The sequence below is a fragment of the Salvelinus fontinalis genome, chromosome 6 (genome assembly GCF_029448725.1).
Source record: "Salvelinus fontinalis isolate EN_2023a chromosome 6, ASM2944872v1, whole genome shotgun sequence".
In the NCBI taxonomy this organism is placed as follows: Eukaryota; Metazoa; Chordata; class Actinopteri; order Salmoniformes; family Salmonidae; genus Salvelinus; species Salvelinus fontinalis.
The window spans coordinates 22,789,430-22,933,608 of record NC_074670.1 but is presented as its reverse complement, the minus strand read 5'-3'; the positions used below and the strand labels follow the sequence as shown (position 1 = coordinate 22,933,608).

Genomic DNA, 144,179 nt, shown 5'->3' with positions numbered 1-144,179 from the left:
CTGTTTGTGAGCATTTCCCCATTGCCAAGATAATCTATCCATCTGACAGGTGTGGCATATCAAGAAGCTGATTAAACAGCATGATCATTACACAGGTGCATCTTGTGCTGGGGACAATAAAAGGCCACTCTAAAATGTGCAGTTTTGTCACACAATACAATGCCACAGATGTCTCAAATCTTGAGGGAGCATGCAATTGGCATGCTGACAGCAGGAATGTCCGCCAGAGCTGTTGTCAGAGAATGTAATGTTCATTTCTCTACCATAAGCCATCTCCAATGTCGTTTTAGAGAATTTGGTTGAACGTCCAACCGGCCTCACAACCGCAGACTAACTCTATGGCGTCATGTGGGAGAGCGGTTTGCTGATGTCAACGTTGTGAACAGGGTGATCCATGGTGGTGGTGGGGTTATGGTATGGCATAAGCTATGGACAACGAACACAATTGCATTTTATCGATGGTAATCTGAGTGAACAAAAATACAGTGACAAAATTCTGAGGCCCATTTTTAAAGTTTCTGTGAGCAACAGATGCATATCTGTAATCCCAGCCATGTGAAATCCATAGATTAGGGTTTAATGAATGTATTTCAATTGGCTGATTTCCTCAAATGTACTGTAACTCAGTAAAAAAAAAGTGTGTAATTTCGATCTTGTCTCATCACTGCAACTCCCCAACCCAGGTCTGACGCCTCTAGCACTGCGATGCAATGCCTTAGACTGCTGCGCCACTCGGGAGGCCCAATATAAATTATTTTATACTCTTTGTTAGCTAACTCCTCTTCTAAAAATCCTCTCTTAGTGGACTATAGTAACTTGCATCAGTGTCCACCAGAATACATCAGCCTTACTGCCCTTTGGACTTGGTTAGCCTCTTCATTTACAATTTAGTCATTTGGGAGACACAGTAGTCAGTGCATACATTTTCATATTTTTTTGGAATACCAACTGAGCCACACGGGACCACGTGATGTCTTAGCATCAGCATGAGAACATTTTATATCAGTACATCTGCAGACCTTTTTATGTATTTTATGGGTCGTTCTGCCATAAAAACACAATTCTATTTTGTTTCAGCAGCCCGCAGTATAGAGTGCAGCATTGACACATGAAGGGGGCAAGACAGCATCGTGCTGTGGGAATTAATGGAAAAGGGGAGGGGCCTGTTGGGGTAGGTTCCTTGTTCCTTATTAAACATTAGCTTTTTGGTGAAATCAGCAATCAGACAATATCTTTCAGTAAATCAAAAACATTTATTAATGCAATTGCAGACAGAAGTTGACAACGGAAACATAGCACACATGTTTCCGAGTAAGTTCTGCAAAATAGGAAAGGATCCAAGTTGCTTTAATATGCTTGCGTCAATCCCTAGTGATGTAACTGCCTACGTCAACACCTTCTACTCATGAGACCAAGCCCATGCATATACATTTATACAAACTTGCAGGAGAGTCAATAGTTCCAGTGTTTTCTAAGGGCTCAGCAGTCATTTTCCACTCTCCACGTTGCTTTATAGTGGTATGTCTGACCTGTCTCTTGTCTCTTTCACTCCCCTGCAGGGTTCTGTGTCTATGAATCTTTTTTAGCCTTGAGGCGCTTTCTCACAGACACCCTGTTTTGATTGCAATAACTCACACATCTCTCAGACCGTTTCTTATAAGAAGCAGAGACTAGAAAATAACTGTGGAACAATAATAAACCTTATAATGCATATATATATTGTCAATCTGTAGTCTAGGACCCTATAGATGTAGTGGGGGAGGGGTCTTATAACCCTTCCCCTTCTATTAATACAACATAAGCATAATCAATTATTATAATACATCAAACATTTGGTGCAGTCCCTATCATGACCCCAAGGTGACCCCCCATCAGGCCCCCTTCTCTGCAGGGGACATGCAAGAGGGTTTTACGTAACTTAATATAAAAACAATCATAAAATTCAGTTAAAATTCAGGGCATACACATTAATATCAGTGCCCTCATTGTAACGTTCGTCGTCTGAGGATGAGGAATCATCGGTGTTCATGTTAATTTATTAAAAACAGAACACTAAACAAAATAACAAAGAGAATGAAATGAAACGAAACAGTCCTGTCTAGTACAGACACAAAGACAGAAAACAACTACCCACAAAACACAGGTGGGAAAAGGCTACCTAAGTATGGTTCTCAGAGACAACGATAGACAGCAGCCTCTGATTGAGAACCACACCCGGCCAAACACACAGAAATAGAAAACATAGAACACAAAATATAGAATGCCCACCCCAAAATGGAAGTTAAGGCTCTTAACCCAATCAAAAGACCACTCTGTGTATGAGTGTCACGCCCTGACCTTAGTTCCTTTTTTATGTCTCTATTTTGGTTTGGTCAGGGCGTGACACTCATACACAGAGTGGTCTTTTGATTGGGTTAAGAACCTTAACTTCCATTTTTCCACAGAAATTAAAAAGTAAAGGGTCAAAGTGTGTGTGAAAAATCCTGTAACATTGTTATAAAGCAAAACAAAGCTTTTGAGTTAGAGGTTCAACCAGCTTGTGATATTCCCGCTAACGCAGTCAGTGTCCCACTGCCGTTCAGTTCAACACGTTACCCTTTAAATTTGCACCGCTCTGTGGTTGGCATGAATCTGAACCACAGCCAACCCACAGTCAGTGACTTTCTGTCACTTGTATGTCAGTCACATTAAAGCTGGGACTTTATTGAAACAATAACAATGTGGGCACCCCTCCTCTGTTTTGGTTAAAAAAAAGCTGAGGAATGGGCCTCAAGGAATTCAAGCACTTTAAAATTCAAGATCTATGGATGCAGGGACTAACTATCCATTATATCAAAATTATAGTTTTAACCATGTTTTGCGGCTATATAGTGATTGTTTACATTTACACTGTTTACGAACACTGGAGTAAAACAAGCTTATTTTTTAGTTCTAATGGGGTATGACCATTGAACTTAGCTCATGAGGCATTTATAAGCTATATTATTTAGGAATCAATGAATATACTGTATATATTCTAAGTCTCAAAATGTAGGTAGCAAATAAGGATTCTAGCATTAAAACTAAAACATGCAATACAACCAAATTAAAATACATTTAAAATATGTATTTATCTTGCCAAATTGCATGAGATTACTATGGACACAATTTCCGCCATTATACAAAATAATTATCAGGTAGGGTAGACAGCTCTGTCCACATATTTAACTCTAGGGAGAGAGAGTTGTGAGACTCAGATCCCCCAACTCAATCCATTGCAAAGAAATGGGGAGGCAGGTTCACTCAAAATGCATCAAAAGGCTTTCATGGAAACTAACCAGCAACATCGTCATCACTTTTCAAACAGAATCTTTACGTTTTTCTATTTGCTTCACTTTTACCCGTCACTCTAAGAAAGGTGTGGGGACAGCTATAGGAGTGTGGTACTGTAACCAGGCTGTATCTAACCTGACCTCAGTGGCTGCTCAGTGGGTGGGGTTTCTGTCGCAGTGGAATGAGTAGCAATCTGAGTCAGGGGACTTTCGTGTGGAAATTCATCACCCACGTTAATCTTCCAGCAAGACAATAACCCCAAGCACTGATCAAAATCCACAAATAAATGGTTAATTGTCCATAAAATCAACATAGTGCAATGACCATCTCAGTCTTCGGACTTGAACCCCATTGAAAACCTGTAGTTTTAATTGTAAAGGGCAGTCCATAAGCGCAGACGAAGGATATCAAGGATCTGGAAAGATTATGTATGGAGGAATGGTCCCTCCCAATGTGTTCTCCAATCTCATAAAATATTTTAGAAAAAGGCTAAGTGTCATCATCCTCACAAGAGGAGGGTGCTGGAGTATTGAAAACAGGGGATCCTGTAACGATTCTCGTCCTGGGAAGATGAGGAGGAGGGGTCGGACCAACACGCAGCGTGGTAAGTGTCAATGTTAATATTTTAATATAACAGAACACGAAACAAAAATAACAACGAGAATGAAATAAAACGAAACAGTCTTGTCAGGTGAAACAACACAAAACAGAAAACAACTACCCATAAACACCAGGTGGGAAAAGGCTACCTAAGTATGGTTCTCAATCAGAGACAACGATAGACAGCTACCTCTGATTGGGAACCATACCAGGCCAAACACATAGAAATACAAAACATAGAACAAAAACATAGAATGCCCACCCCAACTCACGCCCTGACCAAACCAAAATAGAGACATAAAAAAGGAACTAAGGTCAGGGCGTGACAGATCCAATAATTTTGACCCCTATCTTTTTATTTAATTTTTTGTTATTACTTATTTTATTACTTCTTTCTCTGAGAAAAGTTATTAGTATAAAAGCATACAATATAGCTCAGTATTTGTATTATTTGTTTTATACCGTATTTTTTGCTCATCTTTATCAAGGGATCCAATAATTCCAGACCCCACTGTATATGAATGGTTGAAACATATAAATTACTTTTGTTATTACCTAACATGACTGTAAAGAACAAGTAGTAAAAAGAGCTTTACTTTGTTGGAGGGTTAAGGGGTTTATAAATCTATTCATAACCTAGATTACAAAGTAACTTTTAGGGGACACATTTCAGTAGGAAAGGAGCTGAGAGCTCACTTGACAATACCACACATTGAGTTGAAGAGGAGATGATAACTGAAATAAAATGTTCAGCTGAGGGCTGTGCACAAACCTTTGATGGGGATACTTCTTTGCTAGAACCACTCCTGGGGTGGGTAGGAGGCTATATCAACTTATCATCACTAATGTAGGCTAGATGATCAGCTCGTTAGCTAGGCTAAATAGCTATGCTGTCAACTTGGGTAAGATAGCATAGTGCTATGGGAATTAAGAAACTGTGTACAACGCAACTCCAATTTGAATCAATGAAACCCATTGATTTAAAAAAAACTGTCTAACACTGGTTCACGCAGAGGTAGCCTGTGTAAAGTTGGGTTAATAAACCGTGAATTCGTAAACGCAATCCTCTGTCTGGACAATTGTTCCTTTATGATCTAGTCAGGTCATTACACTATTGCTATTTGGTCCATTATTATTTAAGGGGTAATGCCCGAGAAGCGGGTGTTGCTCTTCAAGTGCCAGAAAACCGTGCAATATGTCCTCCAAACACTGGCATTATTCCCGGGCATTATCACTTTTATACAACGGTTTACCAACATATTCAAATAATAATTTATTCATACGATTTCATCCTTCCACAATATATGGTCCCGACCAAATCTAGGGTTGCTCCCCAAGCCGGCTGGTCATTCGTTCTATCTGTTCGGTTGCCAGAGAGCGACCCAGTCATTCAGTATTTTTGTTCTGTATCTATGGACGTGACCCAGTCTTTCATTCTAAATGTTTCATTGCCATACTGGCTGGTATTGTTCTTATCCCTTGCTTGCTAGCTAGCCAACTACGGCTAATTTACAGTCACGTTAAAAAAAACAGAAGAACAGCAAAGTAGCTGCATTTGCGTTTGTTTAAGCTGTTTTCTAGTGACATTTATTTGGATACATCCATAACAATAAGCTAATGATGCATGATTTCGCCTGGTATAGAAAATGTGCTCTCTCATTACAACACTGTTGTTCAGGGCAGCTAGCCAACAACACAACTAACACAATCACTTCAAACTGAAGCTGGAAAGACAGCAAACCAGCAGCACTTTGTTTAGTTTGACCTTTTTTCTATTGATATTTCTTTGTATATTTCAAAAGAAATTATGCTGATTCATGATTTCGACTGTGAAAAGTGGCATGCCTGTCTGTCTCATCCAGACACCTTCATTATTATAGGACAGCTGAAGATTGAATTTGAATATTGAAACAATGTTGTAAATGTCAGAGAGGCAGACAGCAAGGTTTATACAAATCTCCTCTGTTGAAAAATAAATGTTAGTCTAAAAGAAATGTGAGATAATGTCTAGATGCTTTTTACAGTGGAGGTCAAGTTTATACATTGCTGGCTGGGCTGATGAGACAGTGGATTAAGCAGTTAGATGGAACAGAGTAAATGGGCATTTTAATGTCATAGATTTAGCCGATGATAACTTGTGGAATAGACACTGGCTGGAATGCGTTCAGGATTAGACCCACCTGTTGTATAATGCACTGCACACAATGTTCTGTCATTCATATTTCACTGCACACAATTTCCTATACATTGTGTCACAGTAAAAGGGAGTCAATTTCCCTCAGGAGTTTACACCCCCAAGGTCGTCATTGCTATTATTGTGGCCCTATAAGGCTGCGTTTAGACAGGCAGCCCAATTATGATGCTTTTAACAGGTCTGAAAAATATCTGATGTGAAAGTTCTAATGTGATTGGTCAAAAGACCAATTAGTGGAAAAAATATCCGAATTGGGCTGCCTGTCTAAATGTAGCCTAAGAGTGGGAAATCAACTTAAATCCAAATATTTTCATATTAGATTGAGGTTTTATTTACACAAATACATGTGCAACAACGGAGCACTTTGGCAGTTTACAATAAAACTGAATTGCAGTGCAGCTCACATAGATATAAAAAAATTTACATGATTCAAAGAGGAACACATTAATAAAAACAGTTAACTTTGAATAACAACCTCATCTAGTGTCCGTTTAAAAGCCTAACTAATGATGTAATTGGGCTTTTTTTCTCAGGTCCATGCTCCATGAGTCGCTGATGAGCATGAATGCAAAATTAAGGTAATTTGTAGTGTTGATGCTACTTTTAAATACCTAGAACTTATTTTATAGAGGATAGATTTAAAAAATGAAACCCATTTAAAGGGATACTTCTGGATTTTAGCAATGAAGCCCTTTATCTACTTCAAGTTTGAAGTTTTAATGCCATAGTGAAATTCCTTTCTTGCAAACTCAAAAACCAACAATGCAATAATCAATAACAATGTATTACTAGAAAAAAGAAGACGAGAAATAAAAATAAGAAATATGAAATACACAATAAAGTCATTAAGTAAGAATATATTGTGGTATCCCAGGTCTACCACGGGGGATGATAATAGAGGGGAGGTACATGAGGCGACGTTGGCTCCCTCTGCTGGGAATACGGGAGCTGGGCACACAGACACAGAGCTCTAAGTGGAGGTAATTAGAGGAAAGTGCCAACCAGCCGTGGAGGCCAAATAAAAGGAGCACGGTGACACACCGTGGGTGAGAACAGGGGAGAGACCAACACCAAGCCACAGTAGAGAAGAAGGACCAAGCTAAACTGAAGTGATTTTCTTTGTTATGTTTATTTTCTGTCTTAGTAAAGTTGTTTTTGCAGACTAAAACCTCCCTGTCTCTGTGTCAATCTCTGCCCGCTCAACCAAACACCCCACGGTTTACCACAGATTCCAAGAACACAGGATGAGATGTTACTATCCTTTGTGCAAGCACTTTCAAGAGTTCATGAACAGTGAGCCTGGTGAAATTTGGGGAGCGCATCGTCAGTAGTGTGCCTTTGGTTCCTAGGGTGTTTCGGCCTTTCACACTATACACCCTCCCCAAAGGCGGCCAGCGACAGGGTGATCAATCCTACGCTTGCGTCCCATTCCCAATTAGTACCTCCTGGCCCTCTCACTTCGGGGCCCAGCTGGGGTCTTTCCTCTTCATCCAGAGCCATTGACTGCTGCCTTCTGCCACCTCTGATACAGCTTTGATTGCCAAACGCTGGCTCTGGCCCTTAAATCCCAGGTCTCTAAGCAGTCTGGTTGTAGATGTTGCCACAAAACCTCTGCAGCCCACCTCCACTGGTCGGACTTCTGTGTTCCAGCCATGATGCCGTGCTTCGGCAGCTAGATCGGCATAGCGCAGATGTTTTCGCTCATAAGCCTCATCTACTGAGTCCTCCCAGGGTACTGTGAGCTCAGTGATGAAGACCTTCTTGAGCGAACGGGACCAGAGCACCATGTCAGGTCTTAGGGTGGTGGTTGAGATCTCCGGAGGAAACACAAGTTGCCGGCCAATGTCAGCTAGCATTTTCCAGACGCGGGCCAAACGCAGCTGGTCTCGCTCTAATGGTGTAGAGCCGCTCTTCGGTGGTTTAGCCCCTTCGCGGACAAAGGTCGTCCGTAAGGGGTGTGATGCTGCTGGGGGTGGTAGGGAGTTGGTGGCAGCTCGCTTGTCCTCCAGGGCGGACGCAAGGTTTTTAAGGACTTGGTTGTGACGCCAAGTGTAGCGTCCTTGGGTGAGGCTTGTTTTACACCCTGTGAGAATGTGCCTGAGGTTGGCTGGCACAGTCTGGATCTTCACCATACCATTGGTGAAGATTAACTGGTGTTGGAAGGACGTCATATGTTGCTCTGATGGAAAAGCTCAACCGCCTCGCTTCCATGGCCCACAGATCCTTCCAGCTGATCTTCCTCTTCTCCACACTGTCCCATCGAGTCCACTGTCCCTGTTTGGCAAGAGAGACTGCCTTGGCCCACCTTGCAGCCTCCTCCTGATGGCGTACTTCCTGCACTACCATCTTCCGCCGCTCTGGTGCAGTGGACTTACTCCAAGCATCACGGCTAGTTAGCCCAAGGCCTCCTCTCCCTTGCTGAACATGACCCACAATGTCAGCATGTCTGAGGGCTGCTGTTGCCTCCTGGACTGCTTTTCCTGGCCTCCATTTGCGCCCAGTTGCTAAGGTCGGCGCGTTGTTGCTCACCACTGGGTCTCGAGAGTCATTCAGTGTCATCTGGAGCCTGGGTTTTGCACACTTGAATTCCTCTGTTAGACTGGTGAGGGGCAGCTTGAGGACACCATCGCCATAGAGGCCTATGGTGGTAAGGCATCGTGGAACTCCGAGCCACTTCTTTAAGTAGCCTGTGACTCCTCTTTCCATCTTCTTCACTGTTGAGATTGGAACCTCATACACTGCTAGGGGCCACAACACCCGGGGTAGGAGACCAAACTGCAGACACCAGGCTGGGTGTTGTCGATGGACTGTAGGCTACTACTGATGTCTTTGCGCAGCTGTTGCACCTGGTCTTTGTCCTTCAGGCTTGCATCATACCACCTTACAAGGCTTTTTACCGGCTGCTCAGACACTGTTGGGATTTGGTCATCTCCGATGAAGAATTTCAGGTCAGAGAGTACTCCCTTCACAATCGAGATGCTGCGTGACTTGGATGGTTTAATCTTCATACGGGCCCAGCTGATGTTCTCCTCGAGTTTGCTGAGCAGTCTCCTGGTGCATGGGACAGTGGTGGTCAATGTTGTAATGTCGTCCATGTAGGCTCTGAGTGGAGGGAGGCGGAAACCAGAGTCGACTCGCTGTCCACCAGCAACCCATTTTGAGGATCTGATGATAACCTCCATTGCCATTATGAATGCCAACGGAGAAATGGTACATCCCGCCATCCCGCACTGCCATGAGGTGGTGAACTCTGAGGTGGTGAAGCAGAACTGCAGATCCTGGAAGTACGACTTCACCAGGGTTGTGATGGTGTCCGGTATGTGGAAAGATCTGAAGGCAGACCACGGGAGTTCATGGGGCACAGAGCCAAATGCATTGGCGAGGTCGAGGAAGACTACATGGAGGTCCCTTTTCTCCACCTTGGCCATTTGGATCTGGTGCCAGATCATGCTGGAATGTTCCAAGCAGCCAGAGAACCCTGATATTCCTGCCTTCTGTACAGATGTATCGACGTACGCATTCCTTTGCAGGTACTCGGCCATCCTCTGGGCAATGACCCTAAAGAAGATTTTACCCTCGACATTCAGTAAGGAGATTGGGCGGAATTGGCTGATGTTCACTGCATCCTTCTCCTTAAGGATCAGGACCCCGCCTGCCCTACGCCACACTTTGGGTATTATGTTCTTTTGCCAAGCTGTTCTCATAAGCCTCCAGAGGAACCTCAGGACGTCTGGTGCGTTCTTATACACTTTGTACGGGACTCCATTTGGCCCCGGGGCTAATGCTGTTCTTGCCTGTCGAACTGTGTTTTCCACCTCTTTCCATGTCGGAGGGCTGGTCTCAATATGATGTTCCGGGGGTTCAATGGGTGGGATATCTGATGGGATGGCCAGATGTTCATGTCGCTTTGAGTCAAAGTTTGTTATCAGGTGCTCCTCTAGGTCTTTCTTTGTTGTTTTTAGAGCTCCACTTTTTTCCTTCGTGAAGAGACTTTTAAGGAACTTGAAGGGATCTTTATAGAATCAAGTTCTAGTTTGTTCTTTCTTCCTTCTGCGTTTCCGTAGGTTCTCTGCTCTACGGAGGGATGCCAACCGGGTTTTAATGTCAGCCTGAAGTGCCTCTATGCCCTCCTTTTCCGCTTCCGAGGCCTTCTTCCACTGTTTCTTAAGCTGTCTCCTTTCTTTAATGAGGTGCTTGATTTCTTGTTGCCTCCTGGAAACTGGTAGGGTTGGAACCTTTCTCCCGCCTTTTGCCTCTTGCACTCCAAAGCTTTCTGCCCCGTACTCATAGTTGATGTCCCCCATCCTCTCCAACTTCTTCTCCTATGTGCCTCGAAGTTTGTCGAGGGTCAAAGTAAGGTCAATATTCAGTGCTTCCCACAACATCTTGTCACTGTCACAAACTATGGTTTGCGTCCAGTTGCTGTGCTTCATTCGACTGATTTGATCGCTTTCGCAGAAAGCGATCAATGCGAGGCCTCTGTCTCTCTTTACCCAAACACCCCTTCTTCCCCTGGTGGATCCTCAACCCATGGTGTGATGTGATGTACAGTAAATACAAGAAATATTTAGAAAGTCAGTTCCAACACCATATTTACATGTTTAGGGATACTGTAGCGGTGGAGGTAGATATGTATAGGGGTAACAGGATATAAGATAAACAGAGTAGCAGCAGCTTGCATGTCAGTGGGTGTGCGGGTGTGTAGAGTCAGTATAAATGTATGTGCATATTATGTGTGAGTGAGCAAATGATGGAGTGAGTGTTTGTGTGTGTTGGAGTGACAGTGTGCGTGAGTGTGTAGGGCCCTGTGAGTGTGCATAGAGACAATGCAAAATACTGAAATAAAATGTCAATAAAGATACAAGGTCAACTCGGTCCGTGTAGATATTTTGTTAGCTATTTATTAGTTGCATTGCTTGGGGATAGAAGCTGTTCAAGAGCCTGTTGGTGTCAGATTTGATGCACCGGTACCTCTTGCCGTGTGGCAGCAGAGAAAATAGTCTATGTGTCACGAATACCTCCGGTACTGTTGCTCATTTCGTGTACCAGTTTCGGTGGCCTCGAAGAACTGAATTGTGGTCATTACACACACCTGGTACTCATTCATCCTTGATTTTGTATTGTATAAATGTGCCTTCTGTTCACCATTGAGGTGTCGATTATTGTTCCAATGTCCGTTGGTTGTGTGAGTACCTGTGCTGTGTTTTGGCTTTCGTGCCGCTTGTATTGTGCAGATGATTACGGGTCTCGTGTTGTATCATTGTGTGCGCTTGTATATTTATTCGAGGTACTCCTTGCTCTTTTGTTTGGGTCTCAACCCTGTGTTTTGTACACGTGTTTGTTTGGTCTTCATCCCTGTGCCTTTACATGGCACGCTGTAATTTGGGTAAATTAAAAACCCTATTACGCATTCCTGCGCCTGTCTCCTGATCCCTTTATACCAACGTGACACAATGGTTGGGGTCATTGACGATTTTCCGGGCCTGGATGGCAGGGAGCTTGGCCTCAGTGATGTACCTGGCTGTCCGCACAACCCTCTGTAGCATCATGCGATCAAGGGCGGTGCTACTGGCATAGCACCCTCTCTGCGGACGACTTTGTCAACCACAAAAGGTTGATGACATACGCTACTCATTCACTCAGCCTATTGAGTCCACCGGTGTCACTCACACAGAACTACCCTACGCCTTGACCTCTTTCTCCCCTCTCTGTCCAGATGAAACCCTCCAACTATTTGAGGTCTGGCTGCCCAACAACCTGCCCGCTCGACCCTATCCCCTCCTCCCTTCTCCAGACCATCTCTGGAGACCTCCTCCCATTCCTCACTTCCCTTATCAATTCATCCCTGACCACTGGTTGCGCCCCCTCTGACTTCAAGAGTTGCTACCCTCCTCAAGAAACTAACACTCGACTCATCTGACGTCAGAAACTATAGACCTGTATCCCTTCGCTCGTTTCTTTCCAAAACACTTGAGTGTGCTGTCTCTGATCAACTTTCTTGTTATCTTTCTTAAAACAATCTTCTTGACCCTAACCAGTCAGGTTACAAGATGGGTCACTCAACCGAGAAGACTCTGTATCACGGTGTCTCTCCGCACTGCCAAAGCTGACTCTCTCCTCTGTTCTCATCCTCCTAGATCTATCCGCTGCCTTCGACACCGTGAACCATCAGATCCTCCTCTCCACCCTCTCATGGCTGGGCGTCTCAGGCTTTGCACACTCTTGGATTGCATCCTACCTTGCAGGCTGCTCGTACCAGGTGACATGGAGAGGATCTGTGTCTGCACCACCTACTCTCACTACTGATGTCCCCCAGGGCACGGTTCTAGGCCCGCTCCTCTTCTCTTTATACACCAAGTCTCTCGGCTCCATCATATCCTCACATGATCTCTCCTATCATTGCTATGCGGATGACACTCAACTACTTTTGTCCTTGCCACCCTTCTGACACCCAGGTGGCGACACTCATCTCTGCGTGCCTGGCAGATATCTCAACTTGGATGTCGGCCCACCACCTCAAGTTCAACCTCGACAAGACTGAACTGCTCTTCCTCCCGGGGAAGGCCTGCCCACTCAAAGACCTCTCTATCACGGTTGACAACTCAAGTGTCATCCTCCCAGAGTGCAAAGAACCTTGTTGTGACCCTGGACAACACCCTGCCATTCTCTGCAAACATCAAAGCAGTGACCCCCTCCTGCAGGTTCATGCTCTTCAATATCCGTAGAGTACAACCCTACCTCACACAGGAAGCGGTACAGGTCCTAATCCAAGCACTTGTCCTCTCCCGTCTGGACTACTGCAACTCATTGTTGGATGGGCTCTTCCTCACCTCGACCCCCTCCCTTTCTAGCTCTGACTCTACTGATAGCTACGTTGAGGAAAATGTAACTTTCTATGTCTGTGATATGTGGTTGTCCCACCTAGCTATCTTAAGAAGAATGCACTGTATGTCGCTCTGGATAAGAGCATCTGTTAAATCAAATCAAATTTGATTGGTCACATACACGTGTTTAGCAGATGTTATTGCGGGTGAAGCAAAATGCTTGTGCTTCTGGTTCCGACAGTGCAGCAATGACTAAAATGTAAATGTATTTCTTTCAAATTTTGGACTCAAATTTGTTTACATCCCTGTTAGTGAGCATTTCTCCTTTGCCAAGAAAATCCATCCACCTGACAGTTGTGGCATATCAAGAAGCTGTTAAACAGCATGCTCATTACACAGGTGTACCTTGTGCGGGGGACAATAAAAGGCCATTCTAAAAGCTGCTGTTTTGTCACACAACACATTGCCACGGATGTCTCAAGTTTTGAAGGAGTGTGCAATTGGCATATTGGCTGCAGGAGTGTCCACCGGAGCTGTTGCCAGAAAATTTAATGTTAATTTCTCGACCATAACCCGCCTCCAATGTCATTTTAGAGAATTTGGCAATTACATCCAACCGTAGACCACGTGTAACCACGCCAGCCCAGGACCTCCACATTTGGCTTTTCACCTGCGGGATTGTCTGAGACCAGCCACCCGGACAGCTGATGAAACTGAGGAGTATTTCTGTCTGTAATAAAGCCCTTTTGTGGGGAAAAACTCAGTCTGATTGGCTTGGCCTGCCTGCGCCCCTGCCCAGTCATGTGAAATCCATAGATTAGGGCCTTATGAATATATTTCAATTGACTCATTTCCTTATATGAACTGTAACTCAGTAAAATTGTTGAAGTTGCTGCATGTTGCGTTTATATTTTTATTCAGTATATTTACATGAAAATGTAAAGTACTTTAAAATACCTGTAAAAAAAAGTGAGTTATCACAAAATACACTATTTACAACCAAACTTACAATCATTAGACATATCAACTAGTACTTATTAATCAGGAATGATCCAACCTGCTCTTAAGGAGCCACATGGTGTGCAAGCCCTTGTGCAAGCCTTTGTTCAAGCCCAGTTCTGCATGTTTCTACTAGTAAGCTGATTAGTTGAATCGGGTGTGGTAGAACAGGGCTTGAACATGAATCCTGCTCACTCTGTGGGTCTCTAAGAGAATGGGTGGCCATCTCTTATAAGAATACCGTAACATATGACAAACTGCTGGGAAACATCTGTAAAAAATGTTAGTAGACAAGTACAAAAGCACACAAAAATTAAACACAAAATACAAATTATAGAATTACAAGTCATACATTGTATATGAATTGAAACTTTCGCTAATATAAATGTAATAAGTAATGCTTTTAAACAATATGCCTATATTTTCAAGAAGATCAACACAACTTCCACTTAGTTATCTCTGTGATGTTAGCAAATTCCTTTGGCAAGGAACATGACGTCTCACAGGTCCCATGCTTTCAGTTCCTGAAAGACAAAATGTCACACCCTGATTTGTTTCACCTGTCTTTGTGCTTGTTTCCACCCCCTCCAGGTGTCGCCCATCTGCCCAATTATCCCCTGTGTATTTATACCCGTGTTCTCTGTTTGTCTATTGCCAGTTTCTTGTCAGGTCTTACCAGCATGTCTTCCCTTTCCTCAAGTTCTGTTTCCTAGTTTTTCCCGGTTCTGACCATTCTGCCTGCACTAACCCCGAGCCTGCCTGTCCTCCTGTGCCTGCCTGACTCTGACCTTATTATGAACTTCTGCCCACCCTGACCCCGAGCCTGCCTGCTGTCTTGTACCTGCCTGTCTCTGACCTGGTTACGAACCTCTGCCTGTCCTCAACCTGCCCCTTGCCTGCCCCGTGTTTATAAAAAATGATCTGAGAACTGTACTATCCTCCTCCGGTGTCTGCATCTGGGTCATATCCTGAGTCGTGATACAAAATGGAATCTGTGAGACTCATGCACCATGTAACCCCCATTAATTTAGCAGGTCAAAATGTTCCAACTTGTAACTCAACATTTTATTTACAAGATTCTCAGTTCAAACCTTCGCCATGTTTTCAAATGTTGTGCATCTGTTCAACTCCGCCCATTGACATTTTAGAAGCAATCAAATTTGTTCTGCCCCCTAAACCAATCAGATTATTTTTGCCCGTAGAACAAATTTGACAACAATATATGTCAATCTGCCTGCCACAAGCAGCAACAGTGTCTAATGTGTCATCAGCTAACCTTTAGCTCGGAAAGCTCTCGCCAGTTTGTACAACGCGTCTCAAACCAGAGCATACCGGACCTATTTTCTCTCCATATCCACGGATTCCTACCGCAGACTCTGAACATTTTCATCTGGTTCTTCGCAACTAGCTAACCGTAATCCCGGGTGACTACTCCTGGCTAGCGTTTCCATCCCGGAGCAAGCACCAATTAGCTTGAAGCTAGCCTGGCTAGGGCTCCTGGGCTACCACCGAAGCCCACTCCTGGGTTACAACATCCGGACCCTTTCTACTGCCGGTACGGGGCACGGAACCCCACCGATCCTCTACGACTGGAATACTGACATAATCTGCCCGAGGATTCCAACAGGCCCCTCAGGCGTGACGTCCGCTGAAGGCCCATTCTGCTAACCCCGGCCTACTAGCTACCTGGAGCAACTTGGAATCCTACTAATCCACGACTGGTTTATCAACGTCACCGCACGAAGAGCAGAATTACTCACCAATTTACCAGCATCGGACTGTCTCTCGACAACAACGCCGGATTCCTGCCGTAATCCCTGAGCCACTACTTCTGATCCTCACAGCTAGCTTGCAGCTAGCGCAGCTAGCGCCACTGCCACGAAGCTAACACCAGTTAGCAAACACAATTCTACAATTCACAACCTCTCTTTCGCCATCGCCATCCGGCTTGGATTCTCTGTCGACACGACCACGTCTGGTCTGCAGACGAATACCCCATCCGCTGTGCCCTCAACCGGCCTCCGTCTGAGCAGACCCCCTCCGTCTGAGCAGACCACCCCCCGGGCTACTAACTTTAAAACGCCGCGTGCTAGCTTAGTGGAGGCCTCCCTTCTCCATCTAAGGCTGCCCCCTGGACACTATGATCACTTGGCTACATAGCTGATGCCTGATTGACTGTCCATTAATTCACGGTACTCCATTCTGTTTATTTGTGTTTAATCTGTCGGCTCTGTGCTTTAACTCAGGATCTGTGTGTAGTTAATCCGACCCTCTCTGCCTAGTCGTCGCCATTTTTACCTGCTGTTGCTGTGTTAGCTGACTAGCTGCTGTTATCTCACCTGTTGTTTTAGCTAGCTCTCCCAATCAAGACCTGCAATCACTTTATGCCTTATTGTATGTCTCTCTCAAATATCAATATGCCTTGCATACTGTTGTTCAGACTAGTTATCATTGTTTTGGTTTGCAATGGACCCCGTAGTTCCACTCTCCGTACCTCTGATACCTCCTTTGTCCCACCCCCCACACATGCGGTGACCTCACCCATTGAGACCAGCATGTCCAGAGATACAACCTCTCTTATCATCACCCAGTGCCTGGGCTTGCCTTCGCTGTACCCGTGCCCCACCATACCCTGGTCTGCACATTATGCCCAGAATCTATTCTACCACGCCCATAAATCTGCTCCTTTTATTCCTTGTCCCCAACGCTCTAGGCAACCAGTTTTGATAGCCTTTAGCCGCACCCTCATCCTACTCCTCCTCTGTTCCTCGGGTGATGTGGAGGTAAACCCAGGCCCTGCATCCCCAGTCACCCTCATTTGTTGACTTCTGTGATCGAAAAAGCCTTGGCCTCATGCATGTCAACATCAGAAGCCTCCTCCCTAAGTTTGCCTTACTCACCGCTTTAGCACACTCTGCCAACCCTGATGTCCTTGCCGTGTCCGAATCCTGGCTTAGGAAGGCCACCAAAAATTCTGAGATTTCCATACCCAACTATAACACTTTCCGTCAAGATAGAACTGCCAAAGGGGGAGGAGTTGCAATCTACTGCAGAGATAGCATGCAAAGTTCTGTCATACTTTCCAGGTCTATGCCCAAACAGTTCGAACTTCTAATTTTAAAAATTAATCTCTCCAGAAATAAGTCTCTCACTGTTGCCGCCTGCTACCGACCCCCCTCAGCTCCCAGCTGTGCCCTGGACACCATCTGTGAATTGATCGCTCCCCATCTAGCTTCAGAGTTTGTTCTGTTAGGTGACCTAAACTGGGATATGCTTAACACCCCGGCAGTCCTACAATCTGAGCTTGATGCCCTCAATCTCACACAAATCATCAAGGAACCCACCAGGTACAACCCTAAATCCGTAAACATGGGCACCCTAATAGACATTATTCTGACCAACTTGCCCTCCAAATACACCTCTGCTGTCTTCAATCAAGATCTCAGCGATCACTGCCTCATTGCCTGTATCCGCCACGGGTCCGTGGTCAAACGACCACCCCTCATCACTGTCAAACGCTCCCTAAAACACTTCTGCGAGCAGGCCTTTCTAATCGACCTGGCCCGGGTACCCTGGAAGGATATTGACCTCATCCCGTCAGTTGAGGATGCCTGGTCATTCTTTAAAAGTTACTTCCTCACCATATTAGACAAGCATGCTCCGTTCAAAAAATGCAGAACCAAGAACAGATATAGCCCTTGGTTCACTCCAGACCTGACTGCCCTCGACCAGCACAAAAACATCCTGTGGCGAACTGCAATAGCATCGAAGGGCCCCCGCGATATGCAACTGTTCAGGGAAGTCAGGAACCAATACACGCAGTCAGTCAGGAAAGCAAAGGCCAGCTTTTTCAAGCAGAAATTTGCATCGTGTAGCTCTAACTCCAAAAAGTTCTGGGATACTGTAAAGTCCATGGAAAACAAGAGCACCTCCTCCCAGCTGCCCACTGCACTGAGGCTAGGTAACACGGTCACCACTGATAAGTCCGTGATAATCGAAAACTTCAACAAACATTTCTCAATGGCTGGCCATGCCTTCCTCCTGGCGACTCCAACCTTGGCCAACAGCCCCGCCCCCCCCGCTGCTACGCGCCCAAGCCTCCGCAGCTTCTCCTTTACCCATATCCAGATAGCAGATGTTCTGAAAGAGCTGGAAAACCTGGACCCATACAAATCAGCTGGCCTTGACAATCTGGACCCCCTATTTCTGAAACTGTCCGCCGCCATTGTCGCACCCCCTATTACCAGCCTGTTCAACCTCTCCTTCGTATCATCTGAGATCCCCAAGGATTGGAAAGCTGCCGCGGTCATCCCCCTCTTCAAAGGGGGAGACACCCTGGACCCAAACTGTTACAGACCTATATCCATCCTGCCTATCTAAGGTCTTCGAAAGCCAAGTCAACAAACAGATCACTGACCATCTCGAATCCCACCGTACCTTCTCCGCTGTGCAATCCGGTTTCCGAGCCGGTCACGGGTGCACCTCAGCCACGCTCAAGGTACTAAACGATTTCATAACCGCCATCGATAAAAGACATTACTGTGAAGCCGTCTTCATCGACCTGGCCAAGGCTTTCGACTCTGTCAATCACCATATTCTTATCGGCAGACTCAGTAGCCTCGGTTTTTCTAATGACTGCCTTGCCTGGTTCACCAACTACTTTGCAGACAGAGTTCAGTGTGTCAAATCGGAGGGCATGTTGTCCGGTCCTCTGGCAGTCTCTATGGGGGTACCACAGGGTTCAATTCTCGGGCCGACTCTTTTCTCTGTATACATCAATGATGTTGCTCTTGCTGCGGGCGATTCCCTGATCCACCTCTACGCAGACGACACCATTCTGTATACTTCCGGCCCTTCCTTGGACACTGTGCTATCTAACCTCCAAACGAGCTTCAATGCAATACAACACTCCTTCCGTGGCCTCCAACTGCTCTTAAACGCTAGTAAAACCAAATGCATGCTTTTCAACCGTTCGCTGCCTGCACCCGCACGCCCGACTAGAATCACCACCCTGGACGGTTCCGACCTAGAATATGTGGACATCTATAAGTACCTAGGTGTCTGGCTAGACTGCAAACTCTCCTTCCAGACTCATATCAAACATCTCCAATCCAAAATCAAATCTAGAATCGGCTTTCTATTCCGCAACAAAGCCTCCTTCACTCACGTCGCCAAACTTACCCTAGTAAAACTGACTATCCTACCGATCCTCGACTTCGGCGATGTCATCTACAAAATAGCTTCCAATCCTCTACTCAGCAAACTGGATGCAGTTTATCACAGTGCCATCCGTTTTGTTACTAAAGCACCTTATACGACCCACCACTGCGACCTGTATGCACTAGTCGGCTGGCCCTCGCTACATGTTCGTCGTCAGACCCACTGGCTCCAGGTCATCTACAAGGCTATGCTAGGTAAAGTGCCGCCTTATCTCAGTTCACTGGTCACGATGGCTACACCCACCCGTAGCACGCGCTCCAGCAGGTGTATCTCACTGATCATCCCTAAAGCCAAAACCTCATTTGGACGCCTTTCCTTCCAGTTCTCTGCTGCCTGCGACTGGAACGAATTGCAAAAATCTCTGAAGTTGGAGACTTTTATCTCCCTCAACAACTTTAAAAATCTGCTATCCGAGCAGCTAACCGATCGCTGCAGCTGTACATAGTCCATCTGTAAACTACCCACCCAATTTACCTACCTCACCCCCCATACTGCTTTTATTTATTTACTTTTCTGCTCTTTTGCACACCAGTATCTCTTCTTGCACATGATCATCTGAGGATTTATCACTCCAGTGTTAATCTGCTAAATTGTAATTATTCGATTTATTGCCTACCTCATGCCTTTTGCACACATTGTATATAGATTCTCTTTTTTCTACCATGTTATTGACTTGTTTATTGTTTACTCCATGTGTAACTCTGTGTTGTTGTCTGTTCACACTGCTATGCTTTCTCTTGGCCAGGTCGCAGTTGCAAATGAGAACTTGTTCTCAACTAGCCTACCTGGTTAAATAAAGGTGAAATAAAAAATAAAATAAAATAAAAATGTGTTATCCCTTACTCAAAACATTGTAGTTCCCCTAGAGGGCGCTATAGCATTAGAAATTAGAATAGAATGTTCTAGCTACTCAGTTTGTGAGTAAAAAGAGAAAACCCCAGATACCTAGTCAGTGGTGTAAAGTACTTAAGTAAAAATACTTTAAAGCACTAAAGTCGTTTTTGGGGTATCTGTACTTTACTATTTAATTTAACTTTTACTTCACTACATTCCTAAAGAAAATAATGTACTTTTTACTCTATACGTTTTCCCTGACACCCAAAAGTACTCGTTACATTTTGACAGGAAAATTGTCCAATTCACAAACTTATCAAGTGAACATCCCTGGTCATCCCTACTGCCTCTGATCTGGCACACTCATTAAACACACATGCTTTGTTTGTAAATTATGTCTGAGTGTGCCCCTTGCTATCTGTCAATTAAAAAAGAAAAGAAAATTGTGCCGTCTGGTGTGAAATAATTTGTACTTTTACTTTTGATACTTAAGAATATTTTAGCAATTCCATATACTTTTGATACTTAAGTATATTTAAAACCAAATACTTTTAGACTTTTACTCAAGTATTGTTTTACTGAGTGACTCACTTTAACTTGAGTCGTTTTCTACTAAGGTATCAAGTATGACAATTGAGTACTTTTCACACTACAGTACCTAGTCCATTTTTGCCAATTTAGCAACTTTGTTTTCAGAGCCCTCTAGCGACATTTATTGGTAAAAGAGACAAGCTACTTTTCAGGCTGCCTTTGGGGAGTTTTGCCACAGAGATTTCCTATGGTTTATATAGCATTTAGGGACTTTTCTCACTCAATTCTGCCGCAAACGGGATTGTGAGAAGCTGTCTGCAACAGCAACGGGTCCGCAGCTGTGCTGCTGAAAGGCAAATTGGTGCTGTGGTGTCGTTGCGATAATGGCTAAATGTAATCTTGTATTTCTAGCGACAGATCAATGAGCCAATAGCATTTCTCACAGAAAAATAGTTGGCAACACTTAAACTAGTACTTTTTTGGAAGTATTGTACACACCGTGCGTAACGGCATGATTATAGTTGCTCTGCGAAACTCCATATTTTGGTGAGCACCGAGCGTATTTTGACATAAGGTTTGCAGAGCTGGCTAATGGAACTTTGTGGTGCTGTAGTGGAGTGGGTTGAGAGCTTCAAGTTCCTCAGTGTCCACATCACTAAGGACCTATCATGGTCCAAACACACCAACACAGTCGTGCCGCGTGAATGACAACACCACTTCCCCCTCAGGAGGCTGAAAAGATTTGTGGTTCATGCAACACTGACCTAGTCTCGAAAAAGTCTACTAGATAAGCTACCTACCATCACAAGCTCGTTAGTAGAAATCCCCACAAAGGGAAATCACCAGATCGAAATATAGAAATATACAGTGTTTTGAGCGATATTCCTTTCAAGAGTTAAGTTTTTTTGTTTGAAGATTATTTTGTTTCATGACAGAGAAAGTGACAGCGGAGAATTCATTTTCTGCAATTCGAAACATTTTGCCACAGGGTGGAGAGAAATGTTGGCAGTTTTTAATATGATAACTGAGTGAGAGTGATTAACAAAATCAGTGAGGGGCCCCTGGCGGATAATTTGACCATGGTTACTACAAGTTTAGATAGCTTTCCCCAGTTAGACTAACTTACCAATAAATAAAAACATTTGTGGACATGGGCTAATTGAGTGACTCTCAGTGACAGACATAACAAGAGAACATTTGCTGATGCACAACCAAATTTCGAAATTGCACATTTTGTATTCTACTATTTTAATTCTCAACAGTAAGTTGATACTCCGACTGAGTTCCAAAATATATACAGTAGCAGTCACACCTACTCATTCAAGGGTTTTTCTTCATTTTTACTATTTTCTACAATGAAGAAAAATAGTGTAGGGATCAAAATTATGAAATAACACATGGAATCATGCAGTAACCCAAAAAGTGTAAAACAAACCAAATATATTTATATTTGAAATTCTTCAAACTAGCCACCCTTTGCCTTGATGACAGCTTTGCAAACTCTTGGCCGTCTCTCAACCAGATTCATGAGGTAGTCACCTGGAATGCATTTCAATTAACAGGTGTGCCTTGTTAAAAGGTAAATATTTAAATTTCTTTCCTTCTTAATGCGTTTGAGTCAATCAGTTGTGTTGTAACAAGGTAGGGGTGGTATACAGAAGATAGGCCTATTTGGTAAAATACCAAGTCCATATTATGGCAAGAACAGCTCAAATAAGCAAAGAGAAACGACAGTACATCATTACTTTAAGACATGAAGGTCAGTCAATCCGGAAGATTAAGAACTTTTAAAGTTTCTTCAAGTGCAGTCGCAAAAACCATCAAGTGCTATGATGAAACTGGCTATCATGAGGACTGCCACAGGAAAGGAAGACCCAGAGTTACCTCTGCTGCAGAGGATAAGTTCATTAGAGTTAACTGCATCTCAGATTGCAGCCCAAATAAATGCTTCACAGAGTTCAAGTAACAGACACATCTCAACATCAACTGTTCAGAGGAGACTGCATGAATCAGGCCTTCATGGTCAAATTGCTGCAATGAAACCACTACCAAAGGACACCAATAAGAAGAAGAGACTTGCTTGGGCCAAGAAACACCAGCAATGGACATTAGACCGGTGGAAATCTGTCTTTTGGTCTGATGAGTCCAAATTTGAGATTTGTGTCTTTGTGAGACGCAGAGTAGGTGAATGGATGATCTCCACATGTGTGGTTCCCACCGTGAAGCATGGAGGAGGAGGTGTGATGGTGTGGAGGTGCTTTGCTGGTGACGCTGTCAATGATTTATTTAGAATTCAAGGCACACTTAACCAGCATGGCTAACCCAGCATTCTGCAGCGATACGCCATCCCATCTAGTTTGCGCTTAGTGGGACTATCATTTGTTTTTCAACAGGACAATGACGTAACACACCTCCAGGCTGTGTAAGGGCTATTTGACCAATAAGGAGACTGATGGAGTGCTTCATCAGATGACCTGGCCTCCACAATCACCTGACCTCAACCCAATCGAGATGGTTTGGGATGAGTTGGACCGAAGAGTAAAGGAAAAGCAGCCAACAAGTGCTCAGCATATGTGGGAACACCTTCAAGACTGTTGGAAAAGGATTCCAGGTGAAGCTGGTTGAGAGAATGCCAAGAGTGTGCAAAGCTGTGATCAAGGCAAAGGGTGGCTACTTTGAAGAATCTAAAATATATAATAAATGTTGATTTGTTTAACACTTTTCTGGTTACTACATGATACCATATGTGTGATTTCCAAGTTTTGATGTCTTCATTATTATTCTGAAGAAAGAAAAACCCTTGAATGAGTAGGTGTGTCCTAACCTTTGACTGGTACTGTGTATATTTATATGGAACTTGGTGGGCTGCCAGTTGCCCATCCCTGTTTTAGAATGTGTTTTGGTATATTTTTCCCACTCGTGGAACTGTAAGCTTTTTTATGCAGTCAAATGCCGATACCTAAGGTATTTTAATGGAAATTTTATTATTTATGTTAGAGATACTATTATTCCTGTTATGAACTTGTTTCTTCGTGAAGAGTTTTATCATATTGAGACGCTATTTCATGTAAATATGTTATTCTAACGTCCCTATTCTGTCACGCTGTAACGGGTGACGCTCTCCTCATCCTCGGATGAGGTGAGGAGAGAAGGATCCTCAGACCAAAACGCAGGCTTTGGGAAATAAGCCATCTTTATTTAACAACGATGATGGCAACACGAAACGAAACAAAACACTTTCAAACTACAAAACAAGAAAACGACGTTGAACGAAACCTGAACATAAACTTACATAACTAAACATAAACTTACGTACAGGAAACGGACGACATCGAAACGAAACGAAACAAACAAACGCTACAGTCCCATGTGGTACGAACATACATACAGACATAGGAGACAATCACCCACAAACAAACAGTGAGAATGCCCTACCTAAATATGACTGTTAATTAGAGGCAAACGCAAACCACCTGCCTCTAATCAAGAGCCATACCAGGCAAACCGAAACCAACATAGAAACAGATAACATAGAATGCCCACCCAACCTCACGTCCTGACCAACTAACACACAAAACTAACATAAATAGGTCAGGAACGTGACAGTACCCCCCCCACAAGGTGCGAACTCCGGACGCACCAGCACAAAGTCTAGGGGAGGGTCTGGGTGGGCATCTAACCACGGTGGTGGCTCAGGCTCCGGGCGCGGTTCCCACCCCACCATAATCCATCCTAACTTCCTCCCTCCAAGAATGTCCACCCTCTTTTGACCCCCACAAAATACCCTTAACAACATATCCAATAGGGACAACACCGGGACAGAGAGATAAATCAAGAAAGAGGGATAGATAAGAATATAGAGATAGATGAAGATAGAGAGGGAGATTAGGATAGAGGGGCAACTCCGGACTGAAAGGCAGCTCCGGACAGAGAGACAGCTCTGGACTGATGGGCAGTTCTGGGTATCCAGCCTTTTCAGGCTGAAGGACAGCTCATGGCTGACTGACGAATCTCGATGCTCATGGCTGGCTGACGGCTCTCGACGCTCATGGCAGGCTGACGGCTCTCGACGCTCATGGCAGGCTGACGGCTCTCGACGCTCATGGCAGGCTGACGGCTCTCGACGCTCATGGCAGGCTGACGGCTCTCGACGCTCATGGCGCTCTGACGGCTCTGGCTGCTCATGGCGCTCTGACGGCTCTGGCTGCTCATGGCTCTCTGACGGCTCTGGCTGCTCATGGCTCGCTGGCGGCTCTGGCTGCTCATGGCTCGCTGGCGGCTCTGGCAGATCCTGTCTGGTTGGCGGCTCTGGCAGATCCTGTCTGGTTGGCGGCTCTGGCAGATCCTGTCTGGTTGGCGGCTCTGGCAGATCCTGTCTGGTTGGCGGCTCTGGCAGATCCTGTCTGGTTGGCGGCTCTGGCAGATCCTGTCTGGTTGGCGGCTCTGGCAGATCCTGTCTGGCTGACGGCTCTAGCGGCTCCTGTCTGGCTGATGGCTCTAGCGGCTCCTGTCTGGCTGACGGCTCTGTAGGCTCATGGCAGACGGGCGGCTTTGCAGGCTCATGGCAGACGGGCGGCTTTGCAGGCTCCTGGCAGACGGATGGCTCAGACGGCGCTGGGGAGACGGATGGCTCAGATGGCGCTGGGGAGACGTATGGCTCAGATGGCGCTGGGGAGACGGATGGCTCAGATGGCGCTGGGGAGACGGATGGCTCAGATGGTGCTGGGGAGACGGATGGCTCTGGCCGGATATGGCGCACTGTAGACCTGGTGCGTGGTGCCAGAACTGGAGGCACCGTGCTAATGACAAGCACCTTCCTACTAGTGCGGGGAGTAGGAACAGGGCACACTGTATTCTCAAAGCCTACTCTATCCCTGATGCGTGGTACCGGCACTGGTGACGCCGGGCTGAGGACAAGCACATCAGGATTAGTAGGGGGAGAATATACAGTGTGTACAAGGCTCTGGAGACGCACTGGTAGCTTAGTGCGTGGGGCCGGAACTGGAGGCACCGGGCTAGATACACGCACTACAGGGAGAGTGCGTGGAGGAGGAACAGGGCTCAGGATACGCACTGGTAGCCTAGTGCGTAGTGTATACACTGTAGGTACTAGGCTGGGGCGGGGAGGTGGTGCCGGAAATACCGGACCGTGGAGGCGTACTGGCACTCTTGAGCATTGAGCTTAACCAACCTTACCTGGTTGAATACTCCCGGTTGCCCGACCAGTGCGGGGAGGTGGAATAACCCGCACCGGGCTATGTAGGCGAACCGGGGAAACCATGCGTAAGGCAGGTGCCATGTATGCCGGCCCGAGGAGACGCACTGGAGACCAGACGCGTTGAGCCGGCCTCATGACACCTGGCTCAATACTCAATCTAGCCCTACCAGTGCGGGGAGGTGGAATAACCCGCACTGGGCTATGCACTCGTACAGGAGACACCGTGCGCTCTACTGCGTAACACGGCGCCTGCCCGTACTCCCGCTCTCCACGGTAAGCCTGGGAAGTGGGCGCAGGTCTCCTACCTGCCCTTGGCCCACTATCTCCTAGCCCCCCCCCAAGAAATTTTTGGGAATTACTCACGGGCTTTTTCGGCTTCCGTGCCAGACGCGTTCCCTCATAGCTCCGGTTCCTCTCTCCGGTAGCCTCTGCTCTCCTCAGTGCCTCCACCTGTTCCCATGGCTTTTCGGGCTTCCAGCCACGTCTCCTTGCTGCCTCCTCAAACCACCGTTCCTGGGCTTTAGCTGCCTCCCTCTCTTCCTGAGAACGGCGATTTTCTCCTGCCTTAGCCCAGGGACCTTCTCCATTCATTATCTGTTCCCATGTCCAGAAATCCTTGTTTTGTCCCTTACTCCGTTTCGTTTTCCCTTGCCGCTTGGTCTTAGCTTGGTGGGTGATTCTGTAACGGGTGACGCTCTCCTCATCCTCGGATGAGGTGAGGAGAGAAGGATCCTCAGACCAAAACGCAGGCTTTGGGAAATAAGCCATCTTTATTTAACAACGATGATGGCAACACGAAACGAAACAAAACACTTTCAAACTACAAAACAAGAAAACGACGTTGAACGAAACCTGAACATAAACTTACATAACTAAACATAAACTTACGTACAGGAAACGGACGACATCGAAACGAAACGAAACAAACAAACGCTACAGTCCCATGTGGTACGAACATACATACAGACATAGGAGACAATCACCCACAAACAAACAGTGAGAATGCCCTACCTAAATATGACTCTTAATTAGAGGCAAACGCAAACCACCTGCCTCTAATCAAGAGCCATACCAGGCAAACCGAAACCAACATAGAAACAGATAACATAGAATGCCCACCCAACCTCACGTCCTGACCAACTAACACACAAAACTAACATAAATAGGTCAGGAACGTGACACACGCCCTGGAGAGGCTTTTATAGAGGCTTTTATTCTCTATTTTGGTTAGGCCAGGGTGTGACTAGGGTGGGCATTCTAGTTTCTTTATTTCTATGTTTTCTGTTTCTATGTTTTGGCCGGGTATGGTTCTCAATCAGGGACAGCTGTCTATCGTTGTCTCTGATTGGGAATCATACTTAGGCAGCCTGTTTTTCCACCTTAGTTGTGGGTAGTTGACTTTGTTAGTGGCCTGTATAGCCCTAGTAAGCTTCACGTTCGTTTTTGTTGGCGACGTTCATAATAAAAATAAATGTACGTTCACCACGCTGCACCTTGGTCCGGTCATTTCCACCCTGACAACGTTCGTGACATATTCTAGCTTTTATTTGATGAATATATGTTAGCTACAGTACTTTTGCTAGCAGTTTTTATGGAGTCAGTGTCTTGTTTACATTGAGAATTGAGAACTTTTACCGGTAACTGTAACATTCTATGTGAGATCCTGTGCCGCTCTAGGCAGATAAAAAAAAAATGTATTGCTTGATTCTGAGACCAGAGCAATGATCTCAAAGAATGGCGAGCTATCCAACCCCATTTGACTGACTGGCAAGTGCAGGCTGCACTGCTTGTATTGCTTCTTCAACTCTTCTCATTGAGGATGTGCCTCGTCATTGGATCAGTCATTGGATACTGATAAGAAAAGTGCTCCAACGTGCACACCCTCACTACCAGGGTAGTAGGCCTGCAAACTGAACACACACACTATACTTTTCTATACTTTTCTATTTGTAACTGATTTTTATTGTGTTTTTTATATTTGTGTACTGATTAATTTATGTGTTGATGAATTTGTGTCTATTTTATTAAATGTGCCAGGTTTTTTGTCATTTTTAATCCAAACCTTGTGCGCTGTATCAAATTCTCCTTGAACGAACTTACCATAGATACTTGCGCAGACACTACTGTTCCTAAAACAGAGTGTGTTACATACATAACATTCAACAGTTGATTCTTTTATCAAAGTCTGCTGAATCCAACATAATGTTCCACTACTGCAGCAACACTATTTAACAAATAGATTAGATCGACAAAAGAATATCAGGGACATGACAAAGAAGTATACCACATAGAGATTCAGCGTAATAATAGACTGGTCTATGTCTTCCACCCTGTGCTGATGTAGCCATCTTGGTCTACTGAACAACTGAGACTGGTCAATTGGTCAATCTTGGTGAAATGTTCATCTGATTGAATATCCCATTAGGCTATGTGTTTAAAAATTAGGCCCAGTTTTTCCTGGTCAGGTTATGGGGTCAGTATCATAGCATCACCTGGATATACAGCATGCACACATAATGTGATTTGTTCAGACAAAATATCCACACTTGTGATTTTCTCAGATAATTCTAGATAACTCAGTAACACTTGTGTTATCACGTGTTATAAGCACATAGAATCACTTATAATGCCTTATCATTTTGTATAATATATCATGTTTCTTAACAAACAGGGTGACATGTTGAAAACTTAATGAGTTGACTCAGCTGTTTTCCATCTTGGCTATGGCATCTCACTTAAACCCAAGACAATAGAATCCAGGTCAGAACTGTTGGCTATGGTTCTGTCATTCAGAACACAACGCATTTCTTAAATGACTGCAGACCCAATCTGTGTGCTCCAAGATGTACAATGTACTTTATTTTAAAAATTATATAATGACAATCTGGCTGTAAACCTATTTGCTTTTTGCTTTAGCCAACTTATTGCTGTGGCTTGACTATGTGTTATGGTTGTTGAATGCAAAAACAGAACAGTTTGGTGACATGGGGTAGTGCAGTTGGTCTTCAATCACTAATGATTAGAATTTAACTTTGTAAACTTATTGTTTATGTGCATTATGGAATTGTAGTTTAGATTCAATACAACCATGTTTTAGTGTGGGGCTGTGAAAGCAGTTTATTATAAATCTGCCAACTAAGTGGTCTTCAAGACCACTTAGAATTTTGCAAATTTAAGGTCCAAAGTAGACATTTTTATATCAATATCGTATAATTTCTGGGTAACAATTAAGCATATTAATGTAATATGATACAAAACACGGGGAAAAAATGTATTTTGACTGCACTGGGCCTTTAAAGGAGAGAAACATGTTGCATAATCCAGCTGCATGTCTGATGATTGTTTCAACAAGTTTAGTAATGGTGATTTGCCACATTACTGTGTCGCCCTGCCAATAGAAGTGGGGTAAGATTATCTTCTGGCTTCAATTTGCACAATGACTAGGCTAATCGAAAGAGACTGACCCACAATGCAAGACTGATCTTATAACAGGACTTAATCACATAGGAGTGTCATGTAAGTTAATAAGTAACGTAAGCAGTGAAATGATAAATACAGTGCATTCAGAAAGCATCACTACTCTGGACGGCTCTGACTTAGAATACGTGGACAATTACAAATACCTAGGTGTCTGGTTAGACTGTAAACTCTCCTTCCAGACTCACATAAAGCATCTCCAATCCAAAAATGAAATCTAGAATCGGCTTCCTATATCGCAACAAAGCATCCTTCACTCATGCTGCCAAACATACCCTCGTAAAACTGACCATCCTACCGATCCTCGACTTCGGTGATGTCATCTATAAAATAGCCTCCAACACTCTACTCAACAAACTGGATTCATTCTATCACAGTGCCATCTGTTTTGTCACCAAAGCCCCATACACTACCCACCATTGCGACCTGTACGCTCTCGTTGGTTGGCCCTCGCTTCATACTCGTCGCCAAACCCACTGGCTACAGGTTATCTACAAGTCTTTGCTAGGTAAAGCCACGCCTTATCTCAGCTCACTGGTCACCATAGCAGCACCCACTCGTAGCACCCGCTCCAGCAGGTATATCTCACTGGTCACCCCCAAAGCCAATTCCTCCTTTGGTCGTCTTTCCTTCCAGTTCTCTGCTGCCAATGACTGGAACGAACTGCAAAAATCTCTGAAGCTGGAAACACTTATCTCCCTCACTAGCTTTAAGCACCAGCTGTCAGAGCAGCTCACAGATTACTGCACCTGTACATAGCCCATCTATAATTTAGCCCAAACAACTACCTCTTCCCCTACTGTATTTATTTATTTTGCTCCTTTGCACCCCATTATTTCTATTTCTACTTTGCACATTCTTCCACTGCAAATCTACCATTCTAGTGTTTTACTTGCTATATTGTATTTACCTCGCCACCATGGCCTTTTTTTGCCTTTACCTCCCTTATCTCACCTCATTTGCTCCCACTGTATATATACTTATTTTTCTACTGTAATATTGACAGTATGTTTTGTTTATTCCATGTGTAACTCTGTGTTGTTGTATGTGTCAAATTGCTATGCTTTAACTTGGCCGGGTCGCAGTTGCAAATGAGAACTTGTTCTCAACTAGCCTACCTGGTTAAATAAAGGTGAAATAATTCTAAAATAGATTAAATTAATAAAAATCCTCATCAATCTATACACAATACCCCATAATGACAAACCAAAAACATGTTGATAGAAATGTTGGCAAATCTATTCAACTTAAAAAACAGAAATACCTTATTTACATAAGTATTCAGACCCTTTGCTATGAGACTCGAAATTGAGCTCAGGTGCATCCTGTTTCCATTGATCATCCTAAAAATGTTTCTACAACTTGGAGTCCACCAGTGGTAAATTCAATTGATTGGACATGATTTGGAAAGGCACTCACCTGTCTATATAAGGTCACACAGTTGACAGTGCATGTCAGGGCAAAAACCAAGCCATGAGGTCAAAGGAATTGTCTGTAGAGGTTCCTCTGTGGAGATGAGAGAACCTTCCAGAAGGACAACTGTCTCTGTGGCATTCCTCCATCAGGCCTTTATGGTAGAGTGGCAAGACGGAAGTGACTCCTCAGTAAAAGGCACATGACAGGCCGCTTGGAGTTTGCCAAAAGGCACTTAAAGGACTCTCAGACCATGAAAAACAAGATTCACTTGTCTGATGAAACCAGGATTGAACTTCTTGTCCTGAATGCCAAGCATCACTTCTGGAGGAAACCTGGCACCATCTCTACGGTGAACCATTGTTGTGGCAGCATCATGCTGTGGAGAAGTTTTTCAGTGGCATGGACTGGGAGACTAGTCAGGGTTAATGGAAAGATTAATGAAGCAAAGTACAGAGAGATCCTTGATGTAAACCTGCTCCAGAGCACTCAGGACCACAGACTGGGGCGTAGGTTCACCTTCCAACAGGACAATGACCCTAAGCACACAGCCAAGACAACGCAGGAGTGGTTTCGGGACAAAACTCTGAATGTCCTTGAGTGGCCCAGCCAGAACCTGTACTTGAAACATCTCTGGAGAGACCTGAAAATAGCTGTGCAGCGACGCTCCCCATCCATCCTGATAGAGCTTGAGAGGATCTGCAGAGAAGAATGGGAGAAACTCCCCAAATACAGGTGTGCCAAGCTTGTAGCATCATATCCAAGAAGACTCAAGGCTGTAATTGCTGCCAAAGGTGTTTCAACAAAGTACTGAGTATAGGCTCTGAATACTTATGTAAATGTGATATTTCAGTTTTTTATTTTTAATACATTTTCAAAAATTCCTAAAACACAGTTTTTTCTTTGAAAAAATGATATTTCATCAATTTTAGAATAAGGCTGTAACATAACAAAATGTGGAAAAGGTCAAGGGGTCTTAATACTTTCCGAATGCACTCTATGTACAACAATTAAATGATAATCAACTCCTCAAATACACCATTTAATCCATGTGAACAAAGTAGCTGTTCATAGGTCCGAAATGGCCAAAAATGGCCAAAACCATCCTTAGGTAGGTCTGTTCTGTCATTATTGAAACATCCATTACATCTTTGCTCTCTTCAGGAGACCCACTATGAGTAACTGGAGCATGCCATCTTGTGGTGACAGCCTACCCACAGGTGCTGAGAAGTATAGAAACATTTTTGCTGTACAAAGTCGGCCTACATCCAGTGAGAAAAGTTCCCTGCTACAAAATCAAATAGTTTTCCCCCACAGATGCTACCAGGCCCCACTAGGACGTGTACTCCGAGCATGCGCTGACCAAATGAGAAGTGTCTTAACTTATATTTTCAACCTCTCCCTGTCTGAGTCTGTAATACCAACATGTTTCAAACAGACCACCATAGTCCCTGTGCCAAAGAACACGTCTGTAGCCATAAAGTGCTTTGAAAGGCTGGTCATGGCTTACATCAACACCATCCCATCCCTAGACCCACTCCAATTTGCATACCGCACCAACAGATCCACATATGACGCCGTCTCTATTCCACTCCACACTGCCCTTTCCCACCTAGACAAAAGGAACACCGATGTGAAAATGCTATTCATTGACTACAGCTCAGCATTCAACACCATAGTGCCCTCAAAGCTCATCACTAAACTAAGGACCCTGGGACTAAACACCTCCCTCTGCAACTGCATCCTGGACTTCCTGACGGGCCGCCCCAATATGATAAGGGTAGGCAACAACACATCTGCCATGCTGATCCTCAATATGGGGGCCCCTCAGGGGTGCAAGCTTAGTCCACTGCTGTACTCCCTGTTCACCCATGACTGCACGGCCAGGGACGACTCCAAAACCATCATCAAGTTTGCCGATGACACAACAGTGGTAGGCCTGATCACTGACAACGATGAGACAGCTTATAGGGAGGAGTTCAGAGACCTGGCCGTGTGGTGCCAGGACAACAACCTCTCCCTCAACGTGAACAAGACAAAGGAGATGATTGTGGACTACAGGGAAAGGAGGACCGAGCACGCCCCCATTCTCATCGACGGGGCTGTAGTGGAGCAGGTTGAGAGCTTCAAGTTCCTTGGTGTCCACATCACCAACAAACTGACATTGTCCAAGCACACCAAGACAGTTGTGACGAGGGCATGACAAAACCTATTGCCCCTCAGGAGACTGAAAAGAATTGGCATTGGTCCTCAGATCCTCAAAAGGTTCTAAAGCTGCACCATCAAGAGCATCCTGACTGGTTGCATCACTGACTGGTATTGAAACTGCTCAACCTCCGACCACAAGGCACTACAGAGTGTAGTGCGTACAGCCCAGTACATCCCTAGGGCCAAGCTTCCTGCCATCCAGGACCTCTGTACCAGGCGATATCAGAGGAAGGCCCTAAAAATTGTCAAAGACTCCAGCCACCCTAGTCATAGACTGTTCTCTCTGCTACCACACGGCAAGCGGTACCGGAGAGCCAAGTCTAGGTCCAAGATACTTCTAAACAGCTTCTACCCCCAAGCCATAAGACTCCTGAACGTCTAATCAAATGGCTACCCAGACTATTTGCATTGCCCCCCCCCCTCTCTCTTTTTTGCTGCTGCTACTCTCTGTTATTATCTATGCATAGTCACTTTAACAACTCTACCTACATGTACATATTACCTCAATTACCTCGACTAACGGGTGCTCCCGCATATTGACTCTGCACCGGTACTCCCTGTATATAGCCTCGCTATTGTTATTTTACTGCTGCTCTTTAATTATTTGGTACTTTTATATCTTAATCTTATTTTTGGGGGGATATTTTTTTTTACTGCATTGTTGGTTAAGGGCTTGTAAGTAAGCATTTCACTGTAAGGTCTACACCTGTTGTATTCAGCACGTGACAAATAAAATGTAGTAAACCAGATAGATTTTTGATTGACTTTATCAACAACTGCTCAAAGTTTTGTTCACCTGGAAATTCCTATTGCATTAGTCTAGAATGCTGACAAAAAAGGATGTTTATTTATAAACCAGAAGTATTTAAATATTCTTGATTTCGTAACTGGGATAAATAGGAGGACAGCAACAACTTCCATCCCGGAATAAGATAAGCTTTCAAGCCATATCCTTCATTCGTCACCGCAGTGCCAACATAGTTTTAGTATCGTTTTGACTTGAAGGAGAAAATTGAACTTACCACTGAACCTCAAATAGGACCCGTTCTGGCTAGGTAGAACTACATGTTTTGTTGACCTTGAATCAGAGATAAAGAAATGCTAGAAAAGGGGAACGAGAGAGAGAACTAAGAAACACAAAGAACAATACAGGGCAAAGTAGGCCAAATCAAACCGTTTCTGGTTAAAAATCCAAACTTTTGAGTGAAAACCCTTATTTTCCAACCTTTTAGAATAAATAAATGTATTGTATGTCAGTTTTAAAGGGTCTTGACCTTGCTATATTTAATTAATCTGATTTTCAGCTCTGTAAATAAAGTAGTGAGGGTGCATGCTTTATTTCCTAACATTTAATCTCAACGGAATGCGCTTAATCTGTTTCTATAGCAACTCTCTACATCACACACACACACACACACACACACACACACACACACACACACACACACACACACACACACACACACACACACACACACACACACACACACACACACACACACACACACACACACACACACACACACACACACACACACACACACACACACACACACACACACACACACACACACACACACACACACACACACACACACACACACACACACACACACACACACACACACACACACACACACACACACACACACACACACACACACACACACACACACACACACACACACACACACACACACACACACACACACACACACACACACACACACACACACACACGACTGCTAAAAGAGACTAGAGTATACCTTGTGTTGGTGTTGTCACAAGTGTAATATTGTCATGCATTTTCATTTAAAGAATCACTCCAGGCTCCTTTTCACCTCATTTATCACCTGATTTACGTAACACAAGGCACAACTCAACAGGAGGTCCAGGTACTGTTTGACATGACTTGGCACAAGTGGGGGAGTTGGCCTTTCCTCTTTTGTTCTCTATTGCTCTTCTATTGTTCTCACAAGCAAGGGGAGATGCCAATGACATCAGAGTAAATGCATCAGACCAAGTCCTTAAATGTGTATAAAAACCTCAAAAACATGTTCTTTTACCCTTGTGTACATAACAGTATTTATACTTGGGGTATTGTTTTTCAACAGGAGAAGGTCAAAAATAGCTGGATTGCATCTTTAACTTATTTTAAACTGTTTGGCTGCGTTTACACAGGCAGCCCAAATGAAATCTTTAGCACATTTTTTGAGAAGCATCCAGCTGCAGATTATGTTGGCTGAAGCTACCTAGTCTGTGAATATCAATGCGCGTGCGTCTCAGATGGCATTTTTGCATCTCCGAAGGTATGTTCGTGCGCAACCTAAACTCGAGCCGTAACATAGTAGATGTTTTCTTGTATCCTTCCATTTCATATATGTGACATTTCTATGATATGTCTGCACTTGTAGCTGTCCCTACAATTTGTAGGATATGTTACAAATCTGTGCCTAATGTTAGTTAGGTGTCAGCGTTAGTATCATAGAGGTCAAAATTGGGAGAGTGAGCTGATTGTATGACAAAACTAAAATAATCCTGAACAATGTCAATACCATACTTGTACTTTTTTGGTGAAAATCACTACAATGAGTCTAAACCAAGCTTTAGCTGTCACCTTGACAAATTGGCTACACTAGCTAGCTAGAAGCTAGCTTTCTGGCAACATTCAACATTCTTTCTCAGCTCACATGTCTCACAGCATCTGTGTCCTGAGAAGGTATATAAAGGAGCCAGACCCTATTTAAATATTTGGCATAACTGATATCTATCTGATCTTTTCAGTAATGTGTAAACAGCAACAACAACAAAAAAGACATGGAATCTGATCTTTTGAGTTCATATTTTATCTACTCTAGATGCTCCGATTTTTTGCTTTGAAGTGTTTGTTTTTTTGCACATGACCTGGCATTACTAAGACAACTACTCCTACATTCAAAGGAACAATGAAAAAAAAAAAGCATTGTATCTGTGTGCTAATTCAGAGGCTACATCAGTGTGCATATGCAAAAAGATATGGCTCATATATGCTGTGTTTACACAGGCAGCCCAATTCTGATATTTCTTTCACTAATTGGTCTTTTGACCAATTCGATCAGAAAAATGTGAAAAGATCTGATGTGGTCAAAAGAACAATGAGGGAAAAATATCAGAACTGGGATGCCTCTGTAAACGCAGCCATATAAAACTGAGTGTAGACAGTCAGAAAAAAAGATTGGATATGGAGAAAGAAAATCTGAATTGGGTTCTGAGGGTGGCTGTGTTAACACAGTGTCTGTGACATCTGTAGAGTTGTCTGAATCCCAGTGGGATAGGCTACAGTGAAACATCTATAAAGTTGGGAGGACTACAGAGACACAAAAGAGCAGGAAGCAATGTTCCTATTTTTATATGCACCAATTGTCCAACGGTCATGCAGGATAATGGGATTATACTTGGTTTTTCCATTAGTTGGTTTCTTAATTGGTGTCCATACTGTGCGCACAGCGTGACCACGAGGGATTCCCTCAATTGTGTCGGCCATTATTGGTGGTGATTATTCTGCATCAACAGGCAATACAGTTATGCAAAAGTTACATTATTGACTTCAATAAGAGATTTGTGCTAAAATCTGATTCATGCGCATGTAACAGTATAACTTTAGTACGTCCCCTCGCCCCGACCCGGGCGCGAACCAGGGACCCTCTGCACACATCAACAACGTGTGTGTGCCCTTGCAGAGCAAGGGGCAACACTACTTCTAGGTTTCAGAGCAAGTGACGTAACTGATTGAAACGCTACTAGCGCGTACCCGCTAACTAGCTAGCCATTTCACATCCGTTACACTCACCCCCCTTTCAACCTCCTCATTTTCCGCAGCAACCAGTGATCCGGGTCAACAGCATCAACGTAACAGTATAACTTTAGACCGTTCCCTCGCCCCGACCCGGGCGCACCAGGGACCCTCTGCACACATCAACAACGGTCGCCCACGAAGCGTCATTACTCATCGCTCCACAAAAGCCACGGCCCTTGCAGAGCAAGGGGCAACACTACTTCTAGGTTTCAGAGCAAGTGACGTAACTGATTGAAACGCTACTAGCGCGTGCCCGCTAACTAGCTAGCCATTTCACATCCGTTACACTCACCCTCCTTTCAACCTCCTTCTTTTCCGCAGCAACCAGTGATCCGGGTCAACAGCACCAATGTAACAGTATAACTTTAGTACGTCCCCTCGCCTCGACCCGGGCGCGAACCAAGGACCCTCTGCACACATCAACAACTGACACCCACGAAGCGTCATTACCCATCGCTCCACAAAAGCCGCGGCCCTTGCAGAGCAAGGGGCAACACTACTTCTAGGTTTCAGAGCAAGTGACGTAACTGATTGAAATGCTACTAGCGCGTACCCGCTAACTAGCTAGCCATTTCACATCCGTTACACTCACCCCCTTTTCAACCTCCTCCTTTTCCGCAGCAACCAGTGATCCGGGTCAACGGCACCAATGTAACAGTATAACTTTAGACCGTCCCCTCGCCCCGACACGGGCGCGAACCAGGGACCCTCTGCACATATCAACAACGGTCACCCACGAAGCGTCGTTACCCATCGCTCCACAAAAGCCGCGGCCCTTGCAGAGCAAGGGGCAACACTACTTCTAGGTTTCAGAGCAAGTGACGTAACTGATTGAAACGCTACTAGCACGTACCCGCTAACTAGCTAGCCATTTCACATCCGTTACACGCAGAAATCTTAAATTAGGATTTGGCCCTGTTAGAGGAGATTGCAGCCTAGTCGGACGCCGACAGTTTGTTGCTCTGTTAATATTAGCACTTGTTGGGGCCTCCCGGGTGGCGCAGTGGTCTAGGGCACTTCATCGCAGTGCTAACTGCGCCACCAGAGTCTCTGGGTTCGCGCCCAGGCTCTGTCGCAGCCGGCCGCGACCGGGAGGTCCGTGGGGCGACGCACAATTGGCATAGCGTCGTCCGGGGTAGGGAGGGTTTGGCCGGTAGGGATATCCTTGTCTCATAGCGCTCCAGCGACTCCTGTGGCGGGCCGGGCGCAGTGCGCGCCAGCCAAGGGGGGCAGGTGCACGGTGTTTCCTCCGACACATTGGTGCGGCTGGCTTCCGGGTTGGAGGCGCGCTGTGTTAAGAAGCAGTACGGCTGGTTGGGTTGTGCTTCGGAGGACGCATGGCTTTCGACCTTCGTCTCTCCCGAGCCCGTACGGGAGTTGTAGCGATGAGACAATGTAGTAATTACTAGCGATTGGATACCACGAAAATTGGGGAGAAAATGGGATAAAAAAATAAAAAAATAAATATTAGCACTTGTTATCTTGTCTTTTGTCAAATAAATGTTACCAATACGAATGTACGAAGAGCAGATGTTTTGGTAATTAGACCGCTATTTACATTTTGTAGGCCAGCTCCCGAAATGACTCTCAACAATGTTGTATGCAAGGATTCCTTTGTCTTCTCAGGAATTCTTCCTTTTATGTGTTGCTATCACCGAGCCTCCATCTTGACACGTCTGGGAAGCAGAGATGCTGTTGTGACCACATTCTGTAGATCTGATGATCTGATTGGAAGTTAACTTAAAGATGACCTCTTGCGATTTTTGAACTTTTACTGTTGAAAAGCAGAGTAACACTTTATTTTAAGGGTCTGTAATTAACCATTTATAAGGCATTTATAAACAAAGTGCAAGGCCTTTACAGTTTGCTCACCATTTATTAATCATTACTCCCACATTTGTCAATGTTAGTAAGCTAGTTATTCACAAATGTACATTTCCTTAAATATCCTGTGTTCTGTGCTTTTTTTTACCAGGTACTGGTGTAACATCTATCATGGAATCCATGATGTCATCGGCCTCCACCTTGCTTGAGGAGCAATAGAGGAGAAATAGAGAACAAAAGAGAAAAGCCACACCCCCTCCTTGAGCTACTGTATGAGCCATGATTTCTTTGTCTCTCTCTCCCTCTCTGATCATGCATAGATTATGAATGCCTTAATGCCGGTGATGCCTTGTAACTTAAGGTTTTGCCTTGTATAATTTGATTTGCCTAGTTAAATAAAGGTTAAATAAAAATTAAATATATATAATGGAATCCATACATTTTACAATGATATCAAATATTTAGTCTTATTAGTTAAATACTGTATGAAAATGATTCCAGCACTACAATAACAAGAAATGTTTGCAAACTTACCTTATGTGTATATTGTCTGAATTGAAGAGGTGAATTGTTTATTCCTCTGCTGTGCTTGGGTAGGGGGTAGGGGGTTTGAATTTCAGAAAAAGCTGCATCTCGGAAGCACCAATTATCATGGTTGTTGAGTGGGGACAACGTTTCTAATTGATCAATACTGGTATGGTCCAGGTGAAGGCTACATTAGAAGGACATTTAAGCACCTTCATTTCTGTCCTGAAGACTGAGGAGACATTGTGAGATTGATGTAGGTTCAGGCATTATTTAGTCCAGGGGCCTCATTTAGCAAAGGTGCGCTTTAATTAGCAAAACGTATTAAATTTTACAAATTCTAGCTAGGTGGCTAAGTGGCCAATGTTAGCTAGGCTAGGGGTTAGAGGTTAGGGTTAATGTTAGGGTTAAGTTTAGGAGTTCGGTGAAAGGGTTAAGGTTAGGGGAAGGGTTAGCTAAAAGGTTAAGGTTAGGGTTAGGGGAAGGGTTAGCTAATATGCTAAGCAGTTGCAAAGTAGCTAAAAAGTAGTAAGTACTAATTAGCAAAAATGCTAAAGTTGTCTGTGATGAGAAATTCAAAATGTGTTATAAGCCTGCCCAATGAGATTCGAACTCACAAGCGTTGGGTTGCTAGACGTTTGTGTTATACACTCACCGATCCACCCCGACCAACCACCCCACTTGAATTTTTTCCTTAAGTAATCATCTGTCTTATGTTACCATACCTAACTTAACATGTCACTCTAATTTGAGGGTCCCAGATTTACAATTAAGGTGTTTTTGTCACTATAAAAGGTGAATGGAGGGTGTTTTCCACGATGCACAAATATAAAATGTCTCTACAGTGCCGGTGACATTTAAGATGAGGGAGGACGATATGTTTCTATGAGCATGGCCTTATTTCTATTAAAGCATATTAGATGACTGTCATACCCAGCTCAATGTAGCATCGATAGGTTCAGGCTCCTACATGATACTGAAATTTTCCCTATACCCATCATGAGGTTGCTGCAACCTAGCCTATGAATGTATGTTTACAACATAGGTTGTAAATGAGAGGAACATTTGAGTACTCACAGTGACAGGCAGTGACACGTTCAATACCGCCTTGCACACTCTTGCCTGGATTTAGCTGATCTATGGTGCAGTCAAATCAAATGAAATCACATTTTATTGGTCACATACACATGGTTAGCACATGTTATTGGTCACATACACATGGTTAGCAGATGTTATTGCGAGTGTAGCGAAATGCTTGTGCTTCTAGTTCCGACAGTGCAGCAAAATCTAACAGGCAATCTAAAATTCCACAACAACTACCTAATACACACAAATCTAAGTAAAGAGATGGAATAAGAATATGTACATATAAATATATGGATGAGCAATGACCGAGCGGCATAGGCAAGATGCAATAGATAGTATAAAATACAATATATACATAGGCATTAGTTACAAATGAGAATTTCTATTGGGCAAATTCAGGTATGTTTAGCCCCGTTTCGTTCCATTTGCTTCAGTTTAAGAAATGTTTTTCAACAGAATTGGTGGAATTAATACACTGATCACAAGCAAACGGAGTTCACCTTCATAGCAGTCACATACAAACAGCATGATCATTTTTCTAGTTGTAGAATTCCTTCTCGCATCTACTGTACGTGCTGTGCTCCTCTCACCTTTTCCCTTTGCTGTGGACTTCAGTGTACAACACATCAACTGTCTGTGACCAGACAAACATTCCAAGCCAAACCTACATATCATAACCGCTAACAGCTACACACAGCCTGCCTACATAATCGTAGCTACTAGAACTAACATGTTTGTAAAACCGCTACAATCATGCAGTACAGTGTAGGCTGCAAGGAGTTTATCGGTTACACCGGCATGGCCCAATGGCAATAAATGAATAAAACCAAAAGCTTACCTTGACTTGGAAGAGTTCCAGTGTTGGATAACCATAGCCAATTAGCTAACATAGCATCCCTTTCTGTTTGAGCCGGGTGTTTGAGTAGGCTAAACTAGCTAGCTGCATTCACTAGCTAAGTGAATGTGAGAGAAAAATACATTGCGCTCCGTGAGTACCACTGGTGTAGCCGAAGGACAAGGGAAAGCTAAAACTCCAGGCAAAATGCTGCGTGTGGTCACAGCATTTCTAAATAAAATCACCACACTGTTCATACCTGACAGACAGTTTGTTTATTTCCCAAAACTAAGAACAGTCACCACATCATTGAGAACCCCATTCATGTGCCAGTGTCATTTCTGACCCCAGTCACCACAGCCCTCTATCCTGACTGTGCTGGAATAGAGAGTAAGATAGTGGAGCTGCAGGCAAATGACATATTGCAAGGTGAACTAAGATCTGGTGTTTCCCATTTCTGGAGCCTTGTGTCAGACACAGAGTATCCACTTCTGAAGCAGTGTGTGCAAAAGGTGACAATTTTTGGTCAGCACTTACTCATGTGGAGCAACATTTTCAACAATTAACATAGGGAAACAAAAACAGAGAAACATACTGATCAATGCACACTTGGATTTCCTCACAAGAATAGCAACAACAGACTATACATTTAGAATTAATTCTGTCAAGGAGCAGAAGGGATATTTTCGCTCATCCAGCTACTGAGGTAACCCTGAATATTGGTCTTATACTGTACATGTGATGTAGCCTATTTTATGTGTGTATGTATATATTTGTGATGTGCTGTACTTCAAATCAATTGCATGTACTCTATTGCTCTGAATTTGCTCTCAATTGATAATTGATAATATTGGAAGAAAAAGTACAACAAATGTAAAATATGTGCAGCCTCTAAATGATTGTCTCAACCCAAAGTGCCCCCCTTACAAAAAACTGTGAATAACACCGGTCTACACCATGGTGCTACCCTACAGAGTGCTGTTGAGGCTAATGTAGACTTTCACTGCAAAACAGTGTGTTTTAATCAATTATTTGTTGACATATACAGTGCATTCAGAAAGTATTCAGACCCCTTGACTTTTTCCACATTTTGTTATGTTCAGGGTTGGGGAGTAACAAATTACATTACAAAAAAACAGTAACTGTAATCCGTTACATTAACCTCTACTTCATCACCATCCCTGATCCGGGAGCATCCTCATCAGTAAAAAGCTGACTAGCATAGCCTAGCATAGCGCCACAAGTAAATACTAGCATATAAATATCATTAAATCACAAGTCCAATACAGCAAATAAAAGATACACATCTTGTGAATCCAGCCATCATTTCCGATTTTTAAAATGTTTTACAGCGAAAACACAATATGTATTTCTATTAGCTAACCACAATAGCAAAAGACTCAACCGCATATTTTCACAATTTTTTTTGCCGCATAGGTAGCTATCACAAAACCGACAAATAGAGATATAATTAGTCACTAACCAAGAAACAACTTCATCAGATGACAGTCTTATAACATGTTATACAATAAATCTATGTTTTGTTCGAAAATGTGCATATTTGAGGTATAAATCATAGTTTTACATTGCTGCTACAATCACAAATAGCACCGAAGCAGCAAGAATAATTACAGAGAGCAACGTGAAATACCTAAATACTCATCATAAAACATTTATGAAAAATACATGGTGTACAGCAAATGAAAGATAAACATCTTGTGAATCCAGCCAATATTTCAGATTTTTTAAGTGTTTTACAGCGAAAACACAATATAGCATTATATTAGCTTACCACAATAGTCAAACACACAACGCATAGATAGCATTCGCAAAAACCAGCAAAAGATATAAAATGAATCACTAACCTTGACCAACTTCATCAGATGACAGTCTTATAACATCATGTTACACAATGCACTTATGTTTTGTTCGAAAATGTGCGTATTTTGAGCTGCAAACCGTGGTTATACGTTGTGAATATGTAGCATCGATTCACCAAATTATCCGGAGATATTTTGGACAGTCACCTAATCTGACCAAAGAACTCATCATAAACTTTACTAAAAAATACATGTTGGACAGCAAATGAAAGATACACTAGTTCTTAATGCAATCGGCGTGTTAGATTTTTTAAAATAACTTTACCATAACAAACAGCTTACGTTATAGCGAGTCAGCGCCCGCAAAAAGGAAGGAAAATAGGACTAAACATTTTCCACAGAAATACGAAATAACATCATAAATGGTTCTTACTTTTGCTGAGCTTCCATCAGAATCTTGTACAAGGAGTCCTTTGTCCAGAATAAATCGTTGTTTGGTTTTAGAATGTCCTCTTCTCCTGTCGAATTAGCAACCTTAGCTAGCCAAGTGGCGCGAAGATGTCCATCTTCACCTAACGCAGAGAATGAAAAACTCCAAAACTCCCGATAAACATTGAATAATCTGATAAAACTATATTGAAAAAAAATACTTTACGATGATATTATCACATGTATCAAATAAAATCAAAGCCGGAGATATTAGCCGTCTATACCGAACGCTTTTCAGAAGCCAATGCTGATGTCCTTCCCGCGCCTTGGTAGACAAAGGAAATTGTGGTCACGTCATTCCAAGAGCTCTTGTTCGACCTCAGATCAAGCTAGACACCCCATTCCACCTCCCACTGCCTGTTGACATCTAGTGGAAGGTGTATGAAGTGCATGTATATCCATAGATTTCAAGCTTGCTGCAAAATGAGTTCTGTTTTACTCACAGATATAATTCAAACGGTTTTAGAAACTTGAGTGTTTTCTATCCAATAGAAATAATAATATGCATATTGTACGATCTAGAATAGAGTATGAGGCAGATTAATTTGGGCACGAGTTTTTACAAAGTGAAAACAGCGCCCCCATATTGACAAGCAGTTTTTAACAGCAAAATATATTGTAATCAGATTACCGATACTTTTGAAAAACTAGATGATTACTTTTAAACTCAGAAAGGATGTTTGCGAAACAAAATCTTTGACACTTCTGTTTTTTTAATGACATTCAAATCAGCATTAAAAAAGGCGCAATTTTAAGTTCATTCCACCTGAGCGAGTCAAAGACCAAGATGATGACACACCAAATGTGTTTGATGGATCTCGGGAAAAGAGCTGGAGTAGGTTTTTGTAGGCTACAGTCCAAGCTATGTCTTTCAATGGTGTGACTGCTGTCGGCATCCAAGGATTATCCAACTTGAATTATCGCTTGGAGGTAAGGATGACAGTAGTCGTGTAGTCTACGGCATATGGATATCACTTATTATTGATATCTACATAGCGCATTGATGTAAATCACACTGCTGCTCTCTCATGTAGCTATTTGCGCCTTACGGATTGTGGTTGTTGTGGATGGCTGTTCACAAATCTAAATGTGTATTTGAAACCAATAATGGTTGAATTCAAGAAGTTTAAACTGCCTATACATTGTTTTTGAAACCAGTGAACAGCCAGTGAAAAATGTGCTCTTGCAACAGCTGCATAGTGCAGATCCAAGCCTATGGAATAAAAGTGGGGCTTTTATTGCTCAATCTAATTTATGCTGATAAAAACCCATAGGCCTAATGGACATGCTCAAACTTGCACTCTTTTGATAGACTTAAAAGGGCAATCTGTAGTTGCCATCTATTTTTGGATGTATAGGTACATTATATAATAAGTACCAGTCAAAAGTTTGGACACACCTACTCATTCAAGGGTTTCTCTTTATTTTTACTATTTACTACATTGTAGAATAATAGTGAAGACATCAAAACTATGAAATAACACAAATAATCATCATGTAGTAACAAAAAAGTGTTAAACAAATCTAAATATATTTTAGATTTTAGATTCTTCAAAGTAGCCACCCTTTGCCTTGATAAAAGCTTTGCACACTCTTGGCAAACCATGCCATTCCATGAGCACAGCATCTATTTTTCAACTCAGTCCTCCATGACAACAAAATCATAAACAACAGAGTAGGGCTGGCTAATAAGTCCTTAGTTTGGGGGTTATGCTCTGGTAAAACAATTTGGCTAATATGTACTTCCATATTTCCAAGTCCTATTCTTGAAGATCAAGGGGTATAACATTTATTGGAATGACTGGAATTCTGATAGATTTTGGTTTTTAATGTAAAGATATAATTTAATCGTGTTATTATATATAACAGAAAGCGATGGGTTAGAAGAAGCCTACATAACCATCCCATTAAGTAAAATGTAACATCCATATATGGCCAGCTATGTAAACTTTAACATTGATTTATCCTGCAATAGATGTCGTTCAATTGGTAACATACATTTTTTTCTTCTTCTAATGACTCTTAAGGGTAAAGTAATCTAAAAGTAACGGTATGTAAACAGATTTCTGAGTTTGGGTAATTCAAAAGTCACGTTACTGATTACAATTTTGGACAGGTAACTTGCAACTGTAACGGATTACATTTAGAAAGTAACCTACACAACCCTGATTAAGTTACAGCCTTATTGTCACGCTGGTATAAAGGATCGGGAGATAGGCGCAGGAATGCGTAATATTGGTTTTTATTGACCCAAATTACAGCGTGCCATGTAAAAGCACAGGGATGAAGACCAAACAAACACGTGTACAAAACACAGGGTTGAAACCCAAACAAAAGAGCGAGGAGTACCTCGAATAAATACACCGGGGCTAGACCTTTTAAAAGACACACACACAATGATACCACACACACACAATCATACCACACGGGATGAGACTCGTAATCATCTACGCAATGCAAGCGGCATGAAAGCCAAAACAACACAGCACAGGTACTCACACGACCAACGGACATTGGAACAATAATTTACAGCCCAATGGAGAACAGAGGGCACGTTTATACAATACACAATCAGTGGGAATGGGGACCAGGCGTGCGTAATGACACAGTTCTGGAGGGATCCGTGAGACTTATTGTAAAATTGATTTAATAGTCCCCCCCCATCAATCTACACACAATACCCCATAATTACATTTTTGCATATTTATTAAAAGAAAACTGGAATATCACATTTCCATAAGAATTCAGACCCTTTACTCAGTACTTTGTTGAAGCACCTTTGGAAGCAATTACAGCTTTGAGTCTTCTTGGGTATGATGCTACAAGCTTGGCACACCTGTATTTGGGGAGTTTCTCCCATTCTTCTCTGCATATCCTCTCAAGCTCTGTCAGGTTGGATGGGGAGCATTGCTGTACAGCTCTTTTCGGGTCTCTCCAGAGATGTTCGATCGGGTTTAAGTCCGGGCTCTTGCTGGGCCAATCAAGGACATTCAGAGACTTGTCCCAAAGCCACTCCTGCATTGTCTTGGCTTTGTGCTTAGGGCCATTGTCCTGTTGGATGGTGAACCTTCGCCCCAGTCTGAGGTCCTGAGCGTTCTGGAGCAGGTTTTCATCAAGGATTTCGCTGTACTTTGCCCCATTCATCTTTCCCTCGATCCTGACTAGTCTCCCAGTCCCGGCCGCTGAAAAACATCCCCACAGCATGATGCTGCCACCACCATGCTTCACCGTAGGGATGGTGCCAGGTTTCCTCCAGATGTGATGCTTAGCATTCAGGCCAAAGAGTTCATCTTTCGCATGGTCTGAGAGTCCTTTAGGTGCCTTTTGGCAAACTGCAAGCGAGCTGTCATGTGCCTTTTACTGAGACGTGGCTTCCGTCTGGCCACTCTATCATAAAGGCCTGATTGGTGGAGTGCTGCAGAGATGGTTGTCCTTCTGGATGGTTCTCCCATCTCCCCAGAGGAACTCTGGAGCTCTGTTAGAGTGACCAAGGCCTTTCCACCCCGATTGCTCGAAGAGTCTCTGTGGTTCCAAACTTCTTATAATTTAAGAATGGAAGGCCACTATGTTCTTGGGGACCTTCAATGCTGCAGACATTTTTTGGTACCCTTCCCAGATCTGTGCAAGTTGTAGAAACATCTCAATGATGCTCAATGGAAACAGGATGCACCTGAGCTCAATTTCGAGTCTCATAGCAAAGGAAACAGAATACTTATGTAAATAAGGTATTTCTGTTTTTTATTTTTAATAAATTTGCTGAAATATCTAAAAACCTGGTTCGCTTTGTCATTATGGGGTATTGTGTATAGATTGACGAGGGCCATTTCTTTTATTTAATACAAATTAGAATAAGGCTGTAATGTAACAAAATGTGGAAAAGGGGACAGGGGAAGGGGTCTGAAAACTTTCTGAATGCACTGTATATAGTTTTATAGTTTTTATAGTTTCATCTAAAAAGGATATGTTAGTTAATGTTTCACTATTTTTATGAAGTTCACTGAGGAGGATGGTCCTCCCCTTCCTCCTCTGAGGAGCCTCCACTGTGCTCTGTTTATCAATGGAAACATGCGTAGCCTCTAGTACATCCTAGAATCTCCACGTACGCCAGAATTTCAGTAAGAAATGTAGGCATGGTTGATAATGAGGCCCCAGAGTAGGCCTACTGTATTAGAATTTGAGTTAGGCCATTTCAGTTTTTGTTTGCTGTTTCGTTCATCGTCCTGTTTGTTATTTTTATTTGTAGACTCCATTCTGATCCTTACTCCTCCGCCAAGAGCGTCCTCATCATAGGCACCGGCCAAGGCTCTAGAAGGCTTTAGAAAGAAAAGGCTTTTAGACGTGTGAGAAATGCAATCCATTACTCTGGAATATAATAAGGCCTAGGTCAGGAGCTAGGCAGAATGTAGACCTACATGTTTTACTCTATAACGTTTCTATTTTGTATAATGTGGCCAGATAAAGACCCAGCCGTTTATTAAACCCTGCAAGAAGTTATGCTTCTAGTGTTGCAGGTGAACAAGTCTACAACGCCCCTGTTAGGCCATCTGTTTTTAAAGCCTACTTAGGCAAGGCCCTACAAATTACCGGACTATTATGTCCTTCACTGTATTTTGTTCATTACTTAATGTTGTTCATGTCGAGGGGACACAGCACGCATTCTTTCTTGGAGTTGGATCAATTGTGCCACAATTGTGCCTGTCAGCGAGAAAATGTAATTTGTCAGCTTTCTTGGCTTATCTCCAGGAAAGGCTTGACCTCACGACCCTTCCCATCAGGAGGTGAGCCAGTTACCGAAGGTATAAAAACCCGTTGTGTCTCCGGAGACTCCAGTCCAGTGGGTTCTGAAGACAAGGGCAACATTAAAGAAGTACCAAACTTACAAGGCTACGTACGGTAAGACGTATTTTCTTTGCCGTTATAGTTTAAAAGTTGAAGAACAGAAGAGTAGTGAGACATAATGAGATATAACAATTTGCTTTTTAAGATGTAATAATTTGTTAATTAATGTCTTTTATTAAATTGCTTTCATCATTGCTTAATTTTCAGTTAATAAATCCTTCTATTCTTTCTAGAGATGACGATCTGGCAACTGCCTTCCATGCTCCTTGTTGTTATATCAAGTGTCTCTCCTCATCCTCATCACTTATTTGAGTATGATGAGCTGAGCCAGTATGTTGACAGCCATCAGGAGGAATATGTACAGGCAAGTTTCTAAACAGAATAATGATGGTGTCTGTTATATCATCTGATAATACAATATTCATTATAAATAAATACTGTGTGTGTGTGTGTGTGTGTGTGTGTGTGTGTGTGTGTGTGTGTGTGTGTGTGTGTGTGTGTGTGTGTGTGTGTGTGTGTGTGTGTGTGTGTGTGTGTGTGTGTGTGTGTGTGTGTGTGTGTGTGTGTGTGTTAGACTCTGAGGGACTGGGTTGCTGTAGAGAGCGACTCCAGTGATGTCTTGAGGAGGCCAGACTGCCATCGCATGATGGATATGACGGCTGAGAAACTACAAGCCATGGGAGGGAAGGTGGAACTAGTGGACATCGGCGTACAAGAGGTCAGTTTTCTGAAATGTGGTCAACTTAATGATTATGTTATAGGATCTTTTTGTTTGCTTTTAGCTTAGTCTTTAGAGTCCTTTAGTAGCAGATCAGACTGGTTTGCAGAAATAAATACTAAAAGTTGGGTGTTAACAGAAATGCTCCCTGCCTTGAAAACTGTATTCAGGTCATTTTCTGCATCTACCGTGTCTTTATCACCATGCTCAGCTACCTGATGGCAAGACAGTGGCCTTACCCAAGGTGGTGACAGCCCAGTTTGGCAGTGACCCCAGTAAGCAGACAGTCTGTGTGTACGGACATGTGGATGTCCAGCCTGCTAAGCTAGAGGACGGCTGGGCCACTGAACCCTACAACCTGACAGACATCAACGGTAGGCTATGGCTTCCAACAGTAGGCTGTGGGTTCCAACAGTAGGCTATGGTATCCAACGGTAGGCTGTGGTATCCAACGGTAGGCTGTGGGTTCCAACAGTAGTCTATGGTATCCAACGGTAGGCTGTGGGTTCCAACGGTTGGGTATGGCTTCCAATGGTAGACTATGGGTTCCAGCGGTAGGCTATGGGTTGCAACAGTAGGCTATGGGTTGCAACAGTAGGCTATGTTTCAAGGGTAGGTTATGGGTTCCCACTGTAAACTATGGATTCCAGGCGTTCACAATCACAGCAATCAAATCAAATCAAATTGTATTAGTCACATGTGCCGAATACAACAGGTGTAGATCTTACAGTGAAATGCTTATTTATGAGCCCCTAACCAACAATGCAGTTTAAAAAAAATACGGATAAGAATAATAAATAAAGGTAACAAGTAATTAAAGAGCAGCAGTAAAATAACAATAGCGAGACTATATACAGGGGGTACCTATAACGTTCGTTCTCCTCCTCGTCTGAGGAGGAGCAAGGATCGGACCAATATGCAGCGAGGTATGAAGACATAATGATTTATTTAAATAATAATAACGAAGACGAAAAACACTTAATAAACTACAAAACAACAAACAACGTAAACAGACCTGAACATGAGAACTTACAGACAACGAAGAACGCACGAACAGGAACAAACTCACAAACGAAACAGTCCCGTGTGGCATAAAAACTAACACAGGAACAATCACCCACAAACAAACGGTGTGAACAGCCTACCTTAATATGGTTCTCAATCAGAGGAAACGTAAAACACCTGCCCCTGATTGAGAACCATATCAGGCTAATTAACAATGAACCTAAACATAGAAACACATAACATAGAATGCCCACCCAGCTCACGTCCTGCCCATACTAAACAAAGACAAAATAAAGGAAATAAGGTCAGGAACGTGACAGTACCGGTACAGAGTCAATGTGCGAGAGCACCGGTTAGTTTAGGTAATATGTACATGTAGGTAGAGTTATTAAAGTGACTCGTGAAATGTATTATAAGGATTTTTTACATTGCTTTACATTAATCCATTCTAGACTCAACACACAGAAACATCTATCTACAACTAACAGCCATGAGATATTGTAACTAACGTGAAGGAATGAAGCAGGTACTTGGGTGTGGGATGATTTTTACCATACGTATTTAGAACCAATGTAATGTAACTGATGTATTGATACATGCATGTTAAATGTCAATGTAAGGTGAACAGAATGGACAGTTATTTGAAAATAATTACTTTGATTCTACCCCTAAGGAAACCTCTACGGCAGAGGGGCGTCTGACAACAAGGCCCCTGTCTTAGCCTGGATCCATACAGTGGAGGTCTATCAGGCCCTCAGCATTGTGAGTGTCCAGTAAGAAGAGATATCAGAGTGAACTCATAGGAGATGTAGAGAAATAGACGTTGTGAAACAAGTTAAGTTGTAGTCTATCTGCCCATTATTAGTGAGCATTCCTTTGTTATAAAAAAAAAAAATCCCTCCTCCTCCTCTCCACACCCTGCCCTCTCCCTATGCAGGACCTGCCAGTCAATGTGAAGTTCATCATCGAGGGGATGGAGGAGACCGGGTCCAATGGCCTGGACGCCATGATCGTGGCGCAGAAAGACACGTTCTTCTCTGACGTCGATTACATCATCATCTCAGACTGTGGTTGGCTGAGCCGACGCCCCGCCCTCACCTATGGGACCAGGGGCAACTGCTACTTCTTTGCTGAGGTAGGATGGGCTGGGGGCATTTCCAGTTCTGTGGGACTTTCCCAAGGAAACTCCTTTACTTTTTCAAGATCATTAATGTATAGCCATGGTGACTTTGTATGTTTGGTAGGTAGAGGGCCCAAAACAGGACCTACACTCAGGGGTGTATGGAGGCACTGTTATAGAGCCTATGACAGATCTGATCGGCATATTGGGTGAGTTTTTAACCTCTTTGAGTGACAGAATGTAATACTATCTCAACACCTACTGTATAGCTATCTCTGGGTCCTGTTTGCACGCAAAGCTATCGTCCGTGTGTCTGTGTGAGCTCTCTATTGGCACAAATAATAAAGTATTAGATATCCCTACAAATGTGTGTCCATAAGGACTGCTTGTGTGTTGACCTATCTTTACCCCCCAGACACACTGATCAGCCCCAGTGGAAAGATCCTCATTCCAGGCATCAGAGAGGCCGTCGCCCCACTCTCAGACGAAGAGTGGAAGATGTACCAGGACATTGAGTTTGACATTGAGAGCTTTAAGTCCAAGATTGGCGTCAGCCAACTCATGTACAGCAACAAGGTGATGCACAGGGGACTGGATTTATTGTGTTCTTTTAAGGTTTTCGCCCCTCCTATCTCTGTTTCTCTGTTTGTATATAGCCAGTATGTATATAGCCTCGTTATTGTTATTTTTAATGTTTTTTTTTATTGTGTTATTTTATTGTCTTTTATCTATTTGTACATTTTCGTACTTTTTAACTGCCTTGTTAGGAAAGGGCTCGTAAGTAAGCACTTCACGGTAAAGTCTGCACTTGTTGTACTCGGTGCATGTGAGTTGATCTGATTTGATTTCTCAGGTAGATCTGCTGGCCCATCGTTGGCGTTACCCTACCGTTACCATCCATGGAATCGAGGGAGCCTTCTCTGGCCCTGGCTCTAAGACGGTCATCCCTGCTAAGGTCATTGCCAAGTTCTCCATCCGACAGGTCCCCAACATGGACCCAGCAGTGGTCAAGAAACAGGTGGGTGGTACACACCTCTCACCCAGTGCATTGTACAGTTGCAACAAACACAGTTACATGCAGTTACACACGGTTACACACATTTCTGGAATTGTTCTCACCTTCAGACTCTCTATATACAATACATCCAAGATCAGGAAACATTCATGCAGATTGTTACACTATTATAATGTCCCTCATTCTGCTCATTCAGTTCATTTACTATTCAGTTATTCCCTATTTCAGTTTGGTTTCAGTTAATGAAATAGACGTGAAGACTGCATGTATGCCTGTTACATATTTGTTCTGTTGTAGGTCACAGACTACCTGAACTCTGTGTTTGCCAAGAGAAAGAGCCCCAACAAGCTGAAGGTGACCATGATCATCGGGGCTAAGCCCTGGTTAGCAGACACCAAGCACCCCCTGTACGAGGCAGGGAAAGCAGCCGTGAAGAGAGGTACAGTTAGACAACTCTGCTCTGGACAAACCAAAGGACGTTTCTTATGCTCACCCATTCTCACCCATTCTCTCACCCATGTTTGTATGAACAGTGGTCATAGGGGTAATGATTACTGTATAGTAGCTGACTGTGGACATTTATTGCACAACAGTAGCTTCACAGTCATAGGCCTATCTGTAGTCGTTAGAGTTAAGATACCGGACATAGATACATATCCTTGTCACTAAAAGAAGCCAGTGTGCTGTGGTTCTACTGTAGACCTATCAGTGGTTAAGGCATGACAGTGCAGCGGTATTGTAATGTTTGTGTAGCAGAAAGGACTTGGAATGACAATCTCGCGAAGAGGTAGCCCTGTCTGAGGCTTGTATTCCCAAATGACACCCTTGGACCTTGCAGAGGTACTCTTGGTCTAACGGTTAAGACATTGACTTCGTGAGCAGGAGACCTGGCTTCTAATCCCACTGGTTGCAGTTGGTTTTCCTCTACTGCAGGTATAATGCATTATGACTTGTCATTGTTTTCCTCTAGTGTTTGACGTGGAGCCAGACCTGATCCGTGAAGGGGGAACCATCCCCATCGCCAAGACCTTTGAGGACGTGACCGGGAAGAGCATCATCATGATGCCTATCGGAGGCTTCGACGACGGCCTGCACTCCCAGAACGAGAAGATGAGCAGGTTAGCCCTTCAATCTGCTAATACTGTCCTGTATCTATACATTTTTTAACCCTGAACCCTGAACACACACACACACAGACGTATCAACAGTTTTATTTCTGTTTAAAAGATTGGTTGAGGACATATTGTTTTCTCTCACCCATTCCTTTCCTAGGTACAACTACATAGAGGGGACCAAGTTGTTCATCGCGTACCTCCATGAAGTGGCCCATCTCAAGAAGGACTGAGAGCACCTCTTTTCATCACCACTGTTGAAAGACAGTTCTATCATTTTTAGCTTGTATGTGATCCCATCAGTGGAGTCTGGCTTTGTTTAGCCTTTTTCCTGACATTAACTTGTAACTGTTCTTGTTTCTTTCCCTCTAATCAAAACATTCCAGAAACCCTGTGAGATCTTGGCATCTAATATAGCCTCAACACTCTGCCTCTCTCTCCCTCCCTCTCGCTCTCTCTCTCTCTTTCTGTATCTTTCTTCCTCCCTCACTTTCCTCCATTCTCTCTCAATGTCTCTCTCTCTCAATTTCTCTCTCGTTCACACAAATATCTACTTGAAACAGCAAATAAAACTGGTTTGACGCACTATAAATTTTCTTAATCCTTTTCATCTGGGATTCCTTAGAAAGAACATTGTCAAGTGTAAACCCCTCCAAGATATAAAAAGTGTTTCACAATACCACCACTGAATCCAAGACATAAGAGTAGCCACAAAAACAGAGAGCAGCAAAAATTGGAGTTCTCTCTTTATGTCTTGCACATAGACACTCTTTTCTTCAGCATTATGGTGAGTCTTTACTATTTTAGCAAAATATGTATACATTTTTTTCATGGACTTCCTAATTAAGTGCACTACAAAGACCTTGTCATGGAAAAACAGAAGTGGCTGCATGTTCATAGATGGTATGATGAAGAAGAAGGGTGAAATTACTTAACAGAAAAATGTGTGTGATATTGAACATCAATATGATCGTATGAGGACCTGAGTGGGGTCGTGAGTGTGTGTGCATAACAGGGTTTGCATGAGCAGCTAACCTTGCTGGTGTAGTGTACTGTAGCCTAGATATTGTTAAAACAGTATTATGGCATCACCAACTGTAACTTCTGGGATCATCCTTCCCGGTCTCTGTATTAGTTCTGTTAGAAAGTTAAACAGTAATCCCAGTTGAGACAATGCTAAGTCGCGTGTTGTGTCATACTGCACCCTGATCTTTGATCCTCGAGCCCTGGCAGAGTCCAATCAAGTCAATCAGATACCAGAGACTACCTACAACCATAGAAATTGAATTACTAGAACAGACAATTCCATTCAAGTCACTGCTGTGTGTTGTTTTGGAATTCTATTTCTATGCCCCTACACTCTCAGGAGGAACATGGAAATCTAAACTCACCAAACCACCCATACCTGTACAAGTATATAAATCAGTAGCTAGAGACAAGTAGAAGCCAGTAGAACTAGATTGAGGCAAATTGAGGCAAATTGCTAGAATGTACGGTATGGAGTAAGTTGTTGGTTATTATTATCACTGGCTTCCTGTGGTGTCTTACTCTCCCTCACAGACGAAGCTCATTGTTGTTGCGTTCCTGTTACTCCACACATCGTATTCCTCTTCTTCCTCCTCTTCCTCTTCTTCTGGAGCAGCAGGCATGTTGAAACCACTGTTTCAATACATAGATGACCACCAAAATCAGTTTGTTCAGGTGAGGAACGAGCACTATTATGACATTCTACTTGGAGTTGGGACTCATACCTACTCTCTGTTACTGAACTTTAGAATGATACAAATAGAAATGTTTTTGTGCTGTAGCGAGGTGAATAGAGAGAAACCGAAGCAAAATAATAAGAGAGAGTGTAACGGCTCTCGTCGAAAGGAGTGGACCAAAGCGCGGCATGGAAAGTGTTGATGATTTTTATTTTATGATTTTAATTTTTTTTAAACAAAAAAACAAAAAAGCGCACAGCTCTGTCAGGTACAGACATGAAACAGAAAACAATCTGAGACAACGATAGACAGCTGCCTCTGATTGGGAACGACACTCGGCCAAAAACAAAGAAAGAGAAAGCATAGACTTTCCCACCCGTGTCACACGCTGACCTAACCAAACATAGAGAATAATAAGGATCTCTAAGTTCAGGGCGTGAAAGAGAGAGAGAAAGAGGGAGAGAGAGAGAGAGAGAGAGAGAGAGAGAGAGAGTGTGAGAGAGAGAGAGAGAGGGGAGGGGGGGAGAAATGGGAAGGAGGGGGAGAAATGGGAAGGGGTTTAACACTTTCATGATAAATACTGTGATCTCTGATTAAACCATCAAAATGATTCTGAATGTGGGTCAGTGGTGCTGTTACAGTGTTCTCTGCACATATCCCTGACCTAGACAATCTATGGCTGTGTCTAGTTATTATTATACAGTCTATGCAATATTCTGACCCTCTCCTGGTTGGTGCCTGACTCAGAGGCTGAAGGAGTGGGTTGCTGTTCAGAGTGACTCAGGAGATCACACAAAATGGGGAGAAGTTGAAAGGATCCTGAACATGACAGCAGTGAGGATCCAAGAGATGGGAGGCACAGTGGATTTTGCAGATGTAGGCACTCATCAGGTAGGCTACAATACACACCACCAGTCAAGTGTATTATTCTCCAGATAATGTCACACAATTGGGTGTAATAATGTGTCTTAAAATACCTTTTAAAAAGAATGTACCTTTCCGGTCTATCACATAAGCTGCCCAGTGGGGAGACTGTGCCACTTCCACCGGTGATACTGGCTGAGTTTAAGAGGGACCCAAAGAAAAATACTCTCTGTATCTACGGCCATGTGGATGTCCAGCCAGCCAAGATGGCGGACGGCTGGACCACTGACCCCTTCAATCTAACAGAAATCAAAGGTATTGCTGCATGTTACATGCCATGAATGGAGGGGTTTGATGTACATCCAAAATAATAACAGGAGCTGGACAAAAAGAAAGTCAATTTTGAGAGAACGTAATGTCCACTCACTGTTTTCCTGGGCCAAAATGGGATATTCTAAACAAATCAAAGTTTGATTACTTGGAGAAGAGGAATGTCCACACTGTTTTGCTGCTCCCATACGGGATCTTTTAATAAACCTTAGATGATATAATCACAACCAGGTTGCCTGCCTGTTATTCATAGGCCAGCTTCAGCTAGCTAATGTACCCTGGTATTACAAATGTGACAATATGAGGATGAAGGTGGCTCATGGTTTTGGTTCCCTAGGTAACCTGTATGGGCGAGGGGCCACGGACAACAAAGGGCCGGTCCTGGCCTGGCTTCATGCTGTGGAGTCCTACCAGGCCACAGAGAAGGTTAGGATTTGCCCTGAAACAGCACAGCTGAAATCTGAATCTTAATGTTCTGCTTGCAGTCTCTAGTTAGTTTTTAGACATTATCTAACCCATGAAGTGTTGCTTTATATGGCAATGATTATTAAAGGGATTGTAATGTATGTATCATAACCTCAATGTTTGGGGTAATCTGTGAGTCTGAATATAAAACCATTTGTGGGATTGTGGTGGAGTCAAACAGTATGTGAATGAGAGAAGGGTCACTGACTGGTAGGATTGCCTGGATCTATTGGTTTCAGGAGATACCAGTGAATATAAAACTCATCATTGAGGGTCTGGAGGAGGTGGGCTCATACGGTCTGTTGGAGTTGACCAGGAAGAGAAACGACAGCTTCTTTGCAGATGTGGACTTCATAGTAATCTCTGACAACGTGTGGGCGAGCAGAACCCCAGCCCTGACCTATGGAACCAGAGGGAGCAGCTATTTCTTTGTGGAGGTGATGATATAGCTCATTTGATTGGTCAAATAAAAATATGACACACTCTACCAGGGCACCATTTGTTCAGTATCTTCCTCTGTTATGTGTTTCAGGTTGATGGCCCTAAAATGGACTTCCATTCTGGAGTGTATGGGGGTTCTATCCAGGAGCCCATGTCAGATCTGATAGCATTACTGGGTGAGATACAGAGGCATTTGACTGACAGCTCTATCCAATCGTCAAGAAAATATAGGCGCAACTCTTGTCTGATAGTAAAAATGATCATTTCATTCCGTTATAGTTCAGGTCAGAAGTCCCTGCACCGAGCAAAAAAATAAGATAAAGGTGTATGTGAGCTAAGGTGCTTACCCAAACTCAGTTCTAGTTAACTCAGACTCAGTTCTTATTCCTCCCAAACAGGAAGTCTGTTGGACCACACAGGTAAGATCCTGGTTCCTGGGGTCACTGATGATGTCGCGCCCCTCACTGAGGATGAGAGGAAGCTCTATGACAACATCAGCTTTGACCTGGAGGAGATGAAGAGTGTGGCTGGGGTCAAACACTTTCTACAGGACACTAAGGTACTTGTCTTACCAATTATGGTCATTGTCATGCCAAACATTGATAATGGAATAACAACCATTGGAGTTGGCTATACTATTTTACCTTTATTTAACTAGGCAAGTCAGTTAAGAACAAATTCTTATTTTCAATGACGGCCTAGGAAGAGTGGGTTAACTGCCTTGTTCACGGGTAGAACTACAGATTTTTACCTTTTCAGCTCGGGGATTCAATCTTGCAACCTTCTGGTTACTAGTCCAACACTCTAACCACTAGGCTACCTGCCGCCCCATACTAAACTAATCTGGGCGTGAGGAAGACATGTTCTGTAGAAGTCGATGTTTGACAGAGGGTGATTGCTTTTTTGGGGATACACACTATCTGAGCTGTATAACATGATACAAACAAAGTGTGTTAATATATATACAGGAGGAAGTCCTCATGGCTCGATGGCGTAACCCATCCTTGTCCATCCACGGGATCCAGGGGGCCTTCTCAGATCCAGGCGCCAAAACTGTCATTCCCAAACAGGTCACAGGGAAGTTCTCCATCCGACAGGTCTCCAACATGGACCCTCCAGATGTGGAGAGGAAGGTACAGAGTATCTCCCTGTCATGGTTTGAATGACAGGGGTAGCATGCTTGAGACAGGAGAACACCCATAACAAACCCTTTAAGGATCAAAATACAAGCACGGATAACCAATAACCCCTGCAACCCCCGTAACCCCTGTAACCCCCGTAACCCCTGTAACCCCCGTAACCCCTGTAACCAGTAAGTGAGTAGTAAGTGATTATAAGTTGCTCTGGATAAGAGCGTCTGCTAAATTACCAAAATGTAAATGTATTGGTCTCTGAGTAAGTGTACAGTATAGAAAAGTTGGCTCGCTCTATCTTGGTCACTGTAAGAGTCAATGTGTATATTTAAAACCAAGAGACCAATGTTAACATAACCACCCTCTTCAAGCTTCCATGTCAAACTCTCCCCTGTCACAATGCCATGTTTCACAGGTGAAGGAGCACCTTCAGCAGGTCTTCTCCACTCTAAAAAGCCCTAACAGGCTGAGGGTGACCGCAACTGTTGGGGCTAAACCATGGGTGGCTAACCTGAAGGACCCACAGTACGTTGCCGGACAAAGGGCAGTCAGAGAGGGTCAGTTGTAGAGGCCATTTAGATAACCTCTCTCATTTGAAACCATGTCTAACTTCATTGTTTAAGTTAAGATGCGGTTTACCCTTGTGCTAGTGTTTGGAGTGGACCCGGAGCTTATTCGTGAGGGATCCACCATCCCTATCGCTCAGAACTTCCAGGAGGAGACAGGCAAGAGTGTGATGATGCTGCCCATAGGTGGCCATGATGATGGAGAGCACTCTCAGAACGAGAAGATCAGCAGGTAAGAGAAGATGAGAAAAAGAAGAGATAAGATTCCAGACGTTTCTCCCCTAAATTCATTTTTAATTTTTTACATGGCAGATGAATCATGGCAAACATCATCTTCAGTAAAATACTGAATATTGTTTTTCTCTCTCAGGTACAACTACATTGAGGGGACAAAGCTGTTTGCTGCTTATTTTTATGAGCTTTCACTACTAAAGTAGGTGAAGCATATATTTCCATCAAAGCTGTGACCATGATAATTATGCTGTAGGTGACAGTATTGTGCTATTTGAGTGCCCGGGTTGCCGTCAATAATGTCTGACTCCATGCTGTGACTCCACTCTCCCAGGGTGTCTCAGGGGGAGTGGGATATGCAAAAAACACATGGCCATTTCACCACACAATGAATAGGTTACACACTTGTACATGTGTGTAACAGGAAAAATATAACCACCCCTATTTGACCTTTGAACAGCTATTATTACATAGCCTGAATGAGGGTTATTGCTTACCATAAGTACAACATTTTAGCCCCCTCTAGAATAAATATTTCTACTATTTGTATTTTATGCATGTATTCTACTGTGGATGAACTAATAAAGGGGGAAAAGACAAATGGTGGCATGTCTTGTGAAATCAATGTATTTGTCAGAAGGTGGGTGTAGCTGGTGCATGAAGTCAGGCGCAGGAGAGCAGAATGAGTGAGCAATGTACTTTACTCAAAATAAAGGCACACGGTAACAATACACTTGACCAACAATAAACGGTAATCAATTACGCACGGGTGAAAACAGCACCCGTCAAAATCCAGCCATAACGTACCGAAAGAACATAGAAACAATCACGCAAAAAAACATGGGGGAAACAGAGGGTTAAATACATGAACATGGAATTGGGGAATGAAACCAGGTGTGTAGAAAACAAAGACAAAACAAATGGAAGATGAAAAGTGGATCAGCGATGGCTAGAAGACCGGTGACGTCGACCGCCAAACGCCGCCCGAACAAGGAGAGGGACCAACTTCGGCGGAAGTCGTGACAGTATTGATGATAGAGGAGTGGCTAACAGGAGACAGTCAATCAATCAATTTCTCTCTGAAATGTCACCCTTAAACATTGTGACCCAATTACTACTTAAGTGTTATCCAAGTGTCAAAATGTTTTAAAGAAAACTTGGGTCTTGTGAGAACGTTTCCGGAAAAGAGGGGAGTCATCACACTTGCGTCTTTCACCTTAAACAATACATTTTTATCTTGCACTTCAGATAGATATCCTCTGTTACTTATTTGTGTGACTTGTCTATCTGTAATCTTTAGCTGAAAGAAGGTGAGTCAGTCAGTGTGTTGTCCAGACCATAGAAATTGACAAGGGTCCTCTGAAGCTCTTGTATCAGCCCCCCCCCCCCCGGTGGCTGTAACATCATTAGCATGTGCCACAGGGTAGAAGCAGCTAGGTTATTGGCTACCAGCACCCTTCCCCTATAAGACAGCTGGGGTAGCACCCATTTCCACCTAGACATTCTGGCACACACCTTCTTCAATACACCCACCCAGTTCTTTTCAGAGCCTAGAAAAACCCCCAAAGTCTTCATCCCATCTCTGCCCCATTGGAGCGCCCCTGGTAACCGTGGAGCGGACCCTATCTGAAGCTGACCTTCCCACAGCGAGTCACTCTTTCCCAATTAACTCTAGCTGAGGAGGCCCCCTCATACACCTTCAGAGCGTTTGAGAGAGCCTTAACATCCTCCCCCCCTGTAATAAGAACGATCACGTCATCTGCATACGCAGACAGTGTTATCGTAGGACCCTTCATTACCCCTGGCACAGAGAAACCGGTAAGACTCACTCTTAAAAAACAAAGCATTGGTTCAATTGCCGGACAATATAACTGTCCTGAAATTGGGCAGCCCTACCTAATACCCATATGGACGGGGATGGGACAGCTTAAACCACCCCCCTCCCCCACCTTCACCATACATGAGGCCCCAGTGTACAGTAAACTCATTCAAGACATAAAAAACATCCACAAACCCAAAGACTTTCATTGTTTTGAACAAGAACTGGTGGTCCACACGGTCGAAGGTCTTCTCCTGATCCAAAGAAAGTAAACCCACATTCACATCAGACAGTTTACAAATGTCTAAAACATCTCTTATTAGAAACAACAATAGGGCGTTCAGGTACACAGTAGGAATGGTCCTTGTGGACCAACAATCCCAGATATTCTTTCAACCTGTTTGAGAGACACTCAGATATCATTTTATATTCTGCACACAGCAATGCAATAGGTCAGCAGTTTTTAAAAAGAACCAAATCCCCCTTTTTTGGCAACAATGAAAGCACAGCACGTTGACAGGATACAAGAAGAGAACCCTCATGAAAAGATTCACACACCACTTCATATAAATTCCCCCCAATAGACCCCCAAAAGTGCTTATAGAAATCAGTGGTAAATCATCAATGCCAGGGGCTCGGCCTGATGAGAGCTGCATAACTGCAGTGGACAGCTCCTGTTGAGTAATGTCAGAGTCCAAAGTAGCTCTCTACTCAGGGCCCAATTGAGGAAGTCCATGTAACGACTGTTCAGCACACAGAGGATCACAATCCTCCGCCTTATAGAGGGCAGAGTAGAAATCCACAGCATGTTGGCGCATCTCACCATCATCCATGGTCACCTTCCCATCAGGGAGACGAAGGCAGACCATCTGTTTGCGTTGCAATGTCTACTGCCCTAGGTAAAAAACAAAAGGCACTAGGAGTATCCATATCCTTGAGGGTAGCAAAGCGAGACCTAATCAAGGCACCCTTAACCTCTATGGGATTGTAAGCAACAAGAACATTTCCCAGGACCTAGACATGTCTTACATGGGAAGAAAGCTTAAATTCTTGTTAGTCTAACTGCACTGTCCAATTTACAGTAGCTATTACAGTGAAAAAAAAACATGATATTGTTTGAAGAGAGTGCACAACAACAAAAAACTTGTATCATGGTAACTGGTTTGATACATTCACCTCTGAAGGTAGATAATGTACTTAACATTCAATAATCTTGCTCTTATTTGTCATCCTGAGGGTCCCTGAGATAAAAATGTAGCATAGTTTTGTTTGATAAAATTTTTATATTCAACTGTAAGAACTGGGTTCTACAGTTTGAATCCCTGCTGTGTCTGGCTCCACACCCACCCCACCCGGCCATCTAGATGTGTGAAAGTTAGTGTATAAGCTAATGATCCATCATGACATTCCTGGGAGTGTGTTGGCTTACATTTTGTCTTACCATATAATTTTTGTATGTTCTCTATAGTTATGTACTTCAAAATGTATCAATTGACCAATTCGGCACATTTGGGCAGACTTGATACAAAATATTGTCCAGTATTGAAACGCTTCACTGGATCAATCTGAAACTTTGCACACACATTGCTGCCATCTAGTGGCCAAAATCTAAATTGCTCATAAACTGCAATAATACATTCAGGCCTTTCTCTTGCATTTCAAAGATGATGGAACAAAAGACAACAAAGCAACACATGTTTTTTTGTTTGTATTATCTTTTACCATTTCTAAAGTGTTATAGTTTCCTACATTCATTTCCCATTTCCACAAACTTCAAAGTGTTTGCTTTCAAATGGTTTCAAGAATATACATATCATTGCTTCAGGTCCTGAGCTACAGGCAGTTAGATTTGGGTATGTCATTTTAGGCAAAAATTGGAAAAAAGGGTCTGATCCTTAAGAGGTTTTAATTAAAGGGTCTGGATAATAATGTAAATGTGATATTTCAGTTTATTTTTAATACATTTTTTAAAAATTCTAAAAACCTGTTTTCGCTTTGTCATTATGGGTTATTGTGTGTAGATTGTCCCTGGATGGGAGACCAGATGCTGCTGGAAGTGGTGTTGGAGGGCCAGTAGGAGGCACTCTTTCCTCTGGTCTAAAAAAAAAAAATATCCCAATGCCCAAGGGTAGTGATTGGGGACACTGCCCTGTGTAGGGTGCCGTCTTTCGGATGGGACGTTAAACGGGTGTCCTGACTCTCTGAGGTCATTAAAGATCCCATGGCACTTATCGTAAGAGTAGGGGTGTTAACCCCGGTGTCCTGGCTAAATTCCCAATCTGGCCCTCAAACCATCATGGTCACCTAATAATCCCCAGTTTACAATTGGCTCATTCATCCCCCTCCTCTCCCCTGTAACTATTCCCCAGGTCGTTGCTGCAAATGAGAACGTGTTCTCAGTCAACTTACCTGGTAAAATAACAGTAAAATAAATAAATAAATAAAATTGATGAGGGAAAAAAAACGTTTAATTAATTTCAGAATAAGGCTGTAACGTAACAAAATGTGGAAAAAGTCAAGGGGTTCTGAATACTTTCTGAATGCACTGTAAGTGTTATCCAAGTGTTAAAAGATCCAAGTGCTAAAAAAAACACTTCGGTATTGTGAGAACGTTTCCGGGAAAAGAGGTGAGTCAACAAGGTCTTTCACCTTCAACAAGAAATGTTTATATTGTACTTCAGATAGAGATCAGCTGTGACTTACATTTGTGTGACTTTTCTGTCTGTCATCTTTAGCTGAAAGAAGGTGAGTCAGTCAGTGTGGATGTCTGTCAGAGATATTAGCCTGGGCTGGGAGGGGGCAGGGTTATGCAGACATTAGATGAGATTAGGAGGAAGCAACAGGTGTGTTTTTACTGAAGATACTGACAGGTCACTGTGTCAGTCTGCTAGAGGAGCTTACAGAGTGAGAGACAAAGAGAGAAAGAGAGACGGAGGCAGTGAGAGAGGGAGAGACGGAGGCAGTGAGAGAGAGAGAGAGAGACGGACAGACACAGTCGGGGGGAGAGCGGGAGTGTGTGAGAGAAACTCCAAAGGAGAGACAGCGAAATTGAGAATTGGACAGTACCACCAGAGAGACGTGATGGAACCCATGGGTGATGTTCTCCACCTGTTAGTCATCCTGTCCTTGTTGGAGACAGGCAATGCCAAAGTGGGAGACTTCAAAGCACCAGGAGCTACAGCACCAGGAGATATCATCATTGGAGGGCTGTTTGCCATCCATGAGGGAGTAGAGGAATCAGCCAACCTCTCAGCACCCCATGCATCACAGTGTGTCAGGTGAGTGCCAAGATAAGATTGGGTGTTGTAAAGATAATCCCGAAGATTCTCTCTCTCCCTCTCTGTGGGGTGTGTGTGATTCTGTCCGCATGTATGATTAAGTGTTCGTGAGAGTTGATTTACTCTGACAGGATGACCACAGACAGTGTGATGATCCAACCACGCCTTATGTACCTTTCACAAACCCCCCCACCCACACACACACACACACACACACACACACACACACACACACACACACACACACACACACACACACACACACACACACACACACACACACACACACACACACACACACACACACACACACACACACACACACACACACACACAGGTTCAACATGGACGGGTTCACCCAGGCATTGGCTATGATCCACGCTGTAGAGTCGGCCAACAGATCCCCTGTCCTGACTGCACTAGGGATCTCTCTGGGGTATCGTATCCACGACTCCTGCTCTGATGTCACCACCGCTCTGAGGGCCTCAGCTGACTTCACACAGGTAAAAGCTCTTTAGCCGAAACGTTGGTCAAATCAATCCACAGCAAGTATAGATGAGTGTGTGACCTGTTTTTCATTTGTATAGTTTATCTTCCATTAGCCAGCATCTCATTTAAATGGTGTACATTCTTTACTTCACAGGAGCCTACCACAGACTGTGGGGGAGGGGCCAACACCTCTAACTCTTCCCCGCTGATCATGGCCGTCATTGGGGCCTCTTCCTCTGAGATTTCCATCTCCGTTGCCCGGCAACTCAACCTAAAGCTCATCCCTCAAGTAAGCAGCCAAAACCCACCCACAGAGTGACGACTGATGGACAGTAACAACAGGGTTGATTAAATAATAAAGACCTGAGTTGTGTTGAATAAATTAAATAGACAGCAATGATGATACAGATGAATGACAAAATCACTCCAACACAATGTAGACGGAAATTCATTCTCTCTTCGAATCATCACAGATCAGTTACGCCTCCACCGCCATCATCCTGAGTGACAAGAACCGTTTCCCTACTTTCCTGAGGACCGTACCTAGCGACCTGTACCAGACACAGGCCATGGTCCAGTTGCTTAGCGACAGCAAATGGACCTGGGTGGGCGTGGTCACAACGGATGGAGACTACGGCCGTTCTGCCCTGGACAGCTTCGTCTCCCAGGCAACCGCCTCAGGGATCTGTGTGGCCTTCAAGGAGATCCTCCCTAATTCGCTAACCAGTCCTGGCGGTGAATCAGCAGTCAGACAAGCCGCCGCCACCCTCCGCCGGAACCCCAATGTCAAGGTGGTAGTGTCATTCGCCAAGCCTACTCAGATGATGTACCTATACCAGGAGCTGAGGAGTCTGGGGTCGGGGCTGGGAGAGAGGGTGTGGGTGGCCAGTGACAGCTGGTCCTCGTCCAAGGAGGTCCTGGGAAAGATGGACCTCCCAGATATTGGTCATGTGGTGGGCTTCACCTTCAAAAGAGGGAACCTGGCTCCTTTCCATCACTACCTGATGAATCTGAGTGACAGCAATGATATCATAGGAAACAACTCCTTCCTAAAGGAGTTCTACTCCCTGACAAATGGGTCGGGAGACCCCAAGGTTGTGTCCTCCTCCACAGCCGCAGCAGAGATTCTGTTAAACAACAGCTATGTGAACGTAGTCTTCAACGTGGAGATGGCTGTCAGTGCCATCGCCCATGCAGTGGCTAATATCTGCAGCAAAAAGGACTGCAAGACACCAGGCACTGTCCAACCCTGGCAGGTAGCTAATACACAATTCCTCATGTCTACAGCACATCAAACTTTAATTATATACTGTATCTCATCTAATATACACTGAATATACCAAACATGAGGAACACCTTCCTAATATTGAGCCGCACCCCCACTTTTGCCCTCAGAAAAGCCTAAATTTATCAGGGCATGGACTCTACAAGGTGTCAAAAGTGGTCTACTGTGATACTGGCCCCTGTTGACTCCAATGCTTCCCACAGTTGTGTCAAGTTGGTTGGATGTCCATTGGGTGGTGGACCACTCTTGATACACACAGGAAACTGTTGAGCGTGAAATACCCAGAAACATTGCAGTTCTTGACACCTGGCACATACTACCATATCCCGTTCAAAGGCACTTAATAGCACATATACACAATCCATGTCTCAATTATCTCAAGTCTTAAAAATCCTTTTTTAACCTATCTACTCACCTTCATCTACACTGATTGAAGTGGATTTAACAAGTGACATGAATAAGCAATCACAGCTTTAATCTGGATTCCATCTGGTCAGTCGATGTCATGAAAAGAGCAGGTGTTCTTAATGTTTTGTATACTCAGTGTATTTTGGAAATGGCTTGGGTCTATGGTATGAGAACTTGCATTTCAGGTGCTTGAAGCCCTGAGAGGCAGTCAGTTTGAGCTGGAGGGGAAAAGCTACACGTTTGACCAGAAAGGAGACATCAACATGGGCTATGATGTAACACTGTGGAGGTCTGCGAGAGGGGTCATCAACGTCCATGACGTTGTAGCTGAGTACCATCCAATCAACATCAGCTTCAGCTACACCAGCGGAAACACCAAAAATATCACTAACCTGAGGGTAAGGGTTAGGTTGAGGGTTAGGGTTAGGGTTAAGGTTAGGGTTAGGGTTAAGGTTAGGTCTCACTCTCCTTTAGTCTGTTTTCTAGGCTGCCACACAGAGGTTCAAGTACACATCCATATTAACCTATCCCACTTGACATAGAGAGACACAAACACAAACAATCTACTTTTTCTTCCTCAAAGTGACGAAAGAAAACTAAACATACCTGTTTGAGAGACTTCTCAGCCAAACTACAACAAGTAAAGATGGATTTTAAATAACCCCTACTTAATGAAACAATGGGGATTGTTTGAAATTGAAAACCACATACCTTCCACACACTTGGAGCACCTGTCTGTTATCACACATTTTTGTTGGGTCTCAGTGATGATCTAAAAACAAAACAAAAACACAAAACTCATAATTACCAGAGCATATTGGTTGAATACTTTGAATACACCTGGTCTATTGAACATGGTTTTAAATCGAGAGCTAGGTTAAACTGTGTCCAGGAAACTGGCCGTACATATAAAGCCTTGTTTGAATGCTACTATTAATAGATTTCAGTCACAGTTTTCTTGGGTCATCCATTTAAATTAGTGCATTGTATCCCGGTGCAGGATGTGGTGTCTGTGTGCTCAGCTAGCTGTGAACCTGGGGAGTTCAAGAAGACTGCTGAGGGTCGGCACACCTGCTGCTATGAATGCATCAACTGCACTGAGAACCACTACTCCAACAACACTGGTTAGTTCTCCTGTACTGTCTCTCTATACACACCAGTGTACTCTAACTCTCCTCAGTAAACTGAAGTTGCCCTGTTGTTCACACAATCTTCCTCCATTTCTAAGATTTCCCAACACTGTCCTTATCCAAAAAGTTAGTACTAGGCAACAACACACATATTTCTAAATGCTAAACAGTTGTTCAAGTACTATCCTCCCTTCCAACCCTCCTCTCCAGACATGGACCAGTGTCTCTCTTGTGACACAAAGACAGAGTGGTCCCTGGGAGGGAGCTCTGGGTGTACCCATAAGACCCTGGAGTTCTTCTCCTGGCAGGATAGTTTCGCAGTGGTGCTGCTGGCGCTCTCGGCCCTGGGCATCGTCCTCGTTCTCCTGGTGGGGGCGCTCTTCCTACACCATCAACAGACCCCCGTTGTGAAGGCTGCCGGGGGGCCTCTCTCCCAGATCATCCTGCTCTCCCTAGTGGGAAGTTTTGTTAGTGCTGTGTTCTTTGTAGGACATCCCAGCAGCCTACAGTGTAAGGTATGTATGGTACACACACTTTGGGAAACACTGCTGTAATGCAGGGTTCTGTGACGTTGTCTGAATGTACCAGTGTTATTTTGTAAATTCATGGTTTATTGTGTGTGTATTGTTCTGAACCTTTTGTACCTTTGTGGTAAGGAATTTAGTTTGTAAACGGAAAGCAAATTTAAATACAAAGAGAGAATAGGGCTCTGTCTCATTGTCTCATCTCTTCTCATCTCATTGTCAAGGTGCGTCAGGTGCTGTTTGGACTCAGCTTCACCCTGTGTGTTTCCTGCATCCTGGTCAAGTCCCTGAAGATCCTGCTGGCCTTCCAGCTCAACCCTGACCTGAAGGACGTTCTCCGCCGCCTCTACCAACCCTATGCCATCATCTGTCTCTGCGTGGCCCTACAGGTCCTCACCTGCACCCTGTGGCTGGTCCTGCAGAGCCCCCGGGAGAAGGCCACCGTCTTCGCCACCACTGTGCTGGCCGAGTGTGACGAGGGCTCCCACGTGGCGTTTGGCGTGATGCTGGGCTACATCGCTGTCCTGGCGCTTGTCTGTTTCGCCTGTGCGTTTAAAGGCCGCAAGCTGCCACAGAAGTACAACGAGGCCAGGTTCATCACCTTCAGCATGCTCCTCTACCTCATGTCCTGGGTCATGTTCGTGCCTGTCTATGTGACCACCTCGGGGAAGTACCTGCCAGCGGTGGAGATGGTGGTCATCCTCATCTCCAACTATGGCGTCCTCAGCTGTCATTTCTTCCCCAAGTGCTACGTCATCCTCTTCAAGAAGGAGCACAATACCAAGAGTGCCTTCATGAAGAACGTGTATGAGTATTCCAGAAAGGGCATTACTGTCTCTAGCTCTGCCTCTGAGACTTCAGTCTCTCAGACAGAAGGGAAGTGCATCAGTAACTCTTATTCCATCAGTTCACCTTCCTTCTTCATGTCTACTACACCAATAGAACCCACAGCACCTCAGAACTGTTGGTGCGTTGGCCAGGACATTCAGAGCATTGACCCTGCAACCCATTGCACCGTAGTAGACCATGGAGTGTTTTTCACAGGTCAGCTGACTCGACCACATCGTCTGAGGAGAAGCATGAGCCTATGAGTGGAGTGGACCACTGTCTGGAATTTGTACGTCTTACGGTTCATCACACAGTGAGTCTCTGTGATTTTCTCTTTGGTGTGACTGTTCCCATTTTGCTTAGTCTACTGGCATGTTTTTTGCCCAAGTGGGTTGTGGATTTTACATTCAAGGCAATTTAGGTAACACTTTATTTGACACTGATATGGACATGATAAACAGGCTAAAATTCTGTCATACAGTGTCATGTTTATCCAGGGCCGCAACTTTGGTTTTATAAATGGGGGGGTCATAATATATATATATATGCACTCCCGGTCAAAAGTTTTCAAACAACTACTCATTCAACGGTTTTTCTTTATTTTTACTGTTCTCTACATTGTAGAATAACAGTGAAGACATCAACATTATGAAATAGCACATATGGAATCATGAAGTAACCAAAAAAGTGTTAAACAAAACATTTTATATTTGAGATTCTTTAAATAGCCACCCTTTGCCTTGATGACAGATTTGCACACGCTTGGCATTCTCTCAACCAGCTTCATGAGGTAGTCACCTGGAATGCATTTCAATTAACAGATGTGCCTTGTTAAAAGTTAATTTGTGGAATTTGTTTCCTTCTCAATGCGTTTGAGCCAATCAGTTGTGTTGTGACAAGGTAGGAGGGCTATACAGAAGATAGCTCTATTTGGTAAAAGACCAAGTCCATATTATGGCAAGAACAGCTCAAATAAGCAAAGAGAAACGACAGTCCATCATTACTTTAAGACATGAAGGTCAGTCAACATGGAACATTTCAAGAATTTGAAAGTTTCTTCAAGTGCAGTCGCAAAAACCATCAAGCGCTATGATGAAACTGGCTCTCATGAGGACCGCCATAGGAAAGGAAGACCCAGAGTTACCTCTGCTGCAGAGGAGAAGTTCATTAGAGTTACCAGCCTCAGAAATTGCATCCCAAATAAATGTTCACACAGTTCAAGTAACAGACACATCTCAACATCAACTGTTCAGATGAGACTGTATGAATCAGGCCTTCTTGGTCGAATTGCTACAAAGAAACCACTACTACAGGACACAAGTAATAAGAAGAGACTTGCTTGAGCCAAGAACATGAACAATGGACATTAGACTGGTGGAAATTTGTCATTTGGTCTGGAGTCCAAATTGGAGATTTTTGGTTCCAACCGCCATGTCTTTGTGAAACATAGTGTGGGTGAACAGATGATCTCAGCATATGTATTTCCCAATGTAAAGCATGGGGGAGGAGATGTGATGGTGTGGGGGTGCTTTGCTGATGACACTGTCAGTGATTTATTTAGAATTGAAGGCACACTTAACCTGCATGGCTACCACAGCATTCTGCAGCGATACGCCATCCCATCTGGTTTGGGATTAGTGGGACTGTCATTTGTTTTTCAACAGAACAATGACCCAACACACCTCCAGGCTGTGTAAGGGCTATTTTACCAAGAAGGAGAGTGATGGAGTGCTGCATCAGATGACATATGTGGGAACTCCTTCAAGACTTATGGAAAAGCATTCCAGTTGAACCTGGTTGAGAGAATACCAAGAGTGTGCAAAGCTGTCATCAAGCAAAGGGTGGCTACTTTGAATAATCTTAAATATAAAATATATTTTGATTTGTTTGACACTTTTTTGGTGACTACATAATTCCATATGTGTTATTTCATAGCTACAATGTAGAAAATAGTACAAATAAAGAAAAACCCTTGAATGAGTAGCTATTCGAAAACCTTTGACCGGTTGTGTATATTTTTTTATCCAGACGAATTAACACTCCAAACAGCCCACCCGACCGCTTGGAGGCATCCGCATGGTCCTAAAGCACACTGTTGTTTGGTTTTGTATTACATTCCAATTATAAAACTGGGGGGGAATGCAATTTCAGAATGTGAAGGGGACCCCCCGTCCCCAGTGAAAAGCCCCTGTGTTTATCTATCAATATTTCTATTGGTTAATTTTCTATGGTATACAGGGCTGATTTATTTGTGAACTGCATATGGTGTCTAAACCCACATTAATGTGAAATGTTCTAACTGTAAAAATCATGGGGGATGTTGAAATTTGCTATGGGCATACTGTCATGTCGTGTGTTGGATCCCTAAATAGGCAGTTTCTGTACGCGATGTGTACAGTAAACAGCATTTTTCTTGGAGCTGATCCAGCAGGATACACATGAGATATTAAACAACAGGTGGGTCTAATCCTGAATGTTGGTTGGTTAAAACCACATTCCAGCTGGTGTCTATTCCACAAGTTACCACAGACTAAATCTATTACATTAAAATGCCGATTTAGTCTGTTCCATCTGACTGCGCAATCCACTATCTCATCAGCCCAGCCAAGCAATTTATAAACTTGATATCCACTATAAAAAGCATCTAGACATTATCTCACATTTATTTTAGACTAACATTTAGTTTTCAACAGCGGAGATTTGTTAACCTTGCTGATAAAAAGTCAAACAAAACGAAGTGGAGCTAGTTTGCTGTCTTTCCAGCTTCAGTTTGAAGTGATTGTGTTAGCTGTGTTGTTGGCTAGCTCCTCTGAACCACAGTGTCCTGACGAGTGAGCACATTTGCTTTGCAAGACAAAATCGCGCTTCATTAGTTCATTGTTGTGGATGTATCCAAATAAATGTCACTAAACAACAACCTTTCAAATTCAAATGCAGCTACTTTGTTGATATTCTTGGTGCACTTTTAGACGTGACTCTAAGTTATTCGTATTTGGCTAGCAAGCAATGGATAAGAATGTTGTTTGGCCGGTCGGCCAGCTCTAGGAAGGGCCTTGTGTCACGTTCCTGACCTTATTTCCTTTGTTTAGTCTTTGTTTAGTTGGTCAGGACGTGAGCTAGGTGGGTATATTCTATGTTTTGTGTCTCATTGGTTTAGGTGTGTCTGATTGGCCTGATATGGTTCTCAATCAGAGGCAGGTGTTTTACGTTGTCTCTGATTGGGAACCATATTTAGGTAGGCTGTGTTCACTGTTTGTTTATGGGTGATTGTTCCTGTTCATTGCGTTCTTTGTTTTCACTAGGTTCACATGTTCAGGTCTGTAGCGTCGTTGGTTTCATTCTGTTTATTGTTTTGTTCGGGTTTATAAGTGTTCCAATAAATATGGAAACGTACCACGCTGCGATTTGGTCCTCCTCTCTTCCACCTAACGACGAGCGTTACACCTTGGTGGTTCCAAACTTCTTCCATTTAAAAATGATGGAGGCCATTGTGTTCGTGGTGACCTTCAATGCTGCAGACATTTTTTTATTTTAAATGTTACCCTTCCCCAGATCTGTGCCTTGACAAAATCCTGTCTCGGAGCTCTACAAATTCCTTCAACCTCATTGCTTGGTTTTTGCTCTGACATGCACTGTCAACTGTTGGACCTTATATTGACAGGTGTGTGCCTTTCCAAATCATGCCCAATCAATTGAATTTACCACAAATGGACTCCAATTAAGTTGTAGAAACATCAAGGATGATCAATGGAAACAGGATGCACCTGAGCTCAATTTCAAGTATCATAGCAAAGGGTCTAAATATTTACGTAAATATGGTATTTCTGTTTTTTATTTTGAATAGATTTGAAAAAATGTCTAAAAGCCTGTGTTTGCTTGGTCATCATGGGGTACTGTGTGTAGATTGATGAGGGCAAAAAATGTATTAAAGTAACAAAAATGTGGGGTCTGAATACTTTCCAAATGCACTGTATTTACCCATTTAAGCAGGTGTAACTTTTCTCTCTGTGTCTGTTGACATCTTGTCACCGTATCTGCTTCTTCTCACTGTCTGCTCACCTGATGAGCACACATATGCTGTCTATTTAGGCTGCTGGCCTAATGGCACAGTGACACGGGAAGAAAGAGAGTGAGAGAGAGTCAGAGTGCTGCTGGCATTTTCCTAGAGCCCAAACACATGTGCTTGTAGTAAATGTATATACACTGAGCTCTTCCCTCCATATTCTGGAGCCCTGTCCTTCAAAGCTCAAAAGTCCTTTGACAGTAGTAGAATATACCATGAATGAACTCTGGGCTGCTGCTCTGCTGCTGAACAGTCAGAAACCTGACCCTATGCAACAGCAGAGACTAGGGTCTAGTTTCAATCACAAACTATTTTTGGCAACTTTGATGAGGGAAAAGAAAATCTTGTGTGGGTTGTCTTCAGACAGACAACTCTCCTAACAAATCACAAGGTAGACATGCCAGAACAGAGTTATTGGAAACCAAAGTTTTCAGGCAAAACCTTTACAGTGGTTTTAGTGAAAGTAGTTGATCCAAACTAGCTCCTTGCAAAATGCACTTATTAAAATGACTCTGTGATCTCTATCTTGCTAGCTACTAATTTATTCAAGCGGATAAGGTAGTGAATTAGGTAGTGACATAATTCCCCTATGCCCAAAGAGTCTGTTATTGAAACCAGACCCTAGTCACAGCTGTTCGAGACTAGCTGAACAGCATCTCTAGTCTACGTCACTATGTTTTTGTGGTAAAGGAGCCGTTTGCAGACCGGAGAGCACATTTCTGTGCAAACGGATAGGCCCAAATCAAATCAAATCAAATTTTATTTGTCACATGCGCCGAATACAACGGGGTAGACCTTACTGTGAAATGCTTACTTACTAGCCCTTAACCAACAATGCGGTTCAAGAAATAGAGTTAAGAAAATATTTACTAAATAAACTAATGAAAAAACAAAAGTAACACAAGATAGTTACATAACAATAACGCGGCAGGTAGCCTAGTAGCTAGAGTGTTGGACTAGTAACCGAAAGGTTGCAAGATTGAATCCCCAAGCTGACAAGGTAAAAATCTGTCGTTCTGCCCCTGAACAAGGCAGTTAACCCACTGTTCCTAGGCCGTCATTGTAAATAAGAATTTGTTCTTAAACTGACTTGCCTAGTTAAATAAAGGTCAAATAAAATATACGGTACCAAGGTACCAAGTCAATGTGTGGGGGTACAGGTTAGTTGAGGTAATTTGTAAAGTGACTATGCACAGATAATAAACAGTGAGTAGCAGCAGTGTCCTGAGGGGGGGGGGGGGGGGTTCAATGTAAATAGCCCAGGGTTCAATGTAAATAGCCCAGTGGCCATTTGATTAATTTTTCAGCAGTCTTATGGCTTGGGGGTAGAAGCTGTTAAGGATCCTTTTGGTCCTAGACTTGGCGCTCCAGTACCGCTTGCCGTGCGGTAGCAGAGAGAACAGTCTATGACTTGGGTGACTGGAGTCTTTGACCATGTTTTGGGCTTTGGTCTGACACCGCCTAGTATATAGGTCCTGGATGTCAGGAAGCTTGGCCCCAAGGATGTACTGGGCCGTACGAACTACACTCTGTCGTGCCTTGTGATCGGAGGCCGAGCAGTTGCCATACCAGGCGGTGATGCAACCAGTCAGGATGCTCTTGATGGTGCAGCTGTATAACTTTTTGAGGATCTGAGTACCCATGCCAAATATTTTCAGTCTCCTGAGGAGGAATAGGCGTTGCGTGCCCTCTTCACGACTGTCATGGTGTGTTTGGACCATGATAGTTCATTGGTGATGTGGACACCAAAGGATTTGAAGCTTTCAACCTGCTCCACTTCAGCCCTGTCGATGAGAATGGGGGCGTACTTGGTCCTCCTTTTCCTGTAGTACAGGAGGGGACTGAGCACACACCCCTGAGGGGCCCCGTGTTGAGGATCAGCATGGCAGTTGTGGTGTTACCTACCCTTACCACCTGGGGGAGGCCCTTCAGGAAGTCAAGGATCCAGTTGCATAGGGAGGTGTTTAGTCCCAGGGTCCTTAGCTTAGTGATGAGCTTAGACGGCATTATGGTGTTGAACGCTGAGCTGTAGTCAATGAAAAGCATTCTCACATAGGTGTTCCTTTTGTCCAGGTGGGAAAGGGCAGTGTTGAGTGCAATAGAGATTGCATCACCTGTGGATCTGTTGGGGCGGTATGCAAATTGGAGTGGGTCTAGGATTTCTGGGATAATGGTGTTGATGTGAGCCATGAACAGCCTTTCAGAGAACTTCATGGCTACAGACGTGGGTGCTACAGGTCGGTAGTCATTTAGGCAGGTTACCTTGGTGTTCTTGGCCACAGGGACAAAGATGGTCTCCTTGAAACATATTGGTATTACAGACTCGGTCAGGGACAGGTTGAAAATGTCAGTGAAGTTGGTCAACGCATGCTCGGAATACACATCCTGGTAATCCGTCTGGCCCTGTGGCCATGTGAATGTTGACCTGTTTAAAGGTCTTACTCAAATCGGCTACGGAGAGCGTGATCACACAGTCCTCCAGAACAGCTGATGCTCTCATGCATGCTTTAGTGTTACTTGCCTAGAAGCGAGCATAGAAGTCATTTAGCTCATCTGGTAGGCTCGTGTAACTGGGAAGCTCGCGCCTGTGCTTCCCTTTGTAGTCTGTAATAGTTTGCAAGCCCTGCCACTTCCGACGAGCGTCGGAGCCGGTGTAGTACGATTCAATCTTAGTCCTGTATTGAGGCCTGAAAGTGGCAGCTCTACCCTTTAGCTCAGTGCGGATGTGGCCTGTAATCCATGGCTTTTGGTTGGGGTATGTACATATGGTCACTGTGGGGACGACGTCATCGATGCACTTATTGATGAAGCCAGTGACTGATGTGGTGTTCTTCTCAATGCCATCGGAAGAATCCCGGAACATATTCCAGTCTGTGCTAGCAAAACAGTACTGTAGCTTAGCATCTGCGTCATCTGACCACTTCCGTAATGAGCAAGTCACTGGTACTTCCTGCTTTAGTTTTTGCTTGTAAGCAGGAATCAGGAGGATTGAGTTATGGTCAGATTTTCCAAATGGTTTCACGCCGTGATCTGTTTCACCTGTCCTTGTGCTTGTCTCCACCCCCCTTCAGGTATCACCCATCTTCCCCATTATCCCCTGTGTCTTTATACCTGTGTTTTCTGTCTGTCTGTTGCCAGTTTGTCTTGTTTGTTCACGCCTACCAGCGGTTTGTCTCAGCTCCTGTTTTTCCTTAGTCTCTCTTTTTCTCATCCTCCTGATTTTTGACCTTTGCCTGTCCTGACACTGTACCAGCCCGCCTGACCACTGCCTGTCTCTGACCCTGAACCTGCCTGCCGTCCTGACCTTTGCTCCACCTCTGGATTACCGACCTCTGCCTGACCTGACCTTGAGCCTGCCTGCCGTCCTGTACCTTGGCCTCTGCTCTGGATTATCAACCCCTGCCTGCCTTGACCTGTCGTTTGTCTGCCTCTGTGGTTACAATAAACATTGTTACTTCACACAGTCTGCACTTGGGTCTTACCTTGATTCCTGATAAATGGAGGGCGAGGGAGAGCCTTGTACATGTCTCTGTGTGTTGATGCAAACCTGCATGCAAACCAACAGACATTCATAGATTCACACAGATACAAAGATACATCACAAGCCAATGTATTTGAATAAGAAATAGTAACCATATGTATGTACCATTCAGAGGTACAAGGTAAAAACAATATACTCATTGTCTAATATGGGAGGAGAGGGTTGGTTTACCATGGATAATAGCAGCTCATTGTCGTCAGTCTGCTAGCGTAAGATGATAGCTTCTGGCAAATCTACTGTCATGTAGTTTCTACTCTGAGAATTCCCCATTCTGAACCTGCATGTCTGGTTATGACACAATAACACCATGAAGAGAGAGACAGTGAGAGGGAGAGAGAGAAGGGATGTAGAAAGAGAGCAAGAGAGGGAGAAAGAGAGTTGGTAGAGTACAGAGAGGGTAACAGGTGTCCCTCGGGATTGTGTCTTGTAGAAAGAAGCCTTGAGGTTACAGGCAGCATCAAAATGAAACCAGGATCTCTGTCAAGAATATCTTTATCAAGAATGGGTGTCCTAATCAATTCAGATGAAACCCTCACTAAGTATATAACAGCTAAATATTAGTCAGAAAGAGTTCCACAGAAACTCAGCTTAGACCATTCTCACACTTTGAACCTATCTCAACAGACCATAAACTCAATTCCGGTTAACTGACATTGGACAAATACTACACTGAAATAGGATGTGGATGGAATTCTTCTCTTAGAATGCCTAGTCACGAACACTCTGAGGAAATAATCGCCCTTGAGCAGGAAGAGCCAGCTTTAACTGAAAGTGTTTATACTTTACTATTCTATGACAGCAATCCTGATTCTGGATTGCTAATCAACTTGTTAGTGAGAAAAGGTGACAATGTGCTATAAATAGGGATAGTTTGGGTGTTTTTTATGTGGATCACAACAATTAGAACAACAAGGCAAAATATGCAAGCGCTGTAGACCTGCTATCATGATGTGAACAAAAAATGTGCTTCCACGGTCAAACATAAAAATACAATAAGCAACACTATTTCATTTGACGGGACCAATTTTGAGACACAGTCTGTGTCTGTCTAGCTATGGTAAACAGTGGTGTGAAGTGAAGTTGTCGTTGTTGTTTTACAGTGGTTGTCTCCAATCCTGTGATGTATGACGCTCTCAGGTAGACTTCTACCGGTTTCTTCTCGTAGTTGGGTTAGGTGAAAGGGCTGGGGGGTAGAAATGGATCAGCTGCATAGACGGCACCCACATACAGAGTGTCTTTAGGTGTGTGTGGTGTGTGTGTGTGTGTGTGTGTGTGTGTGTGTGTGTGTGTGTGTGTGTGTGTGTGTGTGTGTGTGTGTGTGTGTGTGTGTGTGTGTGTGTGTGTGTGTGTGTGTGTGTGTGTGTGTGTGTGTGTGTGTGTGTGTGTTTCATAGGAACTGAACTAGTTCTGTCGAAACCATCATCGCTTTTGTGCAGAAGAATACACAGATGTCCTGAAGACAAAATGCACTAAGTTCCATCCGACAAGAGGTCTTATGTGTAACAGATCATTTATGTATTTATTTTTCATTATTTTACAGTCGTCAACATTAACCCCTCATAGTGGAGCCAGACAACAGCTCCATGAGTAACACAGAGAGGAGTTGTTTAGTCCAGCTTCACACACAGCCCTTTGTGGTCCAATGGCATAAAGGAAACAGAACCACAATGGTGGCATGATACGGTAATCACCTAAACTACGGGATTCTGGACAGAATACCACAGCAGTCCTTATAGCCCCTGTATCAAAGCCAAAACAATTCCCAAATGGGGGAGAAATAAATCAACCTAAAACATAAAAATAATATATCATCCAATCGTACAAACATGAGAAATATTAGAAAACTATACACAATTTTTGATGTGCTTGACAAAATGTAGCATTAAACTGTTTACAGTTATAAATAGGGAGAGTTTAGGTGTTTTGTGTGCAACACAACAGTTAGAACTACAGAGCAACATATGCAAGCTCTGTAGACCTGCTATCATGATGTGAAAAATATACAATAAACAACAGCTTCCTTTGATGGGAGTAATTTTGAGACGCAGCAGCTGTGTCTGTCTAGCTGTGGTAAACGGTGGTGTGATGTGAAGTTGTTGTTGTTGTTTTACAGTAGATGACTCCAATCCTGTGATGTACTGTATGACACACTCAGGTAGACTCCTACTAGTTTCTTCTTGTAATCACACTGAGGTTTCGTTAGGTCAGCGTTTCCCAAACTCGGTCCTCGGGACCCCGAGGGGTGCTAATTTTGTTTTTTGCCCTAACACTAAACAGCTTGATGATTAGTTGATTATTTGAATCAGCTGGGGTGGAACTGGATCAGCTGCATATACAGTGCCCACATACAGAAACTGTCTGGAGTTATACGTGCCTTCAGAAACTATTCATACCCCTTGACTTATTCCACATTTTGTTGTGTTACAGCCTGAATTAATAATGGATAAAAGTATCTAATTTACATAAGTATTCACACCCCGGAGTCAATACATGTTAGAATCACCTTTGGCAGCAATTACAGCTGTGTGAGTGTTTTTGGGCAAGTCTCTGACAGCTTTAAACACCTGGATTGTACAATATTTGCACATTACTTTTTTTAAATTATTCAAGCGCTGTCAAGTTGGTTGTCGATCATTGCTAGTCAGCCATTATCAAGTGTTACCATAGATTCCCAAGCCGATATAAGTCAAAACTGTAACTGGGCCACTCAGGAACAATGTCATCTTGGTAAGCAACTCCAGTGTATATTTGGCCTTGTGTTTTAGGTTATTGCTCTGCTGAAAGGTGAATTTGTCTCCCAGTGCCTGTTGGAAAGCAGAGTGAACCCGTTTTTTTATCTAGTAATCTGCCTGTGCTTAGCTCTATTCTGTTTATTTTTTACCAAAAAAGAACTCCCTAGTCATTACCAATGACAAGCATACCCATAACATGATGCAACCACAACCACCTTGAAAATATGAAGAGTGGTACTTAGTGATGTGCTGTGTTGGATTTGCCCCAAACATAACGCTTTGTATGACGGACAAAGTGAAATTCTTTGCAAACATTTTTGTAGTTTTATTTTAGTGCCTTATCGCAAACAGAATGCATGTTTTGGAATAGTTTTATTCTGTACAAGCTTCCTTATTTTCACTCTGTCATTTAGGTTAGTATTATTGAGTAGCTACAATGTTGTTGATCCATCCTCAGTTTTCTCCTATCACAGCCATTAAACTTTGTAGCTATTTTAAAGTCACCATTGGCCTGAGCGGTTCCTTCATCTCTGGCAACTGAGTTAGGAAAGACTCCTGTATCTTTGTGGTGACTGGGTGTATTGATACACCATCCAAAGTGTAATTAATTACTTAATTTTACCCATTAACCAATAGGTGCTGTTCTTTGCAAGGCATTGGAAAACCTAATTGGTCTTTGAGGTTGAATCTGTGTTTGAAATTCACTGCTCGAATGAGGAACCTTACAGATAATTGTATGTGTGGGGTACAAAGATAAGGTAGTGATTAACAAATATTGTTAAACACTATTAATTCACACAGAGTGAGCCCATGCTTGTGACTTAAGCAAAGTTGTATTCCAGATCTTATTTAGGCTTGCCAGAACAAAAGGATTTCAATAGTTGACTCAAGACATTGCAGATTGTCATTTTTTATTCATTTGTAAACATTTCTATAGACATAATTCCACTTTGACATTATGGGGTATAGTGTATAGGCCAGTGACACAATCTCAATTTAATCAATTTTTAATTCAATGTGTAACACTTCAAGGGGTGTAAATACTTTCTGAAGGCACTGTACTTCCAGCAGTCACACATAGGACTAATGCCTCCATGTAGTGTATGCACTGTTACCGCAAAGAGGCTCTGATAACAGGGCCAGGACCAGACTTCTAAAATCAGCTGCAGTCAGAGTCCCTACTAGTCTTCCTTAGGAACTGTAACAGGCTAGACAAGGTCTATTGTAAGGTCGTGTGTGTTTCATTCATAAGAATTGAACAGACAAATTCCTATGAAAACAAATTGAAGACAAAATCCCCAATATTCCAGTCGACAAGAGGCCTTGTGTAACAGATCATTGTATTTCTTTATTCTTCATTATTTTACAGTCAACTCCACATGAACCCCTCAAAGTAGAGCCAGACAACAGCTCCATGAGTAACACAGAGAGGAGCTGTTTAGTCCAGCTTCACACACAGCCCTCTGTGGTCCATTGGATTAAAGGAAACAGAACCACAATGGCGGCATGATACGGTAATCACCTAAACTACGGGATTCTGGACAGAATACCACAGCAGTTCTTTTAGCCTCTGTATCAAAGCCAAAACAATTCCCAAATGGGGGAGAAATAAATCAACCTAAAAATAATATATCCTCCAATCGTACAAACATAAGAAATATTAGAAAACTATACACAATTTTATGTGCATGACAAAATGTAGCACTACAAACTGTTTCCATCTCACGTAAATATATATAATTTCCAAGTCCTAGGATCAATTAATAAGGTACTCAAAATGTATACAGCATCAATGTAAAAAAAACTAACATGCCAAAAGTAAGGAGCCAGGTTTCAGGAGTGATGAGTTTAAAACTAAAAGAAAAGTAGAATGCTGAAATACTTGTAGTCACACACTAATAAAGGCTCAGCAGTTCAGTTTAGCCAGGTTGGGTTTCCTTCACCAACCAAGAGTTCATATCATTTTTTATTTAAAAAAATGTAAGGAGTCCTTAACAAAACATGTTCCAGAAGCAGTTTTAAACAAAACATGTTCCAGAAGCAGTTTTAAACAAAACATGTTCCAGAAGCAGTTTTAAACAAAACATGTTCCAGAAGCAGTTTTAAACAAAACATGTTCCAGAAGCAGTTTTAAACAAAACATGTTCCAGAAGCAGTTTTAAACAAAACATGTTCCAGAAGCAGTTTTAAACAAAACATGTTCCAGAAGCAGTTTTAAACAAAACATGTTCCAGAAGCAGTTGTAAAGGTGAGGGGAACCAGAGGAGACAAACACATACCCAACAAAATATCAGAATAAAGCAGCAACAGGTACGTGTGCAAAGACTCAACAATAAGTACAACATTGCATCTCAGTCAGAAAACACATTATACTGCAATTAATAAATCACCCCTTCCAATTAGTAGGTATTTTTTCCCCCATATATTTTCTTACATGTATATATAATATACAAAGCACTCAAGTTCAACTGAGCATTTTATATCAACGTCCAATAGCGTTAAGTCCAATGTAAGGTTAACCACCACCGATAAAACAAAAAAAGACTTCAGCAAAACAAATAAGTCATGACATCATAATAACTCATGGTGAGATGACGGGAAAAAACAACAACTACAAAAGAACTCTGAGAGCCTGTGTTTTTATTCACCTGGGGATTGTTACAGACAGACACTGCATCACACAACAGATACTAGTCACTGAACCTAACCCGTCTGGCCCTGTACTGTGGCTGGCTGGCGGCGCTTCAATAAAGGAGCACTCACACAAGCAGAACACTCCTCAACGTTGCCCTAACGTTGTGTCAATCCTACCGTAACGTTGTTACAGATAAGCATAAGCCTGGCTGAACGCTATGCTGACTAACGCAGCAAGTGACATGCAGTGTTGCCCTACACAATGCATCTACATTACTGCAGTCAGTTCGATGCAACTGGTGTTCTGATGTTATTCTAAAGTTAATATTGCAGCCAAGGTCAAGGAACTGAAAGACATTTCAACGGAATAAATAAGATTAGGAATCTCCAGGTCAACCATTGTCAATTTTATCATTGAAGAGAGACCCCAGCGAAAGATGTCCACCTGCTTTCCAACTTAAATAATAATGTCACTGGAATACACACATCATCATCATCTTGACACAATGTACATCCTCCAACAAAAACAGTAGGCTGTCTGTAGCCAACTGTTCTCTGAGCTCTTGTCAAAGGGTACAAGAAGTTAGGAAATGAGCTGATACAGTCACTAAACCTCTTCAGGACACTAGTTGGGATAGGAGTTTTACTTGGACTATCTGTGGAAATCCAGAGAATCCTCAGTCAAATGCTTCATATCTTTTGTTTTCTTTTTGAAGACTGAAGAGGTAGTTTCACATTTAAAAAGGAGATATGGAGGGTGTTTGAGACACCAGTGTCGTAATAATAATAATATCACAGGAAATTATAAAATAAAAATAAAAACATTTTAGGGAGAAAGACAAAATATTAGCCAACTCTTTCTTTCCTATGCCTACCATGTTAGGCTTGCCACTGCACAGACGGTATTGTCTACAATAGAACGAATGAGCTGTCCTCAAACACTAAGAATGAGCTGTCCTCAGTCAGTCTTTCAGTCAGTCAGGCTCTCTCTCTCGTGCTCGCTCTCTCGCTCTTTCCAGATAGGGTGCTGTGGCAGGGCAAGGCTAGCCTTGCAGGAAGATTTGGAGAGAGAGGTAGAGCAGGTGTGTCCAGTGAGAGAGGAGAGATGGGGTAGTGTCATCAGTTCAGGTCTAAACAGCCCTATGGAGACTGGACTCCCCCGGGGGGGGGGGGTAGATACTCAGAGGGGTGAAGGTCAAAGGTCAGGGTGTGGTTAAAGCTGGAAGCCCTCCATGGGCCCATCTTGCTGCTGGAAGATGAACTGGCCTTGGTTCTGGTCCACCTGCGGGGCGATGCTAGCGTCCTCTTCCTCCACACCAAAGTAGTGCTCGATCAGGTCAAAAGCCTTCTGGTAGATCTCCTGATTCTCATGGCTCTGCAGGAACTCTATCTTGTCCAGACCTGCCGTGGACATTTTTACATTTAGCAGATGTTATTATCCAGAGTGACTTACAGTCAAGTGCATTCAACGAAGGTAGGTACGACATCCACACAGTCATTGCAAATAAAACTCTCTCAAGTAAAGCAGCCATAAGCTAAAATCAGTGCTTGTAAGAAAAGCCAGCGGATACACATACGCACACAAATTAATATCAGGCCTTAGTGACTCACATGACAATACTGAGTCATAATCACTAACTAATGGCTGTTTAAATTTGGCAGCATGCGTCCTTGCATCTCATTAGATAAGAACTACAGAGTACCCTAATCACACTAATCACATCACAGCAACATCTCTACTGCCATCTAGTGGAACAGTGTGTGCAATCCACTGGCTAAGTGATTATCCATAGCCTAATGACATTTCTCCTTTTCCCTGAAGAGTGCAATCGTTCCCTCTGCCTCCTTACGTCAGTGCATTCCTTATAAATCCACGAGAAATGTGCAATTTCAGGAAAAGGTGGAGAAACAGAATTGAGCGTATATTTAAGGGTTGATGCCTGTCCCATTCTCTTATGGTGTGTGTGTATGTTGAACATACCATAGGCTTCCTCTATGAGGGCACAGTAAGGATTGATGCCGGTGCCGTTCTGCTTGGCCTCCTGCTCTCCCAGTCTCAGGATGTTCTCCAGGCCGTTCAGTGACACCTGCACTATCTTACTGTCCATCACTGTCAGCAGGTCACACATGGGCTTGATGGTGTTCAGACTAACCAGGTACCTACAGGGACAGCAAGACAGACAGATTTACATTTACTCACATTTGTTAAATTTGGTTTAGCAGATATGGTTATACAGGTCTGCTACACTGGGACAAAACCTTTGCCGTGCATGAGACTACTCCCATTAATTTCATGAATTCTTGGTGTAAGCAACAAGTCTCCAAAATGATGCTCCGGTTCTATTTAATAATTTGACGCGCGTTATTACCTGATCTGCTCAGGAGTGCCCCCAGAGGTAGCGTTGGTTATAGCCCACGCTGCTTCCTTCCTGGTGCGGAACTCTGCCTTCTGAAGAATCTCTATCAGCACTGGGAAGATGTTGGCATCTATCACAGTCTGACCAAGACGGAGAGATAGAACAGTGAGATGACATTATATACACACCCCCTCTCCCCCCAGAACTACACAGTTCAGATTATTCCACATTCAGCTCTATCAGAGTTATAAAGCAAGTAATTTTTTAAGGGGATGCTATAACAACCAAATAGTTAACATTATTTCAACAATCCCTTGACAACAGCATGTAGTTGTCAATGATTTTTCCAGAGCTTGGGGTCTCCTTGACCCCAGGAGGCAAATTGAACGCTCTGCACCTTGTGACATTTTAGCAAGTGACCTACAGAGTGTACAAAACATTATGAACACCTGCTCTTTCCATGACAGACTGACCAGGTGAAAGCTATGATCCCTTATTGATGTCACTTGTTAAAGAGGAGGAGACACAATAAAGAAGGATTTTTAAGCCTTGAGCCCTGGATTGAATGGGCAAGACAAACGATGGGCAAAAGTATAGGCAAGACAAAAGCCTGAAGTGCCTTTGAACAGGGTATTCTAGCAGGTGCCAGGCGCACCAGTTTGTGTCAACAACTGCAACGTTGCTGGGTTTTTCACGCTGAACAGTTTCCCGTGTGTATCAAGAATGGTCCAACACCCAAAGGACATCCAGCCAACTTGACACAACTGTGTGACGCAACGGAGTCAACATGGGCCAGCATCCCTGTGGAACACTTTCGACACCTTGTAGCGTGCATGCCTCAACGAACTGCAGCTGTTTTGAGGGCAAAAGGAGGTGCAACTCAAAATTAGGAAGGTGTTTAATGTTCTGTACACTCAGTGTATAACTCAATGATAAAAGCCCTCAGACAACTACTTAAAACACTGTGCTACCATCAAGCACAGGTACACACACACACACCTGGATCTGTGCTCTGTTCCCAGCTGTAATGTTAGACACAGTCCAGCAGGCCTCCTTCTTGATGGACTCCTTGGGACTGCTGAGCAGGTGTAATAGGCATGGCAATGCCGAGCAGTTCAGAATCACCTGGAACAATCAACACACACAGCTAGGACCATGTGAAGGATCAAAACTCCACACACATCAGGGTGAAGAGAGACAAAGCCATTGGGGAGGTAGCAAGAAAATAAAAACGAGTGCTACCTGAGTCTGAATGTCATCTCCTGTCACTATGTTTCCCACAGCACGCAGCGCAGGAGAGACCACCTTATAGTCACTGTGCCTGGGGAAGACCAAAAACACCAGTCAGTGTGCACCAACATCTCGATTTCTTGTGTGGGTTTGTGTCTAGCAGTACTTACATGAGTAGCTCCACCAGTCTGCGGCAGACACCAGAGTCGATGACGGTCTGTATCTTGTCATTGGGTCCGTCAGACAGGTAGGAGAGTGCCCAGCAGGCATCAGCCAACACGTCTGGGTCACTACTGAACAGCAGCCTGGACAGCACACTCAGACAGGGAGACACCTGGGGAGGAGAGAGAGAGCAGAGAAGAAAAGAGCGAGGGGGAGGAAGACGACAGAAAGAGGGATAATGGTGAAAGGAGAACATTAAGTTTTGCTAAGAGAATGGCTTTGAGAGAAATTAGTCAAAATCCCAGAGTGGTTTGTGCATTTGACAGGTGAGATCTGTTGGACTGTTAGAACTGTCCTCTGATTGGGCAGTGTGGGAATAGACCCTATTACCTTGATGAAGTCTGGAGGGGGGTTCTTCCCTCTACACAGGTTAGACAGAGCCCATACAGCATTCCTAGTTGTGGTGAGACGGTTGGATTTAGCCAGCAGCCTGCGGGGGCAGAGAACAGTTTTTAGTACACCTTGTTTCTCTGACCACAATTAAACTGTTAAACCTGACTAATCGGATTATACAACATATTAGGTAATGGTATGAAACTCTACTTCTCCTTGTTAAAACGACATGGGCCTACAGATTGATAAAACCAAGTGTGCGCACACACACGTACTGTTGTAAGGAGGGCAGGATGCCACAGTTGAGAACGTAGTCTCTGCACTCTGCGTTGTCCCCGGCGATGTTCCCCAGGGCCCACACGGCCTGAAATACACCAATCACTCATCACCTCTAACTCAGCAGCCATGCATATTGCCATTCTGTAACAGTGCAGCTATATTTGCATGCAGCTAGGAGCCATAGTATACAGTGCTGCAGCTGAGCCATATTTCCACACAAACGTCAGCACCATATAGAGCTGGGCTTGGAGGGCCATACCATATCACTAGCTATCACTGTGACCCATGTGTTAGTGTCCCATCCTGCTGCAACCCTGCCTCAAGGGCTTTAGCCTCCCCCCCAGGGCCTTGCCCAGCCCCAGGCTGTTCAGTCACCTGCTCCTGGACGTCCTCGTAGTCTGAGTTGAGCAGCTCGATGAAGATGGGTACGGCTCCCGTCTCGATAACCACCTTGGTGTGCAGGAAGGTCCCAGATGCAATGTTGGTCAGGGCCCAGGCTGCCTCAAACTGTGTCACAAACACATTTCACACCACGGTCACATGGGGAGCATAGTACAAGCCCTCATAGACAGATACACAGGCTGAAGAGTTACGATTGACTGAGTGTCATAAAGAGGCAGAGGAAAGTTCACTAGCTATGTCTTTTACATTTTACGATTTCTAAAAGACCAAACCAAGAATTCCCAGCACATCCAACTAACAGACAGACAGAAACCCAGCCACCTGACCAACCTGAAGAGTGCAGTTCTCACTCCTCTTGAGAAACTCCACAAACTTATTGACGACCCCTGGGGTGAGGATGACCTCATCGATGGGGGGGTTGGGCTCTGATGAGGAGGGAGAAGAGTGCATGACAATGACATCACACTACTAGCTTAAATACATCCTGGTTCATGGCTGAAAACATGTGATGCTGAAACATTCCAATACGGTGTGGAAGGAATAGCATCAGTTCCAACAAAAGCATTACTTGCAGGCATTTGGAAAGAACAATCCATCTTTGTTTTTGAGAAAACATACTATACAAGACCAAACTATGTGTCTGTCCCAAATGGAACCCTATTCCCTATATAGTGTGCCCAGGTCAAAAGTAGTGCACTAAATAGGGAATTGTGTCCCATCGGGGAAGCAACCTAGATAATACAGGTGGCATGAGCCCTCCATTGGGGGTGTTATGAATTGAATGATTCACACAGACCTTTGGAGAGTAACTTCCTGAATTTCTGTGTGGCGATCAGCTGCTGGTCTGGATCCTCAGAGAAGATCATCTGGATCATGTCTGGAGTTATGACACCTTCCTACACACACACACAAGTCAACATACATAAAGACGTGAATGACATACAAAACCATGTACTCTGACAATACACACACATATTGCAGGGCAAGCGATGTAGTGCTACACCTGACAGGTTGATCACGTAAAGTGCACTTAGGACTTACGACCTTCATCTAGTTTTAATCACAGATTGATTTGAAAACCAAAAACTCTTGCCTTGTTTGGATACTGAAGAGAAAAGACATGGTCTACACTCTGCACTGAGGGACTAGTTACCTGTTGAAAGACAAAGCCATTACTCCATAAAATAAGCAAAAAGAATGTTGGGGAAAAATAAGATTCTTAAACACATGGTTACTGTGTTTAAGAATACATGTGTTTAAGAATCTTCTTTTTCCCCAACATTATTTTTACTTATTTTATGGAGTAAAGGCAATGTCTTTCAACAGGTAACTTGTCCCTCAGTGCAGAGTGTAGACCATAAGAGTAAGAAAATGTGACAATTGGAGTAATGGTCACTTACACCTGAGACTGGTGCAGTGGAGCTGATGTCAGGGTCCTGGATAGGGCATTCCAACATGGACTCATCGCCCGAGGGCACACACACATTCCTCCTCTTGAACAGCTGGGGGGAGAGGTAAGTGTTAGTAGGACACTGACTCACTACAACACAAACAAACCAAAAATAACTATAACAGACCAATAAAAAAATTACTCATATCTGGAGAAGATTTACCATTCAAAAGGCATTTACATGGTCAAATTGAATGAGATTAGGTTTGTCTCCACAGAATCGCGCGGCAGGCAGCCTAGTTGTTAGAGCGTTGGCCAGTAACCGAAAGGTTGCTAGATCAAATCTCAGAGCTGACAAGGTAAAAATCTGTCGTTCTGCCTCTGAACAAGGCAGTTAACAAAGTGTTCCTAGGCAGTCATTGTAAATAAGAATTTGTTCTTAACCGACTTGCCTAGTTAAATAAATAAAAATGGAGAGTAGCTGATTCAGTGGTCCAGGCATAAGAACTAGAAGCACCCTACCTGCTCTTCTCTCTTCTGTTTGCGGAGTTGGATCCCCTCCTCCTCTCTCCTCCGGCGCATCTCCTGTGGGTTCAGCGCTTTGTTCTTGTAACTCTTCATTCGGTCATTCCCTGGGCTTGCCATCTCGTCTGGGGAAATAAGGATAAACATAATGTTATCCTAAACAATCAAATATACAAACTTGTGAATTCATAGCAGCCACAACCAGGCAAACTTGACTGACTAGCTAGCTAAGGTTGTTGTTAACATAGGCGCTTAATGGAAATTCAAATAAATGAAATAACTCTCGATGTGAATTTGGATTTGTTGGCCAAAAGGGGATTTGAAGACAAACCCTGCCATGCACATCTTCACACGAAAACAGCAGTTTGGGTGACAGTTTGACAGCTGATGAAGAAGACTGGTGATCAAAGAAACACAATACCAAATGTTTCTCGCTCGCTGTCATCATAATATCATCAACGTTAGAGTAGTCAAGCTAAAACAAAAATAGCGTTCGATGATCTCAGCTGTTAGTAATCTTTGTGTTAGCTAGCGAGTCAAATAATGCCGTTCCTGGCTAGCTAGTTAGCTAGATAAAGATGACATGCGCATCAGCCAGCTAATGAATGTTAGCTAACATTAACCACTGTCTTGCTGCAGCGTCATATTTACATTGTTTGTTGTATTTTCTGGGGGAATCAGTCGTCTTCCAGGCTGGATATCTCCAAATCGCAAGAAACCGGGTTCCTCTCTAGCTAGTAGTACAGTATGGCCTAGTACAGTGGTTCCAAACCAGCGGTACTACCTAGTAGGACCCCTGGCCTGGGGAGGGGTACCTGGCCTATCCAAAGGGTGTACTTGAGAAGACTCACGAGACCTTAGGCTTACTGGTAAAATGCACATGATGGGGTACTTCAGGGGTACTCCTGGCAGAACAAAATTCAGTTGGCGGTACAATAACCCAAAAAGGTTGGGAGCCACTGGCCTAGCACACAGTAACCAGTAGTAGCATGCTGGCTACCTAGCTAAACATTTTTTAGTGTTAATTAAATTACATGGTGTTCAAAAACCTAACGTATTCGTATCGTTAGCAAAATAATACTTAAATCAGCTGTAAAACCAATTATAATAGGCAACGGTAGTTAAAACTGCCATTAGACCCAAACCACAGCTTTTTAAGAGATTGTTCTTGCTAATAACACAGCCAGCTAGATAGCTAGCTAACGTTAGCTCCTTTACACCCTCTCCTGTCCCCTCGTTTAGCAACCATCGTTATGCCAAATTACCAGATAATTCGTGATAAAAAAAAGAAAACAACAATAAAAAGGTTGTGACGATTGTATTGCTCTTACCCATTTAAGATGAATGATGTCAGAAACGCCTAGGTGTAGCTAGGTATTATTATTTCCTTCACGCAAACTCCCGAGTCCAGCTGAGAGCAATATGGCGTCTTGTATCGCTTAAAAATTTCCCAGTAACCCTCCTTGGATCAACAACCAGTGACGTTAAATCCATCAACTCAAACTGAAGGAGGAGAAGCCAACAGGGCTGACAAGTCAAGTTGTTAGCTAGCTAGCTAGCATTGCTAAGATGGCATATGAATGAAAAGTGAAACAGAAACACATGTATTTTGAAAGTAGTCACATAAGTCAAGCATTAGTACGGCACATCGTCCATATTCTTGAAATCGGTGAGTAACATGATGGTTAGATAGCTAGCAATCTTTCAGCGTTTTGAAGTCACGCTTTAGTCCATAGCCTGACATGTTGACTAGCTAGACAAATTCAGAATTAACTATGATAGCTGAGTTAGAATTTGGCTAGCTATCTTGGCTGACAAAGATGGGAATTGGGTTGTTGCATCTTGGCTGACAAATGTGGGCATTGCGTTGTTTCGTTATTGGGTATATTTGGTGTACATTGGATTGATATCCTTCCTGTTAATTCCTATTTATTTACTGACAATTAATGTTGTCTTCGTTTATCTTCATTCCAGTGTCCGTGTGACAGCTGAGCACCAGAAACAACAAGCCATGCTGACGTGTGAGATCTGTGGCGAGGAATTGGTGTTGGAGGAGGACATGAAGACACATCTCCTCCTGAGCCACATGGAGAATGACATGGGCTGCCCCCTCTGTTCCTGGTCTGGAGTCGCCTATGACGAACTCTGCTTCCACATCAATACCACACACAAAGAGAAACAGGACCATGATGGAGGAGCAGAGGGTAGAGGTGGTCACATTCTTGTCAGGCCCAGCTCAAGTCCTACTCCCACTACCACCATAGTGGACAGTCACTGCAAACAAGCCATTGGTTTGTCTAGGTCTGAGGGTTCTGAAGAAGTAGCCAATGGGAACAGGTTTGACACCATTGGAGGAGGGGTCTCACTCAGGACATCTAATAGCACACTGGAGTCTAAGGAGCGAATGACTGTATCCCCCCAAGCTTTTATAAGGGGGGAGTTCGGTGGAGGAAGAGCAGTGGCCATTGTTGAACCCGCCTCTTCAGTGTCTATGGGCTTTCTGAGATCAGCTCAGGACTCCAGTAGGCCTACTAGCAGACACTGTAATGCTGAGGACTCTGTGGGAGTGGGATCCGCAGAGCACACCAAAGTCAAACAGAAGCGTTTCTCCTCCCCACTTAAAGGTTTATTTTAGAGGGTGTCCGAAGTGTGTTTGTTTATTCAACATGTTGTTACATCTGTCCTGGTTTGTTGTACTGACTGATATTAGGTAGTTTGTCGTACTGACTGATATTAGGTGGTTTGTTGTACTAACTGATAGTGATGCACCGATATGACATCTTTGGCCGGTACTGATATCCGATATTTTCCTTACAGATAACCGATATTTAACATTTTTGCGACCTTTTAATCTTTTAAGTAGAGTTAAATAGTTAACACACACACATGGATGCAGCGGTCTAAGGCACTGCATCTCAGTGAAAGAGACGTCACTACAGTCTCTCGTTCGAATCCAGGCTCTATCACATCCGGCCGTGATTGGGAGTCCCATAGGGCGGCACACAATTGGCCCAGCGTCGTCCGGTTTTGGCCGGGGTAGGCTGTCATTGTAAATAAGAATTTGATCTTAACTGACTTGCCTAGTTAAATAAAGGTTACACACATACACACTACACTGACCAAAACATTATTTTGTTGGCGTTTACGTATGTTCCCATTACCAGTAAAACATAATCAAAACCTATTTCTTTCACTTACTTGCTGTGCCGTTTTGTTGTTCATTTATTCAGTCGTTTCATTCTCAACCAGGATTTCTATAGAACGCCGTTTGGGTCTTTGCATGTCAAATAAGATTGTTGACCAATCAGTATCAGAATATGACTGCACATCACATAATAATTTAACGCGTTCATACATCTTTTACGTAGTTATTACACATTGATTACACTATCAATCGTATTTCATATGTCACAACGATTCATTGATATGTATGCTACGATGCTGGGAAAGTTGTCTCGCGCACCTACAGTGCTCGTCATTTTTTTTTTAACTAGCTAGCTCATGGATACAAACAATGTTCTTTCCAAAAAACATAGCAAAGCAACATCTGTTTCAGTAGCTATAGTTAACTATATAGCTAGGTGTCATCATCTAAAATAACCCTAATTTATAAGACAGTTCTTATTTGATTAATGGTGGTAGGACCCATCTATGTGAAGATAGCCATAATAAGGATTAGCCACAATAGTGGACTTTGCAGTTAGCCTTCAATATAAAAGTATGGCCTAGTTCTACTATTTGTATTTGTTTGCATCACTGTCAATGACACACTTTTATTTTTGAAGGAAAACTGCAAATTCCACTATTGTGCCTAATCCTTATTGTGGCTAGCTTCACAACCCGGTCCGGTCGAGCTATTTATTTTCATAAACTGAAGTTCAATTTCAATAGGTGAACAACAAGTGGCAACCTAGCTAATACTTACTCACAAGGTTTCCAAAATCATTGCTAAGAATAATGAAAATGACTGCAGTTTCTACTGGTCATTGTTTTCAGGCTGGTTGTATTGGTGCTAGCTTAGCTAGGTAACAATCTAAAGCTAGCTACCCCAGATGTTGCGATCAAACAAATTATGCTTTATTACCAACGCGGTATTGTAAACACATCATTCCTGGCCAGTGTTTCCTTGTTTGCAGACTTTTTTTGTACAGCTTTGACAGTGCTACTGTATCATTTTTGACACGCAAAGACCCAAATGGTGTTCCATAGTATGTATGTCGTGAAGCTAATAGCAGTGACGCTATTACTGTGTCACTCCAGTAGGGCAACATCTGAAAAATAGCGCACTTGGTAGTGAGTACCGGTGCTCGACCAACCATTCGGCGAAAGCCAACATCGCCCACGACAGAGAACAGTTGATTGTCAAGAGCAATGAATTCCATTGTGTTGGCTTTAATGGATTTCACCTTTGAATTGTCTCGCTGAAATTTCTTACTCTTTCAAATGACTGCTCGACTTGTTGACTGCTTGATCCACACAGCAGACATTGTGGGCTAGGTTAGAATTGCTGTGTTACACGTGTAGTGCAACATTTTACGTGGCATCATTACGTCATGTACCTACGCAATATAGGTATGCACGGCGTCTTTGACATCGGTTTTTAACATCAGTGTTAAACTAGACATCGGGCCGATACCGGTTGGCATTTTTAGCTAATATTGTCTGATTCCGATATGTTCACCGATATATCGTGCATCCCTACGAACTGATATGATTTGTCGTACTGACTGATATTCATTGGTTTGTCATACTAACTGAAATGGTTTGTGTACTGACTGATTTTAGTTGGTTTGTCATACTGACTGATACTAGGTGGTTTGTCATACTGACTGATACTAGGTGGTTTGTCGTACAGGCTGAAATGGTTTGTCGTACTGACTGATTTTAGTTGGTTTGTCGTACTGGCTGATATTAGGTGGTTTGTCGTACTGGCTGATATTAGGTGGTTTGTCGTACTGACTGATATTAGGTGGTTTGTTGTACTGGCTGATATTAGGTGGTTTGTCGTACTGGCTGATATTAGGTGGTTTGTCGTACTGGCTGATATTAGGTGGTTTGTCGTACTGGCTGATATTAGGTGGTTTGTCGTACTGACTGATATTAGGTGGTTTGTCGTACTGGCTGATATTAGGTGGTTTGTCATACTGGCTGATATTAGGTGGTTTGTCGTACTGGCTGATATTAGGTGGTTTGTCGTACTGGCTGATATTAGGTGGTTTGTCGTACTGGCTGATATTAGGTGGTTTGTCGTACTGGCTGATATTAGGTGGTTTGTCGTACTGGCTGATATTAGGTGGTTTGTCGTACTGGCTGATATTAGGTGGTTTGTCGTACTGGTTGATATTAGGTGGTTTGTCGTACTGGCTGATATTAGGTGGTTTGTCGTACTGGCTGATATTAGGTGGTTTGTCGTACTGACTGATATTAGGTGGTTTGTCGTACTGGCTGATATTAGGTGGTTTGTCGTACTGGCTGATATTAGGTGGTTTGTCGTACTGACTGATATTAGGTGGTTTGTCGTACTGACTGATATTAGGTGGTTTGTCGTACTGGCTGATATTAGGTGGTTTGTCGTACTGGCTGATATTAGGTGGTTTGTCGTACTGGCTGATATTAGGTGGTTTGTCGTACTGGCTGATATTAGGTGGTTTGTCGTACTGGCTGATATTAGGTGGTTTGTCGTACTGACTGATATTAGGTGGTTTGTCGTACTGACTGATATTAGGTGGTTTGTCGTACTGGCTGATATTAGGTGGTTTGTCGTACTGACTGATATTAGGTGGTTTGTCGTACTGACTGATATTAGGTGGTTTGTCGTACTGGCTGATATTAGGTGGTTTGTCGTACTGGCTGATATTAGGTGGTTTGTCGTACTGGCTGATATTAGGTGGTTTGTCGTACTGGCTGATATTAGGTGGTTTGTCGTACTGACTGATATTAGGTGGTTTGTCGTACTGACTGATATTAGGTGGTTTGTCGTACTGGCTGATATTAGGTGGTTTGATAGCCCATTGATGAACTGTCAATGCATCCCATTAACAGTCCATGCTATCTGGTGCTCGCGGGCTCTGCCCCACTTTAATCAGTCTGATTGCAACACGTTTTTGTAAACCTCATCAGTTCTTTTTGTACTGACTGATATTAGGTTTAGTTGGTTTGTTGTACCGAAGCGGAAGAGAGAGGCCCAACTCAGCGGACAATCTGTCTGTCTCCATCAGGTGGTGTTGTTTGTTGTTTCGTCCACCAAGCAAGAGATTGTCGAATTTAGCCAACAATAAAATTAATGGCTTATTTGCTACGTGAAGTTTATTTGTAATATAAGTTTTGTAATGCTTAAGTTATGAGTGTACTGATATAAGTAGGACACATGACATCATTGTCACTTGAGAACAAACACTATCTCGGAGATGGCTATGCATATTCATGGGATGAGGCTAGCAGCATCTCTCGCCATTGAATACAGGCAGTTAACGTCAACAACCCTTGTCGAATATTCAAAAAAGGATTACAATAATCCACCAATCCAAAGAAAAGATAGGCAGGAGCTAGACAGTCTGCCTTGCGGCTTTGTGGACAACGACGCCCATCGTTAGGGCGGGGAGATGTATATTGTCAGTATATCCATAATCTTTGGTTTGAGTAGAGTAGCACTTTATTGATCCCAACTTGGGAAATAGTTTTCACTCAGCATCACTAATAAATTACAAAGACAATGACAAATACATGATAAAAATGAATTAGAAGACACCTAAGAAGGCACCTGCATGGTAATAGCCATGAAAGATGGAGACAAGTTTAAGATAAATACTATTGTCTATCCTACTCCTGGGAAACAAGCAATAACAACATTCCTATTGAGAAGGCATCATAAATGTGTCATTTACACTCGTTAAAAAGCCTCATGGCTGTGGGTAAAAATGGCCTTCTGAACTGCTCTGTGGAGCTTCTGGGCAGGACGAACCTGCTACCGAAGCTGCTACTGTGCGGCATTCAAGTGCTGTGTGGAGTGGGTTGAAAAACTCCTCGCTATGGATTGCATTAGTCTTCTCATCATCCTATGTCTCATTGTTATGTACTGTGTGTCTGTTGTTGTAGAGAAGCAGTTTTCCTGTCCTATGTGTGCTCTGGTCTGCACAGATGCCTTCATCCTACAGGAACATGTTGAATTGCACTTGCTGGAAGAGAGCCCAGCTGAAGGTGCAGTATCTACAGTTCAGAACATATAGACCACACAGTTCAGCACAGAACACACTGTGACTGTACAAACTCATGACAGTCTGAGTCTACACAGTTCAGCACAGACAGAACATGAGGCCCAATCCATTGTGTTAAGTCTCTGACTCCGACATAATCTGTTTCTGTCTTTTCAGAGGCTGTCCTGGGGGCCACATCATCAACCGAGGCAGCATCAACCAGCAACAGCTCAGGTTTGTCTCATGCTTTTCTTCATAGGAACAAATATAGTTCAACCAAACAAAGGAAGAAGCCTGCCTATAGCAGATCCACAGAGGTTGAGGCTCTCTCTCTGCCCATGTCTTACTGATTTAAGGTATTATATTCCCCCAAAAAGCAAAATGAACTTGCAAGAGAGGTTTTATCTCAACAAGAATAACCTGGATGAATAAGGATTTAAATAAAAATGCCCCGTTGATATCCCTTTTAACCACTGTGTGTGTCTCTGACCTTGTCCTCAGGTGGGAAGAGTTATGAGTGTCCCCTGTGTCCTGTGGTGTGTGGAGACTGCTACTCCCTACAGGAACATGTGGAGCTGCATCTTGACTATGGTACAGCCACTAGTGCAGGTATGGCTTGATTTAAACAATCATATGTGATGGGAACACAGGTTTAATTGGGATTTTGTGTTTACACTTGTGGGAATTGTCCTATAGGGATAGGGCTGAATTAGAAGTGTATCTTAAGGAAGAAATATGAAAAGCAGATGAATAACCATGGTAGCAGTTGAAGGGGAACAGTTTGGCGATTATGGGGAAATTATTAGACCAAAGGTGAGGACACAACAGTTCACAGACTGAATCCAAACATTAGTGTTGTTTGTATGTGCATTTTACATTTACTGTACTTTCGCTGCATTTGTAGATAACGAAATCTGAAAATACTCTGGATACATTCAGTAACATGATTAGAATATTCCTGGAAAATGTGGGCATAGGTGCAAGATAAGACAAAATAAATACAAAAGTTTGAGTGAGAGGACTAACTGGTGTCTCCTAGTGGCTACACACCTCTCCAAAGTGTGCAAAGTCCTAAGTAATTTCAATGCACTTTTGACTCAAAGAAAATTCTTCAACTATAAGGTGCTTTGTTTGAGCTCTCCTAGTTGTGCCATTGAGGAACTAGAGCAAGCACACTTGTAGTTGTTTTGTTTGGAACACAGCCCTGTGCCCCCGCCATCACACAATTACTGTTGTTTACACAATCCAAAAATTGTCCATTTATAAATCGCAATCTGGGTCAGATGGGCATCATTTGAAAGCCTGTTCTATTGCCAACATGACTAGCTAAGTTATAAAATACAACAGTACAGGGATAGGCTTTCACAATGCAATTCAGAGAACCAGATCATCATTTTGGTGCGCATAGAAACGAGTCATGAGTGCATTCAGGTGTGTGTGCCTCTGCAAATTTTCTTCACAATTAACAAACATGGGCTCATTCTGTTCAGAACAACCCAGGATATTACGCCATGTCATCTTGAAACTGCACATCAAACATAGCGATCATAAATGTTGACACTGTATTTGACACCAGTTTTATGACATAGAAATGTGAAGTGCACATTTGGACTCACGGGTGTGTGGTTTGCTTGTATGACATCAAAGCGATATTTATTCTAATCATCGATGTCTCATCTTTCAAAATACATGGAGTCCTTTTAATTTACAGCATTTCCCTCACTCAGACAACAAAACATTTGCAAAAGTTGCCCAATTAGCGGGAGGTATCGGAACAACTTCTTGTTGCGCGAGATGCTCAAGTTCAGAACTGCTGTCAGGCAAAACCCATACAGTGCTGTGAAGCGCAGAGCCAGAGCTCTGATGTCATGTATAGCATGTTACTGTATAGCCAGTGAGTTCCAATTTAGGCATTTATTAGTGCCCAAATCGGCTATTTTCTACCTGTCTATGGGTGTAAAGGGTTCATGAGAAGTCTATTTAGTTATGCTTCCAACATGTTTTATCTCCTACTTAGATGTAGCCATGTTATAACAATGTTATGACTGTTATTATAGAAAATAAAGGAGAGCCGCACACTCTAGGAGCTCAGATGCAAAAATATTTAATTACCAACGTTTCGACAGGCAAGCTGTCTTCATCAGGGTACAATCACAGACACTGCGGGATGACTCGTTTATATATAGTGTCAAGACACACAGGTGTCTGTAATCATGGCCAACAGTGGCCTAATATCATTGGTTAATTACTCATATTAAAACGGCATAGAATGAGCAACATACAATTAATACAAATGGATAGCATACGATCATAGACACACTAAAGACCACACAAGCCTACAAACAACCACAATGGCAAAGTCACAACAATCACAACAATCACAAGAATGGCTTCAGATCAAAGTCCACATTAAGACCGAAGGGAGCAAGGGTCTTTAAATTAAATATCCAAGCAGCCTCTCGTCTTAACAATAAATTATCAAGGTCACCCCCTCTCCTAGGGAGGGTGACATGTTCGATGCCAATATAACGCAAAGATGAAATCGAGTGGCCTGCCTCCAAAAAGCGCCAGACGAGAACGCATCTACATATAGTCACTCTTAGTGATTATGTGCGTCAAGGCATTATTCCACGGGGACTCAGGTGGCAAAAAGAACCATCATTGGGACAGCGCACAGATGATTTCTGTGAGCGCTGGTGTGCCATCCTGAACAAATGCTCTATTGATTTAATGACATTAATTGTTGACCAGTTGAAAAAGGATTTTAGTGAAATGGATAACACGATTAAAGACAAACGCACAGCTCTACAAATAGCTGTTAATGATGATGGCATATTCAATGAACTGATGAAAACTAACCAAGCGCTCCAGGACAAGTTGTCTACAGAAATAAAGGAACTTAAAATCAAGAAATTCAACCAAGACAAAAAAGACAAGGCCGAGGATAAAGTCTACTTCTGGAGAAACCCTGACAAGGGAGGTCCTGCTCCTCCTCTCCATGGCAGGCGCAGGAGGGATGCCGCTTACTTCGATCCACCCCTGTCTGATCAACACTCTACAACCAGCGCCTAATCGGCTTCCAGTGGTCGTTTTTTATTCAACGAGAGACTGGACGGACGGAAGGGCGGAGGTGGCCGCAGGCACGCACATCGACGAGATGCCGCACCCGACGGGGTAAGAAGAAACGACTATCAGAGGCAGAGGAGACCGTTCACACGGTCCCAGAACCCACGGGACTGAGTGTTTTCAATTTATCAAGCAAGATATTGAGCCCTGCCCATGTCTCTTTGCTTAATAAAGGGTTATCTTTTGTGCCTACGACCCAGTGCAACGACTTTGATGTTAAGGTAGACATGTTTAAGTTTTTTAGAAACATCCGTTTAAGGGAATACTTTAGCTCCCCTGATCCTGATATTTCTATTGAACCTGTATATTGCTCACCTGCACATACTCTGACTCCTTTTAGAGGCAAGAGTTATTTTATACCTCCTACCAATCGCAATCACTCTATCGAGACATATTGTAGACTTGTTGAAAAAGATGTTGCGCAACTCCTTAAGAACAAACAGGAGTCCAAATCTTTCCACAATTTACATAAGGATGAAAAACACGCGTTGCTTGATTTACAATCCGATACCTCAGTCCTTATTCGTCCTGCTGACAAGGGTGGGTCGGTTGTACTTATGGATAGGGCAGCTTATGTAAATGAGTGTCACAGACAGCTGCTTGATAACACCTTTTACAAGAAACTCAGAAGTGATCCCACTTCTCAATTTCAGAATACTATCTTAACTGTCCTAGATGGGTATTTAGGTTGTGGTCAGATAACCAAAAAAGAACATGACTTTTTGGCTATTCAACACCCAAAAATTGCCACTTTTTATACTTTGCCGAAATTACATAAGAATGTTACTAAACCTCCAGGGCGCCCTATTGTAGCGGGCATTGATGCAGTAACGGCCCCTCTTTCTACTTTTGTTGACTTTTTTATTAGACCACTCGCAGAACAGCTCCCCTCCTTTGTAAAGGACACCAGCAGTATGATCTCTATCATAGAATCTCTTGATCTCTCTCCCTGAGAACACATTGTTAGTTACTTTTGATGTTGAGTCGTTATACACTAATATTCCTCACGAGGGCGGTATTGAAGCTATGGAACATTTTCTTCTGCAACGTGACCCCAATAAACTACCTTCCAGTGAATGCATTATAACATTGGCTGAAATAGTACTTACACACAACTATTTCATGTTTCTAAATTATTTCTTTATTCAGACGAAGGGTACTGCTATGGGATCCCCCATGGCTCCTAACTATGCTAATTTGTATGTTGGTTACATGGAGAAACAGTCTATTTTCAATCCTCTCAAAAATGTTTTCTTGCCTAACATCATTATTTGGAAACGGTATATTGATGATATTTTTGTTCTATGGAGGGGTGATGTAAAACAGCTCCAGGCGTTCCATGATTTTCTTAACTGCTGTTCTGAACATTTGAGATTTACTATGCAATCTGATACACGTCAAATCAGTTTTCTTGATCTTCTGATCTTGTGTGAAAATAATGTTCTATACACTGATCTTTACAGGAAACCTACTGATCGTAACAGTTTGTTGAGGGCTGACAGTTGTCACCCACTTCCCTTGAAAAATAGTTTGCCCTACAGCCAATTCTGTCGAATCAAAAGAATTTGCAAAAAACAATCAGATTTCGACAGAAATATGGCTGAGACGCAAAGAAAGTTCAAGGAGAGGGGGTACAAAAATGATCAGATTAATAATGCCATTGAGAAAATTCAAAACAAAACGAGACATGACCTTTTTCAAGGGCAGTCTCGCAAAAAGACGCATTCTTGCATTTTAACTACCCGCTATTCAAAGCGCTCTGAACAAATTAAGGGAATCGTTCACAAACATTGGCATATTCTTAAATCCGATGATAGTCTCGGTGATGTGTTTTCTGACCTTCCCTTGGTCGTATTTTCGCGGGGCAGAAATCTCCGAGACCAATTGGTACACTCTGATTTAACCCCCCAAGATATTCCTGAACAACGTCTATTTGCGCCCCTATTGGATGGTAATTATAAGTGTAATGGCTGTGCCCAATGCAATGGCACTTATAAATGCAGATCCTTTAAACATCCACAAACAGGGACATCGATCCCAATCAAAGGTGTTATTACGTGCTCCACTAAGGCAGTTATTTATCTCATAACTTGTCCTTGTGGTAAAAATTATGTGGGTAAAACAAAGCGTGAATTAAAAGTACGTATCTCAGAGCATCGTAGCACCATTAGGTGCAAAAACTTGACCTACCCAGTTGCGGCCCACTTTTTGGAGGCAGGCCACTCGATTTCATCTTTGCGTTATATTGGCATCGAACATGTCACCCTCCCTAGGAGAGGGGGTGACCTTGATAATTTATTGTTAAGACGAGAGGCTGCTTGGATATTTAATTTAAAGACCCTTGCTCCCTTCGGTCTTAATGTGGACTTTGATCTGAAGCCATTCTTGTGATTGTTGTGATTGTTGTGACTTTGCCATTGTGGTTGTTTGTAGGCTTGTGTGGTCTTTAGTGTGTCTATGATCGTATGCTATCCATTTGTATTAATTGTATGTTGCTCATTCTATGCCGTTTTAATATGAGTAATTAACCAATGATATTAGGCCACTGTTGGCCATGATTACAGACACCTGTGTGTCTTGACACTATATATAAACGAGTCATCCCGCAGTGTCTGTGATTGTACCCTGATGAAGACAGCTTGCCTGTCGAAACGTTGGTAATTAAATATTTTTGCATCTGAGCTCCTAGAGTGTGCGGCTCTCCTTTATTTTCTAGTTTTCTACTCCGCTAGCCAGCACCTCGCCTACATAGGTGTGCGTTTATTTTTTCTTCTAGATGACTGTTATTATACCATAAACATGTAAACACGGGGTCTCGGTAGAGATAGAGAATGGCGTAGTACCCCGTATTTGATTTGATTTGCACATGCACTTTATTGCCAGGCAGCTCCTGAAGTTGCAATATAATGATGTGTAATTTGTCCTTTGTGTGATCAGTTTTGAACTATGAATTTCCCTCTGGGGACTATAAAGTTTGAACTGAATGGAACTTATGCAACCTGCCAGCTCATGCCGCTGAGCTCACACATGCAGCTGTCTTCACATCAGTTTTGTGTCTACTAGGTTGATTCCCATGGTGTATTAGAGAGAGGGAATTGTGACTGACGCTGTGTGTGTTGCAGTGAGCCCTGGCTCAGACCTGAGGCTGGCCAGACGGCTGCAGGAGGAGGAGAAGCAGAGGAGGAAGGAGCAGGAGGCCAAGAGGGAGGCAGAGGAGTTCAAGAAGCTGCAGGTTCTTAAAAAAGAACAACCATAATAAGCCTGGAGTAGTGGATTTGACCTTGCTGCATGATGCACAATATGATGCGTGTCTGTGCTTTGTCACATGGCTTATGTAGGAGTGTGTGGTATATTTGTGTTTCTGCACGTCAGCAAGCATGATTTACAGTATATGTGTGTCTGCTTATGTATGCTGAGTGTGGTGGTGACCTCACCCTGACCCCTTGCTGTGTGTGTGGGTTTAGAGGCAGTTTGGTGTGGACGGGAGGGGCGGCTACCGCAAACAGATGGAGAGGACCATGGAGAAAGCCGTGTCTCAAGGTGTCATGGTGCCTGCTGACTTCCACAACAAGAGAGCAGAGATGATGGAGGCTCTGGCCTCAGGGGTCGACGATGGCAGGACCAGAACGCAGGGTGTGTGTGTGATTACATTTCTTATCCGGATCTTGACTAACATAGCTCCCTCATGATTTACTATGTTCTCCAACTGAGTTGTTTAGATGACATCACGTTATCTGTTTATACAGCTGTCTATCTACCATCTCTCAGGAAATTAAACCATGTTTTAGAAATATTTTTCCTACATTTTATTTAGCCCATTTGTCATTAATAGCGGTCTTCTTTCAATTGAGGGGAGGGAAATGCCATCTCCACCTTAGCCCCCCCCCTTCTCTCTGTCTTTGTCATTCTCTTTGTTTATTGTATTCCTCTCATTCTGTCAGGTGTGCTGGGTGCTCTGTATGTTTACTACCAGAGGGAGGTCAGAGACTGTGTCCACGTGTGGCTGAGTGCTGCCACAGACCACTACTGCTCATCAGAGGGGGATAAGGGCTGGGGATGTGGCTACAGAAACTTCCAGATGCTCCTGTCCTCTCTGCAAAAAATGGAGCCCTACACTACCTGTCTCTCAGGTACACACAGACAGAGACACATCTTCTAAAACATCACATTCTACAATTGTTTACCATTCTCTCAAATCCAGTAGCTGTCTGGATCGCTTAATGAAACAGTTGAATGCAGCCCTCTCAAAAAGCATTTTTACCATGTAATCTCCTAAACTAATTTTCTCTTACATCTTCTATCATGGCATCTTTTCCTTGCCCCCCTCTCCCTCCTCACCCAGAGGGGTCAGTACCCAGCATCCCCCGGGTGCAGGTTTTGATAGAGGGGGCGTGGCGGGAGGGTTTAGACCCACAGGGCGCCACCCACTTTAACCAGCGACTACAGGGCACACGGGCCTGGATAGGAGCTACGGAGATCTACGCTCTCTGCACCTCCCTCAGAATCAGGTTAGAGCCCAGAGAGTCACACACAGAACGATAACATACAACACGCATTAGAACATCACACATTTGTGTAACCAGCTATATTTGAATTAGATACACCTGAATGGACACACAGACTGAGTATACAAAATAAAAAGAATACCTACTCATTCCATGACATAGACTGACCAGGTGAATCCAAGTGAAAGCTATGATCCCTTATTGATGGCACTTGTTAAATCCACTTCAATCAGTGTAGATGAAGGGGAGGAGACGGGTTAAAGAAGGATTTTTCAGCCTTGAGACAGTTAAGACATGGATTGTGTGTGTGCCATTCAGAGGGTGAATGGGCAAGACAAAATATTTAAGTGCTTTTGAATGGGGTATGGTAAAGGGTGACAGGCACACCGGTGTGTGTCAAGAACTGCAACGCTGCTGGGTTTTTCACACTCAACAGTTTCCTGTATGTACAGTTGAAGTCGGAAGTTTACACACACCTTAACCAAATACATTTAAACTCAGTTTTTCACAATTCCTGACGTTTAATCCTAGTAAAACTTCCCTTGGTCAGTTAGGATCACCACTTTATTTTAAGAATGTGAAATGTCAGAATAATAGTAGAGAGTGATTTATTTATTTCATCACATTCCCAGTGGGTCAGAAGTTTACATACACTCAATTAGTATTTGGTAGCATTGCCTTTAAATTGTGTAACTTCGGTCAAGCGTTTCGGGTAGCCTTCCACAAGCTTCCCACAGGCCTCCTTGCTCACACACACTTTTTCAGTTCTGCCCACAAATTTTCTATAGGATTGAGGTCAGGGCTTTGGGATGGCCACTCCAATACCTTGATTTTGTTGTCCTTAAGCCATTTGGCCACAACTTTGGAAGTATGATTGGGGTCATTGTCCATTTGGAAGACCCATTTGCGACCAAGCTTTAACTTCCTGACTGATGTCTTGAGATGTTGCTTCAATATATCCACATTATTTTCCTCCCTCATGATGCCATCTATTTTGTGAAGTGCACCAGTCCCTCCTGCAGCAAAGCATCCCCACAACATGATGCTGCCACCCCCCGTGCTTCACGGTTGGGATGGTGTTCTTCGGCTTGCAAGCTTCCCCCTTTTTCCTCCAAACATAACGATGGTCATTATGACCAAACAGTTCTGTTTTTGTTTTATCAGACCAGAGGACATTTCTCCAAAAAGTACAATCTTTGTTCCCATGTGCAGTTGCAAACCGTAGTTTGGCTTTTTTAAGGCGGTTTTGGAGCAGTGGCTTCTTCCTTGCTGAGCGGCCTTTCAGGTTATGTCGATATAGGACTCGTTTTACTGTGGATATAGATACTTTTGAACCTGTTTCCTCCAGCATCTTCACAAAGTCCTTTGCTGTTGTTCTGGGATTGATTTGCAGCGGTATGACGGCTGCGTGGTCCCATGGTGTTTATACTTGCGTATTATTGTTTGTACAGATGAAAGTGGTACCTTCAAACGTTTGAAAATTGCTCCCAAGGATGAATCAGACTTGTGGAGATCTACAATTTTTAGAGTCCAAGCCCTGGCGATTTGAAACTGTTCTGAGGGAAAAGGGGGGGCTCAATATTAGGTGTTCCTAATGTGTTTTGTATACTCAGTGTACACACACGGAATCACTATAGAATGTACATGGTGGAAAATGGAGTCTGTTCTCAGTCAGTTACCTCTAACCTGTGTCCCCACAGTGCCCGTGTTTTAGACTTCCACCAGCCCACGGGCCCAGGGGACACCCACCCCCGCCTCTTTGACTGGGTGAAGCAGTACTTCTCTCAGACTGCCACCAGAGGCGCCAGACTACCGCCCCGGGTGGTGCAGACCACACAGCCGCCCCTCTACCTCCAGCACCAAGGTAGTCTTAACATGGGTTTGGTGGATTAGGTGATGATGGGTTACTGATATCCAATGTAGAATTTGTTTATGGCATGTGTCTATTTTATGTTTGCTTGTGTGTCGTTTAGTGCTGAGCGATTAGTGCTTTTTGAGGTCGGTTGTGTTTTGGTTTGATCATTCCAAAATAATCACGGATTTCAGTTTCGATATAATTCTTTTTTACATTAAATGCACTATACATTTTGTGGGTTGAATGCTGTAACAACAATAAAAGTCCCATGATGGTAGTGACTGCCCATTACTGCTTATCACTTAACTATCACTTATTCACATTTAATAAAATATTTCAGTTGTGTATATTACATTTGTTTTATTTGATGACTTTATTATTTAATTCCAAGTCATCATCTCATCTCTATAGAGCTGCTGCCCATGCTGTCTGACAAAATCACTATTTTAGTGGTTCTTCAAAGTACATAAGACATACTTTAATGACTGCTGAATACCAACTATCAATCACTTAGATCATGTATTTTCAGGTAGAGATACCTCTCGAGGGTAACTGCTTTCTATCTCACTCGATCAAGCGTGCTCCACACAGACCGGACAAGTAGGCGGGCGCGCAATGGATTATAGTCATTATAGTTAATTACCATGTCTGCTCCACACAGACCGGACAAGTAGGTGGGCGTGCAATGGATTATAGTCATTGTAGTTAACTACCACATTTTCTGCACTTAACTATGTCGAAAAATTACCTGGTGGAAGCTTTAACTCCCTCAAGTTCGGGCTTGATCTGATTTATCTCTAGAGAAACTGCACATCGAGCTCACAGAACAAAAACTAATGAAATGGAATTAAAATAATTGAATCTATGTGGGGCAATTAGTTGATTAAAAACTGTAAGAAATGTTGGTTAATCGCTCAGTACTAGAGTGTTTCAGGGAGATTTGTTTGTTTTGTCTGTGTGTACAGTCGTGGCCAAAAGTTTTGAGAATGACACAAGTATTAATTTTCACAAAGTCTGCTGCCTCAGTTTGTATGATGGCAATTTGCATATACTTCAGAATATTATGAAGAGTGATCAGATGAATTGCAATTATTTGCAATGTCCCTCTGCCATGCAAATGAACTGAATCCCCAAAAAACATTTCCAATGCATTTCAGCCCTGCGACAAAAGGACCAGCTAACATCATGTCAGTGATTCTCTCGTTAACACAGGTGCGAGTGTTGACGAGGACAAGGCTGGAGATCACTCTGTCATGCTGATTGAGTTCAAATAACAGACTGGAAGCTTCAAAAGGAGGGTGGTGCTTGGAATCATTGTTCTTCCTCCATGGTTACCTGCAAGGAAACACGTGCCGCCATCACCGCTTTGCACAAAAAGGGCTTCACAGGCAAGTATATTGCTGCCAGTAAGATTGCACCTAAATCAACCATTTATCGGATCATCAAGAACTTCAAGGAGAGCGGTTCAATTGTTGTGAAGAAGGCTTCAGGGCGCCCAAGAAAGTCCAGCAAGTACCAGGGCCGTCTCCTAAAGTTGATTCAGCTGCGGGATCGGGGCACCACCAGTACAGAGCTCGCTCAGGAATGGTAGCAGGCAGGTGTGAGTGCATCTGCTTGCACAGTGAGGCGAAGAATTTTGGAGGATGGCCTAGTGTCAAGAAGGACAGCAAAGAAGCCACTTCTCTCTAGGAAAAACATCAGGGACAGACTGATATTCTGCAAAAGGTACAGGGATTGGACTGCTGAGGACTGGGGTAAAGTAATTTTCACTGATGAATCCCCTTTCCGATTGTTTGGGGCATCCGGAAAAAAGCTTATCCAGAGAAGACAAGGTGAGCGCTACCATCAGTCCTGTGTCATGCCAACAGTAAAGCATCCTGAGACCATTCATGTGTGGGGTTGCTTCTCAGCCAATGGAGTGGGCTCACTCACAATTTTGCCTAAGAACACAGCCATGAACAAAGAATGGTACCAACACATCCTCCGAGAGCAACTTCTCCCAACCATTCAGGAACAGTTTGGTGACGAACAATGCCTTTTCCAGCATGATGGAGCACCTTGCCATAAGGCAAAAGTGATAACTAAGTGGCTCGGGGAACAAAACATCGATATTTTGGGTCCATGGCCAGGAAACTCCCCAGACCTTAATCCCATTGAGAACTTGTGGTCAATCCTCAAGAGGCGGGTGGACAAACAAAAACCCACAAATTCGGACAAACTCCAAGCAATGATTATGCAAGAATGGGCTGCCATCAGTCAGGATGTGGCCCAGAAATGAATTGACAGCATGCCAGGGTGGATTGCAGAGGTCTTGAAAAAGAAGGGTCAACACTGCAAATATTGACTCTTTGCATCAACTTCATGTAATTGTCAATAAAGGCCTTTGACACTTATGAAATGCTTGTAATTATACTTCAGTATTCCATAGTAACATCTGACAAAAATATCTGAAGACACTGAAGCAGCAAACTTTGTGGAAATTAATATTTGTGTCATTCTCAACTTTTGGCCACGACTATACATCTGGTGTCTATGTTATCTCTAAATCCGTGTTCACATTAGCAGTTTGAAGTGACTCAAATCCTATTTATTTGCATAACCGATTCAAATCTGTTCTGTTTCCTGCAGTCTGAACTGCCAAAAAGCACATGGAATCTGATATTTCAAGCCACATTTCAAACCACCTTCATAGGTGTTTTTAAAGTCAGATACAAATCTGATTTGTGTGAACGGTCAAACCAGATTTATTCGCCCTCAAGTGTTTTTTAGACTTTTTTGGCATATCTTGTTGATTGCTAGCTACTCTGTTGACAGTTTGACACGAACATGTGGTAGTAACTTGCTTGTTAATTGTTTACAAACAAATGAGTGAATGTGCTAGAAAGCTAAACTGCTAGCTAGTTGACTGCTGTGGCTATCCAGAAGATTCCATTTGAAAGTTGGATCATCTTATCCTTTTGAGGCTTTAAGTGTTCTTACACTATGATTTTTGAACATGCAAAGCAACTGGGGAAGCATCCATGGCAGGCATTGTTATTACCTTAGCTTGCTACATAACTTCTGAGTGATAGGAAGCATGAGCACCACCACCAATCAGCCTACACCACTGTGCACACACCCGTTGTTACTATGACAACTGGCGTAGCCATGTCAGCAAATGAATGCTGTCTGAACACACACAAATCCGATTTGGTCACTTGTAACATGCTGCGTGGAAAGTCAGTAGTCCAAAATGCATTTGAAAAACAAAACTGATTTGGGCATTAAGACCTGCAGTGTGAACAAGGCTTTAGTGTGTTTCCTCCATGTATTCTATCGACATCCTCAGGCCATAGCCGCTCTATAGTCGGAGTGGAACAGAAGAAGAATGGCAGCCTGTGCCTGTTGCTCCTGGACCCTGGCTGTTCACCTGGAGATGTGAGGAAACTGCTGAGCCAAGATGGCTCCACTGTTAGCACAGCTGTCCGCCGCATGAGGAAGTTCCCTGGCAACCTGAAACATAGGCAGTACCAGGTGGTGGCTGTAGATGGCGTGCTCTCCCCCGAGGAGAAACAGGTTAGTCCAAGTGGCTCTTAACTTCTACTTCATCACAATCCCGGATCCGGGAGCACCCCCATCAGTAAAAAAGCTGACTAGCATAGCCTAGCATAGCGTCACAAGTAAATACTAGCATCTAAATATCATTAAATCACAAGTCCAAGACACCAGATGAAAGATACACATCTTGTGAATCCAGCCATCATTTCTGATTTTTAAAATGTTTTACAGGGAAGACACAATATGTAAATCTATTAGCTAACCACGTTAGCAAAAGACACAACTTTTTTTACTCCACCATTTTTTTCCTGCATAGGTAGCTATCACAATTTCGACCAAATAAAGATATAAATAGCCACTAACCAAGAAACAACTTCATCAGATGACAGTCTGATAACATATTTATTGTATAGCATATGTTTTGTTAGAAAAATGTGCATATTTCCGGTATAAATCATAGTTTACCATTGCAGCCACCATCACAACTCTCACCAAAACAACTAGAATAACTACAGAGACCAACGTGAATTACCTAAATACTCATCATAAAACATTTCTGAAAAATACACAGCGTACAGCAAATGAAAGACAAAGATCTTGTGAATCCAGCCAATATTTCAGATTTTTTAAGTGTTTTACAGCGAAAACACAATATAGCATTATATTAGCTTACTACAATAGCCAACCACACAACAGCATTGATTCAAGCCAACAATAGCGATAACAAATAAACCAGCAAAAGATATAAATTTTTTCACTAACCTTCTCAAACTTCTTCAGATGACAGTCCTATAACATCATATTACACAATACATATAGAGTTTGTTCGAAAATGTGCATATTTAGCGGCACAAATCGTGGTTATACAATGACAATAGTAGCCAAGCTGCCAACAATATGTCGGGAGAAATCTTGGGAGAGGCACCTATTCTAATCAGTAACTAATCATAAACTTGACTAAAAAATACAGGTTGGACAGCAAATGAAAGATACATTAGTTCTTAATGCAATCGCTGTGTTAGATTTTTAAAATTAACGTTACTACGACATACAGCGTGCGTTAAAGCGAGACCGCATCGAGATTAATGGCGGAATATGAGTTTTACATTTTTCAACAGAACAACGAATTAACATCATATATAGTTCTTACTATTTGATGAGCTTCCATCAGAATCTTGGGCAAGTTGTCCTTTGTCCAAAAGAGTCGTTGTTCGGTTGTAGAATGTAGTCTTGGAATTAGCAGTAAACATTAGCCATGTGGGCCAGACGTGCCCAAGTCCCTAGAACGCAGCACAAATAAATACCCAAAAATCGCAATATACTGATATAAACTGATATAACTCGGTTTAAAATAACCACATTATGATGTCTTTAACACCTATATCGAATAAAAACAGAGCCGGATATATCTAAGGGCTATAACGGCAGCTTTCTAGAACGACTTCCAGAGGTCCTTTTTGCGTCAGGGCGAAGAGCAGAAAGGGGGAACCCCACGTTGCCAGCCCATTTATAAGCTCTCAGATCTGCCTAGCAACTCCATTTAAATTCTCACTATTCGCTGACATCCAGGGGAAGGCGTATGCAGTGCATCTCAACCAATAGAAGACAGGCAAATTTATAAACCGACCTCAGAACAGCCAGCAGAATTCAGCATTCTCACATCCTCATAGGGAAATTGCTCTAACTCCAGTTCTGTTTTACTCACAGATATAATTCAAATGGTTTTAGAAACTAGAGAGTGTTTTCTATCCAATAGTAATAATAATATGCATATTGTACAAGCAAGAATTGAGTACGAGGCAGTTTAATATGGGAACGAAATTATTACAAAGTGCCAACAGCACCCCCTATTGAGAAAAGGTTTTAACTGCTTACAGGTACAGTATTTAGTCCTCTGGATGGTGTTCTGTAAGGATAAAACCCTTTGAAACGAAGTGAAACAGGGAGGTTGTACCTGAAATTCTCCAATAGGAACACAGATTTTGACTTTAAGTTGTGAAGTGTTTTGCTACGATGTGCACTGAACTGGGAATCAACTATTCAATTTTGATATTGATTTGTTTTTTGTTTGTCAGACCCGCGTTCTCAACTCAAGAACACTGCAAGCCGAGAGGATCCCTTGATGCTGGAATGCAGTTATCGCATTCATATGTGAATGTAAATTTATAACTGCCAAAAACATTTCATGTTGAATTTTCTTTGATATTTTATGAAGGTAATAAATGATATATTTTTAACGTTGCCTTTTTCTCTGTTCTGTTCAAATCCTCAACATATTCCTGTGTGTAAAATTGGGACCTTGTAAAAGGCGTAAGGATGCACTCTGAGAATGGAACATGTATTCATATAGTTATTGAACTACCAGAAATGACTGTAACCAAACATTGTATATTACTGGTAAATGACAAGAATTAACTGTAAAAAACAATTTATTTATATATATACACTGCTCAAAAAAATAAAGGGAACACTTAAACAACACAATGTAACTCCAAGTCAATCACACTTCTGTGAAATCAAACTGTCCACTTAGGAAGCAACACTGATTGACAATAAATTTCACATGCTGTTGTGCAAATGGAATAGACAAAAGGTGGAAATTATAGGCAATTAGCAAGACACCCCCCAAAACAAGAGTGATTCTGCAGGTGGTGACCACAGACCACTTCTCAGTTCCTATGCTTCCTGGCTGATGTTTTGGTCACTTTTGAATGCTGGCGGTGCTCTCACTCTAGTGGTAGCATGAGACGGAGTCTACAACCCACACAAGTGGCTCAGGTAGTGCAGTTCATCCAGGATGGCACATCAATGCGAACTGTGGCAAAAAGGTTTGCTGTGTCTGTCAGCGTAGTGTCCAGAGCATGCAGGCGCTACCAGGAGACAGGCCAATACTTCAGGAGACGTGGAGGAGGCCGTAGGAGGGCAACAACCCAGCAGCAGGACCGCTACCTCCGCCTTTGTGCAAGGAGGTGCACTGCCAGCGCCCTGCAAAATGACCTCCAGCAGGCCACAAATGTGCATGTGTCTGCTCAAACGGTCAGAAACAGACTCCAAGAGGGTGGTATGAGGGCCCGACGTCCACAGGTGGGGGTTGTGCTTACAGCCCAACACCGTGCAGGACGTTTGGCATTTGCCAGAGAACACCAAGATTGGCAAATTCGCCACTGGCGCCCTGTGCTCTTCACAGATGAAAGCAGGTTCACACTGAGCACATGTGACAGACGTGACAGAGTCTGGAGATTCCGTGGAGAACGTTCTGCTGCCTGCAACATCCTCCAGCATGACCGGTTTGGCGATGGGTCAGTCATGGTGTGGGGTGGCATTTCTTTGTGGGGCCGCACAGCCCTCCATGTGCTCGCCAGAGGTAGCCTGACTGCCATTAGGTACCGAGATGAGATCCTCAGACCCCTTGTGAGACCATATGCTGACACATGCACATTTGTGGCCTGCTGGAGGTCATTTTGCAGGGCGCTGGCAGTGCACCTCCTTGCACAAAGGCGGAGGTAGCGGTCCTGCTGCTGGGTTGTTGCCCTCCTACGGCCTCCTCCACGTCTCCTGATGTATTGGCCTGTCTCCTTGTAGCGCCTGCATGCTCTGGACACTACGCTGACAGACACAGCAAACCTTTTTGCCACAGTTCGCATTGATGTGCCATCCTGGATGAACTGCACTACCTGAGCCACTTGTGTGGGTTGTAGACTCCGTCTCATGCTACCACTAGAGTGAGAGCACCGCCAGCATTCAAAAGTGACCAAAACATCAGCCAGGAAGCATAGGAACTGAGAAGTGGTCTGTGGTCACCACCTGCAGAATCACTCCTTTATTGGGGGTGTCTTGCTAATTGCCTATAATTTCCACCTTTTGTCTATTCCATTTGCACAACAGCATGTGAAATGTATTGTCAATCAGTGTTGCTTCCTAAGTGGACAGTTTGATTTCACAGAAGTGTGATTGACTTGGAGTTACATTGTGTTGTTTAAGTGTTCCCTTTATTTTTTTGAGCAGTGTATATACACACTACCATTCAAAAGTTTGGGGTCACTTAGAAATGTCCTTGTTTTTGAAAGAAAAGCACATTTTTTGTCCCTTAAAATAACATCAAATTGATCAGAAATACAGTGTAGACATTGGTAATGTTGTAAATGACTATCGTAGCTGGAAACGGCGGATTTTTAATGGAATATCTACATAGGCGTACAGAGGCCCATTATCAGCAACCACCACTCCTGTGTTCCAATGGCACATTATGTTAACTAATCCAAGTTTACCATTTTAAAAGGCTAATTGATCATTAGAAAGCCCTTTTGCAATTGTGTTAGCACAGCTGAAAACTGTTGTCCTGATTAAAGAAGCAATAAAACTGGCCTTCTTTAGACTAGTTGAGCATCAGCATTTGTGGGTTCGATTACAGGCTCAAAATGGCCAGAAACAAAGAACTTTCTTCTGAAACTCGTCAGTCTATTCTTGTTCTGAAAAATGAAGGCTATTCCATGAGAGAAATTGCCAAGAAACTGAAGATCTTGTACAACGCTGTGTACTACTCCCTTCACAGAACAGCGCAAACTGTCTCTAACCAGAATAGAAAGAGGAGTGGGAGGCCCCGGTGCACAACTGAGCAAGCGGACAAGTACATTAGTGTCTAGTTTGAGAAACAGACGCCTCACAAGTCCTCAACTGGCAGCTTCATTAAATAGTACCCGCAAAACACCAGTCTCAAAGTCAACAGTGAAAAGACTACTCCGAGATGCTAGCCTTCTAGGCAGAGTTGCAAAGAAAAAGCCATATCTCAGACTGGCCAATAAAAAGAAAAGATTAAGATCGGCAAAAGAACACAGACACTAGACAGAGGAAGATTGGGGGAAAAAAGGTTATGGACAGACAAATCTAAGTTTGAGGTGTTCGAATCACAAAGAAGAACACACAGAAAAAATGAAAAGATGCTTGAGGAGTGCTGGACGCCATCTGTCAAGCATGGTGGAGGCAATGTGATGGTCTGGGGGTGCTTTGGTTGTGGTAAAGTGCGAAATTTGTACAGGGTAAAAGGGATCTTGAGGAAGGAAGGCTATCACTCCATTTTGCAACGCCATGCCATACCCTGTGGACGGCGCTTAATTGGAGCCAATTTTCTCCTACAACAGGACAATGACCCAAAGCACAGCTCCAAACTATGCAATAATTATTTAGGTAAAAAGCAGTCAGCTGGTGTTCTGTCTATAATGGAATGGCCAGCACAGTCACCGGATCTCAACCCTATTGAGCTGTTGTGGGAGCAGCTTGACCATATGGTACGTAAAAACACAGACACTGCCCCTGAACAAGACAATTAACCCACTGTTCCTAGGCCGTCATTGAAAATAAGAATTTGTTCTTAACTGACTTGCCTAGTTAAATAAAGATAAAATAAAAAAGAAGTGCCCATTAAGCCGATGTGAATTCTCTTCAGATGACCTCAACAAATTGACACCTAGAATGCCAAAGGTCTGCAAGGCTGTAATTGCTGCAAATGGAGGATTCTTTTACGAAAGCAAATTTTGAAGGACACAGTTATTTCAATTAAAAATCATTATTTATAACCTTGTCAACGCCTTGACTATATTTCCTATTCATTTTGCAACTCATTTCATGTATGTTTTTATGGAAAACAAGGACATTTCTAAGTGACCCCAAACTTTTGAATGGTAGTTATGTATATGTATGTATGTAATAAACTCAGCAAAAAAATAAACGTCCCTTTTTCAGGACCCTGTCTTTCAAAGATAATTTGTAAAAATTGAATAACTTCACAGATCTTCATTGTAAAGGGTTTAAACATGGTTTCCCATGCTTGTTCAATGAACCATAAACAATTAATGAACATGCATCTGTGGAACGGTCGTTAAGACAATAACAGCTTACAGACGGTAGGCAATTAATGTCACAGTTATGAAAACTTAGGACACTAAAGAGGCCTTTCTACTGACTCTGATAAACAAAGGAAAGTTGCCCAGGGTCCCTGTTCATCTGTGTGAATGTGCCTTAGGCATGCTGCAAGGAGGCATGAGGACTGCAGATGTGGCCAGGGCAATAAATTGCAATGTCCGTACTGTGAGACGCCTAAGACAGCGCTACAGGGAGACAGGATGGTCATCCTCGCAGTGGCAGATCACATGTAACACCTGAACAGGATCGGTACATCCGAACATCACACCTGCGGGACAGGTACAGGATGGCAACAACAACTGCCCGATTTACACCAGGAACACACAATCCCTCCATCAGTGCTCAGACTGTCCACAATAGGCTGAGAGAGGCTGGACTGAGGGCCTGTAAGCCTGTTGTAAGGCAGGTCCTCACCAGACATCACCGGCAATGTCGCCTATTGGCACAAACCCACCATCGCTGGACCAGACAGGACTGGCAAAAAGTGCTCTTCACTGACGATTCGCGGTTTTGTTTCACCAGTGGTGATGGTCGGTTTCACGTTTATTGTCGAAAGGGTTAGCGTTACACCGAGGCCTGTACTCTGGAGTGGGATCGATTTGGAGGTGGAGGGTCTGTCATGGTCTGGGGCGGTGTGTCACAGCATCATCGGACTGAGCTTGTTGTCATTGCAGGCAATCTCAACGCTGTGCATTACAGGGAAAACATCCTCCTCCCTCATGTGGTACCCTTTCTGCAGGCTCATCCTGACATGACCTTCCAGCATGATAATGCCACCAGCCATACTGCTCGTTCTGTGCGTGATTTCCTGCAAGACAGGAATGTTAGTGTTCTGCCATGGCCAGCGAAGAGCCCAGATCTCAATCCCGTTGAGCACATCTGGGACCTGTTGGATCGGAGGGTGAGGGCTAGGGCCATTCCCCCCAGAAATGTCCGTGAACTTGCAGGTGCCGTGGTGGAAGACTGGGGTGACATCTCACAGCAAGAGCTGGCAAATCTGGTGCAGTCCATGAGGAGGAGATGCACTGCAGTACTTAATGCAGCTGGTGGCCACACCAGATACTGACTGTTACTTTTGATTTTGACCCTCCCCTTTGTTCAGGGACACATTATTCCATTTATGTTAGTCAAGTCTGTGTCATGTCTGTGGAACTTGTTCAGTTTATGTCTGTTGTTGAATCTTATGTTCATACAAATATTTACACATGTTAAGTTTGCTGAAAATTAACACAGTTGACAGTGAGGGGACGTTTCTTTTTTTGCTGAGTTTATATATATATACACACACACAAACATAAACGGAGTGCATTCATGGAGAGACACGCCTGGTGCATCTTTACCCCACACTGTCTTTCACTAGAAGTAGGAATAGACCAGCCTCTCCTCATGTATTGTCAAATCAGAAAACAAGACCAAGTAGTTCTCCCCTTTCTCAAACATGAGTCAGGTTACATGGGGAGACATAGAGACCACTGATGATTTAGTGTTGAGTCACGCTTTATCCTTCTGTCCTGTTCCAATTGAGGAGGAACATTCCGCAGCCGCAGCTTTTATCTTCTTACAGTATCTGGGGGCCGGGGCCCTCTGGGTACGTGCGGCTTCGGTGGAACAGATACACACACATACACTGACATTTACTCACACACACATATACCCTCCCACAAACACAGATGACACACACCCTCACTCGCACCCTCCTAGCAAGTCACCTGGCAACACGATCACTACTGTAAGAATAGTACCGATTTTTTTTTAAATTGCTGGTGAAAAGGACATTCTGTAAAACAGATTATTCCCAGGCCACTGACTGGAATGTTTTAATTACTATTGAACTGGTAGGACCGCAGTCTGTGGGTTGGTTGGAGGAACTCTTCTCTGGTACATTCTTTCCTCCAAGCCTCTGTCCTGATTCCTGTCCATGCCCCCTCAGCAACGTGACAGCTCACTGATAACTGACAGATATGTGGATTGCGACTACGCATGTCCTTATCAGTTCTACTGAGAATAGATATGTATTGTATAGGTACGTATTGGACATATAGTACTGTCATATTAGAGAAATTTCAAAAACTGGTGAAAGGTATTTTTATGTTTTATTGATCTCTAACAAAATATGAATCCAGCAGAAGTATTAGGGTCCATGCATGACAGGGCCTGGCCAGAAAACGTGGAGAGATGACATTTGCCCTAAAACACTTTTCAATCACCATATCAACGCAAAACGTTAAAAAGAGGGGGAAAGTGCTGTATTTTAGACCGATTTGTCTCATGATTTGTCAACTCGAAGACAAGATCTCTTTCAGTCACACTGGAGCGCTGCTACAGGCTCTTTGCATGCCTTAACCAATCAGATTCACAGAAATCGCAGGTCACGCGGGCTGGGCACAATGCACAAAGTTTAAGGCAGTCTCCACTTTCCTCTGGTATTTATTTAGCAAGCCTGATAACACATCACACCAGACAGACACAAACAAAAACTCTTCCATAAATGTATCAGCCTATACACTTAAACTTTAGCGATCTGACATGCTGTATTACATGGAAACAATATAATTTTTCAGTCTGATCACTACTATGTGCCCTATCTCTTGCCAGGGTGAAGGAAGCGGTAACTTGGTGTATTTATAGCCAATTTGTTTGTGAGAAAATGTGAATTGGATCAAATTTGGGTTATATTCAAACTTGGACTGACTATACTACCTAGGCTTTTTCAATCCAAAATGATTAACTGGAAATAATCATTAAACACAATAGCTAACAGACTGAGTACATTTTTAATTAGGCCTAGAGTTGCATAGGGCGGGACAATATGACGCAACAAACCCGCATACAGAAAGCTTTGTCCAATCATGTTGCTTTCTCTGTCTGTGTAAACAACCCTAGTCCTAATATAATTAATATGTAAACTACAAGGTTGCTGCAGTTTGACAGTGTTTTCATCTTCCTCAAGGACATTAGTTTGTTTAAACCTTGATTAGAAAAACTCTGGTACCATCATAGCCCATTTTAGCCCATTTCAACAGATTAATCACGGCATATCGTATAAGGTCCTGAGTTTTACCTGGTTAGGTTACCAGAACAGGAAAGACTACAGCCACAGAATAATTTTTCACCACACCACTCTAGTACGTGTGGTGCCAGCTCTGATGCATAGGGTGGAAAGTGTGTGTGTGTGAGAGTGCGTGCGTGAGTGCGCAACATGTTGACAAAACAAAAATGAATTTGGCCTCACAAAAACGTTTCTCAATTAATTTTCTTAGTAAAACAAACTAGTAAAGAATACCGTGTTTCCTATGTAGCCTAATCAAAATCGTTTTCCCGTATCTCGTCGGTCATGGGGGATGTAAAATATGGCACATTGCATAGAGTCTGTAACCTGTGTTTAAAAAGCACAAATCAATCTGAGGTGCGCCCGCGCAGAAAACAAACCCAACTGCTGCGTGCGCGAAATTGTATAGGCGGTCAGTATTCCTCGAGCACGACACGAATAAAAAACCAAGCGGAAACGTGTGTTTGTCTTCCACGCGTCTTCTTTTGGGACAGTAGGTGATATTCGGGTGCGCATTGGACACAGAGCAAATTTTACTTGCTTTACTTGCTCTGCCCGCTATCCATCATAAACCCGTATTTTTAAGAATAGTTGTGGATTGACTGCAAGGAACTTCTTGGGGCCAGGGATTTCATAGTAGCCTACACCGACTGTGGATTTTGTCACATTGGCATACAATGACAACTTCCACCCGTACAAAGACAGGTAGAGAATACTGCGCGCTCTGTGTAGTGAGTGGAGTTATAGTTGGAGTTCAAAGAGGTTGCTATATTGCCTATTGCAGAATACAGTGCCTACCCTTGTATTGCCATTTTATCATGTTAATTGAATGTTAAACCAGAATCTGAGTGGCATAGTTAGAAACAAGTAATTACTTTGTTTTCTCTGTGTGATACATAGGCGCGTAATTTTGTTATTGTTGTCATATTTGGAACCTCTCAGTGAGATGTTTGCATGTCTGAAGTGTACATTACTGTCCACAGGCATATATATTATGCACTGTTGCATGCAAGATCTGCCTCACCCTTTAACTAGATGATAGGAACTGATAGGAACACTGTGGACAATTTTCAGCAAGTTGCAACCATGAAAAACAGTTATAAACATTTTTACATAAACAAGGTCTAAATCATGTTTGATGCACTAGGTAAGTCATTTTTTTGCAGTACTGTTTAAACTAGATGATAGGAACACTGTGGGCAATTTTCAGCAAGTTGCAACCATGAAATACAGTTATAAACACTTTTACATAAACAAGGTCTAAATCATGTTTGATGCAATTTGTAAGTAAACATTTTTGCAGTACTGTTTAAGAGATAGAAAGGATTACATAGGACCATGAATGGTGACCAATGCTTGAGCTTGATGGACACAAACTAGGCAACTTTTTTCCCCTGTGATTCAGACCAGCCTGTGAACAGAACAACATGCTCTCTGCCCCTCTGATTTACAGCTAGAACTGCATTGTTCCACAGCAAACCCACCATTTATCTTTACTGCAATATTTGCTAGTCCTTCATAGAAAGACTTTGTTTTGTACCCAGACTTTGTTTATAGGTACTTGAATGTTATTAAATGTCTCCTTTTGTTAAAGGGGCAATCTGGGATAGTTACATACATTTAAGGACTTTTGAGTTAATGGCATGTAGCCATTGCTTCATGAAGCATATAACTTGTTGTCACGCCCTGACCTTAGATACTTTTTATGTCTCTATTTTGGTTGGTCAGGGCGTGAGTTGGGGTGGGCATTCTATGTTTTTGTTCTATGTTGTCTATTCCTATGTGTTTGGCCGGGTGTGGTTCTCAATCAGAGGCAGCTGTCTATCGTTGTCTCTGATTGAGAACCATACTTAGGTATCCTTTTCCAAACTGTGTTTTGTGGGTAGTTGTTTTCTGTTTTGTGTCTGCACCAGACAGAACTGTTTCGGTTTCATTCGTCTCTTTGTTGTTTTTGTTATTTAGTGTTCAGTTTTAATAAAGAAAGCATGAACACTTACCACGCTGCGCTTTGGTCCACTCCCTCTTCTTCAGACGGTCGTTACAGAACTACCCACCACCAAAGGACCAAGCAGCGTGGTGTATTGGACTCCTGGACATGGGAGGAAATCCTGGACGGCAAGGGACCCTGGGCACAGAAGGGAGAGTATCGCCATCCAAAAGAGGAGCTGGAGGCAGCTAAGGCGGACCGGCGACGCTACGAGGAGTTGGCTCAAGGAGGCGTGCACGAGAGGCAGCCCCAGAATTTTTTTTGGGGGGGGAGGCACACGGGGAGATTGGCGGAGTCAGGTCATAGACCTGAGCCAACTCCTCGTGTTTGCCGTGGGGAGAGATTGACTGGGCAGGCACCGTGTTATGCGGTGACGCGCAAGGTGTCCCCAGTGCGCACTCATAGCCCGGTATGCACTCATAGCGAAATCGCAGCTCCTCACATCGGCCGGGCTAGAGTGGGCATCGAGCCAGGAGGGATGGTGCCGGCTCAGCGCATCTGGCCTTCAGTGCGTCTCCTCGGCCCGGGTTATCCTGCACCAGCCCTACGCACGGTGTCCCCGGTTCGCCAGCACAGCCCAGTGCAGCCTGTTCCAGCTCACCGCACTTGCCGGGCTACAGGGGGTATCCAGCCAGGACGAGTTGTGCTAGCTCTGCGCTCGAGACCACCAGTGCCCCTCCACGGCCCAGTGTATCCGGTGCCTCGGCCAAGGAAGAGGCCTCCTGCATGTCTCCCCAGCCCAGCCTGGTGAGTCCTGTGCCTGTGCTAAGCCCTAACCCTCCTGCATGTCTCCCCAGCCTGGTGAGTCCTGTGCCTTCTCCCAGAGCCAGGCCTCCTGTGTGTCTCTCCACTCAAGTGATGATCCATGGCACGAAGCCTCCAGTGATGATCCATGGCACGAAGCCTCCAGTGATGATCCATGGCACGAAGCCTCCAGTGTGTCTCTCCACTCCAGCGACGATCCCCAGTCCGGAGCCGCCAGAGTCTCCCTCCTGTCCGGAGCCGCCAGAGTCTCCCTCCTGTCCGGAGCCGCCAGAGTCTCCCTCCTGTCCGGAGCCGCCAGAGTCTCCCTCCTGTCCGGGGTCGCCAGAGTCTCCCTCCTGTCCGGGGCCCGCTGCGAGGGTCCCCAGTCCGGGGTCGGCGGCGAGGGTCACCGCACCAGAGCCGCCACCGTGGATAGATGCCCACCCAGACCCTCCCCGATAGGTTTAGGTTTTGCAGCCGGAGTCCGCACCTTTGGGGGGGGGGGGGGGGGGGGGGGGGTACTGTCACACCCTGACCTTAGATCCTTTTTATGTCTCTATTTTGGTTGGTTAGGGCGTGAGTTGGGGTGGGCATTCTATGTTTTTGTTCTATGTTGTCTATTCCTATGTGTTTGGCCGGGTGTGGTTCTCAATCAGAGGCAGCTGTCTATCGTTGTCTCTGATTGAGAACCATACTTAGGTAGCCTTTTCCAAACTGTGTTTTGTGGGTAGTTGTTTTCTGTTTTGTGTCTGCACCAGACAGAACTGTTTCGGTTTTGTTCGTCTCTTTGTTTTTTTTTGTTATTTATAACACTTACCACGCTCCGCTTTGGTCCACTCCCTCTTCTTCAGACGGTCGTTACAGAACTACCCACCACCAAAGGACCAAGCAGCGTGGTGTAATGGACTCCGTAATGGACGGTCGTTACACTTGTAAATGCCTCATGAGTTTAGGTCAACTGTTTTACCCCACCAGAACCCAAAATAGAATCTTGTTTGTAAACAATGTTATTCTTAACAAACCCTATATGGTTTCATAACTATCATTTTGATATCATTAATGGTCAGTCCTTGCATCCATGACTCTGTTTATGTTTACATTTCTCCAGCCCCAACCCTCAGCTGTTTACCAGTGGTTGTCCAATCCCAGATTGCCCCTTTAAACATTTCCACTTGGCTTCCTCCTGGCTCCCTGTGATCTGATAGCTATATAAACATTTGTTTGGAATAACAACCTTATTTACTGGAATTTTGGGTGTTTATTTCAGATTTTTGTCTAATCAAGCACAGCGTTTCAACTCTAGATGAGTAAGACTTTGGCCCCGTGCCTTCTCACACAGCTGGAGGTGTATGGTTATTCCCTTTTGTGTGTTAATGCTTACATACATAGATCCAGATTGCTTGAATGAGTGGGCCTTTGACTATGTCTTGTCTTCTCAGATCATTTGGATTCCACTGATCCCCAGGTTCTGGACTATATGCTGGTTCCTCACCGGAACTTCAACCTGATCAATGGGGTCCACTCTCCCGACGAGGTCGACCAGATCCAGAACTGGGAGATCCGAGATTCAGACATATTCGCCGTCACTTATCCCAAGTCAGGTGAGTACTGTAGACAGCATGGATGTACTTACCTAGAATACCCAGTTGTTTACTGCTTTTAAAATATGCCTGCAAACCTCTTTTTATCTCTTCCTATAAGGTCCTCTTACACAGTTTCAACTCAACTGAGTAGATCTCGTTCAGTGAGTTTACTTTGCTTATCTGTTAATGGGCTCTGTTCTCGACCTGTGTCAGTCCAGCAGCCCAGATAAGTGAAAGAAATTTCCTAGTTGTTTTAAGCCAACAAAACTGGTATTTTCGCTTATCTCCCTGCGCAGAACCTTGCCCGCATCCTTACATTAGGTGGAATGCTGCATGCCCTGTTCTCCCCTTGGCTGAAAACAATGGTTTAAACCAGGCTAGATTAAACTGTAACAGACCGATGTCCCATAAGCACCGTATCAGAGCAGGAGTAGCACAGTGACGGTAGGCAGGACAATGTCCACATTCAAATACACTCTATACAAAGTATGTGGACACCCCTTCAAATTAGTGGATTTGGCTATTTCTGCCTCACCAGTTGCTGACAGGTGTATAAAACCGAGCACACAGCCATGCAACCGTCATAGACAAACATTGTCAGTAGAATGGCCTTACTGAGGAGCTCAGTGACTTTCAACGTGGCACCATCATAGGATGCCATCTTTCCAACAAGTCAGTTCGTCAAATTTCTGCCATGCTAGAGTTTCCCCGGTCAACTGTAAGTGCTATAAATTGTGAAGTGGAAACGTCTAGGAGCAACAACGGCTCAGCTGCGAAGTAGTAGGCCACACAAGCTCACAGAATGGGACTGCCGAGTGCTGAAGCACGTAGCGCATAAAAATCGTCTGTCCTCGGTTGCAACACTCACTACCAACGTCCAAACTGCTTCTCGAAGTAACATCAGCACAAACTGTTCGTCGGGAGCGACATGAAATGGGTTTGCATGGCCGAGTAGTTGCGCATGGTGATCTTAGACTTGTGTGCAATACCAAGTGTCGGCTGGAGTGGTGTAAAGCTTGCCGCCATTGGACTCTGGATTAGTGGAAACACGTTCTCTGGAGTTATGAATCACACTTCACCATCTGGCAGTCCGACGGACGAATCTGGGTTTGGCGGATCCCAGGAGACCGCTACCTGACCCAATGCATAGTGCCAACTGTAAAGTTTGGTGGAGGAGGAATAATGGTATTGGGCTGTTTTTCATGGTTCGGGCCAAGCTCCTTAATTCCAGTGGAAGGAAATCTTAACCCTACAGCGTACAATAACATTGTAAACGATTCTATGCTTCCAACTTTGTGGCAACAGTTTGGGGAAGGTCCTTTCCTGTTTCAGCATGACAATGCCCCGTGCACAAAGCAAGGTCCATACAGAAATGGTTTGACGAGATCGGTGTGGAAGAACTTGACTGGCCTTCACAGAACCCTGACCTCAACCCCAACGAACACTTTTGGGATGAATTGGCCTAATTGGCAAACATCAGTGCCCAACCTCACTAAGGCTCTTGTGGCTGAATGAATGCAAGTCCCCGCAGCAATGTTCCAACATCAAGTGGAAAGTCTTCCCAGAAGAGTGGAGGCTGTTATAGCGGCAAAGGGGGGACCAACTCCAAATGAATGCCCATTTTGGATTGAGATGTTCGACGAGCAGGTGTCCACATACTTTTTAGTGTAGAATCCCTGAGAAACAAAAGTTCGCTACATTTCCCCCCATTAAAAATAACCCCTGCATTGTCAGTTAAACAGTGTGTGGGTGTTATCAAATCAAAGGTAGTGTAGTGAAGTGAAAGCGCCAAGCTATCCAGTATTGTACATTGTATGGTAGGACTAAAATGCCACATTGTCCCTGCATGGACAATTGAAGTTTAAATTGAATTGAAATTACCTCTGGGTGACCTGTAGTGTCCACTCTGCTGTGATTGACAGGGACGATCTGGATGCAGCAGATTCTGACTCTGATAGAAGCCAAAGGTGACGTCACTCCAAACACAGAGCATCTCAACGCGCAGCGCGTCCCATGGATCGAGCTGATTGGCAGTGAGAAGGAGTTTAACGCTACCCCTTCCCCCAGGCTACGAGTCACCCACCTGCAGTACAAGTTCATGCCTCTCGCCATCAGACAAAAGAGGGGAAAGGTCAGTGGAATGCAAGGATAATTTTGGTATCACTCGGGTATTATTCTGTGGTATTAGCACTTAGCATAATTAGCACTTTGGTATTGGTGTTAGCCTGCAGGTATAATGCTTTACTACTTGTTATGTATGAGCCTTTATAATGCCTTATAAGGCTTTTAATATTTTATATATCGCTGTGTATCAAAATACTCTAAATGGTCGGTATACATGCTTATTATAAGTCTTAGAATGCATAATACCTGCAGGCTTTAAGTGTTACCCGAAGTCTATTATCACTATTTGTCATTACCTTCAGGATTACTTTCATTAAAGTATTACTACTGATATTAATGGATCGTTTTTTATAGTCAATCTATTAATATGCAGTATGACCTTGCTTCCCTGAGGTGATCTATGTGGCCAGAAACCCTAAGGATGTTCTCGTGTCCTATTACCACTTCCACAAATATGCAGCCATGCTGGAGACGCCAAAGGACTTCAATGATTTCTTTGAGAAATTCATGGAAGGGAAAGGTAAGTAGAATGTGTGCCATTGGTCCTGTTAAGGACTATGAATTTCGTACATGATGTGCAAAGCCAAGTATTTTTTTCTATGGGGAGTTGGCACTAGCCAACAATGCTTTACGCTTTCAGTTAATTGTGATTATTTTGAAATGAATGATGTCGAAAGCCTTCTTAACACTTTCATCTGTAGTATCCTTAGGTTCAACTGTGCTTTCATGGTGGTAGGCTGGGTATGAAGTATCCATTTGAGTCTTTGCTGTGTGTGTTGCAGTTTTTGGGAACTGTTGGTTTGAGCACATCAAGACGTGGTACGCTAATAGAGACAACATGAACTTCCTGTACATCACATATGAAGAGATGATCAAGGTACCAACAGTGGCAAAACCTACCTGTCCATCTACTTGTCCGTCCTGTCCTGTACTCCGAGTTGGCTTGTGAGTTTACATGAGTCTCAAAGCATGAACGGTGTGTGTGTTGCAGGACCTGCGCTCCATGGTGGAGAGGATGTGCAGGTTTCTAGGGAAGGATTTGACAGAGGAGCAGATGGCCAGTGTGGTGGAACACAGCACCTTTAGAACCATGAAACAGAACCCGCAGGCTAACTACAAGACAGTGCCTGACTCCCTGCTTGACCACAACAAGGGCACGTTTATGAGGAAAGGTATGCACGTCACACCTTCTAAATCATAATATGATAACAGAATGGTCACCTGTCTCCTTATCAATACACTTTAGTATGAGGATTGCACAAGCTGCATATTATTTCAGCCTTATTCAAGCCAAAAATCAAACCACAAAGGGCTTACAGTACTATACTTGTAACACCAGGCCCCCACACATTTACACTGAACCAATGTTCCGATAGATATACAACCATCTGGATTATAATTTGTGCAAACCTAAAGAACAATTACATTTATGATTTTTTATCGTATAGGGCAATTCCGCCACTTTTCAATCTCATATTCATGATCTCTAGAATCATACCAGTGTCTACATATGTGAAAACGACGAGTTAAAAAGCTACGGTCCTGTTCTTTTTGTAATCTGTGACATCACAGGGTAGGATTAAAAGTAAGAAAAACTGTGATTTACAACAAGGGTCTAGCCAGAGGGAGGGTATTTTCTTGCTCCGCACGTCACCGCGAATCTCGTAGTGTTTGATGTTGTCGGGTAGAACTTTAACCTTAGATGTTTATATACGAAACGTAGAAATGTGCCATTTTCACATATGTACACTGGTATTGTGCTGGAGATAATGAACATGTTGAAAAGTGGTGGAATTGCCCTTTAATACTCTTTTACATTATTGACTGATTTCCATCTACACTCTGACAGGGACCATTGGGGACTGGAGGAACCATTTCACTGTTGCACAGAGTGAGAGATTTGACAGTGTCTTCCAGGAGAAGATGAGGGACCTGCCCCTCTCCTTTGCGTGGGACATCAATGACGTCAATAGTGCCACGTAATGACATCCTAGTCACGTCTTGCAGGGATTTTTTAAATCCTTGGGCGGGCCCCCTAAGCATTTTTTCGGGTCACCTAAGTCCAAACAGTGTAAAAAGAAAAAATTCAGGATGGAAAAACGCTTTCACTGTAAATTTAAATAACTAAATGTCTTTTTTTTATACCACAGCATTATTGAATACTTGTTTATGATGTACAGAACGTGGGCATTTATCCCTTACATAATAGAACCTTTGAAAACTAACAGTCACCTAAATAAAAGCTAGACAGTCAGGGACAATTAAAAAATCCCCCAAACAATTAATTTAGCACTACAGATTTCATGTTTGAGCAAAAGAACACAGAATTAGCCATCGTAAAATGCATAGAATTGCAGAAAATGTGCTTTTAAACGGAAAATGTTTCTCGGCTCCATGGCAGAATATGTAGAATCGCAGGGAATTTGCTTAAAAACGGCAAAGACGAGGGCCTCTAAAATGTTCTCTAAAATTCATGCCCCTGCCACGTCCACCACCTAAGCCCATCACTGATCCAGAAAAAACACTGCCTTAGTTACAAGTTACCCTAGATAACTTAATAAGCTACACTGAACAAAAATGTTTCATGAGTTGAAATAAAAGATCCCATAAATTTTCCATACACACAAAAAGCTTATTTCTCTCAAATTTTGTGCACAAATGTGTTTACATACCTGTTGGTGAGCATTTTTCATTTGCCAAGATAATCTATCCACCTGTCTCAAGTTGAGGGAGTGTGCAATTGGCATGCTGACTGCAGGAATGTTCACCAGAGCTGTTGAATGTTAATTTCTCTACCATAAGCCACCTCCGTTTTAGAGAATTTGGCAGTACGTCCAACTGACCTCATAACCGCACACCACGTGTAACCACGCCAGCCCAGGATCTCCACATCCGGCTTCTTCACCTGCGGGATCTTCTGAGACCAGCCACCTGATAAAACTGTGTTTACACATCCAAAGAATTTCTGCACAAATTGTCAGAAATCATCTCGGGGAAGCTCATCTGTGTGCTCGTTGTCCCAACCAGTTTCTTGACCTGACTGCAGTTTGGCGTCATAACCAACTTCTGTTGGCAAATGCTCATCTTTGATGGCCACTGGCATGCTGGAGAAGTGTGCTCTTCACAAATTAATCCCAGTTTCAACTGTACCGGGCAGACAGCATGTATGGCCTTGAGTGGTTTGCCGATGTCAGCGTTGTGAACAGAGTGCCCCACGGTGGGGTTATGGTATGGGTAGGCAAAAACTACGGACAACAATTTTATCGATGGCAATTTGAATGCACAGATACCATTACAAGATCCTGAGGTCTATTGTCGTGCCATTCATCCGCCGCCATCACCTCATGTTTCAGCATGACAATACACAGCCCCATGTTGCAAGGATTTTCACATTCCTGGAAGTTGAAAATGTCCCAGTTCTTCCATGGCCTGCATACTCACCAGACATGTCACCTGTTGAGCATGTTTGGGATGCTCTAGATCAACATATGACAGCGTGTTCCAGTTCCTGCCAAAATCCAGCAACTTCACACAGCCATAGGAAAAGAAGTGGGACGACATTCCGAAGGCCACAATCAACAGCCTGATCAACTATGCAAAGATGTTGCTCTCTGAGGCAAATGGTCATACCAGATACTGACTGGTTGTCTGATCCACACCCTTACCTTTCTTTTGAAGGTGTCTTGTGACCAACAGATGCTTATCTGTATTCCCAGTCATGCAAATCCATAGATTAGGGCCTAATGAATTTATTTCAATTGACTGATTTCCTTATATGAACTGTAACTCAGTAAAATCTTTGAAATTGTTGCATGTTGCATTTATACATTTACATTTAAGTCATTTAGCAGACGCTCTTATCCAGAGCGACTTACAAATTGGTGCATTCACCTTATGGTATTTTGTTTCAGTGTAGTAGCCATCAATCCAAATTGTATATTAAGGTTTCTATTTTACAGAGGGAAAAACTGTTTTGCAAGTGTATAGTAACTTCTCATGTGCTGTACCCACAATCTTTGTCAGTTTTGAACGTGTATAAAAAAATGTATTCATAAAGTTGAAAGAATTGAAATATATTTAAAAAAAGCAATTGTCTTGACTCATTTTAGCTATATGGTGATTGAATAAGGAAACAGTGAATTCAACCAGTGTCTTTTGAAAGTTATGTTCTGTAACAAAACGTGCTGCTGCCCTCTGTGGGCCAGTCAGAGTTTCTACAACTGCCTTGTGAATTCCAAGCCGGCAAGCACTTATTCCCTATTTTTCCACATTCAGATTATCTCGATGGCAATGTAAAGTCCTTAGTCACCCACATCCAAGAAAAGTACTTAACACAAAATTCACAAATGCGAGTTATAGATCTTTCATTCTCATTGAAAGCAAGTCTAAGAAGCAGCAGATCTGTTCTATGTGAGCTATTTCTATGCTACCTGTTTAAGTATCTTTAACTTTTGGTTTTGTACACCAGCTTCAAACAGCTGACAATACAAGATTTTTGTTTATGGAAAAGACATTTCACAGCGATTTAGATGGTACAATGATTCTCTACACTATACTTGTTTTGTCAAACTGAAATTAAGCAAACTAGAATTTTTGTGACCAGGAAATGGTGAAGAGATTTCTGCATAGTGCATCTTTAATGGCATCAGGGTATAAATCAATTCATTGACAAGGGTGTATAAATGCCTTGAGGTGATTCTGTGTTTACAGTCAACTGGAGTTATAGTTCATGTTTAGAACATAAATGTGGGTGTTATTGGTTGTCTTCTCTGTTCTTGGTCAGATACTGTGACTCCCCTTCCTGTGATGATCCCCTCCTGTTAGTATCGGTTGCGTTTAAGGTCGTAAATATTACAGTCGTGCTGCGCATCTCAGAAGAATTCTATATCACATTGATGTCGTTCCTGAGATGCTAAATACTTCTCCAGGCATTGGGGATCTGAATCTGTGTGGCACAACGTGACTGCAATAAAGATGATCTGGGACCGGACCTTGTTTCAAATACTATTTGAAATAATTTCAAATGCTTTCTTCTGGGCTTGATTGAGCTTGCCAGGCACAATGAAACCAATAAAATAGTTGCAACACTGCAATCCCCACCCATCTGGCACCCCAGGCAGGCTAGAGCAAATGTTCAAAGTATTTTAAAGAATATAAATAGTATTTGAAAACAGGTCTGCCTGGAACATGCCCATGGCATCTTTCTCTTCTTCCTAGTTCAGTCCTCATCACTGCCCAGTGCCAGAGGGTCAAAGTCAGGGTCGTCTTCATCCAGGTCGAGTTCCTCAAGGTCCTGGAAGAGGGACTCGTCCACTTCAACACTGTTTCCAGCTGAACGGGAGGGAAGAGCAAAGTTATTGTACAACCTTTTACAGATCCCCTCGCTAATCACCATACTTCTCTTACCTCAGACAAACCCGCACAAACATATACACACTACAGTTGTATGACTCCGCTATACTTACAATCTTCCAGGAACTGTATATCTGATGTGTCAAGATTGTGATCGGTCTCAAATAGCTTTTTTCCTGGTAGAGAAAAAAAGTGTAAAGTGTTAATCATGTACAAATGCCAAGACGCTCACCAACCATTGAGAACCTCGTCTCAAATGGTGGGCTGGACCTGGCTTTACATACACTGACAGCTACATTATATGAACACATACCAAAGTCCTTCTGGGCAAACTTCCTCTACCTCTGTAGCCTGCTCTCCTTCACCACTAGCAGTTACCAGACATGGTCTTCAAGGTGGTTGCTACTTAAAGTCCCCAGGGCCATTACCAAGCTGGGACTACCTTTTCCTACTGGGCACTAGAGGCATGTAATTAACTATGTTCAGGAAGGAGTGTAAATGTTTCCGGTAGGCCGGATCGTGTTGTGCTGATTGTATGTTTTACATTATGTAATGTTGTATTGACTACTGCTGCTTTCTTGGCCAGGTCTCCCTGTTAAAAGAGACTCAATGGACTTCTCTTGGTTAAATAAAAGAAATGCAGAAACTTGAAGCACTTGGGTTCATGGTTTGACTGTACATGATGGCAGAGATGTAGCATCCAGATTAGGGTTGAATATTTTCCAGGTATTTTGCAAATGTTCCATCCTGTGAATAAATAATCTCTCTCCCGGTAACAAGGGAATTTCCCACCAAAACTGGAAGTGCCATTCAATTGCATATAAATAGGCCTGTCTGGATTTGATTGAAAATTCAAGCCTGATGCTACCTGAGACTGATGAGCCATACATTAAAATACATTGTAGGCCGCATGTGCTGCTCAGTAAAAGTTACAAGTATAGGCTAGCGAATTTGATCGAAATATAATAGGGTCTGTTTGTATAATTAGTGGGCTGTCGCATATATACCTTTCATAATATTTCCCCAAATGTTATTAGCCTACCTCTTGTTGATTCATTCCTTCCTCACTTTCAACAGTTAAAAAAAGTTGGCATTATCTTCATCATTCTAAAGACATCCTTGAATAATACAGGACTAGAATTAGATGTAGAAGGCTTTCACTTCACGAAGATTGAATGGTTAAGGGTCTGAACAAATAACTGCTATAGCCTACAGGCATCGCACATTGACTATTATTTCAAACTACCCGTGAGTTTTATTGGCTGCTGTATTCAACTTTCAGTAAACACGAGCTTGCGTCTCTTCGAATAGTCTATTGGTATAAGAAATGCTACAAAAAATCATGTCCAGCAAGCTATTCTAGTCTATCGTTTCCTGCATGGGAGAAGAGAGGCCAGCGGCACACCGATGCGTGCGTATTGCGCAAGAGACAGAGGCTATAAGTTAGAAGATTATGCATAACCTATCATTAATTAGCTAAATATAAGGCCTAATACTGCATTGAATGTATTACCTGAAAGAGGTAGGCTAGGACATCTAGAACAGGATTATCTATTTTGGATGCAATTTGAATGGAATTGCAGGTTTCTTCCTAGGTTCTGGCCTTTCTAGGGAGTTTTTCCTAGGCGCCGTGCTTCTACACCTGCATTGCTTGCTGTTTGGGGTTTTAGGCTGGGTTTCTGAACAGCACTTCGAGATATTAGCTGATGTACGAAGGGCTATATAAAATAAACTTGATTTGATTTTGAATTGATGGAGAGAAACTGACAAAGTGCACTGATCTAAAGCAATGATATTCGAGCCTGAAATAAAAAAAGCCAGATGCAGATGGGTAAATTAGACATATTTGGTCTTTATATTACTGGAGCATAGACTATGCTGCAGCAAATGTAGGCGTACCTATCACTAGAAGAAAAGTTCCCATGATGAAATGATAGGTCTACATGCATTGTGAACTGTACTCCATACTGAGATGGGCTGTCTGTCCCCACCCTGAGCACTGATTATTTATCATACAGAGGCCATAGAGAAGCCAGATTTAGACATCGCATATAATTTGACAGTTCCATTTCAAGCCAAGCTGTTCGTATAAATAATTGAATATATTTATCAGTGACTCGCAGTTATTCATCCTGGAAAAAGGGAGTGATTTTGGGCTGTAAATCACAGTAAATCTCAGTAACCAGGTTCCCGCCATTCAACCCTAATCCAGATGGCTCTTGGCTGGGGATGAAGAGAGATTTGGGGGGGTAGACACATACCTGTTAGTTTAATCTTTCCAGCCTGCTGTTGTTCCTCCTCTTTCTGCCGTTTCCTCCTCAACTCAGCCATCTCCAGCTCAAACTTGGCTTTCCATGACAGGAAGTTCTCGATGGTGACCACTGTTCCTTGGAAGAGCACCTTCTCAGCCTCCTCCGCCGCCTCCTCTTTTCGCCTCTTCTCTTCCTCTCTTCTGTTTTTTATCTCGTCGACTAATTCATTCAGTTTGTCCTGAACTGCTGTAACTAGGGTGAATATCATCACCATTCCAAGGTTTTCCTCAGCCTAGAGGAAAATAAATACAGATGTAAGCGTTCTCATTGCCGAGTAAGGCTGAATAGACAGGCGGAGAGAGACTGACGGACAAACAAACATACAGAGCTGCAGTAAGGCGAGAATGGCGGACCAGACAGAGAGATTGACTGAGTAGGGCTGTTAGCCAGTGATTGTAAAGCAAATAACTGCCGGTCTCACGGTAATTGACCGTTAATTAACAAACACATTTAGCATCTCCTGTCTTCCACGCATAGCCTACAAGCCACTGATGCAGACCCTTGGAACATCTACATTTGGAAAAAGTCTAATAAATCCATGTAATATAGCCTACACCATCACAATAAATCCATTATTTATTTTAGACCGGTCTAAAGAAACATGATATGAAGAAAATGTAGTCTATTTCAAAAGAACAGAATAGCATATTCTGCATTGTCCCTATGTTAGGCTCTGATCTGGCTATGCCATATGGCTGTAGTTCATTTAGCATTTGCTTAGAATTCCGTGGCATTATTTTATAGTATGAAGAATACAATTAAACAAAGCTGAATAAAATAGAAAGGGTATTTTCTCCAAATGATTTGAGCAAGTGCGCACAGGCGGCTATTCTGTGATGAGTGGTTAACAAAGAAACAGGTACTCATACATGCTTAATTTAGAGTTATTTATGTAACTTTAGTTGTGATACAAATGTTGGGCTATATGTTTACATTTTTTAATACATTCTAAGGCCGCATGATGCGACTAAAGATTATTTGAAAAAGGTTGTATGAAAGGCATGAGCTCTGCTTTTGTACAGGCTGTAAACTCTTCATCAGTCTCTTTCACAATTTGACAAGCACTTGATAATGCCTCAAATTTCCCAGCTGTATCCCCTTTGTGTGGCCAAATTGCCCCTAAAAAAAATCCATGTCTTCTGCGGCCTCCACAAGTCTGGTTCATCCTTGGGAGCAAATTCCAAATGCCTGAAGGTACCACAATCATCTGTACAAACAATAGTACGCAAGTATAAACACCATGGAACCCCGCAGCCGTCATACCGCTCAGGAAGGAAACGCGTTCTGTCTCCTAGAGATGAACGTACGTTGGTGTGAAAAGTGCAAATCAATCCCAGAACAACAGCAAAGGACCTTGTGAAGATGCTGGAGGAAACAGGTACAAAAGAATCTATATCCACAGTAAAACAAGTCCTATATCGACATAACCTGCAAGGCCGCGCAGCAAGGAAGAAGCCACTGCTCCAAAACCGCCATAAAAAAGCCAGACTACGGTTTGCAACTGCACATGGGGACAAATTTCAAACTTTTTGGAGAAATGTCCTCTGGTCTGATGAAACAAAAATAGAACTGTTTGGCCATAATGACCATCTCTATGTTTGGAGGAAAAAGGGGGAGACTTGCAAGCCAAAGAACACCCTCCCAACCGTGAAGCACAGGGGTGGCAGTATCATGTTGTGGGGGTGCGTTTCTGCAGGAGGGACTAGTGCACTTCACAAAATAGATGGCATCATGAGGAAAGAAAATTATGTGGATATATTGAAGCAACATCAAGACATCAGTCAGGAAGTTACAGTTTGGTCGCAAATGGTTCTTCCAAATGGACAATGACTCCAAGCATACTTCCAAAATTGTGGCAAAATGGCTTAAGGACAACAAAGTCAAGGTATTGTGAGTGGTCATCACAAAGCCCTGACCTCAATCCTATAGAAAAGTTGTGGCCAGAACTGAAAAAGTGTGTGCTAGCAAGGAGGCCTGACTCAGTTACACCAGCTCTGTCAGGAGGAATGGGCCAAAATTCAACCAACTTATTGTGGGAAGCTTGTGGAAGGCTACCCGGAACGTTTGACCCAAGTTAAACAATTTAAAGGCAATGCTACCAAATACTAATTGAGTGTATGTAAACTTCTGACCCACTGGGAATGTGATGAAAGAAGTAAAAGCTGAAATAAATAATTATTTCTATTATTATTCTGACATTTCACATTCTTAAAATAAAGTGGTGATCCTAACTGACCTAAAACAGGGAATTTTTACTAGGATTGAATGTCAGGAATTGTGAAAAACTGATTTTAAATGTATTTGGCTAAGGTGTATGTAAACTTCCGACTTCAACTGTACATACGGTCACTATGGGGACGCCGTCGTCGATGCACTTATTGATGAAGCTGTTAACTGAGGTGGTATACTCCTCAATGCCATTGGATGAACCCCGGAACATATTCCAGTCTGTGCTAGCAAAACAGTCCTGTAGCGTAGCATCCGCATCATCTGACCACTTCCGTATTGTGCTACTCCCTGCATTAGTTTTTGCTTGTAAGCAGGAATCAGGAGGATAGAATTATGGTCAGATTTACCAAATGGAGGGTGAGGGAGAGTTTTTTTTATGCGTCTCTATGTGTGGAGTAAAGGTGGTCTAGAGTTTTTTCCCCTCTGGTTGCACATGTGACATGCTGGTAAATATGACAATAATTGACAAAAAGACACACCCCCACCCCTCGTCTTACCAGACGTAGCTTCTCTGTTCTGCCGGTGCATTAAAACTCCCTCCAGCTTTATATTACCCATGTCGTCGTTCAGCCACGAGTGAAACATAAGATATTACAGTTCTTAATGTCCCGTTGGTAGGACAATCGTAAGTCATCAATTTTATTTTCCAATGATTGCATGTTAGCAAGTAGAATTGATGGCAGTGGGAGTTTACTCGGTCGCCTTCGGATTCTTAAACAGGCAGCCCGATCTGCGTTTTCTTTTCCTCACTCAAATGACAGGGATCTGGGCCTGTTCCCGGGAGAGCAGTGCATCTTTCTCGTCGGACTCGTTAAAGGAAAAATCTTCTTCCAATTCATGGTGAGTAATCCCAGTTCTCATGTCCAGAAGTTATTTTCGGTCATACGAGATGGTAGCAGCAACATTATGTACAAAATAAGTTGAAAAATAAAAGTTACAAAACACAAAAAATGAACAAAATAGCACAATTGGTTACGGCATGTAAAACGACAGCCATCCTCTTCAGCGCCATCTTACCACTTCATTCACAAGTGATAGGCTAATACTGTCAACCATCACAATATTATTGATTAAATTTAGTATTTACATATAGTAAATAATATGTGTGAAATTTGTTTTGAAATGGACCATTATGCACCGGTCTCGAAATAGGGGCAGCGGGAAAAAAAATACATGTCATCTTTGCACTTAAATAGAGAATGGAAGGACGCTATTCCTGTGGTTCATTTTCATGCCAGCCAGGTAGGCTATACTCCTGTTTTAAAGAGAAGCAATGTGCTTAATATTAGGAAGATTGAGAAATAAATATAGTAGGCCTAGCCTATAGAAAGCTGATGGGATCCTCTTCTATTTACTAGAGGCCATTACTCTGTTTTCTCACGCAATTGCAAAGCCTATAGAAATTTTGCGCAACATAAGCTCATGAAGAGTTTGATTTGATTTCCAATTACATTGATGTCAGTGATTTGAGGGACAATAGAGTGCGGAGTACCAGGCAGTTAGCAAGTTTGGTAAGCTACTAATGACCATGAGCAGCATCAGAGCTTGGAGAAGCCTAATTACAGTGACTAAACTGTCACATGGAATTTGACTGCCATCATGACTCGGTAATACAGTCACCGTAAATGCCCTATGAGTGAGTGTGTGCACATGCGTGTAACATACCTGCTGCTGCAGTAAGGTGAGGATGCCCTCTGCGTCTGAATCCTCCAGGTTCTCCTGGGAGTATATCTCCCACAGCGGCACCTCATCGGGATACTTCTCCACATAGGTGAACTGTAGAGTCACTTCAATCGCTACAAAAACACAGAGGCATTAGGTTAACAAATAAACAAACAACAAATGTAGTAGAACCCTAGCCTGGTGATAGGTTAGGTTATTGCTTACTTTCATCGTTTTCCCCTGCGTCCGATGTCACAGTGATGGTGAAGCTGGTGGGCACCTCTGATAGCACTACAGGAGGGCCAAAGCAAATATGAAAGTCAGCAGAGCAGTCACATCATTGTTATGCAAATGAATGAAAATCAAAAAGTTTGACAGAAAGTGGATCCCGTTGCTCTAAAATAATTTCGTTATTGAAAAGTGGAAGACGTTGACTATGATCAACTCACCTGCTGGAGAGCCTGGCTAACTGTATGGCACTGTAAGTGCAGTTGAATTTGTTTAGCTAGCTAAACAGGGCAGTGGCACTGACTAACTTTGAGTGTGTGGTGATCGAGGGCGTTTCATTATGTGATCGTTAGCTAAAACAATTTCTCCTCGATATTGTGGGTTGTTGGCTTGCTAACTAGCTAGCCAGCTAAATTGGCACCACACTGCTAACCTGAGTTAGCCAGCTGGCTAGCTAGCGTTTGCCAGCTTGGAAACCAACCGAGACAGACTCGTAGGAAACTAACCTGTAAACGAGTCCGGGTAAATTGACTCTATAGCTTCCAGCTCGTTTCGCTGCTCCTCAGCGTAATCTGTCATTTTCTTCTACTATGGTCCATCAATGAGCTAGCAAAGTTAACCAACCGGGCACAGACGTGTGCGTGCTCAAAGAAGGGCCCACCAAAGACTTTAATATAACCAAGATAGACCATAGCTTGTCATTTCCAATGGGAACAAAATAGTCATAGTGGGCAGGATCATAGTGGGCAAGAAGAAGGGCAGAGCCAAGCACGCGCTAGCGCTATCCTATTGGCGCGTTCTAGTATATTTTTGCATATTTCCGTTAGGGAACGCCTACCCTGTGAAGTGCACGTGTGCAATAACTCAATTCGACTTTGCACTCCTAAACAGCGTGATTTTGTGAAACGTTTGCAAAGGGCGGAGTCTACAAGTCTGTTCTGTTCATAACAGATTCTAGTTTTGGGAACAGAAAACTGTATTGAGATCAAATGTTTAATTGATGAGAAGATGTGCAGAATGTCGGCCAAAATCCATCTCGTTACATCTTCTCCCACTGCGCGCCAGTGGGCTTCCTCTCACTACCATATTTGGTAGTGAGTGGAAACGCCAACCGGATGCTTCACATTTATACATCCACTGAAATATCTGTCTGTGGGCCCGTTGTTGATCGACTACATCGGCAATCCTTTTACGTTCTCACTCTGAGTCGCAGAAGGTTGGTTTGACAAAGTTAACTCATCGAATGGCTAATTATGCAATTATATCTGTTAGATACGGATACATTTTCCGTTCAAATCTCTTAGGTTATTATCTACTCATTAGTATTATTAGTTCGGTATCATGTATGAAACGTTTTATACTTTTCTTCAATAGATTATTTTAGTCTAGTATATTCGTAAAGGGCCATGGCATTGGCCTTTTCATTTATACTGTAGTCATTGACCTTTCCTCAATTGGTTTGCTCAAATCCTGCATTCTCTCTCCTCCGTCCTCTGCAGTGGTGTAGTGGAGGGTATATGCTGTATTATCATATACAAACATATTTTTCAGTGGGCATTGGGTATACAAGGTAATGGAGGGAAATGCCGTATCAATTTATAAAGCTGATGGAACAGATCAGAATGTTTAACTTATAATGTTGATCAACTATTATTTATTCATATTTTAGGCGCAGCAATGTGCACACAGCAGTAAGGCCTACACGCAAATGTTCCTAAATGCAATTTACAGGAAAACACCTTTCTTAAAAGTGCATCTGAACAGAGATGAAAATATCCTAGAAATGTAGAAAGAGGGAAGATCTAAAGATGCAGGATCTATCATGGGATTGGTTTCTAATATAACTAGGATAATGCCTTTAGCCGCTAGACAATGAAAGAAAGTTGAAAGAAAACCAACAGAACAGCAGAACGCATATGAGGAAGTCTTGATAAAATAATTGCCTCCATGTTTCAATGGTGGGATTTTGGCTATAGGCTACTTTGAAGAAAGGTAAGACCTGCTTCATAATATGAAGTAAAATGTCCAGATTTCAAACCATTAAGGAACAGGACAAATATGGCGATGCTAACAATAGGCCTAGCCGTCTTCTGGTAGATGGAAAGGCTTTCCCAAAAACCTTGTCAATTAAATGTTAAATGGCTACAATGTAGCCTACCTGACAGAATGATATCATGATTATTTGCATCAATCCAGTGGCCATTTGTTTAGCAAACTCCATCTCATGTGCAACAGAAACAAGCTAGCCAAACAGTGCTAGGTGCCTGCACACTTTAATTCAAGGGTAACTGCACTCCGGAAAAAAAAGATTTTTTCCCCCCCAGGCCATAAAAGTGGTCTCATGATGTAGTTTAAGCATTGTTTTGGACTTAGAACATCCAATTTAGTTGTTTTTCTATTAAAACTTGTGATTTTCTGACTAAGTTGACAGCCTAATTTATCTGTTTCAATAGTTGGCCTACTATTAGCCTACTTGCACAATACAGATTGGGTTGGCCTGACTGTGAAAGACCAATACGGGATTTATAATTTTATGTCACTTTCTCATAGTATTTTTCAAACACGGCACCTTTCCTTCGCCGGGCAGGCCGTTTGGGATATTTGGGCCAGAATTTGAGTATACCACTTCTCCAGGCACCACTACACCACTGTTCCTCTGTCCCCTCCTTTTAAAAAAAGGTCAAAGGTAATCGATGAGAGGAGGCAAGGAAAGGGAACGTGAATGGAAATGTGCTTGTTTTAAATGAGACAGTCCTTCTCCACTGCATGTCATCAGGCAAATTACGTTTACAGATAAATGTGTAAAATAAATGTGTAAAGTGCTAAAAATGTATTTAGCTAGCTGTGCAAGCGATTTTAAAGATAAAAGGATAAGTAGCATATTGTTTTTAAATGTTTGCATTCTTTTGTCCTTCGAGAAAACAATAGCTAATTCAAAGGGGTTGTGGCAGATTTCAAAACTTCCGCGGCGGACTACAGATAGGATACACATGACTAACCTCGACGAAAGGTGGCTATCGAGAAGGGGACAACACTTCCATCTGCTTACTAAAGAATTGGCACTTCCTCGACCACTCAACCACTTATTGGTTTCCAGGTCACAGAGGAGAGACGATGGAGGAAAGAGGATGGACTTTTACCCAAATGAGAAAAGGCCATTGTGAAAGTGTGTGTCTGTGTGTGTATGATGTACCATCGAGAGTAGCCCCAAGGTCCGCTGAGGGCGCTATTACTTGACAACAGGATAATAATAGCACCCTCTAGCGGACCGTGGAGCTGCATCGAAAGCATTATGACTGACTGCATCTTCGCCTGCTACGGCAGCTGCACTGGTCTCGGACGTGGATCTACAGAGGGTGAGCTCCTAGCCCTACAGGAAATTTACACCAGGTGGTGTCTGAGGAAAGCCCGGAAGATTGCCAGAGAATTCAGCCACCCCAGTCATGGACTGTTTACTCCCTTACTGCCTGGCATGCGGTACAGGAGCATCAGGGCTCAGAGACAGTTTCTACCTCATGGCCATAAGACTGTTGAACAGCTAACCCATGGCGGCTGTCCACCTGCACCTTAAGACTATTTGCACAGAATCTCTGCATTCCCACTTCTCTCTCACTCTCACACACAACACACACACCTATTTATTATTTACCACTCTACCTTGCTCCTAACTAGTCACTTTTCACTTACTACTTACTTGTATATAACAGTACACTGACATACAATAGTATATTCACAGTATATTATTATTACCTTGTTTTTTTAACTCCTTTTTTTTTTATTGACAGTATTTTGGACTTGACACGAGAATTTTCAATCCCAATGATGATAACTCAACTATTTTATAACTTTGAACAATTCCCAGAGGTTTGTAAGACCCTGGGTTTAATAATAATTAGGCTCAGATTCTCAGATTCTGCAAAAGGTTAATTCTTTATTCAGAGAGCTCTGAAGTAAAAAATGCAAAAACAGTCATTTTATAACTCCCACCCCACCTACTTACACACACACACACACAGTTTTATCACTTTTCTACCAGCCTTGGCAGTTTCTCGCCGTTCCTCTCCTCCCTAGATTAGAGAGGCCTTGGAAGGGCCCTTTTTCCTGTTGTCAGTTTTCAGAGTTACAACAAGGTCATCTGTAGTTCAGTTGTCCTTTGTTGTCTCAACTCTCACATTGCTACATAGTAACACAATGGCCTAGTCATACAAACATTTCATACAATTACAAGGTATCAGGGTGGAATTCTTTAGTCATTACTTTAAACATATAAATTCCTTCATCAGGACTGCGTTAGTTTTACCGCTCATTTTATTATTTCTGCAATGTTGAGGAAGCTCGCATGTAAGCATTTCATTTCACCGTTTACGCTGTATCCTGTGCATATGATGAATAAACTATGATTTAAGTGTGTGTGTATGTGTGTAAAAAATAGGATTTTGACATAATCCATTTTTACCTTTACGTTTTATCTTCCTACACATTCACTGTAAACTTAATTAAATATACAAATACACATAGTATGTTCATCTCTATTATCATTAATTCAAAAGTAAGATTATTTAAAAGTTGAGGGTCGGTTTCCAGGACCCAGATTAAACCTATTCCTTAAAAAAAGGATGCTCAATGGAGCAATCAATTGAAACTAATTGCTTTTTAGTCCAAGACTAGGATTTCTACATCAATGAAACTGGTCCTTATTGTTCAAACTACATTTAAAAAAATGACAACATTCAGTGAAAATCAACGTTCTGTACATTCCCTTCAATAAATTGAAAGCAAACATTTGGGACATAAAAACTTAGCATGGGTGCTGCTCACATAAAAAGTTACACTTTCACTATGCAGTGAAAAGGTGCCCACAGCCAAAACACATGACATTACCAACTGTATCAAACAATGTGGGCTTCTTTGACAAACAATAGATTATAAGAAATTACAGTGAATCACATACATTTGGACACACCTACTCATTCAAGGGTTTTTCTTTATTTTTACTATTTTCTACATTGTAGAATAATATTGAAGACATCGAAACTATGAAATGACACATATGGAATCATGTAGTAACCAAAAATGTGTTAAACAAATCAATTTTAGATTCTTCAATGCGGCCAAATCAAATCAAATTTTATTTGTCACATACACATGGTTAGCAGATGTTAATGCGAGTGTAGCGAAATGCTTGTGCTTCTAGTTCCGACAATGCAGTAATAACCAACAAGTAATCTAACCTAACAATTCCACAACTACTACCTTATACACACAAGTGTAAAGGGATAAAGAATATGTACAAAAAGATATGAATGAGTGATGGCACAGAACGGCATAGGCAAGATGCAGTAGATGTTATAGAGTACAGTATATACATATGAGATGAGTAATGTAGGGTATGTAAACATAAAGTGGCATAGTTTATAGTGGCTAGTGATACATGTATTACATAAAGATGGCAAGATGCAGTAGATGATATAGAGTACAGTATATACATATACATATGAGATGAGTATTGTAGGGTATGTAAACATTATATTAAGTGGCATTGTTTAAAGTGGCTAGTGGTACATTTTTACATAATTTCCATCAATTCCCATCATTAAAGTGGCTGAAGTTGAGTCAGTATGTTGGCAGCGGCCGCTAAATGTTAGTGGTGGCTGTTTAACAGTCTGATGGCCTTGAGATAGAAGCTGTTTTTCAGTCTCTCGGTCCCTGCTTTGATGCACCTGTACTGACCTCGCCTTCTGGATGATAGCGGGGTGAACAGGCAGTGGCTTGGGTGGTTGTTGTCCTTGATGATCTTTATGGCCTTCCTGTGACATCGGGTGGTGTAGGTGTCCTGGAGGGCAGGTAGTTTGCCCCCAGTGATGCGTTGTGCAGACCTCACTACCCTCTGGAGAGCCTTACGGTTGTGGGCAGAGCAGTTGCCGTACCAGGCGGTGATACAGCCCGACAGGATGCTCTCGATTGTGCATCTGTAGAAGTTTGTGAGTGCTTTTGGTGACAAGCCGAATTTCTTCAGCCTCCTGAGGTTGAAGAGGCGCTGCTGCGCCTTCTTCACAACGCTGTCTGTGTGGGTGGACCAATTCAGTTTGTCCGTGATGTGTACACCGAGGAACTTAAAACTTTCCACCTTCTCCACTACTGACCCGTCGATGTGGATAGGGGGGTGCTCCCTCTGCTGTTTCCTGAAGTCCACAATCATCTCCTTTGTTTTGTTGACGTTGAGTGTGAGGTTATTTTCCTGACACCACACTCCGAGGGCCCTCACCTCCTCCCTGTAGGCCGTCTCGTCGTTGTTGGTAATCAAGCCTACCACTGTAGTGTCATCCGCAAACTTGATGATTGAGTTGGAGGCGTGCATGGCCACGCAGTCGTGGGTGAACAGGGAGTACAGGAGAGGGCTCAGAACGCACCCTTGTGGGGCCCCAGTGTTGAGGATCAGCGGGGTGGAGATGTTGTTACCTACCCTCACCACCTGGGGGCGGCCCGTCAGGAAGTCCAGAACCCAGTTGCACAGGGCGGGGTCGAGACCCAGGGTCTCGAGCTTGATGACGAGTTTGGTGGGTACTATGGTGTTAAATGCTGAGCTGTAGTCGATGAACAGCATTCTCACATAGGTATTCCTCTTGTCCAGATGGGTTAGGGCAGTGTGCAGTGTGGTTGCGATTGCGTCGTCTGTGGACCTATTGGGTCGGTAAGCAAATTGGAGTGGGTCTAGGGTGTCCGGTAGGGTGGAGGTGATATGGTCCTTGACTAGTCTCTCAAAGCACTTCATGATGACGGAAGTGAGTGCTACGGGGCGGTAGTCGTTTAGCTCAGTTACCTTAGATTTCTTGGGAACAGGAACAATGGTTGCCCTCTTGAAGCATGTGGGAACAGCAGACTGGGATAAGGATTGATTGAATATGTCCGTAAACACACCAGCCAGCTGGTCTGCGCATGCTCTGAGGACGCGGCTGGGAATGCCGTCTGGGCCTGCAGCCTTGCGAGGGTTAACACGTTTAAATGTTTTACTCACCTCGGCTGCAGTGAAGGAGAGCCCGCAGGTTTTGGTAGCGGGCCGTGTCAGTGGCACTGTATTGTCCTCAAAGCGAGCAAAAAAGTTATTAAGCCTGTCTGGGAGCAAGACATCCTGGTCCGCGACGGGGCTGGTTTTCTTTTTGTAATCCGTGATTGACTGTAGACCCTGCCACATACCTCTTGTGTCTGAGCTGTTGAATTGCGACTCAATTTTGTCTCTGTACTGGGACTTAGCTAGTTTGATTGCCTTGCGTAGAGAATAGCTACACTGTTTGTATTCGGTCATGTTTCCGGTCACCTTGCTCTGGTTAAAAGCAGTGGTTCGCGCTTTCAGTTTCACGCGAATGCTGCCGTCAATCCACGGTTTCTGGTTTGGGAATGTTTTAATCGTTGCTGTGGGTACGACATCGTCAATGCACTTTCAAATGAACTCGCTCACCGAATCAGCATATTCGTCAATGTTGTTGTTGGATGCAATGCGGAACATATTCCAATCCGCGTGATCGAAGCAGTCTTGAAGCGTGGAATCAGATTGGTCGGACCAGCGTTGAACAAACCTGAGCGAGGGAGCTTGTTGTTTTAGTTTCTGTTTGTAGGCTGGAAGCAACAAAATGGAGTCGTGGTCAGCTTTTCCGAAAGAAGGGCGGGGGAGGGCCTTATATGCGTCGCGGAAATTAGTGTAACAATGATCCAAGGTTTTACCAGCCCTGGTAGCACAATCGATATGCTGATAGAATTTAGGGAGTTTTGTTTTCAGATTGGCCTTGTTAAAATCCCCAGCTACGATGAATGCAGCCTCAGGGTGTGTGGTTTCCAGTTTACAATGAGTCAGATAAAGTTCGTTCAGGGCCATCGTTGTGTCTGCTTTGGGGGGGATATATACGGCTGTGATTATAATCGAAGAGAATTCCCTTGGTAGATAATGCGGTCGACATTTGATTGTGAGGAGTTCTAGATCAGGTGAACAGAATGACTTGAGTTCCTGTATGTTGTTATGATCACACCACGTCTCGTTAATCATAAGGAATACCCCCCCGCCCCTCTTCTTACCAGAAAGATGTATGTTTCTGTCGGCGCGATGCGTGAAGAAACCAGCTGGCTGCACCGACTCCGTTAGCGTCTCTTGAGTTAGCCATGTTTCCGTGAAGCAGAGAACGTTACAATCTCTGATGTCCCTCTGGAATGTTACCCGTGCTCGGATTTCATCAACCTTATTGTCAAGAGACTGGACATTGGCGAGTAGTATGCTAGGGAGTGGAGCGCGATGTGCCCGTCTCCGAAGCCTGACCAGGAGACCGCTACGTTTGCCCCTTTTACGGCGTCACATAGGGTCGCCGGCTGGGATCAGATCCGTTGTATTGGGTGGAAGGCAAAACACTGGATCCGTTTCGGGAAAGTCATATTCCTGGTTGGAACGATGGTGAGTTGACGTTGCTCTGATATTCAGTAGTTCCTCCCGACTGTATGTAATGAAACCTTGCATACGCTAGGCATTCTCTCAA

At 43.2% G+C, this 144,179-nt stretch overlaps 7 protein-coding genes across 7 annotated transcripts; 5 read left to right on the top strand and 2 right to left on the bottom strand.

The window, feature by feature from the left end:
* Nucleotides 1–48,050: 48,050 nt before the first annotated feature.
* LOC129857359 (cytosolic non-specific dipeptidase-like) lies at nucleotides 48,051–53,645 on the top strand. The gene is made up of 12 exons (XM_055925515.1): nucleotides 48,051–48,137; nucleotides 48,319–48,447; nucleotides 48,658–48,801; nucleotides 49,013–49,175; nucleotides 50,480–50,568; nucleotides 50,744–50,941; nucleotides 51,051–51,135; nucleotides 51,342–51,502; nucleotides 51,780–51,944; nucleotides 52,239–52,380; nucleotides 52,912–53,059; nucleotides 53,214–53,645. Exons 2-12 carry the CDS (start codon nucleotides 48,319–48,321, stop codon nucleotides 53,284–53,286), a joined length of 1,497 nt encoding a protein of 498 aa, XP_055781490.1. The 5' UTR covers nucleotides 48,051–48,137; the 3' UTR covers nucleotides 53,287–53,645.
* Nucleotides 53,646–53,686: 41 nt separating this feature from the next.
* LOC129857358 (beta-Ala-His dipeptidase-like) lies at nucleotides 53,687–59,390 on the top strand. The gene is made up of 12 exons (XM_055925514.1): nucleotides 53,687–53,840; nucleotides 54,614–54,754; nucleotides 55,504–55,647; nucleotides 55,773–55,935; nucleotides 56,288–56,376; nucleotides 56,655–56,852; nucleotides 56,948–57,032; nucleotides 57,255–57,415; nucleotides 57,825–57,989; nucleotides 58,405–58,546; nucleotides 58,640–58,787; nucleotides 58,926–59,390. The coding sequence occupies exons 1-12, from the start codon at nucleotides 53,838–53,840 to the stop codon at nucleotides 58,990–58,992; spliced, it is 1,506 nt and encodes a 501-aa protein (XP_055781489.1). The 5' UTR covers nucleotides 53,687–53,837; the 3' UTR covers nucleotides 58,993–59,390.
* Nucleotides 59,391–63,537: 4,147 nt separating this feature from the next.
* LOC129856681 (G-protein coupled receptor family C group 6 member A-like) lies at nucleotides 63,538–69,158 on the top strand. Its single transcript, XM_055924418.1, has 8 exons — nucleotides 63,538–63,883; nucleotides 64,221–64,386; nucleotides 64,527–64,661; nucleotides 64,846–65,628; nucleotides 66,251–66,463; nucleotides 67,066–67,189; nucleotides 67,406–67,710; nucleotides 67,944–69,158. Exons 1-8 carry the CDS (start codon nucleotides 63,687–63,689, stop codon nucleotides 68,808–68,810), a joined length of 2,790 nt encoding a protein of 929 aa, XP_055780393.1. The 5' UTR covers nucleotides 63,538–63,686; the 3' UTR covers nucleotides 68,811–69,158.
* An 11,029-nt stretch (nucleotides 69,159–80,187) lies between these two features.
* On the bottom strand, nucleotides 80,188–89,695 carry kpna5 (karyopherin alpha 5 (importin alpha 6)). The gene is made up of 14 exons (XM_055925512.1): nucleotides 89,587–89,695; nucleotides 88,253–88,380; nucleotides 87,741–87,842; nucleotides 87,137–87,236; nucleotides 86,671–86,765; nucleotides 86,314–86,445; nucleotides 85,935–86,023; nucleotides 85,657–85,756; nucleotides 85,275–85,438; nucleotides 85,117–85,195; nucleotides 84,874–84,999; nucleotides 83,887–84,014; nucleotides 83,499–83,677; nucleotides 80,188–82,918 (listed from the first exon to the last, which is right to left on the bottom strand). Exons 1-14 carry the CDS (start codon nucleotides 89,588–89,590, stop codon nucleotides 82,731–82,733), a joined length of 1,614 nt encoding a protein of 537 aa, XP_055781487.1. The 5' UTR covers nucleotides 89,591–89,695; the 3' UTR covers nucleotides 80,188–82,730.
* A 51-nt stretch (nucleotides 89,696–89,746) lies between these two features.
* On the top strand, nucleotides 89,747–110,708 carry zufsp (zinc finger containing ubiquitin peptidase 1). Its single transcript, XM_055925511.1, has 12 exons — nucleotides 89,747–89,924; nucleotides 90,230–90,879; nucleotides 95,351–95,452; nucleotides 95,626–95,682; nucleotides 95,950–96,057; nucleotides 101,697–101,806; nucleotides 102,039–102,207; nucleotides 102,516–102,704; nucleotides 102,917–103,082; nucleotides 104,780–104,943; nucleotides 108,263–108,489; nucleotides 110,547–110,708. Exons 2-12 carry the CDS (start codon nucleotides 90,267–90,269, stop codon nucleotides 110,592–110,594), a joined length of 1,953 nt encoding a protein of 650 aa, XP_055781486.1. The 5' UTR covers nucleotides 89,747–89,924; nucleotides 90,230–90,266; the 3' UTR covers nucleotides 110,595–110,708.
* A 7,165-nt stretch (nucleotides 110,709–117,873) lies between these two features.
* On the top strand, nucleotides 117,874–128,411 carry LOC129857354 (amine sulfotransferase-like). The gene is made up of 7 exons (XM_055925509.1): nucleotides 117,874–118,144; nucleotides 121,610–121,771; nucleotides 123,676–123,884; nucleotides 124,271–124,397; nucleotides 124,660–124,754; nucleotides 124,869–125,049; nucleotides 125,727–128,411. Exons 1-7 carry the CDS (start codon nucleotides 118,117–118,119, stop codon nucleotides 125,858–125,860), a joined length of 936 nt encoding a protein of 311 aa, XP_055781484.1. The 5' UTR covers nucleotides 117,874–118,116; the 3' UTR covers nucleotides 125,861–128,411.
* An 84-nt stretch (nucleotides 128,412–128,495) lies between these two features.
* On the bottom strand, nucleotides 128,496–136,353 carry rwdd1 (RWD domain containing 1). Its single transcript, XM_055925510.1, has 6 exons — nucleotides 136,167–136,353; nucleotides 135,658–135,723; nucleotides 135,436–135,566; nucleotides 131,491–131,773; nucleotides 129,343–129,405; nucleotides 128,496–129,208 (listed from the first exon to the last, which is right to left on the bottom strand). Exons 1-6 carry the CDS (start codon nucleotides 136,237–136,239, stop codon nucleotides 129,096–129,098), a joined length of 729 nt encoding a protein of 242 aa, XP_055781485.1. The 5' UTR covers nucleotides 136,240–136,353; the 3' UTR covers nucleotides 128,496–129,095.
* Nucleotides 136,354–144,179: the final 7,826 nt, after the last annotated feature.

Excerpts from the sequence above, each read along its gene's own strand:
- LOC129857354 (XM_055925509.1), top strand. The coding sequence starts at position 118,117 with ATGACAACTTCCACCCGTACAAAGACAG. Across the intron at positions 123,885-124,270 it reads TCAGACAAAAGAGGGGAAAG|GTGATCTATGTGGCCAGAAA; the intron begins GTCAGTGGAATG and ends TGCTTCCCTGAG. Across the intron at positions 124,755-124,868 it reads CATATGAAGAGATGATCAAG|GACCTGCGCTCCATGGTGGA; the intron begins GTACCAACAGTG and ends TGTGTGTTGCAG.
- LOC129856681 (XM_055924418.1), top strand. The coding sequence starts at position 63,687 with ATGGAACCCATGGGTGATGTTCTCCACCTGTTAGTCATCCTGTCCTTG. Across the intron at positions 64,662-64,845 it reads ACCTAAAGCTCATCCCTCAA|ATCAGTTACGCCTCCACCGC; the intron begins GTAAGCAGCCAA and ends GAATCATCACAG. Across the intron at positions 67,711-67,943 it reads CCAGCAGCCTACAGTGTAAG|GTGCGTCAGGTGCTGTTTGG; the intron begins GTATGTATGGTA and ends CTCATTGTCAAG.
- zufsp (XM_055925511.1), top strand. The coding sequence starts at position 90,267 with ATGCTGACGTGTGAGATCTGTGGCGAGGAATTGGTGTTGGAGGAGGAC. Across the intron at positions 96,058-101,696 it reads TGGTACAGCCACTAGTGCAG|TGAGCCCTGGCTCAGACCTG; the intron begins GTATGGCTTGAT and ends TGTGTGTTGCAG. Across the intron at positions 102,208-102,515 it reads TGGCAGGACCAGAACGCAGG|GTGTGCTGGGTGCTCTGTAT; the intron begins GTGTGTGTGTGA and ends TCATTCTGTCAG.
- rwdd1 (XM_055925510.1), bottom strand. The coding sequence starts at position 136,239 with ATGACAGATTACGCTGAGGAGCAGCGAAACGAGCTGGAAGCTATAGAG. Across the intron at positions 135,724-136,166 it reads TTACCCGGACTCGTTTACAG|TGCTATCAGAGGTGCCCACC; the intron begins GTTAGTTTCCTA and ends GCCCTCCTGTAG. Across the intron at positions 135,567-135,657 it reads CGCAGGGGAAAACGATGAAA|CGATTGAAGTGACTCTACAG; the intron begins GTAAGCAATAAC and ends GTGTTTTTGTAG.
- LOC129857359 (XM_055925515.1), top strand. The coding sequence starts at position 48,319 with ATGACGATCTGGCAACTGCCTTCCATGCTCCTTGTTGTTATATCAAGT. Across the intron at positions 48,802-49,012 it reads TGGACATCGGCGTACAAGAG|CTACCTGATGGCAAGACAGT; the intron begins GTCAGTTTTCTG and ends CACCATGCTCAG. Across the intron at positions 51,503-51,779 it reads AACTCATGTACAGCAACAAG|GTAGATCTGCTGGCCCATCG; the intron begins GTGATGCACAGG and ends TTGATTTCTCAG.
- kpna5 (XM_055925512.1), bottom strand. Across the intron at positions 87,237-87,740 it reads CCACTGCACCAGTCTCAGGT|GAAGGTGTCATAACTCCAGA; the intron begins GTAAGTGACCAT and ends GTGTGTGTGTAG. Across the intron at positions 86,024-86,313 it reads ACGAGGACGTCCAGGAGCAG|GCCGTGTGGGCCCTGGGGAA; the intron begins GTGACTGAACAG and ends GGTGTATTTCAG.
- LOC129857358 (XM_055925514.1), top strand. Across the intron at positions 55,936-56,287 it reads CAATCTAACAGAAATCAAAG|GTAACCTGTATGGGCGAGGG; the intron begins GTATTGCTGCAT and ends TTGGTTCCCTAG. Across the intron at positions 56,377-56,654 it reads CCTACCAGGCCACAGAGAAG|GAGATACCAGTGAATATAAA; the intron begins GTTAGGATTTGC and ends TATTGGTTTCAG.